The sequence below is a fragment of the Eleginops maclovinus genome, chromosome 19, assembly GCF_036324505.1.
Source record: "Eleginops maclovinus isolate JMC-PN-2008 ecotype Puerto Natales chromosome 19, JC_Emac_rtc_rv5, whole genome shotgun sequence".
In the NCBI taxonomy this organism is placed as follows: Eukaryota; Metazoa; Chordata; class Actinopteri; order Perciformes; family Eleginopidae; genus Eleginops; species Eleginops maclovinus.
This window is the reverse complement of record NC_086367.1, coordinates 15,885,363-16,025,965: the sequence shown is the minus strand read 5'-3', so window position 1 is coordinate 16,025,965 and position 140,603 is coordinate 15,885,363. Positions and strand designations below refer to the sequence as shown.

The 140,603-nt window shown below is 40.6% G+C and overlaps 11 protein-coding genes and 1 long non-coding RNA gene across 15 annotated transcripts in view; 6 read left to right on the top strand and 6 right to left on the bottom strand.

The window, feature by feature from the left end:
* Positions 1-6,295, bottom strand: part of LOC134881831 (protein TUNAR-like) — an 8,309-nt gene extending 2,014 nt beyond the window's left edge. Inside the window, exons 1-2 of the mRNA XM_063909401.1 lie at positions 5,532-6,295; positions 1-331 (exon numbers count right to left, since the gene is read on the bottom strand). The exon at positions 1-331 is cut by the window's left edge and continues 2,014 nt beyond it. Coding sequence (XP_063765471.1) covers positions 146-331; positions 5,532-5,603 — 258 coding nt within the window. The 5' untranslated portion in view covers positions 5,604-6,295 and the 3' untranslated portion in view covers positions 1-145. The remainder of the gene's footprint in view (positions 332-5,531) is intronic.
* Positions 6,296-43,415: 37,120 nt separating this feature from the next.
* LOC134881882 (uncharacterized) lies at positions 43,416-45,840 on the top strand. The gene is made up of 3 exons (XM_063909471.1): positions 43,416-44,187; positions 44,372-44,439; positions 44,827-45,840. Exons 1-3 carry the CDS (start codon positions 43,714-43,716, stop codon positions 44,927-44,929), a joined length of 645 nt encoding a protein of 214 aa, XP_063765541.1. The 5' UTR covers positions 43,416-43,713; the 3' UTR covers positions 44,930-45,840.
* Positions 45,841-45,940: 100 nt separating this feature from the next.
* Positions 45,941-53,481, bottom strand: LOC134881881 (kelch domain-containing protein 1). The gene is made up of 20 exons (XM_063909470.1): positions 53,390-53,481; positions 53,004-53,120; positions 52,704-52,774; positions 52,403-52,520; positions 51,823-51,935; positions 51,179-51,263; positions 50,992-51,069; positions 50,181-50,297; positions 49,494-49,564; positions 49,112-49,229; positions 48,858-48,970; positions 48,668-48,755; positions 47,914-47,997; positions 47,689-47,769; positions 47,485-47,543; positions 47,242-47,351; positions 47,066-47,138; positions 46,867-46,951; positions 46,571-46,623; positions 45,941-46,327 (listed from the first exon to the last, which is right to left on the bottom strand). The coding sequence occupies exons 2-20, from the start codon at positions 53,109-53,111 to the stop codon at positions 46,186-46,188; spliced, it is 1,767 nt and encodes a 588-aa protein (XP_063765540.1). The 5' UTR covers positions 53,112-53,120; positions 53,390-53,481; the 3' UTR covers positions 45,941-46,185.
* Positions 53,482-53,788: 307 nt separating this feature from the next.
* pole2 (polymerase (DNA directed), epsilon 2) lies at positions 53,789-59,258 on the top strand. Its single transcript, XM_063909091.1, has 19 exons — positions 53,789-53,934; positions 54,700-54,800; positions 55,105-55,180; positions 55,287-55,364; positions 55,524-55,617; positions 55,712-55,786; positions 55,882-55,965; positions 56,055-56,111; positions 56,217-56,265; positions 56,391-56,463; positions 56,985-57,157; positions 57,253-57,342; positions 57,442-57,496; positions 57,983-58,042; positions 58,131-58,208; positions 58,328-58,436; positions 58,608-58,784; positions 58,901-58,968; positions 59,084-59,258. The coding sequence occupies exons 1-19, from the start codon at positions 53,864-53,866 to the stop codon at positions 59,100-59,102; spliced, it is 1,587 nt and encodes a 528-aa protein (XP_063765161.1). The 5' UTR covers positions 53,789-53,863; the 3' UTR covers positions 59,103-59,258.
* Positions 59,259-60,056: 798 nt separating this feature from the next.
* On the top strand, positions 60,057-65,371 carry klhdc2 (kelch domain containing 2). Of its 2 annotated transcripts, none has more exons than XM_063908903.1 (14): positions 60,057-60,223; positions 60,904-61,209; positions 61,436-61,515; positions 61,616-61,733; positions 61,880-61,992; positions 62,428-62,512; positions 62,617-62,700; positions 62,809-62,889; positions 63,006-63,064; positions 63,188-63,297; positions 63,386-63,458; positions 63,543-63,630; positions 63,705-63,757; positions 63,841-65,371. In XM_063908903.1, the coding sequence occupies exons 2-14, from the start codon at positions 60,922-60,924 to the stop codon at positions 63,962-63,964; spliced, it is 1,356 nt and encodes a 451-aa protein (XP_063764973.1). In that variant the 5' UTR covers positions 60,057-60,223; positions 60,904-60,921; the 3' UTR covers positions 63,965-65,371. The 2 variants fall into 2 exon arrangements, with proteins under 2 accessions (XP_063764973.1, XP_063764974.1); XM_063908904.1 differs by having other exon boundaries at positions 60,123-60,223; positions 60,907-61,209.
* LOC134881513 (ribosome quality control complex subunit NEMF-like) lies at positions 64,943-73,037 on the bottom strand. The gene is given in 33 exon segments (XM_063908902.1): positions 64,943-65,522; positions 65,836-65,915; positions 66,004-66,047; positions 66,127-66,233; positions 66,403-66,438; positions 66,539-66,754; positions 66,894-66,971; positions 67,327-67,468; positions 67,631-67,680; positions 67,760-67,802; positions 67,904-68,144; positions 68,227-68,244; positions 68,247-68,346; positions 68,428-68,486; positions 68,574-68,631; positions 68,764-68,876; positions 68,970-69,032; positions 69,125-69,228; positions 69,351-69,439; positions 69,558-69,621; positions 69,705-69,878; positions 69,960-70,168; positions 70,272-70,412; positions 70,546-70,621; positions 70,950-71,020; positions 71,114-71,187; positions 71,255-71,344; positions 71,473-71,540; positions 71,646-71,797; positions 71,907-72,032; positions 72,174-72,276; positions 72,671-72,739; positions 72,856-73,037. Coding segments are annotated over 33 exon segments (3,195 nt in total). The 5' UTR covers positions 72,915-73,037; the 3' UTR covers positions 64,943-65,444.
* A 45-nt stretch (positions 73,038-73,082) lies between these two features.
* Positions 73,083-78,948, top strand: LOC134881294 (MAPK/MAK/MRK overlapping kinase-like). 3 transcript variants are annotated; one of them, XM_063908520.1, is made up of 12 exons: positions 73,083-73,434; positions 74,702-74,816; positions 75,174-75,263; positions 75,363-75,433; positions 75,553-75,631; positions 75,729-75,777; positions 75,868-76,046; positions 76,265-76,366; positions 76,485-76,658; positions 76,782-76,941; positions 77,378-77,575; positions 77,664-78,947. In XM_063908520.1, the coding sequence occupies exons 1-12, from the start codon at positions 73,176-73,178 to the stop codon at positions 77,739-77,741; spliced, it is 1,554 nt and encodes a 517-aa protein (XP_063764590.1). In that variant the 5' UTR covers positions 73,083-73,175; the 3' UTR covers positions 77,742-78,947. The 3 variants fall into 3 exon arrangements, with proteins under 3 accessions (XP_063764590.1, XP_063764591.1, XP_063764592.1); XM_063908521.1 differs by lacking the exon at positions 73,083-73,434 and adding an exon at positions 73,602-73,853 and having other exon boundaries at positions 77,664-78,948; XM_063908522.1 differs by lacking the exon at positions 73,083-73,434 and having other exon boundaries at positions 74,743-74,816; positions 75,136-75,263.
* A 527-nt stretch (positions 78,949-79,475) lies between these two features.
* wdr20a (WD repeat domain 20a) lies at positions 79,476-85,718 on the bottom strand. Its single transcript, XM_063908519.1, has 4 exons — positions 85,358-85,718; positions 83,436-83,618; positions 81,547-82,920; positions 79,476-80,554 (listed from the first exon to the last, which is right to left on the bottom strand). Exons 1-4 carry the CDS (start codon positions 85,619-85,621, stop codon positions 80,501-80,503), a joined length of 1,875 nt encoding a protein of 624 aa, XP_063764589.1. The 5' UTR covers positions 85,622-85,718; the 3' UTR covers positions 79,476-80,500.
* LOC134881295 (uncharacterized) lies at positions 85,646-87,943 on the top strand. The gene is made up of 5 exons (XR_010168031.1): positions 85,646-86,275; positions 86,530-86,585; positions 86,726-86,797; positions 87,064-87,156; positions 87,246-87,943. It is a non-coding gene; the product is annotated as an uncharacterized LOC134881295 (long non-coding RNA).
* An 883-nt stretch (positions 87,944-88,826) lies between these two features.
* dync1h1 (dynein, cytoplasmic 1, heavy chain 1) lies at positions 88,827-118,401 on the bottom strand. Its single transcript, XM_063908523.1, has 78 exons — positions 118,051-118,401; positions 116,666-116,753; positions 115,116-115,289; positions 114,697-114,952; positions 114,395-114,581; positions 114,009-114,280; positions 113,672-113,899; positions 112,755-113,408; positions 112,206-112,628; positions 111,916-112,095; positions 111,661-111,810; positions 111,367-111,513; positions 111,033-111,173; positions 110,730-110,906; positions 110,350-110,460; positions 110,126-110,245; positions 109,775-110,014; positions 109,533-109,688; positions 109,266-109,379; positions 109,059-109,169; positions 108,749-108,958; positions 108,382-108,528; positions 108,119-108,285; positions 107,869-108,042; positions 107,378-107,732; positions 107,021-107,215; positions 106,665-106,947; positions 106,448-106,548; positions 106,148-106,307; positions 104,944-105,184; positions 104,674-104,857; positions 104,376-104,588; positions 103,987-104,225; positions 103,723-103,879; positions 103,402-103,626; positions 103,071-103,301; positions 102,821-102,961; positions 102,440-102,673; positions 102,120-102,326; positions 101,850-101,971; positions 101,582-101,747; positions 101,293-101,456; positions 100,963-101,092; positions 100,714-100,847; positions 100,494-100,608; positions 100,238-100,399; positions 99,917-100,131; positions 99,584-99,788; positions 99,323-99,496; positions 99,058-99,177; positions 98,769-98,889; positions 98,317-98,512; positions 97,498-97,615; positions 97,191-97,406; positions 96,793-97,005; positions 96,550-96,677; positions 96,291-96,444; positions 96,037-96,183; positions 95,740-95,890; positions 95,345-95,598; positions 94,989-95,123; positions 94,796-94,890; positions 94,529-94,703; positions 94,347-94,422; positions 93,841-94,001; positions 93,644-93,755; positions 93,499-93,559; positions 93,294-93,417; positions 93,048-93,161; positions 92,765-92,935; positions 92,315-92,532; positions 92,120-92,223; positions 90,852-91,060; positions 90,494-90,647; positions 90,114-90,256; positions 89,818-89,986; positions 89,400-89,524; positions 88,827-89,266 (listed from the first exon to the last, which is right to left on the bottom strand). Exons 1-78 carry the CDS (start codon positions 118,298-118,300, stop codon positions 89,138-89,140), a joined length of 13,923 nt encoding a protein of 4,640 aa, XP_063764593.1. The 5' UTR covers positions 118,301-118,401; the 3' UTR covers positions 88,827-89,137.
* An 826-nt stretch (positions 118,402-119,227) lies between these two features.
* On the bottom strand, positions 119,228-123,410 carry tmem30b (transmembrane protein 30B). The gene is made up of 8 exons (XM_063909671.1): positions 123,269-123,410; positions 122,625-122,820; positions 122,220-122,327; positions 122,010-122,117; positions 121,783-121,873; positions 121,564-121,701; positions 121,013-121,219; positions 119,228-119,978 (listed from the first exon to the last, which is right to left on the bottom strand). Exons 2-8 carry the CDS (start codon positions 122,811-122,813, stop codon positions 119,800-119,802), a joined length of 1,020 nt encoding a protein of 339 aa, XP_063765741.1. The 5' UTR covers positions 122,814-122,820; positions 123,269-123,410; the 3' UTR covers positions 119,228-119,799.
* A 272-nt stretch (positions 123,411-123,682) lies between these two features.
* kdm1a (lysine (K)-specific demethylase 1a) lies at positions 123,683-137,095 on the top strand. The gene is given in 23 exon segments (XM_063909496.1): positions 123,683-123,748; positions 124,516-124,567; positions 125,075-125,368; positions 125,782-125,947; positions 127,593-127,643; positions 127,646-127,725; positions 127,833-127,911; positions 128,022-128,114; positions 128,226-128,332; positions 128,545-128,626; positions 128,949-129,043; positions 129,810-129,827; positions 130,036-130,178; positions 130,283-130,373; positions 130,945-131,079; positions 132,476-132,549; positions 133,076-133,187; positions 133,312-133,444; positions 133,555-133,742; positions 134,595-134,709; positions 134,844-134,971; positions 135,414-135,560; positions 136,098-137,095. Coding segments are annotated over 22 exon segments (2,577 nt in total). The 5' UTR covers positions 123,683-123,748; positions 124,516-124,522; the 3' UTR covers positions 136,299-137,095.
* Positions 137,096-140,603: the final 3,508 nt, after the last annotated feature.

Sequence of the window (140,603 nt, the reverse complement as noted above, 5' to 3'; positions counted from 1 at the left end):
ACATAGTCTTAGATCCAGTTCACCACTGGGGAAGTTTGGCCTCTTCCTTGCTCCCCCCATCTTCATCTCCATATCAGTCAACATACTGCAATGGCGCAGATGAGCTCTGATTTGCTTGTTGATGAAATAAACAAGAGTTTGAGACCTACAAGGTGGTGTAGATGTAGACAAAGATGATCACTACCAAGTTGAGTATGGTCCCAATGATGCCCAACATGGCCAAAATGCTTTCCTCCTTACTTTCCTTGTCTTGGATTCCCTTTTCCTCATCTCTGTGAAGAGTGTTTACCATTTTCCCTGGAAAAGTCAGCAGTTTTCTTCTTGGACCAATCTGGAGTTAGCAGATAAGAAAGGAAAGGGAGAAACAATCAGTGTGTTAGTTACTGCAACTGGCTCATTTGTCCCTTTAAGATTGCCCGCACAGTGTATGTTGGATGGCGATAATGGCAACAAAAAAGTATTGGTGACATGGCTGGGAACACAGTTAAATAATTAAAAGGTAATTAACAAAATGGTATTTTTTCAGCTTTGATCACCATATAAATGTATGTTCTAAAAAAATACTGTGACATTAAATAGAATAGATTGAAAGCCGCCTTTGTGTATTTTTATAGTGTCTCAAATGCATTATTATCTCAAAACCACATCTGTTTTAAAAACTACTTCATCATGTAATCCAAGAGAATATGTAGAAAGCTATTCTAGTGCGTGGAACAGATGAACAGAATTTGCTCAGTTCTGACAAAGCCTTTTTAGTTTCTGCTTGAAATAAAGGAAGTTAATGTGTTGTAAAAGTTCTGCTACTTGTGAAAATGTATTGAAAACATCCATATTAATGTCCTACCTGCAAACAGAGTATTGACACACACACACACACACACACACACACACACACACACACACACACACACACACACACACACACACACACACACACACACACACACACACACACAGATTGTAATTGTGAGCTGTGTACACTGTATTGCTGCTCTCTGCAATTTGCACAACGTTGCATATAAGCCTCTGTAAAGCTATGCTTTATTTAAGGATGTGGAAAAGATTTTCCATCAGAAGTAAAAGACATTCTCCATTCCTTCAATAAAATATAATCATCCCCTGAATTTGAATGTGATAAAAAGGAAGTCAGGGAACACACGAGATTTACAATCTGGTGTTGAACAGCTTGAATTGTTTCATTAAAGTGAAATGAAGAATCAGACTGCTGGATAATTTAAATCAATTTGCGGTCACAGGGTTAAAGAGATGCAACGCTTTATATAACCCGTTTAAAATGCATTCATAGTTTCTCACCATAGCCTTCATAATGAATGTGTGCATTATGCCAGCTTTAATCTGGTTTTCATGCAGCACACTCCAGAGGGAAGTGAGGTTAATTGATAAGGCATGAAGTTTGGCTATTTTAGAGTCATGGCTTGCATTAATCATAACTGGTTGATCTATTTTGCTATACGTCTGGGTTATGATAGCTTTCTGTTAATTCAAGTTTGGGAAACTTGTCGTTGAAGAAGTCAGACGGGCAGTATCATTTCTCCAATTACTTTGCCTTTTACAATCATGAATAAAAAACAGCATTTTAGAAATGGTTATAACCACTTTGACATTTATTTAAAATGTCCAGTGAGGTGCTGTTTAACTTCAAATAACAAATAATAACATGGTCATACAGGTAGTATGACCATGTTAGATAGTATGATGTAACCCATATACTCTTGATTTTTACTTTGGTTCATTTCTGCTTTTCTCTTTGTGGTAACACTTGTTTTCAAGCAATTGAATAAATGTCCTCTTTTACCAGAATGAATGTTTGCAACTAAGAAAACTGTGTACTTGAGAATCCCGTTGATTGACATTTTACACATCAGAGGAACAGCCTTGGCAGCTCCTTGAGTCCCAGTGAGTGAGAAAAGACAGCGGAAACTCTTGCTCTACCAGACACTGACTTTTCAGCTGTGTTACTTCTTCAGCTGTGATCCGATACAAGTTCTGAGTGAGCCAGCACACCGGTGTGTGTGTGTGTGTGTGTGTGTGTGTGTGTGTGTGTGTGTGTGTGTGTGTGTGTGTGTGTGTGTGTGTGTGTGTGTGTGTGTGTGTGTGTGTGTGTGTGTGTGTGTGTGTGTGTGTGTGTGTATTGATTGATCAAGCCCGCGGTGGAGTATTAGAAGCTAGCTGTGTTTTTTCAGCCTGCGGGCGCAGCAGCTTGGCATCCAAACACCTCTCAGGAGTAAAGCGCTCCTTTTGCGGGTCAATGGTTTTTGTTCAGCGGTTAGCAACAGTAAGGCATGTAAGCTAATTCAGACTAAAAATAAACCTTTTAACTGGGAACTGTTCCCCTCAGTAATATGTGTGGAACCAAGACGCATTGCTTTTTTCTTCCAAAGTTTACAAAAAGATGTAATACCTTTGTACACAAAATAAGATGAACTGAACTGACATTCATCAGAAAAAAAAATGTTGTCTCAAATTCCAGTAAATAAAATGACCTTCCTAGATATGTATGTTTTCCTGGCAACTAATCTTACTTCAGACAGTTGTTTACTGTAATTAACCTTTGCAGAACCTACATCATAAAGCCTCATTTGCAGCCTGTCCTTCGTAATAATTGAAATGTATGTAACCTTCTGAAGGAGCTCCAAAGTGAAGTGTTTTCATGTCACCAGTGAGATTTCATTCCCCTTTTTCTTTGAGTAATGCTGGTGTTCTTGGACAGTTTGGCAGAGAGAAAATGCTCTTGGGAGAAAAAGGAACTAAAACTAACTGAGGTGATTTCAACGACATAATAAATGTAACATTTCGCAAGTGATATAGTTCCTAAGTCCCACTTAGTTAGGAATCATAGAAAATTCGTAATCGAAAAGTTTGTAATCGAAAGACCACAATCACGCTTTTGTGTTTGACCTTAAACCTTATTTAAAATGCCTTTCATACTGTAAAGGTCAAATGCCTTTTTGTTCAGGCCAGTTATATAGGTTAGGAGCATGACACTGATTCTCCTCACTGTAAAGCTAACATCCTACATGATGACGATGAATGATGTCAGTGTCAAATCACCGACATGTATTGTGCTCTTGACGCACATAAAAACCGCATCAGGTTCTGCTCCTGTGTTAAAGTGCACCCTCCTCCTCTGATCTGTAACAATGGGCTTTGATTGCCTCTCCTGGGGAGCACTGTAAACAGGGCTTCCCTCGACATGAATGGAGATCTTTGTGTGGCGCTCTGGATGTGCCCTCATGCATGAAGACGCCTGCTTGCTGCTGATATAAACAAGCGCTCAGCAAAAATAAAATATAACAAGGGGGGAAAATGTGCCTGAGGATGCTGAGGGAGATGGGGGAGGTCAAAGAGGAATAGCAGGGGGAGTAACAGAGTACTCAGATGAGGTACTTGTACTTTATTTGAGTGTTTGAGTGTTTCCAATTGGTATTAATTTTACTAGTACATTTACATTTAAAGGCAAATGTAGTCCTTTTACATACACGACAAATACCTGACAGCTGCTTTATATTTAGAAGTTGCTTTTCAAGTGGAGATTTTGCATAAAACAATAAATATACCCTCACAAAGGTCTCTTTGCTTTGGACCTACTACAAAAAATTGCCTAGTTGTTGTTGTCCTTCGTTGTGCTTCAGAGACTCTTCTCACTACCCGGATTTATCTAAAGATAGGTTTGCAACTAAGGACTAAATTGTATAAAAAGCATTATATTAAATCTAGCTTCACGTTGACCTGCTGTAAAATGCTGTTTACCAATGGAGACATCCTTATTAATGATCTAAATTCATATTTAATAAAATATCTGTCACAGGGGGAAGCCTGCTTTTACTATGGTACTTTAACTACATTTAAAACTAGTAAGATTTTCAATCAAGGAATTTTACTTGTAATGAAGTAGGGTATCATACATGTACACTTTGACTTAAAGGATCTGAATACTTCTTCCACCAAGAGGGGTAACGATATTAGTGAATGAGGGTCCAGGCTCTGCCAAAAACCTGGTGCTGAGAAAACAGATTTCCACAGCTGTACACCACAGGGAAAACCAACTGGGCGCCTTCATCATCTCCAGTGTTCAACTAAGAGCGTTCAGTGTCAAGTTGCAGCCAGTACTGGAATCCTGCAATGTGTCATAATCATGCCCATAATGACTCCCTGTGTCTGTTTTACACTCAGGACAAGCTGGAAAGGAAAGCCACTGAAATATACTCCCCTGGCGTGGCATATCCAGACAAGATACAGTACACTGTCTCCACTTCTCCACCTCTTATTGATTAGTCATTTGACGGTGTGCTATTCTAAGGCAGGATTTAGTTATCTCATTATTGATTCCTGTTGTCACTCAAGAGCTCATTTACAATGATCCCAACACTTCTACGTCTTGACTTATCCCCCCTCAGGGTAATCTGATCAGCTCATGGCCATCAGGGCCATTCATGATTCAAATGTCATACATTTCGATTTCAATATGATGCCATCAGAGTTTTTCTCTCACAAGGAGGGCTCACACCTGGCTCTTCACTTTTACAGCAACAGCCAGAAGCATATTTGAATTTTAAAAAAGTTGACGGAGTCAAGAGTGAGAGGGTGAAGCGGGCGATGCCATAATGTACCTGGGACAACAAATCCAGACACTCCTGCTACCCCTAATAAAGACTCACATCCTCAGATCAGATCAGTGGAGAGTGAAACTTTTTGCCACTTGAATAATCCTGAGCATGTCAAATGACTCCAGATGCTAACAGACTCTGACAGGCAGAGTTAGCTTTTGGCATTGTTATAAAATGGAATTAAACCACACAGCTCCCTCCCAAGTGTTTATGCAAAATACACACACGTTGACGCCCACCACATGCTGACACAGACACACATTCGGGAGAATCTTATAAAGATATGTGTATTTGCGGGAAGAGGAAAAAAAGAAAAGCTCATGAAATCAGATGAGATACTGCTAATAGTGAGTGTGACCCATTTTCCATAACATGTACTTATTGATCTGTGAGTGAGAGGAAGGTGACATATATCTACTTTATTTTGGAGTGGACAAGTATAGCATTTGAGGAGACGATCTTTTGTATTTATCCAAAAAGCCCACAGAAAAGTTCAGACATGCACAGCTTTAATAGATGGAATAGGAATGTTAAAAGGACGAGAAGCATGTAAACGTGTTAACAACATGAATCACAAACAACTCCCAAAGGACCATGTGTTTCCTGGTCACAGTTTATATTACCAGTCAAAGCAGCACAGGAAAAAAAAAATGGTTTAATTGTAAAGCAACATTTAGGGAGTCTCTGCTGCTTTAATCAATGATTCATACAAAGACAACTGAGCCTAGAAATATCCCACAATGATAAAAAATATATCATGAAGCATAATAAATTCATAGCTACACACAGTCATGACAAAAATGGTAAAACATTCATTAATTATTTGTTGACAGTTTACAGCTGCACATGAAAATGAGATTTCCAAAAAAGCTCTGGATGTGTGGTGAGAGTTTAAAGACCTACCTTGCAAAGCATCAGGAATAACATAGCATTGGACATGCTGGAGGGGGACGCCTTTCCATAGTGCACTGACATCCCTGGCAACTAAGGTGAAAGTCGACCCCTCTCATCCTCGGGCTGTGGAGGGGCACAGGATCCCGAGAGGGCAGGCTCGTCTTCAAGGCAGTCCAATCTCAGGGCTCTCGATGGATGTCGTACCCTGCAGCGGTCCAGTGTCTCCTCTTCAAATTTCATCTCACTAGTGGCCAAGTTCTAGCTGCCATCACTTTCTCCTCCTCAGCTTTGTGAGAGGGAAACTGTGCTGCCCACCTCCTCCCTGCTCTTCCTCCTCTTTCTCTTGTCTGTTCTGTTTGCTTTCCCACCTCTGCTTCTCTCTTCCTCTCCTCTTCTGCTTGTCTGTGAGGAAGGATGATGTCAAGTTGAAGAATTGAGTCAGTTGACGGACAGATGCGGGTGGGAGGGTAACAAAGCTGTTTCATGTGAACAATTCCATCCTCCTTTGTCTTTATTCTGCAAAGCTTTGAAAAAAAAGGAGATTTCGGTCTTGTCCCTCCTGCCAAGACTCCCCTAAGAAGCCTTATTAAAGGCTTATCTCCTTTGCCAAACTTTTGTACTGCTCAGCAATGTAAAACATGTTTAGCTGATCTCTTCAATATTTAACGAAAGGAAGAAAAAAGGCACCCCTGCTGAAGTGGTGGAAGCCCCTGCTTGCTCTACATGATGTGTAACCTAACATACCTTTTCCTGCGCTCCAGAGGCTGAGCGTGTATCTCCAACTAACTGAGCAGAGAGTCAACGCTGGACGGCTATAAAAGAGGAAGAGAGGCAGAGAGAGAGAGAGAGAGAAAGAGAGGGGGGTGCTGTGAAGGAACCCGTCGCCTCACACTGACGCTGTCGTGGTTGCTTTTGCTCCACAGGCAAGAGGTATCCCCTACTCCCTTTCTCCCGCGCATGTTAAAGCAGCCACGGTTGCCTGGCAACCGACTCAGGGGAGTCACACAGAGCCTGATGACAGGAGGCGTCTCTGACAGAGGCCCAGATGAGCGGTGAGGGTCTCCACTGGTGTGTTTCTGTGAAGATATGTGTGTTTTTATATATCTATATAGTGTGTGTGTGTGTGTGTGTGTGTGTGTGTGTGTGTGTGTGTGTGTGTGTGTGTGTGTGTGTGTGTGTGTGTGTGTGTGTGTGTGTGTGTGTGTGTGTGTGTATAAACCTGAACAGACTTTGGAATTAAATTAATTTCAAAATAAAATAGAAAAATCATGCAGCACATTAATTTAATTAGAATCGCCATCATTAATGGATTTGCGTCTGAGGGCAAACAAACAGAAGCGAACAGTAAAACTAATTATTTACTCTCTCAGTTTTGTAAAATGTGAGCCTGCAAATCCACCCTATTGGCCGTTATCTTGATGGTGTTGTTCTTTGCAGTTTTGGAGAGCTTTGGAGAAGCTACTGTAGCGTGTAAGCTGTGTTGTTGCATTCAGTTTTTAATATTAATCTGGGTTGCTGTAGAAAATATATCACATAGAAGCAGACAAGCCAGGTGTTGGGCGGCACGAATATGCTTTTTGAATAAACAGTGTGAACCTTTTTATTTACTGTTCAAACCAACACCAAGGTGATTCCTCTCGGATTCAACCATCCCATCCCAGTCGTCTCCCTCAGATTCACTTCACCCCTGCAAGAGGGAAGGACATAAGCTTTCAGTGTTTGAACTGCGAGCCGAGAGACTTATTGCTCTGTATTTAGGAAGAAATTACTCACTCCGGCCTTTCCATCCATTCCTCATTTGAAGAAAAAGGCAGTTTCACTACTTGAATATTTATAGTTATTCATCAATTCACAATTGGGCCTTTGGCTTTCTGCAAGGGATATTTCTTTCCAGTAAAGAGGACAGAATAAATGCTGACCTTTAATAACAAAAGTAGTCCGATGTCATATTTAGTTGCAGAGTGATCAGGTTTGTCTTTGCAATGCTGTTGAAACATCTTAATCTGAGGTTGTGTTATCAAATAAAACTGTGGAAATAGATTTGTCGTTAAACAATATTTCATTATGTGGACGGGTCGGGTTGCTAATGGAAATGTTTAAAATGTGAAACAGCTGGCAACAAACTAGTTTAGGCGTGATGTTGCTTTGAGCATGAAATGACCTGGAATGGACAGCAATAAAAATGGAAATGTAAAGAAAACATTTCCTGTAAACTGATACCACCAGTGTGCATCATTTCATTGCTTGCTTTCCCTCCCTCTCTGCCTCAAGATGAACTAACTTTGACTGTCGCTGCCTGCATGGGCATTTATAACAATGAATCAGGGTGCCCGTTGAATTAGTCATGTGGTAACCAAATCACAGTTGTTCTTCTACTGCGTGATGATCATCCTTGGGCTTACTTCAATTTTCATTCAGACAAGGTAGCATCAGTCTCGGCAGAGGCTCAGGCACTTATCTGAATTGTTATCACGCACTTTTCTCTCTATACAGATTTCAGCACAAAATATACTGGATCATACACTTACTTGCATTTCTGCCTTGTGGGCAGTGTTGGCGAAGTCCATAGGGACTGAAAGTGTTACTGAGGTGTCCTTGAGCAAGGCACTGCTTCCCCATACATAATGGATAATGACAGCCCACTGCTCCTAACACTAGGATTGGTCAAATGCAGAATGTAATTATTTCCCCTCTGTGAGACGATTAAGGATATAGTCTATTCTATGTCTCATTATTGAAGCTGACCATGATGTGAAAGTGTTAATTTGATGATGAACCTGAAGAGAATTATCTCTTGTGAGTTGTTCCCGAAGCATTTTTGCAACTTATTTTAGCAAATTATTTTGGTTCAATTAGCTAGGAGCAGGATGAGCAGCTAGCAGCTAAATAGCCATACATTTTTCACATGTAGACTGAAAAAACTCAAAACTTGCCTTTAATTAAATGTATTATGTAAACAGATTCCACATAACTGTATTTGGTTAGTTGAAAGCAATAATATAAAGATATATAGCAACTTAATATTATTGGTTTGAACTAACCAGTTAGGTTACATTTGTTGACCTAATACATTTAATTAAAGTCAACTTTTCAGTTTCTTTGAATATTTGACTATTGGCAACAAACATCACTCCAAATTAATGCCACGTTGCTCTTTGGCCTCACATGTTATTCAAAACAACTTATAAGATCATTTTTCATTGCTGTACAATTGGAATTTGCTCTGCTGCTCACAAGTAGTAAACAATCAGTTAACTCAGATTTAGTCCTATAATATAAATTGGTTCGAAAAACACCTCTAGGTAAAAGTGGCAGAGGGTGTTACAGATATATATTTCATGTGAAGTAAGAAACAGAAGAGCTGGGAGGGAATCAGATTACAAACACTGAAAGCCTTGAGTTTGCTTTAATTAATTTCACAGGGTAAGCTACTATAGCACACCTTTCATGGGGTGGATCTTGTGAAGGACATATGCCTTTACTCTGCACTCTGCAAATTGGTGTGAGAGAAAATCTCATCCACACAAACTCCAGGTATTAGTGTTTTGTTTTATAGTCAAGGGTAAAGCTAATGGAATCTGAGGGTCTTCACATTTCAGATTAGCGGAGAAGTAATCGTCAATTAATGCGCCTGGTTTTCCTCATCACATCTGCTCTGCTTAGTGTGTTTGCATTCGCTCGTTCAACCTGTGCTTTCTAATTTGTCCTTCAGAGAACACAGCTCAGTAACGCCACCTCATTAATTATTGATAAGCCAGCGAGTCGTGCCCTAAGCAAACAAAGTTTACACCAAAAACAGCACTCAACACACAAGATGTCAACAGCAAGCCACCTTTTGTTAATTTCTGAAGAAATGCATGAAGCAAAGGGCGCCAAACCATTTCCATTCACGTCAGGAAACCTTGAAGAAACATCAAACACTTTGTGAAGTGTTGGTCTTGAAAGAAAGCCGTCGAGAAATTTCCACAAGACTTCAATCTCCACACAGGCCGTTTTCTTTGTGGAGGTAAAGAGACATGGCTGGAGGATAAGTGGGATCCTAAGAGTGGTTGTACGAGGATAAGGAGTAAGGCAGTGTCACGGTTGCCATTAATCCTAATTAGCAGAGAACATGACAGCAGCATATGGGTGTCCTTCAGTCAGAGAGCCAGACGGCTGCTCTCCCAATCCTGTTTCTGTCACTAATAGAGATGCCAGGGCAAGGGGAAATAAGAATTCAAACGTTCAAAGATATTTTATTCCTACATTTTCTCTGGGAAAGATGGATGGTTGATAAGCAGAAGCTAGACAATGTAAAAGCATTCCTGTTGATCCTGAAGTAATGAGATCCTAGTATCCCCCAAATTGGTGCTGTGTGTGTGGGCGGAAAATGTAAAACAACAGCAAAAGCCATTAAAGATTGATTCTAACATTTTCTTTCTGCTTCGCTGATCAAGTGGCTTAAAATCTGATAGAATGAAAAAAAATGAAAAGAGCTTGACCTACGGAAAAAGCTATATCACTTATAAATAGTTGTGGTAATGCTTTTAGGCTTGATTGGTCAAAGTCTGCTGCGGGCCAACATAAGACTTGGCTTCTTATTAGCATTTTCATTCAATGATTTAATTACGGAGCTTCATAATCAAATAAGATACTATATGTTCATTGGAAGTCTGATTTGACCCCTACAAGATTTTAGCAGTCTTCCACACATGGCTTTGAATTTGATAGAAAATTATGTATTCCATTTTAAATGACGGATGGAAGATGAATTAGTGCTCATATTGTGATTAGGAATGTAACATTTCAGAATAAATGAGGATTCATCTTTCAGCTAAAAGCCCCCAAGAATAGACTTCATTTAGGCCTCCTCTGTAAATGCGTTTCATTACATATTCAAATGATGTGTTTTTGTGACGGATGGGGTCGGGACATGTTGGATCTTGTTCAACATGCTAATAAGGATTGTTAGCACTTAGTTTCCAAGAGAACAGCCATGACAACAGTAATGTAAAAATGGTTCTTTTTATCAACACTTACATCGTCAACTTTTGCCTCCCTTGCATTTCCAAATGGTATATGCACCACTGTCACAAAGAAAAATGTATACCTTCTCTTTTAAGCCTTTTTCTAGTGACAAATTAAGTGACTTATTAGACCATCAGGAAAAAATAGAAACATATATTATAATTTATCTTCCTGGAAGATTGTGCATGGAGCGTATCAGAATGGCACAGTGAAAGCGATGTTCATGAGGAACCAGTCAAAATGCTGATGGTGCCCTTATTCAATTGTGCAATCAACATTTCCTTCATAGTGATAGTTTAAGCAACAAATATCTGTCTGTTGCTATTTTAATTAGCTAGCTACAGCTGGTCAAACCTGGCAACAACCAGCACATCTCCTGTTTGTTAGTGTGAGCACTTGAATAAGCACTTAGTTTTGACTTTGGGAACAGTAAATGGCGAAAACAGTTTTACCCTTTTGATTGGATAACATGATCTTCCTCCCAAAAAATTCAAAATAAAATTGCAAGGCAGTAACCATCTTTCTAAAAAGACTATGCGATGTGATTTAAAGCTGCACCAGAGCCACAACATATATTTTGCATATATTTGTCGGCAATTTTGAAGGTCAAGATGGACATTATGATCCATCTATCAGCTGATGTGATCAGAAGAAGAGCGGATGAGCCTGGCTTGAGCACATGAGTCTCTTTTCTCTATGAGAAAGAAGCTTCTCAGATTCTCAGACACTTTCTATCTCTCTGGAGATATTGTCTACATTAATGAAAGAGCCAGAAAAACAATACTGTGGAGAATACTAATGAGAGCCTCAATACTTCCAACTGTTCATTCCCTTCAATGTGCAGCAGATAAGCTGTTTATAAATCATACAACTCAACATATTGGCTACAGATCTTAAGTAAAATCTCATCTTTAAAAGTAATTTTAAAGACATACATACTGTAAATAGACACCAGGTACACACTCGCATAGGGATTCTTCTGTGTCTCTTCTCTTTCCCTAAAGGCCAGTATGATATCCTCCAAGCTTAATCTCAGACTCTGCTACTTGCATCAAAAGACTGTCAGCCTGAGCACATGAAAGCCTGTTTTCTGAGAGCTGCTGGTCGTCCGACTGGAACACTCGACGCAGCTTTAATTTTTATCCACCGAACATTCGACAGCGGAGCGTACGTGGTAGCGCATCCCGAGACGTCTGTGGGTCAGCACATATACACTTAATAGGTGCTCTCTTCCAATGGAAATACATTCAAATGTATTCAGGTTTACATTCCTGCCTCAGCGTAAACTATAAAGTCTGAATTCAGCACCACAAACAAAACCTCATCATCAATCAGTCTGATGCTTTGTGATAAAATGGCATGAGGCAATCAGCTTTGATGTTGAGCTAGTTCAATATTACTGTCAACTTTCAAAGTCAGTTATGGGGGCCATCTTTGTCTGCCAGCAGGCATTTGAGATGTCTACACTCAGAGTTCAATAGATACAGTAAACAACATCTGCCTTTGTGGGAATCTTTTTATGACATATACGCTTGTGTGAAATATTGCAGACATCTACTGACACAATACAAATTGATGTAGACTGTGTATATGAAAAGCCTCCTGAATCTTGTGGTGTGTGTTTTTTCTTGAATATAAATGACATGAATGGGTGAGTGCATCAAGATGATTCAATTTCACATTGCTAGCAGCTGCAGGTAGAAAATAGCCTGCAAATTAATCAGTTTCATCATTGTAAACAGTTGATTAATAGACAAAAAGAAACAAAAGCAGTGTGAGTTTGCTGAGGAGAGTTTCTGTAACAGCATGCTGTCTTGCGAGGCTCTGATGGTACAGCAGAAGTTGCAGTAATAAATCATGTGTTGCATACAAAAGCATCATAATAGCTTTCAGGTTATTCAATATTGAGACGCTGAGGCCTAAATCAGAATGGAAAGAACAGCCTGTGCTTCTCTTTCATTTTTTTTTGCAAAACATCGATTTAAACTCCTCTTAGCTCTTTCTTCACAGTTATCATTTCACTTTTTTCAAATGCACAATGTTGTCCTCAACCAATAAAACATCTAACACATATAAATGCAAAGGGAATCGCATCCTTAAGGAAATTGGCCCTAAGCTGTTAAATAATAAGGATAATAATCAAGGACACAGCAGCATTAGCAAGGCTAAGAAGCATCCTCAACATCAAATGATTATTTTTCTCTCCAACTAAGATAAGTAGGGTAAGTAGGACACTGTGGGACTGAGAGATAGATCGTTATCTGGTTGAAAGAATAATGTGTTGAGAAATGATTCTGGCAATTCAAACATGTAAAAGCTTCTTTTATGTTGGGTCTTCTGGGTAGTGACAATGTAATGTTCATCCTCCGCTGTGCACCATCTTTCATACGCCTGGAGAAAATTATCTTTCGTACTTCACTGATCCTGCTTATAATGCATTCTCTCTTATTCCAACACACAAATACACACATTTATTGTTGTATCGATGGTGAGTCAAGTGTTGACAAGCACACAGAGGTTTTAAAAAGGGGTGTTGATACATCTGTCTTTTCTGAAATGGTTGCAAGCCCATCTGCCAAGTCTGTCTGACGAATGATCCATTTGGTGGGAGACATTAACATATTGAACATGGGGGATATTGAGCCAAGGGATTACAGCAACACAATCCTGGATGGATCCGATCGGGAGGTATTAAAAATGAAATAAGAAATCTGGCAGCATCAGGCTGCTCTGTTCTGCTCCGCTCACTGCAGGTGATTTAGGAGGTTTAACAATAGTACTGATCCTGTGAGAAGATAAGTCTTCCTCTCTCTGACCATTCTCTCTTTTTAAAACACACACACACAAAGAAACACCAGTTCTTTTCCAGACATGAGAGATTATTGGTCGGCCCTTTGGACTGAGTTCAAGTCTATTGCTGTTGAGAAGCATATTGCTGAGAACTGATTTTCAATGTTCAAGTTCAGAAAGCAGGATTTCTGTTTTGCCAGAGGGTTTGAGGAGGGTGTGTTGGATTCATAGTTTGAAAACAATTCAAAGTAATGTAACAAACAGAGAAATAAACAAACAAAGTTATGCTTATAATTATTCAGATGTTCCCCTAATCTTTGATTTTTTCTAAATCACCTTACAGTCAATTTATTCTGTATCTAAATCATTGAAGTAAACCAATAGCTGTATTACTTTTTGTTTTAAAATACAATTCTGGTTTTGGCTTGTGGCTCATAAAGGTTGGATACCCCTGTGGTCAGGACTTTAAATTCTCAGCACCTTATACCTTTTTTTTTTTATTTAAAGAAGTTATTTGAGGATTTATTAAAATTTCTAAAAGCAGTTGATGTTATGCTGTGATTTTATTCAATGAATTGTTACCCAAAGTAACTGAAAATGCATCTCCATTTCCTGAGCACAGTACGAATCAAGATGTGTTCCTAATTGAATTTGATAAAACTTGTTATATATGCATGATACATACTCATTTATATTTCGTGATTATCACAGTGGCATATTGATTCCAACACTTATTCATTCCTTGTAGCCTCATATGACCAGTTTCCCACCAATAAAAGCTTCCCCAGCATCAAAGCGGTCCCTTAGTTATTAGGTTATGAAGATATTGGCCCGCGGTAGGAAATTATAAATTCTCGACGACTGCTGATAGCCATCTTATTTCAGTATCTTCATGATAGGAGAAAAGCGAGCTTGCCGTTCGTTGGACGCTCAGTGAAAAAGGCTGATATGGAACATGTCATTTTTTAGATGATAAACTTGTTTAATTCCACTGTGCTTGACACAGCGCGGAGAATATGCATGAGTGAGTATGCATTATTAAAACGGCCTGTTCAGGCAGCCCTAACGCAATAAGGAGAGGGGTCCTCTGTGTTAATCTTACAGGCGTTCCCTGCTGCTGACTGTGCTTGTATCAAAAGTTAGAGGCTATGTTTCAGGTCTTATTTCATAATCATGTGCAGCATTTGCATATCTTGCTGAAGATTTCAGAAGAGTGGGATCTTGACACTCTCTTTGGATTTCTTCTATATTTTTACATTGATATCAGAAAAGATGACTACACTGACAAAATTGTGTGAAATGTTAAAAAAAATCGGGGTCTGTTGAGCAGGAAGTAACATAAACAGACAAATGTTACACAGATTATTTTGAGTAATATGGGATTGAGCGAATGTCCACACAGTTTTGCAAGAATATGTTAAGCAGGCGAGCAACAGTAAATATATTTTTCTTTCTCCAACAGACTTCAATAATTGAGATCCAGTTTCATAAACATAAGCAGTCAAATCTATAAACCACACATTGAGTTTTACTACATCTACAGCAGATACGAAATGTAAAATTAAAATTGCACTCTACATCTTCTCTGCCTCTTTTGTTCAGTTTTTGAATGTCCTAAAGCTCCCACGTCTTTATGCAAAAGTGATTTCACCAGCACATTGAGATAATTTATTGGGATCTATGAGAAACTTTGGCTGTCAAAGCCATCTCCAACAATTTCACGTTAAAGGAATGTTTATCTGTAGCTTCTACGTTGATTTATATTACACTTAATTTTAATGGGAACAACATATTTCTAGGTCTGCATCCTTTTAAGTTTTTGCTGTTATGGATGGCATACTTAAAATTCAGGAGTGCACATTTTTATTTGGGAGAATCGGACTCTTTTTCATCCCGGGTGTGATCAATAATCTCCTAACATTCCTTGAAAATAGACATACCACAGGCAAACATGCACATACCTAAAAGTCCCTGATAAACATTTATCTGAATTGCTATTGTCACCCCTCATTAGTCGTCATTTCATTCAGCGAACAGCTGAGTATCAGCACATATTCACTTGCTGGAGCCACAGTGCAAGCCTTCATGTGGCCCAGGACGAGTCCAGTGAATTGAGGGAAGCACACGTCAATAACAGTAAGCCAATTAAAATCACTCTTCATTTAAGCTGTGATCTCTATCGATTTGCCTTTCAATTCTCATCCATCAGTCTAGCAGAATGCCTTGAAGGGTCGCAGGGATAGACTGTCTGAATGACTCAGTTTCTCAGTTGCCTCTGTACAAGCAGCTTTACAGAACATTGACGCAGGCTGGTAACACAAGCTGTTTTGTATACTAAACAAAACCCTGAACCTTCAAGACTCAGAGTGCGTGGATTTGGTTCTGATGCAAAGCTGCAGACAAAAATAGCAAATGAAATATGGACTGAATATCAAAGCAAACAACACACCTAAAACAATGAAAATATAATCCGGCATCAATATGTTATAAAGCCGGACCTGAACATGTGACCTTTTTAGGATGTAAAGCTTTAGTCAATAAGCTCAAGAATCAGTACAATTTGGGAAAATGTTCTGAAACAAAGTCATCTTTTTATCACATTATTAGTCAATGGCGACTGATCCATGTTTAGTATGTCAGATAGTAAACAGAGCGTCCCATTAGTTCAGGCAGAGCACTGACACTGTGCTTGCCTTACTTGATTGGCACCAGCTGTTTCAGTCCATGCTTCACAATCTTTGGCTCATTCAGCAGCTGTGTTGCCATCAGCTGAATAATACCGATCAGGTGAGCAGCACCACCATTTTAACTGAGCCCTTCTCACTGACACATTCAATACAACGCTGTTTGCTGCCAAAACTCTGTCCAATACCTAAAGTATGTATTGTCTCTGGAAAATGTATCTAATAATCTATTAGCTTAAGCACCTCTTAACTAAGGAACAACATACTGGAAGGTTTGTCGCTGCCTGGATAGATTAGGGCAACTGAAAACAAGTCTTTTAGTAATTATAACATATTCAGTTCTCTACTTGGTTTAACAGTTTACAGTTTCCTTTTCCATTTCTCTCTCGTTCCTCTTGTCAGCATTTCCTCTAGCAGCAGCAGCAGACAGCTGTTTTCAATGAGAAAGCTCTGAAAGACAAAGTACCTGCCCAGTACCAAATGGCAGTCATGTTGGCTCCAGAAAAATCCTCAGCAGTTGGAAGAGACCAGTGACTGGTTGTGGCCTACATTTTTCTGCTGGCCAGGAACAGGACTTCCTTTGAAGGCAAAATATTGCTCTGTAACTGCTGGATGTGTAAATAAATGAATCACATTATTAACCTTATACAGTGATAATGAATTTCTCAGCTAGGAATCAAGGATTAGGCAAAAAAAATCAATTGATGCAGGATTGATAGTAGCAGTAGTGAATAGTAAGACGTCGATTCACCCCCAACTTACTGCAAGGCCGTATAACAGCAAAACAAATAACAAACAATATTCTTTACAACTTTTTCCATAATTTTGAATGGTTTCGCTCGGACGACGCTGTTGATTGTATCACTGTCCAGTCTTCGACAAGTTCAAAACATCTTCTTCAAAACCTGTCAAAGACACTGTGTTTGATGATCAGCTCGAGGAGAAGGTTAGATAGAAGATGTGCACTGGCTTAGAGGTTGCTTTCTTCTTATTTTTCTTCTTCTGACACATCTCTTCCTCTCAGAAAGGCAGAGGGGGTCAAGCAGCTGGGTGGGGGTTGGTGGTGGTGACTTTACATGAATTGTAAATGAGTGAATAAAAGTGTGGATGTGAGCGTCCATCCACACAGCGCTACTTCAGTCTTTTTTTTTTGCTTACTTTGATGTAATACTGTCTTGTAAGCATACCTAAATGTTAATAATTCTAGTGCTTGCAGTTGCATTTCTAACACGCTCCCTGTTTTCTTGCAGACTCAAAGGCCTTGAACTGTCAGTGTCTTCCCCCCTCGAGCACATACAGCACACCGTATCAACTTTCTGGTTCAGCAGCTTTGATAATAATCTGACCTCACCTGTTTGGTTGACTTGGGGAGTTATCGTTTTCATTCTGTATGCTGCATGAACACCGCAGTGTAGGAGTGAGTATTCATCTTGCTGCATTAACCCTCCTTTTTATTTAGAAAGGTTATTTTATGACAACAAAGCTCCTCTAATGCAGTGTCGTCTGAAGCAGCTTTGTCCTGGACTGAGGCCATGTATTTTTCACAAATCACTGCCAATTAACATTAAAAGCTGGCCAGACATGGCACCTCCATTTTCCTTTTCGTCCCTTGATAAAAAAAAGCAAACACAAAGCACCGTCATGTTAAAAGGTCACTGTGACAAGGTGACAAGCTGGTGATAACTGCGAACTTTGGCAAAAACCAAAGCCAAATAACCTGGGTTATGCTGCTAATTTCATACAAAATGTGGTTGAACTGCACCTAAAGACTATACATTATAACATGTAAATTTGATGAAATAATGATGGCACTTGAGAAGGAGGTTGCTGTTATGCATTTGATTTATTCATAGTGGCGTTTCAGAGAATGTGTGTACAGCTGACAGACCTGAAGTAGGTTATCTCTACTCTTACACTTAATACACCCTGAAAGTCTGGGCCACATCTGGCTCTCGTTCAGCCTTGTTTCATGCCTGCAGGCTGTGTTTCCTCATCATGCCTTGTACACTATGTTTTACTGCCCTGACAAGGCTCCTGAGGTGCAAAGTACATTTACTCTGGTACTGTACCAAATAAAATATCATGGCTCTTACCAGATTATTTGGTTTTTGTGACAATTTCAATTTTTCTTTTAATACGTTTTTGAACTTTGTACTTTTCATCTTCGAGTTGTAATTATCTGCAAAGATTTGTACCGACATGGAGCAGCCTGAGTATCTAAATCCTGCTCTTGGGTTAGAGTTGCAGCCCGTGATGCTAACAGATGTCACAGTGGGATGACGGTCCCTGATGCTGCCGAGGCTTCACAGTTGGAGCGCCTTTGCTTGTCGCACCCTGGCGTGTGCCAAGGAGGCCCCTGGCAGCTCTCCCTCTCCTCCTCAGCACCGTGGCAGCCCCGGTGTTCCAGACCACCACATTGTTTCGGCAATGATTAATTACCGTCCTGATGAAATGTGAAGCTTGGAAATGTCACAAGGATGACATGGGCTTGTCAGTGTGGGCCAGCGGGGTGGAGCGTATCGCACACAGACATCTGGAAGGATATGGAGCACCAGCTGCATTTTCAAGGAAAGAACCTTGTTATTACCTGAGCAGCAGGATTTTATGTCATTTTCTAATATTTTTACACCTGCAAAGTCTGCTTCCTGAGTTTGGATTTTAAGCTTATCTCTATACTGATTACAGTATACAGTAAACACCTGATTATATTAGTTATTACAGTGCCTCCATACATGCACTCTTCTACTTTAGCGTCAGTGCACAATAACATCTCATGCAGACGTACATGTTCAAGATGTCTGCTCAGGAAGTGTTTAATCATTTTATGTTTGGGGAAAAATGTGGAGGAAGGTATCGCTTGATGAAAAATCCAAATGACATACAAAATTTCCCTGATGAATTGGTCCATTTACTGAAATAAATTGAATTGATGCAAAGGATCCCAGGGGAGCAGAAAATTGTTCAGCTATCGATGAAAACCTTCTCAGAGCTACACCAACTTCAAGCAGCCACGCTTATTTGTATCACACATAAGACATGGGAAGATGTGCTGACAGCCCCTGTTTATCCCACTTAATAAGAGCAGTTTTTTCTCTGAGCTGAAACGTTTGCTAATTACCTCCGGACTAAAACAGGAACAAATGCAATTATTTAAATGAATGTATCTGACTTGCTTGTGTTATTACATGAGAGGCATGTGTTGAAATCTAAACGATAGCTTTGAACACCAGAGTGGAAATTCTGTGTTTGCTCACCTGTTATTTTTAGACCATCTGTACAGTACAAGGTAAACCACCCTCTATTAAAACATCAGGTATCCCTATGGTAAAGCAGATTGTGAATTATGTTTGAATCAGCTCAATCAAGTGTCTCCATGACTGGGCAGCCATCAGTTCCTGTTAAACCATATGTTCATAGATGATAAAGATGTAATATCATTCTAGTTCCCAATTAGGTTTAGACATATCAAAGTCATATTCAATAATATTTCTATTTTTAGTCACATGTGTTCAGGACTATGGTTGGAAAAACCCAACCCTAACCTCCTCAGAATTCATATACTTTAATCTTCTCTTTTTCTGCATGTTGGCAACAGATCGCCATGCATCCATCTCTCGTCATCACTACTTTAAGGTTGCAAAACATATGGTGAATCACCAGAATGGCTGTGTGAGCAGATGTTATTGGTTGATTGAAATGCATTTGATCTTGAATGATTAGTGTCCATCAGAGCATTTCCTTGTTCGGTGTCCTGATGATCGGGCTGCTGTGACAGGGTGTTCCCTCGTGCTGGTTTTATGGGCAACTTATCCTCACACCATTACCAGTTCCAGATCACTGATGTCAGCACTGTACACTGGCCAATTTATAAAGTGTAGAGGAGTAGTATCAACTGATCTGGATGCACAGAGAACAACATCATTAATTCAGCATCATAGATAAACAACAGACAGATGTACTATGTTGCCAGGTGCTCAAAAAAAAGCAGTAAAAAAAAAATAGGTTTGAAGAAAGTGCACAGTTGCTCTTACCCCCCTTTACCACACTCTTATGCCCATGGAGGATATCAAAGGTCAGGTACAGTTGAATTCCTGGGCAGAGGTAGATGCTGGGTCAAAAGCTTTAAGGCAGAGGCAATCTGTTTCAAAAATGTCTCCTCAACCATCACACACCCCTCCCACTTACAAGTGGCAGCAGTTCCTGTTCTAATATGCATGTTTTAACCTCTATGTAGACATATTTACATTAAACTCCTTTTTGGGAGTGACCTGATGAGAACTGTTTGGTTTAATTTATAATTTCTTTCTAAATCTGCAAGGCTTGTGAAGTTCATTTTAAATGGTTTGTGTCCCATCAGACATCTGCAGTTAAAGTGTGTTAGTTTATTAAGTGTAACCAAGTTTTTATACTTTTGTACCGAATCTGTACCTTACATGTCAATTGACACTCAAATAATTAAGTTGACAGTTTTGCCAACTCTTTTGGAAAGAGCTCAAAATGGTCTGTTTTCAATTGAGGAAAGAATTTGAAACCAAAAGCCTTTTATCAAGATCATATTGCAGACTCCCTGCTAAGTTTCAAATCATCAAATCCCCAAAATATGTCAAAGAGAGGGAATAAAACACCAGTCTCCGACTTTTAGTAAAATCAATTATTATTCACGATCAACCTGTGCTAAAATATGTGTTAGTAATGAATTGATATGCAATGAAAGCAGTCACTTCAATCCAAATTGGTTTAAAAAATATACAAATTATTCGTGGATGGAAAACCTGCTTATATATATATATGTATACAAAGCCTATTGCTGTTATATTTTAATCACTCCTACTTCAATCCTTTTCCCTACATCAAAGACAGCGTTTGGGGCAGAAGTCAGACTGTTACCTCCAGATCAGAATAAAGTGGGAGCTGATTTACAGGAGAAATATTCCTGCGGATGGTAATTTGCTGTTTCAGCCTCATATTGGCAGTGACCCTCTGCCCCTTGTGTTTTGAAATGCTCATCTGATCAGGAAGGTCATGCGGAAAGAAGCACAAATGGGGAACAAGCTCCCATCAACCAACAGATGATTATACCAGCTTCTTGTTTCATCTGCAAATGAGAGGGCCTGCAGCAGAGTGTGGTCTAACTTTGTTGTTGAGTATATGTCTCTTTAAAAATGTAGTTCCGACTGTGCAGTTCTCTCTAAATCACAGTGGTCGTCAATCATTTGCTCCTTCTCACCTTGCATTTCTGCATTGTTTACTTTACAAAATTATGTTGTGAACATAAAATTCAGAGATTATAGAATGAACAATAAAGCACATTTTAAAATGCATCAATAAGCAAACATGTATACACTTTGCTGAAGAATAACAAAACAAACGTCCTTTGGCTTGATTAAAAATGGAGCGGCAACCCCAAAAGTGTGTAATGAGGACATTACTGCTCATAGGGACCGGAGGAAAACAGTGATCTGCTGCCCTGGTGGCTTGTGTCAGGGATCAATGGTCATTAATCTTTCTAGAGAGGCTCCGACTGCACTTTTTTAGGGGAAAGAAGGACTGCTGACCCAAGTACAGGACATCTTTTTAGGTCCAACATGCAAGGTTTTCTGTGTTTGGACGCCACAGCACTTCTCGTCTGTTTTGTCCTGCTGAGCTCAGACGGGTGGAGACTCAAGTAGAGAACAGACACAAATCATTAAATAGCAACTCCCACAAACGGACTTACTGACTCTATTTTTGTTCATGCCAAAAATGTTGTGTTATCTTTGTATTGTATGTGATTGTAAGTACTCTGATCCTTTATCCAAATGCATACACGAAATATACTGATTATTAGATTGTGAATGCTGATTCAACAGTGTGTCATATTTTTTGACTTTTTTCTAAGCCTCTTTGAATCTTAGACTGTTTTTAAGTGACACCCTTTAAGAAGTAAGTTAACGGTGGGATAAACAACATGTTTCTGTAAGTTTATAATGTGTTAAATGTAATATCTTATTTTAAAATGGAGTGAACATTTTTTTGTGTATTGGAAATGCAGGGTAAAATAAAACGGAAAAACTCAAGTATAAAATTGTACAGTTCATAAGTATTGTTACTGTCCACCATGTAGATTGTATCTAGGTTTTTTTGTGGACTTTAAAAGGACTTCAAACTATTAAACCTAGGACACATCAAGTGTTACAATACAGTCTTATGTCTCTTATAATAAAATATAAACACATACAGTGGTATGCAAAAGTTTGGGCACCCCTTAGGAAAACCACTGCATCAGTTTGTCACTTGCTGAGCTTTTGAAGCAGCAACTTCATTTTAACATATGTTATACCTTATGGTAACAGAAACATCTCAGTAGTGAAATAACTTTTATTGGTCAAACAGAAACATGTTTATGTGCATTCAAACAAAAATAGGCATGTGCATAAATTTGGGCACCCCTAAGAAATAATTCCATTAATATTTAGTATTGCCTCCTTTTGCTGCAATAACGGCCTGTAGACGCCTCCTGTAGCCACAGACAAGTCCCTTAAGCCTGGCAGGTGGTATTTTGGCCCATTCTTCCACACAAAACGTCTCCAGTTCAGTCAGGTTTCTTGGCCTCCGTGCATGGACAGCCTTCTTCAAATAAATCCATACATTTTCAATGATGTTAAGGTCTGGGGACTGGGATGGCCATTCCAGAACATTGTACCTGTGCTTCTGCATGAATTCCTTGGTGGATTTTGATCGGTGCTTAGGATCATTGTCCTGCTGAAAAATCCAACCCCGGCGTAGCTTCAACTTTGTGACTGACTCTAGAACATTCTTGTCAAGAATCTCCTGGTACTGTAAGGAATTCATGTGGCCCTCAACTTTAACAAGTTTTCCAGTACCTGTGCTAGCCACACAGCCCCATAACATGATAGATCCTCCACCAAATTTTACAGTGGGCAACAAGTTCTTTTCATTGAATGCAGTGTGTTTTTTTCGCCATGCATACCTGTTCATGTTATGACCAAATAACTCAATCTTGGTCTCATCTGACCACAGTATTTTGTTCCAAAATGCTTCTGGCTTGTCCAGATGTGCTTTTGCATACCTCATGCGACTCTTCTTGTGATTAACACTCAGGAAAGGCTTTTTGCACATCACCCTTCCAATGAGCTCTTCCTGGTGCAAAGTACGCTGGATTGTGGAACGGTGAACAACTACACCATCAGCAGCCAGATGTTGTTGTAGTTCTCTGGAGGTGGTCTGTGGCTTCTCTGTGACCATTTTCACCATCCTTCGCCTGTGCCTTTCCCCTATTTTTGTCGGCCTACCACATCTTTCCTTCACACGGACTGTTCCTGTGGCCTTCCATTTCACAACTACGTTTCTGACTGTGGAGACAGACAGTTTAAACCTGTCAGATAATTTTTTGTACCCTTCTCCTAATTTATAATGTTGGATTATCTTAGCTTTCAGGTCAGTGGAGAGTTGTTTTGAGGTCCCCATCTTGCCACTCCCTAAGAAAGAACCTAGGCCAGGCACAGCCAGCTATTACCTATGTTAAATAGCCTTTTTCATGATTGGTTCCACCTGTCTTTGTAATTGAAGGTCTAATGAGCTAATCAAAGCAATTTTGTGCAGCAACCTGTCAGCTATAAATCCGTACAGGTGTTGAAATGAATGCTATTTATAAGGGTGCCCAAACTTTTGCACATCCCATTTTTTGCATTTTATTTTATTATAATAAAACTATGTAATGCTACCCTAAGAATTTTGGTCTGGAAAACACTAAAACGTCTACATCTTTGTAGGAAAACAAATGTTGTTGCTGTGATCTTCTATTATAAAGGAAAAGCAAATTGTCATGAAATCTCAGAGGGGTGCCCAAACTTTTGCATACCACTGTAAAAGCATTCACCAGCAATCTCATATATTCACGGTAACTTATAACACTGCCAATGTAAAACCAACTGTCTTCATGGAATACAATAATTGTACGTAACACATCATTTAAGGCATTTAAACACTAATATGTTCTGTCAGAAGCAATCATGTCATGCTGATATGTTCACGCTGCAAGGTTAGGAAATTGCCAATAAACCACCTGGGAAGAAAAGACCTCCCTACTGCTGTGAAAAATATTTGGTGGGTACCTTTCACACTGTTGTGAAGTCGTGAAACTTAATGACATAAAGGCATGGTTGAATAGTTTAATAAACCTGCACATATAATCCCGGTGTGATTCATCCACCCACACAACACTTTCAGCGAGCAGCTAATGTAACGTTATGAAGAATTATAGGCAGCGCTCTAAGTAAAGTTGGGCTGTCCTCACACAAGATATAATAACAGTATTTTGCAGACTTATCCAATATTAGTGCAATGTACCATAGCGTATTACATGACATTATACCATCGCAGCCTATTGACATTAACTCTCTAACTGTAAAAGCTACCAAAATATGTTTTATCTTTACGGATATTTCATTTTTTGGCAAGTACTTCACTTTCTTCCTCGGGTCAGCACAGCTTGAATAACTAAACATCATTCAGTCATGGAGGAGTCAGTATCCTTCATTCGCCCTGCGCTGTGGAGAGCTGTGTTTTGGGGTGGGTTGACTGTAAATGCATCCCGGACCTCACCAACAGGCACAACACTGCTCGACTGGAGTCAAGGGCACTTAGTGACATGATACTAATAGAGGTTGGCACCGAGACATAAAAAATACAAACACATTTAGTTAAGAGGGCTTCAAGGATCTCTAAGGGCAAAGCTGTAACTCCTTACACCCCCACAACAGCAGCAGTGCTTTTAAGGAATCATAAATATTAGGTTTTCAAAAGAAGCTATTCATCTTTGCATTTTACATCTTTTCTTTCCTCAAATTTCAGAGCCGATACAGAGAAACACATGGAAAGCATGAGCGGGTTCCTCATGTTTTACCAAAGTTTCACATCAATGATGCTTGATCAAGAAATGCACAGGTGTTCATTCTACATACAGTACTGATCTTCATGGAGAACTGACTGAGAAGTAACTGTAAGTAAACTAAAATGTAAATGTCCAATTGAATTGTTGAATTGAATTTAAAACAATTAGGAAATACATTGTCCTGAAATACAATGTCCTAAAATAGAAAACTTCTTATTTTACTTGCCAATATTTATTTGGTGCTGCTTCTCCAACTCCTACTTTTTTTTTCCTTTCCAGCTCTGAGCAGCTCCTACATCTATTTTGCGCATTGCATTGTATCAAAACAGTGTGCATTAACAGCACCACAAATCGATTGTTGCAGATAAACATTCACAAAACCTTGGAAGAATTTAAATGTTGATGAATATTGTGCCACATGGAACACTAAGGGATCACCATGGTTTTACCATTAACGTCTGCAGACGTTATTGCAACATAAAAGGTGTTTTCAGTCTGTATTAAAGTTGTGAAAGGAAAGACTTAGCCTCCTTGAAGCAACACCAGCATGGCTAAAAACAAGCGTGGACATTCGTAATAGCGTATGCATTCACACGTTTAATGCATTCACACAAACACAACCTCACAAACACTTGACTTCCATGCCAGATTTCTGACTCACATGAGCTATGGCTGCCAAAGGGTAAGGAAAATGTGTGGATGAATCCAAAGTGTGAAGTAAAGCACTGCTGGTCGCTGCTAAAAGTGCACGCATTGGTGAATGAATTCATAAATGATAAAGTTGTTGTATGGTTGTCTTTGGTGGCTTCATCAAATCTGCAGCCCCCAAGCATAATGTTTGTATCTTTCTCTCTCTTTCTCCAGCTTGACTAAAATTACATTCAATTCAAAGCAGGATGCAGTTAAATGACCTCTTGCATTTATGTTGACACACTGGCAGATGGTGTTCCTGGTTATAGAACAAAGCTGACTTTATTGCAAAGCGGGACATAGAGAGACAGCAACAGGCTCAAATGAAGAGCCCATCAGTGTGACCAAACGCTCTGCTGCCATGTACACACCTCTACATGGCAGCGGCTCTGCTGTACATGCACCACAACCTTTAGCTGTTAAGTGAATACATTTTACCGTCTTCCAGACCACATTTTTATTCCTTTGGTCAGTACCACAATGGCACCAAGGAAATATTTTATACATTCGGCTCATTATTCACTATGTCTAATTAATGCTACACTCGAAAAAGGGAAAGTGCAATTTAGCATCTCCTGCCTGTTCCTGTAGGGAAATCCATTTAGGTGCAATGTGAAATCCTCTTTGATGTAGAAATCTATTTTCATTGGTATCCAGAGCTGTTGATGCGCAACACAGCAGCTGACCCTCTGTTTTATATCCCAAAAGGAATTAATTTTGCAGCAGCCCCTGTAGCTATTTACATTTCATAATTTCAATTTCATTTCATTTTTCTTGGGTTTCATTGAATGTTTTTTTGCATCTGCTATCTCAAGAATTAACCAACTCTTGAATGAATTCATAAATCCAGCAGCAGGATCATTGACGCCATGTAGGCATTAATAAAAAATAAAAAACAGAACTGTAATATTTGAAACCTCAAGGTAGAAAGAAATCTGTAACAATAAAATATTTAAGCTTTAAATTACATTAAAACTGTGAAAACAACACAGTGTCAGAAGATTCTTTAGACTGAGATTTGAGCAAGCCAATGAGGTTTGAAACCACAGATTATAATTTAAAGTAACTTTAACTCTCATATACATGCCTGGAGTACGATATTTCTCTTTGAAACGCCATGGAGTATTTATTAGCATAAGATATAAACAATCAAGTGAGGTACTATTACCTCAAGTGTGTACTTTAGAACAGTATTTGAGTTGAAGTAATCAGGTATTTTCCACCACTGATGCATACAACTAAAATACACCAAAGCCAGCTCACACATCTCCTCTCCAGAGTGTTTATTCACAGGAGAGGAGTTTCACAATTTTTCAATTAGTGTGTCCTACTTTTTCGAATCCTCTATGAGCAAAATAAAAAAACTAAAGTAAAGCTCTCAACAGCAAGATGAGGATAAGTAAGCAGTCTTCTTGTTATTGCATGAGGAGAGCTTCGCCTTGTAGCAGGCTGTGGCGGTTTAATATTTAATGATCTTCTCTGACACCAGGAGCAAACCTCGGCAAACCACAACTATGAAAAACCCCTGAATATATTTTAAAATGCAACGTTGTTTGAAACTGGACTCTTTTAAAAACTAAAAACAGGTCAACAGCTGTTTTACATCCAAATTACAAACTGTGGGTCTGTTTGTTTTCATGTTTGGAGGTTTATTTTTGGTTTCTTGGCCCTTAGCCGTCCAGTGAGAGGCCCAGATGACCCAGATCAGGGCCAATCGAGCTTAGAAGAAATCAGATCTCATCTGGTCTTCAATGTGGACCACATGAAGGACCTCAGCTGGATCTGAGTTTGCCACTGCATGCAGTTGCAGAAGCGCCAAATACCCTCATAAGTTACATAACGAGATACTTTGTATAACTAGATAGATCCTCCATCATCCAAAACATGTTCACTCTAACGATTGCTTGCACTAAAGCAGCACTCCCTGAAGAATATTAGCATCAGCAGATTACAAAAAGTGAGAGTTTGACATATTCAGCAGTTAAAAACTCTCCATGACTACATTCTGTGGCCATACAATGGGAAAAGATGCAGGAAAATGGTTGTGTGTCTGTATCTAAATGTCACCATATGTAAATATGTACTGTATATTGAGTAAGTTCTGTAAGAGTGAATTAGCATGTCTTAGGCTTTACAGTTGCCAATAAAATAGAAATGATTTGTTGTCAGAATAACTGCGGTACATCTGCATTTTCCTGTATAGACGACTGTTCTGCTTTCATTTTGCTCAACTAAAAAGCTGAAAATCCCATTAAATCTCTCTCAACATCCTTTATGTTAATGCCTGTGCCATACTGCAGGTCCTGCCCTAAATTCCTGACAGGCACTATTCCCAGTGATTAGGCTGACGCCAGCTCGGCTTTCAGATTCCCTGTGACAGAGTGTCAGGTATAAATAATATTTACAATAAACTCAGCCAGTAGACCGAGTTCCTAAAGCGCAGCAGCTCTTCAACAACATCATTTAGTCTTTCCTGTCCTTCAGTGTAACATGCAGCTGAGCCAAAGTAACTGATGTTTGTTGGCCCTCTATTCTATAGATACCTCTTGATTCACTGACTTTATCTTGCTTTTTATTTCCGTATAGTATCGTGAGACTTCTAATATCTGTCTTGTTTATACTTGTTATGTGGATGGGAGCAGAATTTGTACTTTTTTTACCATTAAAAACAAAATGACTGTGCACATCTTTGGATCTTTAGCTCTGTTTCAAAATGAAAGAAAGTTGAACTCACACTGCTTCACATGTTGCCCCAGGTTGAACTCGGTGTTGTCGCACCACACAAAAAAGATGATGTAATCGAGACTGAAAGCATGGAAAGTCGTCTTTGTCAAAACATTTTTCAGACAAACTAATCAAGAGGAGGCAGCTATGTTCATAAGCTCGCCTCAGCTTCATGCCCACTTATCTGGAGACTTCAAGCTCTATTATTGTTACGGGTTAGCTCAGTGACATTTGGCTACAACTCTGAATATTTGTAATACCCAAAGTGTAGCGTGAATGATCAGCACGCCTCACATGCTCAATGTATAAACGACAGCTGTGACTGTGCTCTGAACTGTGAATTACATTTCGGTAAATGAAGACCTAGAGAGCCCATGTTATGTTTGCATTTCAGAGTTTGATATTTGTTTCCAGCCCTATTGGCTTGTGACACCTCCTCACAGGCTGCATGTGTCTGAATATCATGCAACAGGATAGTTCAATAGTTTTCCTAATGGAGATAGGTGGTGGCAAAATCCATAGGTACTTGGGAACCAGAAGGTCACCGGTTCAAGTCCCCGAAAGATCAAGTGCGATACGAGGTGTCCCAGAGCAAGACACCATTCCCTACATTGCTCCCCTCGCGCCACCATACATAATGGCATCCCTTACAGTCCTAACAAAATGGGCAGGTTTGATTTTTGCCCAGCACCGACCTAAAGTTGCAGTATTATGTTTTTGTATTATTGCAATGTTATGAGAGGTAATGTAATGTAATGATGCTATCAAGCACTACAAGCTGTGCTTAAAATATTCTCCAAAATAGAAATGAGGTGACCTTCAGTGCTATCATGTCTCTCAGACGGTGGATGACTTGCTAAACACTGCAGAATTTCAGAGGTGACGGGTAGTTGGTAAACAAAAACAACCCCCCTGTTCTTGTTGTGAGGATGAAAGTAAGTGTCTCTGTCAAAACAACAGTAGAGATCCGGATGGTTTTCTTGGTAATTATACCTACAGGCAAGATTTTAAAAGTTAATGAGAGGAACCTGTCGGGAATGAATCTCTCAAGTTAAACCACACTCATCACTGACAGAAATGCTCTTTGCCTATTTTTATAATGTACTACCACCGCTTTCTGTCTTTCAGTAATTTATACTTTATGTGTCTGTTATCAAAACAATTAACACAATCTGCATGCCTGGACAAAACACGGACCAGGACCTCATGACATAACCTTGCATGCAATAAAACCCTTGCATGGTGATTGGTGTTATCCTGTGAAGCGACAGATAGCTAAAAAGGTCAACCACGAAAGACAGCATGCGACACTAAAAGGCTGCCATGACCTTCAGGCAGTGGCATTCTGGGAAGAGGAGAGTGGCGTTTTGATGTGGAGGGCAATTGAAACACAGTCTTGTAATTAGAGGAGATTTTTATTTGTGATTAATTTTGATCATGCACTGCTTCAGCGTGTTTTATAACAGGTGGGAAAGACTGCAGAACAGAGAGAGTAGTTAAAAAAATATACGTTTATAATAAAATAGAACTATTGTAGGAGCAGAAAGTCGTTCATTATCACTTGCAGATGTTTTTTCGACCCGTTATGCTATCACAGTTTAGAGGATCAATAGTTCACAGCTTGTTTCTTATCAAGAGATAATCAAATGCAGCCTGACTACACCATTTCTCCCCTCATGTGTTTAAATGTATTCACTTGTCCAGAGGCACAAACTATAAAGTAAGGTTAAATGGTGAGTGTCTTTCAGATGGATTAGCAACTTTCCACATGTAGGCAGAACCCTTTCCATTTATCACTTCAGTCTACAATGCTTATTTCAGGTTACGTTTATTTCATTCCACATCTATCTCATTTTCTTTCACTTTTTTTATTATCACTATTTTATCACCACTTCAACTTCAACTTTCAACATTAATTGGTAAAATAAAAGGACATTTGTCTTAAAAAAATAATCTACAAAAATAATCGCAGGATGTTGTTTCTGCAATGTGAAAGAAACAGAAAAACTCCAGCCTGGGATGCAGAGAAATCCAGATGAAACACAAACCACAGAAACCAAAACATAATTAAATATATAAAAATAAATTGTTAAGACACATGCTGAAACCCTCCTAAAAAAAACATAGGGACTGCTCACTTTGGGATTTAAAAGGGCTGTATTTAAAAGGGCTTAACTGCAATGGAAACGCTGGGATGGGAGAAATGGCTCCTGAGGATAAAATATGTCAGCGCACGTTTCTGGTGTCAATTTCAACTTTTGAGAAGTTTGACCTGCAAATTCACACCATTGACCAAAAACAAGCTGTCCTGACAGTGCCGACCTTTGACGTGACAAAGGGCCAGAGAGTTTAAAAAAAAATAGCAAGCTATCATAGCTTATTAGCCGTGTTGCACTATTCACTGTTTAACCTTCTGTGTCAGCCTGAAGACTGTTCCAAAAAAAGAGCAATGGTTTGCAGACAGTTATGGGAAAGGAGTACATGGTACAAACGATTGATTAATAGACCTTAGGACCTAGATAGACTAACTCACTACAGTTGTTGGCTTGAGAGCTTTATTTTCCCTTTCCTGTAAATGATTTATTTAAATAAATATGTATAATGGTGAACAAAATGCAAGTTACAGGAAGCAGAACAGTAAATGCATTTGTATTGGTGGTTAAAATGAACGCAAAATACCTAATAATGATAGCTTTTATCCCATCGTTTATAATCAATAATGGGTTGAAACCTCAGATTTTAAAACACTTTAGACGTAATATTCTAGCCTAAAGAACAAAGACAAGTTTTTTTTCTAAATGTCAAATCAAAGAAATCTATGTGGAGATCAAAGCCTAGATAAGTTGAACTACAAGATAGGGCCAGTTTGCACTATTGCTGGGGTAATTGCCCTGCTGTACTGCTGAAATGTCACGGCTTCTCTTGTCCCAGGTGGGCTATTCCATCAACTAATAAATGCCATTGCCACTCTCTCAGCACCAAGGCACCATAACATGCTGTGGCACAACACTCGTAACAATCAGCGGAGGTGTACCATAGGACGTGACACACCTCACCGCAGATGTAATTAGCAGCACTTATCAAGATCTTTTGCTCCCTGCTAACATTGGGACTAATTTGTTACGTGACTGGTATTTAAGTGCTCTTTGTAATCAGATAGCTTCGAAGGGATTAACAGGACCAACATTAGAGGTTTTATGGTGTCAAAACTCAAAATCACTTTGTAACTTTATGTTCTGGAATATAGATTGCAATAGACCGAAGTGTAAGTAAATAACCAGTATTGTCCAAAAGATATCTGCCTATCATTTGTGCCATAAAGAAGTATAATCCTAAAAAATAAATCAATTTAGGAAATCAAAGTCAATCTTCTGTAGGACATCCCAATTTCCTTTCACAAGCAGAAAAACTGTCTCAACGCATGACTATTTGGCTTTAATTTCAGACAGCAATTACCAAAGACCTTATCTCATTTATATGGTAATAACACCTCTGATGTCGGCCCTGGCAGTGCAGAGCTGAGCAGGGATGGCCTTTTGTGGCCGGGGCTCGTTCACTTCATTCTCCTGCCTGACTGCTCTAACCCGCAAAGAGAGGTCAGTGTCTGAGGAGATCGAGCAGCAGCGCCAGCCTGTGTGCTGGGGAAATTTAATTTACTCTGACATATTGTTGGAAGCACTTACAGAGGTAATATGTAGTCTTCTGTTTTGGGATGCTGGACACAAGGAGTGGCTTGACCTTCAGCTGTGTTTATTAGTAACAGGAATGTTGTAGTCCATTAGGGCAAAAATGACTGATATTAGACAGAAAATCCCTAAAAGTTGAGCACAAAAATAGAACGATATTGACATTGTTTTGTCATTGCATTAAGTGATAAATTAAAGCAATCTTGCAATTGACTTTTTGATTTAACTGTCCTTGAAATAGATTGAATAGCTATCAATATATTACCAATTATAACTAGAGTATAATGTCAAGCTCTTAAGGCTAACTGACCTACTACCTACAGTAACTCGGCGTAATGACCAATGCCAAAGAGATATTTTGTGTGGTTATGTTAAAACTTATCCCAAAAGCCTTTTATCTTGTTATGTTAACATTGGAACAAAAACATTAAACCTTCATTTTGCCTCTGAGTATGAAAGCCAAGCAGACAATCGGCCTGGGTCATGTAAGGACAAAAAATAAGGTATCCATGCTATAAAAGAATAAAAGTGCTGTTTCTTTACATGAACCATCAGCTGGTGAGGATGCTCCAGCTTCACTCTTTATGTGTAATATTATGCATGTAGCCTTCAAGTGCATGTTTTACTGGGTAATTATATTCAAATGAGCCGGTGTGAAACATTTAGAAAACAGCCACATCATGGCTTGCTTAAATGTGCTAGCAAAAGTTGATTTTTGAACTAGATAATTACGTTAGAATTATAAAATGAGAAGCCTAGTTTTCTGTGGAATCAGTGACCAATTGCTAAGTGGTAAGTTTAAATTATAAGTACTTCATAGGAGGACACGGCTTAGTGAGCAATCATTTGCTGATGGCATCAAAGTAATACATATGTATTAAACTAAATGTAATACCTGTTGTCAAACGTGTTTTTAATATGAAAGTGAACAAAATCAATCAGTATTCGAGAAGGAAGAGAGAAGAGAGAGGTTTTAAGTAAGACACCTGATCATTCATTTCTCATTACTAATCAGTATTCCATAAATAACATCTTGCAAGTGTTTGAGGAAATCATTTTTTGGCAAAGGGAAAGATAATCCTTTCATTTTTGCCCAGAATGGATTACCAGAAATTTGGCAGGGGAGGCCACTCTACAGCTGAGGTGTGATTTGAATATCCACCTGAAGCAGTGATATCCATGTCAGACTGTGATAGCTGTTGCTAATGGGAGTTCAGGCAGAGGTCAAAGGAGGTGGCAAATGTGCTGCGAACATGATAGGTAAGAGAAATGAGATATCTCAAAATATCTCTGAAAACTGAACTCAGTTTATTGAAACTTTTAAGTGAAAATAGTTGTTTTAAATGCAAAAAGAATCTTTCATATTGTTTTATTAATGTATTTACAGCAATACCATTGTTTTGCATGTTCCCCCGACACTGCCACAGACTGCACTCTTTCAGGGTTCCCTGCATGTTGAAAGAACATCTTCCACACAGTAGTATGACGCCAATAATGAGAAAAACTGTATTGATTTTCAAAGAAACCACTGCACTGCTTTCTTGCATTTCCTTAACATTGGCTTCCATGAAACTGAGGCTGCCCAATTCAATTTTTCATAGCAGGACTTTTCCTCTCTCTCTCTCAAGGGGAAATTTCATTAACTCTTCTCTCCTGTGCTTGGCATCTGTTGCTCCACCCGTAGTTTAGTTGAAAAAATAAAAAGGGAAAACATGTAAAACTCCATTTATTTTTTCAAACGGAAGTCAACTGCGCTTAGTAATGCATGCATTTACAATTTCAAAAACGTTGTGTTCTGAAAGATGATTTTTGCGTGAAGGATCTGTACTGTCACCTCTCAACAACTCTTCAATCTGGAGCTTGTGGCGAGCACCATCCCACGCTCAGAGGAGCGTCGACAGCCTGTGTTTCATGCTGCGTTTTAAGCTCATTTGGGCTGAAACAATCTTGGCAGGTCAAAGGAGAGCTCTGAGCACCATCAGGCTTGTCACGTATCTCACTGAGGTTTCGTATGTTGGTGGTCTGTTTAACAGGCGTAACCTTTCTTCTTTTCAGCCTGGCAGGTGGTTGAACAAAAACTGTGCCTCTGGATGCAGTTCAAACTAAATTCTTGTCTGACTTCTGGGCTGCTGTGACTGTCCTTTTAAGATCAATTCTGATGGGGCCAAACACCCAAACTGTACATTTAGGGGGCTACACTGTGACACATAATAATACATATGCACTTTAGTTACTTACCTAAAGGTGATATTGTATACAGAGGAGTTTTTGCAGACTAGGGGTTTATAGGCAAAGCTACAGGGCTCAGTGTCTCTAGCCTCCTGCCTGACCTGTAAACTCCTGATGTAAACTAGGTCGGTGCAAAGAGAGAGTGAGCGAGATGAGTGCTGCTGGGAGCATTGAATTATTCAGCCTAGCCCGCTCCCACTGAGCTCTGATAACACAAGCAGAACAACAGCAGCGTGGAGCTCTGTGAAAGACAGCTGGAAAGCCAAATCTGTTGAAATGGGCAAAACGTCACACCCTGAGTCAGGTTTATACGCTTTTTTACATAAAGTATGAAAAGAAGAGATGACATGCATTGATTTCTCATACATTTTCTATGGAAACAATGAATACATCTTTTTATGTTGCACATATTTCACAATAAATTGGTAAAATGAGTCTGGAAATACAGGTTTTCCTATGGATTTTCAGATAAGAAAAAGTAAAAACGCTGAAATCTCAAACGCCCTCCTGCTTCACCCTCACATAAACCCCATCATAAGGCTTTGATCAGCATAACCTGCCATATGTCAAAGTATGTTTACTGCATTCTTATTATGTGCAGAGGTTGTTAACTTTTACAACCTTCTTTTGAATGACAGGGAAGTGCACACGTCTTCACAAAAAACTGTTGAGGAAATCTCCTTTTTTTCCCATCACAGATTTTCTGCCATGTCTGCCCAATCCAAGAGTATTGGATGTGGACGCAGACGACATGCTCATAAATCTTATAAACACAGAGGTAACGTGTTTCAGACTTGCTTACCAGGTGTAATTTGTCAAGAATGGGTAACTCTATTCCACACAGAGAACATCCTTCTGCTTCAGTCGCTCGCTGCCGCCGTCAGGGTTCGGTGTTTAGTGTTGCATCTCTACATACAATCATTGTCAAGACAAGCAAGGTGTCTTTACTCCCAACCACAGTAGTTATTTGGGGTTATTATATTTTGATGGGATCTTTACATTTTTACAAACAAATCCTAATGTTCAACTGTCAATTCCAATACTGTATGTATATGCTCAGATAATGGGTCTTTGACAGGGGATCCGTGACCCCTAGGTCATTGCACTAAAGACTGGACCACACTATCGTAGGTCTTCAGAGCTACAGCAAGAGGAGCTGCCACATTATCATTTTATAACCTCTTAAATGTTTGTCTAAAAATACTGAAAATACACATTACAGTAACATTGATCCAACATTATTCACAGATCCATACTGACACATTAGTATAGAATAATACAGAAGTGTTGTTGTGTAAAAATAGAAGCAGCGCTAACAAAGGTATGCAGTAGCACTAGGAGTCAAACAAGAGGTCAATTATGATGTGAATAAAAAGCTCATTATTAGATGCGATGTTGTCTATTATAATATATATGCACAAAGATAGTAATCTGCCAGATATTTGTATGAAAATATATACATTTTACTATGGGCCTTTTTGCCAAAAATGTTGGAAGTGTAGTGGGAAAAATCACCAGGGCTTGTGGACGCTGAAAATGACGAAAAGGGCTTTCTGTTGGCTTTGAGTGCATTTTAATTAGGGGCAAACATTTAGCCAATAATGTTGCACTAATCACACTTGAGTAAATTCCCTCCCCGGAGTGTGATATGGGAGCATGGGGCACTGCAGAGAATAGCCTCACTGTGAAGAAGAATCCATAGTGATGTGAATCTCTCTGATATGAAACACTAATGGGTGCAGTTAAGCGAACAACAGGCAAAATGTTGTTTCTTGCTTCAAAAATAATTTTAAACATCTTCTATTGGAGTTAGTAAATGATATGTTGAGCCTAGTTATGGTTAGTATGATGTCATTTAGCAATCCTCGTTCAGGGTAGAGGTATGCAACTGGTTGATTATGAGTTAAAGGTGCCATAGAATGGAAAACTGTACCTTGGCGTAGTTGAATAAGGAGAGTTCGGTACATTGAGATGACATACCGTGAACCTCAAACACCATTGTTTCCTCCTTCACATGCAAATCATGAATATGCATATCACAGCAGTAAAACGGCGAATTACAACAATCCCTGTGTGTTAGTAAAACACGGTAGTCCAGCCCCAACATTTGCATACACCAGCTGCTGGAAACACTAACGCTAACACTTACCACTCCTTAATGTTGCTCTCCAACCTCCGACCAACTGGCTGTTGTTCAAATTCATCGGTTTCCTCCTCTGCTAAAGGCTCAAACATGTAAGGTTTGATGCCAAAAGCCTCCATGATTCATCTCTCACAGTTTCACAAACTTCACTTAATTCTGTGGGCTCCGAGGCAGCCATGGATTGCTCCTTGTAAACCAGCCAATCAGAGCAGAGCTCGTCATAATTATTTAAATGAGCCCCCAAATAAGGACATTCAGATTGTTTCATTCAGGACTAAATCATAGGGTTGTAAATGGGCCTGTAAAACCGCATCTGGACATTTTTTGGATCAACCAAAGTTATATATACCTTCTTTGTAGACAGAGAACAATTCAAAATACTGGATGCGTTCTACGGCACCTTTACACTCTCAAAATAATCTGCTTTATACAGACTGTGCAGGTCTGGTGTTTGCAGATATGAGTGTGAGTGGGTGATGAGTCCTGGAAACATTTACAACAAAAATCTGTGAGATTTTAATAAATTCTGATACAAAGGTCATAACTGAATCTCCCACCATCAGACCAGTAGGAAGACGTCAGACAGGATGTGGACCGAGAAACTATTTTCACTGTCTTTAAGGCCAAAGTATGATTTGAATTGGATGTTAATTCTCCTCTTAGACAAATTCAGGACTCCTCCTTTGTTTTTTTGATTCCACTTTCACTTCAGTTGGAAGTGCTGTTTGTTTGCACTATACTTTATTTGGATAAAACCGGCTGTAAAATCAAAATGCAGAAGGCTGTGTATGTAACACAATGTTGAATTAGCAGAAGATTAACCACAGTGCGAAGAAATTTGCTGCACACTACTGAAAGTTTATTTGCAGGTGGCCCTTGCAGGAATATATACAGTAAAATGGGCATGATAATAGAACTAAGTTACCTCCACCTCCTCCACACCTCTGGCACTACTCTCACAACACTCCTCCACATGCTCACACACACACACACACACACACACACACACACACACACACACACACACACACACACACACACACACACACACACACACACACACACACACACACACACACACACATACACACACACACACACACACACACACACACACACACACACACACACACACACACACACACACACACACACACACACACATGCACCACAGCTCCCTGCTCTCTTTTTATTTGAGTCTGGATCTTTCCTTCTCTCTGTCACATTGGCTCTGGACTGTCATAGAAACAGCTTGTGATCCAAACCCCTCTCCTGTTCGCTTCAGTTACATAAACGCCACATACTGTTGAAACCCTGAACAATATTTTTAGACTGGCATAGACAGGGCCGATAATGATGCCAGCCATCAACAGTCCTATTATATAACATGGTGAGGGGGTTGTGCACATGCATGGAACTTTTTTTAAATGCACACCATACTTTTTCCTGTCTGACAGGCAAGTACTAGCACACATCCACAGTAAACACTGGGTTGTGTTTCTGTATGTCATGCATTCAATCCATACTTGTTTTTATAAGGAAAAAAGTGTACTTTCTACAACCCACCACATGCTCTGTTGTCTGATAAGTCAAATATGGATGTTACTTATTTTTCAAGCCAACTGTGAAAGTTTTCTTTCTACAAATCACTTGAAAAAGCAAGATTTTTTTGTACAGCGCTCAAGCAGAAGGTTTCCAAACTTGTAAATTATATAAGGTTATTATAATATACATACATTTTTTAAGGACTTGGGGATTTGAGAAGGTCAGTACGAAATCCCTGACCTCCAGGACTTTATCAATAAATAGTAAGGTTTTTTAATGCAGCTGTGTATTCAGTGCCATCTGTGGCCTGTCAGAACCATGGACAGCATCAAACCGCACTTGCTTCCTCTCTTGGTTCCTCTGTACTCTACCTCTACTTGAATAGAAATACCAAGGGAAGGAATAAGATCAACTTTCATATTCTCTGTGTTGTTCTGAGAGGAAAGTAACGGAAAAAGGACAGGAAATCACTCACAAAAACAGTTTGAGGTGCTGTTCAGCAGCTGTTTTTCACACAGTGCCAACGGTATCTTAGAAGCATAACTTCCTACTTGGCTGTCATGGTTTGTGGATTTTTTTTGTTGTTGATAAAAGCTTGGTTGCCAATTTACCTTGCTACTGTACCCCTGAAGGAAAAAAACAAATGGATGTGTTTAACACGTTGAGTTCTTCTAATACTGTAATGCCAGTATGACTGAAACTGAAAACGGAATTCCTTTGAGCACCGGCAGATACACACATCAGCCTAATCAACATCATTGCACAGCAAACACAAGACTAAGACTAATTTTCAGTTCTGCATTTTAGCATGATTATATTTGATGATTAGCGTTACACACCACAATGCTGATCCTAATGGGAATGTCATTAGATTTGCAGGTATTTGGTCATAAACCAAAGTATTATAAATGTAAATGTTGACATGCTGATCCAGGAAAAGTGAATTGATCACAAGTACATTTATCATAATTAATCTTATAGGGAGCATCAATGTCTGCATTAAATTTCATGGCAATGCACCCTGCAGTTTGGGATGTATTTCACGTGCTACTACAGGAAAAAGTCAGTACATCACGAAAATCAGTAGGATTCTTTTTTAGGGAATCATCTAATCCAACAGGGGAAATATTGCACCCTAGACGTGGGCCGACCGAACAACGGTGCCATCCTTAGTGCCAGTGTTCTACTGTAGCAATGCAGTGAGAAAGCAAAATGTATGAACCCACATATTTCTATTCTTGGCAAGACTTTTAAGACTTTAAACTTTACATATTCAGCCATGTATAAGGCATGATTTTCCCAGTGCTTCCAACACACTGATAAATGCAAAAAAGCTCCCAATGCAGCCAATGCGAAAATGAGGGATTTCTGAGAAACAGATGTACTCCGGATGTACCGTGAAGTATTCTTTACCCATCAACATTGGAGACAGGACTTGTCTGAGCCAATGCTTCACAGCGACGAGCTCTAATCCACGTGACACACTCTCTGCCAGAGGAGGTATCTTGAATAGATACAGATCAATTAAAACATCCCTAAAAACATGCTGGAGTCAAAACCAGTTTTGCACTAGCCTGGGAGCAAATATGCAAAATGAGCCTAATGAGTAAAACTGGAGTCCAGGATATACTTTCAGGTCACAAGTTTACAGTAGATTGAATTAGAAGAGGAAAGAGTGACAACAGTTATACATAAATAAAAGGCATATAGCTATAGTTGATCAAATGTTATTGAACTGAACAGACTTGACGCTTTCAATCGGACACATTAGGATGCTGACAAACAAGCCTACAATAATGCAAGGATTGATTGCGGTGGGGTCCTCTCCAAACGAAGCCCCTTACCTAGTAGGTAATTAGAAAGAGAGCAGATGCTGGTATTGAGTGCTTTGAGCGCATGAGAGAGGCAGTAATTGTTTTCTGTTGATTACATGGCCTTTTGACAGAAAATGGGTCACTGCAGTGGTGACCACAGGCTACTGGGCTGAGAATGCCTTCCAGCATACAGTACTACAACATGCAAATGTTCATGGGAAAGTAAGTGGAAATTCAACCAGAAATGTATAGTGCTTATCAGCTATTGTCTTCAAACACACAATTGTATTTGCATAATTTGGACATATTGGGTCATTTATAATGTGAAAACACTACTTAGTTTCTGTAAGATGTATAACATTTGTACTGTAAATGTTACATTGGGCCACTGTGACTGCCATGTATTTAAAATTGCATTGTGTGATTTAATGTGCACAGTGCTTCCTCTTCATTTTGTCTCTATTTTCTGTCTTTTCTTGATTCACAGTCCTAAGTGTCCTTCCTTTCAGGTCATTAGGTAAAAAAATATGTATATTCAACATACTCTACAATGTTTGTCTTACATCGCTACTTAAAATTCTGACAGAGATACATCATATTTTGGCTCAAACAAGCCTTTGGACAAGGAGCTGTTCCTTTACAGTTTTGCTCCCTTTTCTTAATTAATATCCCCAGTGATCTCAAAAGAACCTCTCCACGTGTTAAACTTAGAAAGAAAGTGCAAGATACCATTGTCCTTATCAACGACCCTTATGTCGCCTGACTGACAGTTGATAAGAGATACTGTGTGGTTTGCTTTTCTTGAATGCTGGCTCCATCTGCTGGTTTTAAGCTAACCATTCGTTCATTTTCCATGTGCTGCTCGGGCAAATGCTTTGGCAACATGAACCAAATCATGAAATCAGAACAAAGGTGGATATCTGATCTTCTAAAGCAAAGTGGCAATGAGAATTATTGGGTATGTCATTATGAATGGGTTTGGAGTAAAAGGTTGGAGTCAGCACTGAAAAAGTTTCCCACAAACCTCCTTTAGAGGCCAACAGTTCATCTCTGTGACGTACTTTCTACGTCAGCACAACAGCAAAAACCGTGATTTACATTAAGTTATCCAGCAGATTAAGAGGGATAGCTCAAAGTTAAACAGGGCTGCCCCCGCTCTTTTACTACAGTTGAACTCCTCCTGGCTTCGTTTACTGTTACCCTGACAACCTTATGTCACCATGTCAGAGTTACAGTGTCCCTCTGTCTCAGCGTTGCTCATCGGTTCACTTGATTACGTCTGTGCAGTGACTCAATGGGATTTGGCAAGTGTCTTCCTCTGTACGAAATATCAGTATATTATGTTAATTTTAAAAAATGGCATACATTAAATAACAGAAGTAGAATATTAGTGCCATACATGAGGGGAAAAAACAATCAAATGCACATTAATTCAGCAATTAGAGAATTAAGTAAAAAATGTTGACAAATGAAGCTAGACTTTCAGTAAATGCACTTACGATAGTAGTTGGGTTATTTTCAGGGTTTCACTTCTATCTTTGAATGTTTATTCTCCGCATTTTAATTTAATTCTTAAAATGAAAAGTTTTCATGGCCAAATCCTTGTACTTTTCCTTTGTAAAGAGAGAGGACATCTTAGTTGAAGTTATTGATGAATTACAGATCCTTTCAGCTCAGGGTTTGGGTCTTAATGGAGCATAATGATGAGCCAGTAAACAGGAGATCCTCTGAAAAGTAGTACTACAGGATGCCGTGTGTTTATGTTGCTGTAGTTCTTCTTGACCCTGTCATGTCCATGTTTGTGTACCTGGCGGGGAAGAGATCCAGACAGTTTTACTGGAATGCCTATCAGCAGGCAGCTGGCTTGTTAAATACTCTCCAGAGGTTGCCTTTTCGTCAGACATATGGCAGAAATGTGTCTTTGACTCAAACGTGACAACATATATGCCCTTCAAATGGAGCAGTTGAGTCATAATAATTAAACATTTGCACACATGCTTTCCTGCTGTTGGATGGAAACAAAGCGCATTTGCATCTGTAACAGTTCCCAAAGCAGTTTGCATAATGTTTATTCACAGTTACAAAACCTTTTAAGTTGATTTCAAACTGTTTTAGAGGAGGTGACACATCAAAACCGGATTTAGAAAAATCGGAAAGAGAACAAGACTTTTAAAAAGACTGAACTCCAGTATTTTAAGTCTTGGTTCATGGAAGGAGTAATATTCTTGAGAGTGGGAGAAGTCAGAAAAGCCACAGTTATGCAGCGATCTGGGCTGTGGCCTCCGTCTTGCGGCAGATCCTCCCCCTCGTCTGGAAGCTGTTGAGTTCTCTTCCAGATGTGTGCGCCTGATCTTCCTGATGACACACTGGTGAAGGCAGAGCAAAACAAAAGTGGGTTTCAAATAAAGACAAACAAGATGATATAAGAAGGGGAAAAGTAAGTGTGTTTTTGCACTTTTACTTTTGGATACACTAGTTTGGCAGACTTAAATACATGTTATTGGTCTTTTGGAGAGGCAAGACCTATAGTACACAAATATTCTATAAGTGCACCAACAAGATGTTCTAGCTTTGTAGTGTTTTTCCATTAAAAGTAGTTTCTGAGAAAACTTTCGAATAAAGAACAGATGATCTTTGGACAGCATCACTGAAACGGGAACATGGGTTGGATGAATTTATTTTGAAATGGTTAAAAACACGATACCACATCGGGCTTTTCATTAAGACTTTAAGTAACTTCTGAGTATTCTTCTTTTACTTGTTTCAAGCTTAAGCAGGGGAAGTGAAACAAGAGAAGGAACAATAATGTAGATTTATCCCTAACATCTTACACATGTTCTGGCACATCAAAAAACAAAGGAAGGAATTTCCTCAATGAGGCATCTGGGACTTACAGGCTGATTTTTCCAACCCCTCGCATTCGCACTTTAGAAAATGCCAGTTGCTTAAACGGCAGGTGTCTTTGACTTGGTCATCCTCCAGAGAGAACAGGTTGCACAGCTGTCTGGCTCACACATATGTGCTCACAAAAGAGAGAGAATGAAGCACTTAATGAAAGATAGCAAACAACTCCTTTACTTGAGTGAACTCTGGGTTCGTGGTGGACAGCTCTGGCGGGGAGATGCTCCTGCTGTGTCTTTTGTATGTGCAAGTGGATCAAACAAAAGCTTATTGAGGAATCTCTGGGAAGCCCAAGCTGTCAGAAAGGAATGCCTCTTCTGTTGTCGCCCTGTGCTTGAGCCTTAATCAGTCACTGGAGGGGCTGGCAAGCTGGGGGCCTCCTAGACCCAGCAGGCGGACAGGAACTCACTCACTCCTGACCTCACTTCAATGCCTCAATAAAATCTATTAGCTGAACACAGACAGGCCAAAAGGATGGTCATTGTTGCTGATGTAATGCAGATATATCAAACTAATTGGACCCTGTTAGCCTTCTGTTAGCTTAAACCCAGGGAATGGCTGAACATTTAAATTGCTTTCTTATTTTACTTGTTTTATTGGAACGTTTTTTCAATTATATGATGTATAGGAAAATACATGCAGAGGGTCTAAAGTGGAAGTTATTTGTGGCCAGTACAAATACTCGAAATATAAAGGGTGTGTGTTCCCTCTAAGAAGGCGGAGTTTTCTCCCTGGGGTCCTGAGCCAAACTGGTGTTATGCAACTGATACATTGCTTCTCATCCTGATGTGGAGTCACCCGAAAGTCTTCAGGCAGCGGCTCTGTGCACATGGAGAACAAGTCTGCGGAGCGTCTGCAGATTGTTAGCGGGACATTTTTCTGAGAAAATGGGCCTTTAGATCAAGATGTAGATGTTTAGCCAGAGAAGTGTCTTACAGCCGTAATCTAAATTTAAAACTGACCTTAAACACTGCCAAGGACCGGTGTTGGTTAATGTTCAACTCAGGAGGCGCTTGGTGTGCCTGCAGAGGAATTTGTAAATGGGACTTTGCGTTTAGATTTTTAAAGCAGCCAGACGGACAGATATGGGCAGCGGTACAAGCCGAGGAAAGAAAGTTGCACCTGCGTGTGTCAGCGAGGTAAAAGGTACCAAAACAACCACTGCTGTCACTTCACCAAAACAGGACAGCCGCCCTTTCAAGCCTCTTAAAATCCATGCAATTTTGCGCAACCGTGCGCAACCAGAGTGCCACAGCGAGGGCCACGACTCTGACTTTTCTCGTGAGGACGATGACATTGATGGGGAGATGGATAGGCCTACTGTTGTTGCGGATTACGAGGAGCGAGAGAGAGCCTCCGTGAAGAAAACTCCTGCCAAGAAGACAGTCATCAGATCTAAAACATACGGACTGTGTCCCTTCAGTCAAGAGGATGAAAAGGACTTCAGCTCCGAGGAGCCACGTGGCTCACACGGTGGATCCGGAGATGTAAACAACAGGAGCAGTGATGCTTCCATATACTTGAAAAAACAAACATCTGCGTGTCCCAGTCAGCACAGTGTAAGGATTTTTATTATTCTACAATTTGGTCATTATTATTGTATAACACGTGATTTCTCTGTCAGTTTATTTTAAATCATCATCAGCAGGATGTTATTTTATTAGCAACAAGTCTGCAGAACGTTTCAGTGCTTGGATGAAAACACATGGTATCCTTTCTTTCCTCTCCTCTGGTGTGTCTCAGTCCTCCTCTCGGGGTTTTTTGACAGGCGGGGCTTTGTTTGAAGCTGTTCCCACATCAGACAAACAATCGTAAGTAGACAGCTCTTATAAATAATGCAATTCCGAGCTCAGTGGAGTAGTAAAAACGGAGCAGGGCCAGATCAAATTTACCTTAAAGGGATCGAAATACCAACCCATTATTTTCAGGGCAGGTCAGATTAGTCAGACCTATGCAAGCAGGACAGAAACAAACGCACGTTTGTTGTTGCTGTTTTGTTGGAAGAGAGTGTGAAAAAATGAAATGTTTTAAACACGACGACGATACACTGTTCACAAGGGAATTACATCATTTGGAAATGCATCAGTTGATGTTGTTGTGGATTAATCTATTGAAATAGTGAAATCTGTCAAAAATCTTAAGTATCCCAATGTTTTCCTGTGTAATATTACTATGTTGATGACTCTCCACTCTCCCAGGACGTTTGGCAGCTGCCAAAGCTCCTCTCTCACCATGCCAGCCAATCTGTACGATGGATCAGAAGAGGAGCTGATGAACACTATTGAAAAAGAGTTTAGTTGACCCCCAGCTGGGATTGCTGCAGCAAAGCTGTTGTCCCTTTCAGCTGTCCTCGTGGCATAGAGCAGTTTGCCTCAGTCATTTCTAAAATAGAAATGGATGCAGGTTTTCTTTTTACAATTTCCTTTTACCAAGGAAGGCTACATCCACTGTTTTTAAGTAGGATTTAACAGATACATCCTGCATTGTTTGTGTTGAACTTAAACTGCTGCACTCCAGGCCTTTGCATTTGACCCAAGTATTATTTAACAACATGTGGCAGTGTAATTGCAGAGCTATAACACCAACTTGAACAGGTGCCAGGAGCTTCTCCTTGCAGTTCAGACTGAGAGAAGCCGTCCTGGTGTGTTATCTGCAGCGGTGTCACTATCACCCCCTCAAGGCTGCAGGCCCCCCACAGAGCACACACCTTCTTATTGGTTAGCTATTACCTACTTTACTTCTGTAAATAGGTAAAGGAAAGAGCAGAAATGTTTCTCTGGTTGCTAAAACTGAAGTAGTAGCATTGAAGCCACATTCTTGTGGCCATGCTACATGCAAACATAACATCTCTAGCAGCAGATTTGAAGGGTAGGGTCTAGGGTAGACTTTTTGTGGAGACCCTGCATAGGTATGAGCTGGGATTGTTTGTTTAAGGTCTCCTTCCTGACCACAGTTCCTGACCACTTTTCCACCCTTGTGAAGAAGGAATGTGTGGCAACAGAGACTTTTAGTCAGGCTCACACAGACGCAGCTGTGTTTCAGCCACATTCAACTATAATGGGATGCTGCCACTTAGTGGTGGAACACAGTAGCATGAACACATGCTTGAACATTAATACTGAATGTGTAAACAAACGGCAAAAGCGGAATTCAACCTAAATGTAGAGTTTTTTATTTTGGTTTTATATTGCAAATAAAAATGTATTGCTATATTTTGGTCATGTGTGAACTTTCTGTAAGAATCAGTGTGTGTGTGTTTGTGTGGACTTATACTTAAAATACCTGTGTTTTCTAAAAATCCAAGTCAGAAAATTACAGTTTGATGTGCCCTTTAATCATCAAAGTCATCACAGGAACAATTTTCAAGGGTATTTCAGCAGGCAAACTGTACAAAATAAAATGCACATCTCTAAAACCATAAAATATTTGGCACATTTAAAAAATAATAATTCAAATGCTACCCCACAGTGCGACTGAGATGTACATACTGAAGAGAGTACAGTACTTAGACATAGTGTGCCAATTCATTGTTCTTGGCAATTAAGACATTCTTTTAACTAATACTTAAGCTTCTTTGAAGGCCTGTAGAAACACATTCTCCTCTGAACGGCCGTCAGTAGTTTTGGAGGTAGGAAAGAAAGCTGATTTCTGAGCATCTCATTGTCCCTCACGTTCTTTCCAATGTAATCTTCACAAATCCTGTTAGAAGACAAAGTGTGTCATTTTTATTTCCATTTCACAAAAACATTACCTAATTTAAATGTAACCCTTGAGAGGAGTTGATACGTCTTAAGAGATTTATACTTACACAATACATTTGATTTTAAAACAGACCTGTTTACCATCAAAGGATTCAAACTTTTGTGTCTTTTTCAGTTTTTTCTGGTTAAATTAGTAGATTCTTTTCTGCAATGGTTTTATAAATCATATCCTGTCTCTTACCTGAATAGAGGATAAGGCTGTGTTTGGAAGACAAGGGCGTCATTGCAGTGACTCTGAAAATATGCAAGTTTCTTAAGGTCAGTAATGGTATATATATATATTCAGTAAACAATACCTGAACACATGTCTATTATAGAGCTGTTGAGAGTTAATTAAATATCTGCTGATTTAAAAACAAACTACTAGCATGCATATAGTTTTCAGAGGCTTTTATGGAATTTAGTTTGTAAATATTTCAAAATATATATAATTTCACATCACTCTTAATCACAAAATGTCTCTTATGTCTCTCTTACGTTGTCAATTAGGAGGATGTAGTCACAACTTCCACCAAATACGATCACATCACAGTCTTTGCTTGGACATGCTGTGTGCCACAACCTTCAATAGGAGAAATTAGACATTTAAAATCTTCTCAGAATTTCTTAAACTCTCCTACAAATGTAAAACATGCAGTTCTTTTTGCACATCTGGCACATATTCATATATTGCTACCTTGGCTTATTCTTGAACGGATGCTCGACCTCTCTCCACTTCTCTGTTTCAACATCCAGCAACCACCCATCACCTGATTGAGAAAAATATGTGTTACTGAAATGAAACCAATGAATAACATAAAATGACCAAAGGAATAATTAAATAAAAGTGAATGGTTGGGTTCATTTTTTTACTCATTGGTTTGCAGTCTACACTGAGACCTCCAAACAGGAACAAGCTGCTGTCTGAAACTGCTGTGAGCGAATGCCACGATCTGCCCACTGGAATGGAGGATCCTGGGGTTCTGGAAAACATATTAACCACAATGCTGTCAAAAGACAAACCTGGCAAAAGGTCATTTTAAAAATCAAAGAACAAGTTGAAAGTTGAAAAACAAGTCATTTCCAGTTTGCTATTGATCACAGACAGATACGCACATTTCTGACCACCTCCATGATTCAAGGTCCAGGCAGTGAATGTCATTCGTTCTGGTTTCCTGAATATAAAAGAAGTAAAGCACAAGTTACTATCAACAGACTTTGATTTATGTTTCTGTAATTTATTCTCATTGCTGCTTCTGATGACTTGTTGTTCTACTTATTCATATATGAGAGGAACTGAAAATGATGTAGTGCTCCCACCATGACTCTGCCTCCACAAATATACCCTCTGTGTCCGATTGTGGCACTTGCATGGGCGGCCCTGGGGTCTGGAGTACGGCCCTGCACACAAAAACAGTCACTAAATTCATCTTTAAATTTTGAATACAGCATTGTTTCCCGAAAGTTGTAGGCCTTATTTAACAAACCAAAATCCATGCATGCACTCAAGGTATAAACAAATAAACTACAGTCTAATTGACTCACTTTGGTTTGTGGTTGACTCCAACTGGCTTGCATGGGGTCAAAAATATGAACCTCATTGTTCCATCCCCAGAACACTTCTTCAACCTGAAAGTATAATATAAAATGATATTGTTCAGATCCCGGACGAGCCCCCATTTTGTCACACACCGGGTCAGGTAGTGGCAAAATAAAGGGAGTCCACACATGAAATAAACAAAAACTAATTTATTAGTAACTCATTTTTACTGGTTAAAGTAAACATAAATGATTATACTTAAACAAAAGAAATTATACTTAAGACCACATGGCGAGTGGAAGACTGAGCCCAAAGCTCAGCCTAGAAGCAGCAAAGAGACAACTGAACACATGGCTACCCAGCCCTTAAAACTCTGGATCCCTATACCCCCACAGGTGTGGCCAATTGGCCTGACGCCCTGTCCCAATCTCCACCCAGGGAAGTCCCACAACCAATGGGCAGAGAGAGGGGCAGGGCGTCACAATATTCATTTATATGAAGGCATTTAAGGGTTCTCTTGGTCAGTACCAGTGATTTCACAGTTGTGTCACCAGATGCTGACATTTCAAATTTCTGTCCTGGGAGCATTTTAAAACAAAATTTCAGGAAAAGTAACAAAATTACACAGAACCCCAAACTACCAAAAATGGAACACTGATGTTTATTATAAATATTTGTTTAATACATTATCTTCATTGTTGGGTAAGCAAGTGTGTAAGGATACCAGTGACAGATTAAAAGTGAATAAAAATGTCTTACCCATGATGCTTTATCTATAATAAAGCTTCTGTTTGTTCTATCCACATTACACAGAAGTTTGTGACCATATCCTCCAAAGTAAATGATCCTGGAGAACATTAAAGGACAATTATCACAAATATTATCATGTGTAATATGGGGGATAAAAGAAATAGCAGTGATGTAATACTGATAATTTGATGCTGCTTACTTTCCCTTATAGACCCAGCAGGACAGCTTGTCTCGAGGTGATGGGGCAGAGCCAATTTCATAATTGATCTTCTTCCACGTGTATTTGCCGTCTGTCAGGTCGACACAATATATCTGTTTAAAGTCAAACACTGATCACTTCTTTATGTCAACATTTGCTCATTCTCATTGACAACATTTTTTTATAAAAACACATTGTTAATATCAATTCAACCATATTTTGATCAGGTACTGTGGGTGGAGAATCTGCCTTACCTGATTGGTCTGTCCATTGTTATCACAACCTCCAAATATGTACAAGTGTCCATTTAGTAAGCAGCCGCAGGTCCCAGACATAGAAGGAGGGACTTCCCCTGACATGTGGAACACTTGCCTTCAAAAAAAGGTTTATAATGTTAAATGAGAAGAAATTACTCACATTTTTACAACAATGAATACAAAGCAGAAAGCTCCAGGCAAGTGCTTTTCAATCTAAACTAAACAAAAATGTGACATGACTGCACCAAGTCCACACAATGAAAATCACCGGAAGGCAGAGGAAACATTAGGACAGAATGTGTGACTATTACGGTAAAAACGTTGTGCATTACTATTCTTTGTTATGGCAAAAATCAGGCTACTTATTTAATCTTCTTACCATACACCCCGCTCTAAGTCGTACACCCAGATTTCATCATTAGGCAGGAAAACTTCATCATCAGCAATAGACTGTAGAGAATAAAACAAGCCTATTATAATGACGAAAAAGTATAGCCTTAATGTGTCTTTAAGTCTGTCACTCTATGGAAATAAATCCTTATTATTTAGAAATACAAACCAACAATCTGTATAATGTGCTTAAAGCCATAGTTAACACTATGTAACAGTTAACACATTTTCTGGTGTTAAAGAATGGCTTCTGCATAAACAGTGATAAAAGAAGTAGTAAGATCCTTTGCTTGTGTAAAAGTAGTAGTATTATGTTGCAGAAATGTCCAAAAAGTAAAAGATCTATGTTAGAAATGTTAAATTAAGTTATATCTGCTGAATTAACTTAAAGTATCCTAAAACTACTTGTTATGCAAAATGGCTAATTTCATTTTCCGGCACTTGATTATTATTGATCTATTATTAAGAATGCACAATGTAGTCTAAGCAACATCTAAATGTGTAAGCTATGGTTCATATTTTATTCATATGTTATACCAAGTTCATTAGTTCCACCTGACATGTAATGACCAGTTAGTAACTTGAGAGTACAGTCAATTATGGTGAATGTAGCCGAACTATTTCCTTTGTTTAACAGCTGGTTTAGAAATGTTGGTTTATGGTTTGTTTTGCTCACCATGTAACCTCCCCAAACATAAAGCAGGTTTCCATCGACCACAGCCGTGTGTCCGCTCCTCTCCCGGGCCACCAGCTCCGAGCAGCGGCTCTCAAATGCTGAATCCATGGCTAGGTGCTATTAATAGAAAGGTTCGAGGCTAAAATTATATATTTATGTTTAAACAAAAAGTCTAAAAACGTCGACTACAATATCAGCTGCTGCTTGAAAGCAGTACGAGAAGTGACTCAACACTTGCAAGCAGAGCTAACAAAAAGCAAGCAGGCTTTCTGTCCCCTTATGTTGTTGTCATCGCTATAACAAAGTACATTATTGGCTATAGTATTAATACAATGTTGAAATATACACAACATTGTTACCCGAAACAACAAAGGTTGTCGACAATATACAAATATTTTTCTTCAAAACGATATTATATTATTTTTCATTTTCTTCTCTACAAATAAATGTCCTTATTCTCATACTCACCTGATTCAGAATGCTTTTAGTTATCGTGTCCTTTCTTTCTCATGTTGTAAACATTAAAACACAGCAAAGCAAAAAACATGTCTCTTTCGACTTCCAGATTCTGTCAAAATGCAACTTCCGGTATTTTATTGCTTTTCAAAGTAAAAGCTTTCTGTCCGAAAACGCAACCCATAACAAGATGGAACACAGCAATTCCCAAAAGAAAATGTAAAATTGACAAAAGAAAATCCCTGACCACTCTGGTTATCTGGTAAAATCCTGTCAGAGAAAAAAGAAGAACATTTTTGTCGTCTCCATGTTGATATAATGTATGAAATTAACAAATAATCCTGTATGCTCTCACCATGAATCCTCCATGAATGTATCCTTTACATCCAATCATGGCACTGGCGTGGGCTGCCCTGGGGTCTGGAGTGCGGCCCTGCACACAAAGATTCTAACTAAACTTTCCTTATATCTTAAAACACACTAATCAGAATCTAGGCATTGCATTAAGTGCATAAAATAGTAAATTGCACTCTAATACTCACACGGGTTTGTGGTTGACTCCAACTGGCTTGCATGGGGTCAAATGCATGGATCTCATTGTTCCACCCCCAAATGACGTCCTCTAACCTGAATAAAAATATATCACATCAGTAATTGTTACAGGTGCATTCTTCAAAACAACAAATATAAATGCTATAAAAAAAGAATGCATGAATCTTGAGAAAGGGGGGGGGGGGATATATAACAGCATCCATGCTAGGGGGACAGATCATTAGTCACCCATGATGCTGTATCTACTATGAAGCTGTTGTTCCTGGTGTCAAAATCTTCCAGTGCTTTTTCACCATATCCCCCAAAGTAGATGATTCTGGGGAATATTAAAGAAAGGTTAACACATGTGCCACTATGTGAGGATTATGGCCTTGAGTTCATATTGGATTAATCAGAATCCAAATATTGGGACTGGTATTAAAATCGGTTACATGCAACAATAGATGCTTGGCTAAAAATTCCGCACTCCCTATACATTAATAAAATAATTGACACAGAGTTAAGATGTTCATTGGGGGGGCCGTTGAGCATCGGTATCAAGACTCAACCAGTTATCATGAAACAGCAGGAGGTGAACATGTTACTTTTTCGGTTAAAATATGCACAGGCATGCATCCTCATAGACATAACTTACTTTCCTTTGTAAACCCAGCAGGACAGTTTGTCTCGAGGTGAGGGAGGAGAACCGGTCTCAGGTATGATCTCCCTCCATTTGTAGTTGCTGTCCATCAGGTCGACACAATATATCTGTTTGAAGTCAAACACTGATCACTTCTTCGTGTAAACTTTGTTCAGTTTAGCTTAGGCTCTTACTGTAGGTGTGTCCACCCTAATCCATTGTTTGTCTTTGTTGTTGTTTTTTCTCTGGTTTTAATCCTGGGCTGTCTATTTTTTTGTATTGTGGTGAAAAATCATTGTTTTCTGAAAGAGATTTAAGACCATTTGACATAATTGTTCAGAATTATATATTTTAGCCTCAAACCATAGAGACAGTACATGTTTGAGTTTTGAATGGTACTATTTATGCTGCTCTATATGAAATCAAAACAAAATGAGAGAAATTATGAAACTTCTTTATAAAATGCCTTTCCATTCAACAGTGTGCCCACAAAATCAATCTGTCACATACACCAATGCCATGTGTTTCATGCATTTTATGGAACATTAGGGTGATAAATAATAATCACACACATTTCCTCAGATATCAGCCTCACCTGATTGTTCTCTCCAAAGAAACTACACCCTCCAAATATGTACATGTGTCCATCCAGAGAGCAGCTGCAGGTCCCAGACATCACAGGAGGGACCGTTCCTAGCATGTTGAACAAATTCCTTCAGAAAAAGAAAAAATGTGGTTACACAAGTCAGGTCCACTAATGACACAGCTAGCTCATAACTGTTCCCAGTACCTCATTCCAAACAAAGCCCAACTCTTTCAGAAGAGAATGATGACAACTAAAAAAGAAAAAGAAGTGTTTCTATACTTTTTCGAAGTGAAGAAGATATATTTCTTACCATAGACCTCGCTCAAAGTCATTCACCAAGATTTCATCACTGGCCACATAGGCGTTACCCCCAGCTACTGACTGTAAAAAACATCACCTGTGTTAAATGGTTTCTTTTTCGTTTTGACAGGTCACCCCAAATGCCTGCGTATTGCATGATTTTAAACATAGCACTGTGTCTTATAAAGCAATTAAAAGGCATTAAAACATAGATTACAAATTCCAATTTAAAACTAGGAGAGCATCATTTGGGTTATTTTCCTTTTATTTGGTTACTTTTGTGTCAGTTCTACAACGTTTTTTGATATACCTTCAAGCCTCCCCACACATAGAGCAGGTTTTTCTCGACCACAGCCATGTGTCCACCTCTCCCATGGGGTATCAGCTCTAAGCAGCGCCTCTCAGTGGCGGACTCCATGCCTGGCTCCTGTTGATGCAAAATAACTTAATGCCTGAAATAATAAAACCAATTTCTAGTTCGAAACTAAAGTATTTTGCACGGTGTATTTATTTCAGTACAACAAAGCACATGGGAGACATGCTAATACTTGCGACCCATAGTATCGTATCCAATCCAGTGTGAGACAAAAAGAACAGTAATACCAAAAGCAATACATTTTAAATTTTAAACAAAAAAATAAGAAGTAGAACATTTAACTCTGTACCAAATATACTGACAGGATCAAATAATCACACCTTTTCATATTGGTAAATCCATAACGTGTACACGGGACCGCACAGGTGTAGAATGCAGGTAAACACATATTGTAATCCAACCTAGAGAGGTGTCAAAACAACAAGAAAAGAAATTACAACTTCCGGTCTTCTTGTCTTGACAAAATAAACGTCCCTCACCACATATGAAAAGAGAGAGAACATACATAAGTCTAATGCAGTTAGATATGCATACACGTGTATCAACACAAATGGAATAGTGTACATAGGGTTAGTGCAAAACTAAAACTCAAGTTTAAATAATTTTGCAATCAAAATAAATGTTAAGGATTTCTTTTTATGTCTGGGTCTTGTCTCTGCTGCTTTTCTTTATTATTGGTACAAAGGACTGTATGTGATTCTTCAGCGGAAGTGATGAAATACATGCGGAAGTTGACATTTAGCGCCAAATATTGAGTCGGAAAGTGACAACAGAGACGCTTTATTTTAACAACCATGGATGTTGCTCGCAAAATTAAGACAAAGGTGTCCGCTGGCTTCAAGATGCGGGGGCTGATACTACGACCGTATGTATTTTAATAATATTAAACTGTTTTGTTAATGTTGCAACGTTACTGCTATATAGTCGGTAAGAGGGTCAACTTCATACAACATATCTGTCGCCTCAAAGGCAGCGAAAGTCTGGCAGCGGTTTGCTCTGTCTGTGCAATTTTATGGCAATCACAACTTGGAAATGTAACTTAATGCAGGCTGCGGTTTTGTGTAGTCAGGTCTACCTTTAACCGCTTGACGTTACAATTGACGTGACAATATAACAACTCTGAAGATATTTCAACTGCTTTAAATCCCCCACCTTTAGTATATTTCTGCAGTGATTCCACTTCACCTAAGTATGTCCAATTTCAGCACTTTTACTTCTACTGAATCATCACCTAGTTGTTTATGTAGAAAATACAGGATCAACTTAAGGATAATTAACCTGGTTGCAGTGATAACCTCAACTGCTTTCATGAAATATGATAATACTGAAAGATAAATGTATTTAATGTTTACAATCAGGGTGACACTTTCTATGATCCAGCTTAAATAAAAATGTTGTCTACTATGAACATATGAAACACCCTGTTGAAGTTCTTCAGCAAAATTGGGCAAAATGTAAAAGTCTTCAATGTTTGCTAGGATATGTTTTTTTTCAAAGCAAACAGACACACTTGATACATGTTTGTGTCCCCATTCTGGGAACCTCTTTATTTGTTTGCTTTTGTATCAGCGGTAATAAGTAAGAAACTTGCATGTTTTCTTGTTTTTATATGCATGTTTTTGTGCTCCAGTGAAGCCAGCAAATACCTACTTGATGTCCTGGAGTCTGTCAATGCTACTGAACTGGATGACATTATTGAAAAGGTCCTGGATGCAGTGGAAAAGCAACCATGTAAGTACAGAAATACCTGTCTCTACAGTTCACTGTGTGTTTTAGATTTAGGTATAATATACATATCACCATAGCGTATGTTGTCTCATATGCACAAGGATGAAACACTAACAGGATGGTGTCATCAAATTAAACATTGTCCAGCAGAGCTCGCTTAGTCTTACAAAACTCTGGCAAGCAGTCAGAATGAGAGACAAGAGGCAGTCCACCCTTGTGCACAATCTGCCGTATGCAGTACTTAATGTGTTTTTATGTTTACCTGAAGTTTGTTTGCAAATTGTGACAACAGTTTTTTTTCCAACAGTGTCCTCTAATATGATAGAGCTGTCTGTGGTGGAGAGTGCTGTTCAGGATTGCACTCAGTCTTGTGATGAAACCATGTAAGTGTTTCTACTTGATTTACAGATCATAACAAAACGACTACACTAGAAACTACATTTTGCAAGCTAGAATATCTTTGCCTAACTGTTGTAAACTCTCTTCCAGAGATAATGTTTTCAACATCATTGGAGCCTTTGATGTGCCCAGATACATTTACAGTGTGGAGCGGAAGAAATTTGTACCGTGAGTTAATCAGTTTCTTTGTTGTTTCTGTCAAACGTAATCCCAGAATACTCTCAACTAGATTGGTTTCTTTTTTTGCTGCTGGTGTTAGACACAGTTTACTTACTTGTACTGCAGACAAATGTGTTAAACCTTTTGTTTTGGCTTGTTTTCATTAAGCATCAGTATGACAACCCATACAGCGTCCAGTCTGTGTGGTTTGGCCAGAGACAAAGCTGAATTCTTCAGGGAGCGCTACACCATCTTACAACAGGTAATTTTAAAATTTGATCCACTACCTTTGCTGCCTTTCCAGTGTGTGTAGATTGCGTGTTTTATTCATACAGACTTGTTGTTGTTTTTTGTAGCGTATACATCGGCACCAGCTCTTCACCCCTCCTGCAATAGGAGCTGCTGTCGAAGAGGGTCAAAACAAGTTTCAGGTAACAAATCTTAAAACACTTCTTGATAATAAAACACATCCTTCTGTTTTGATTTGACTAACAGATTGTTTTCCTTTTTCTCTTTTATTTTCTAGCTCAAGACAATTGAAGCACTACTTGGCAGCACAGCTAAACTGGGAGAGGTGATAGTACTGGGGATGATCACACAACTGAAAGAGGTGACCTTGGGATGAAAAGTTTCCTGTCTGTTCTTCAGTACCTTTTATATTCCTATCTAGTTTCTTTAAAAATTCTTTATTTTTTCCAGGGTAAATTTTACCTGGAGGACCTTAGTGGAACCGTACAACTGGACATGTCCAAAGCAATATCCTTTCAAAATCTTCGTTAATAGCTGGTCATCCAAAACTAATTTATAATAACCAATGTACCATGCTTTTAAAATGGGTGTATTCCTTAACTAGATTCTTACCAGTTTCATAATGGCCTGTACACAGAATCCTGCTTTGTGCTGGCAGAGGGTAAGACAACAACTAATTCTAAAAACGGCAGTAGTGAAAATACAAAAAGATGATTTAATATAAAAAAACATAGAGTATTATCACAAACCGTATTAGAAGGGAATGTTTTCCCCTTTGTCTTGCAGGTTGGTACGAGGACTCGGTTTTCCACATCAATGGCTTTGGTTTTCCACCAACTGAGTCGTCATCAAGCACAAGGTCAGTGGATAGAAACATTTTTAAAATGACCACAAAGCCAAATAGATTCTAGTGTGACATCTGTCAGGTTGTTTTACCTTGTTGTTGATATGTGGTGAAATCAGCATTAAACTAAGGTGAAGGCAAATATTATTATTGTTTTCTCAATCACGAGTATTTGTTCAGGAATGAGTGACACTATCTCAGATTTTCACCACGCAAGAAAAAAAGAACATTACCTCATTTACCTTTTGTTAATTGTGTGTTTTGTCTCCGTCTTCTTAATGATTATAATCTTTAATCTTCAACCATGATAACGCTTGTAACCAAATATAGAGGCACTGGGATGTTTACAACATATAATCATGTGTGTGTTCGTGACATGAAATTTGGATGGCAGTAACAGTTGGTTGCAACTCTCCTAATTTCAGTTTGAGCTTGTTTTACAGGGCACTTAACTCTTGTAGAACTTGTTTATTTAAAAAGGACAACGCTTTATGTGAAAATCAGTTAGTCACTGATGATGCTTGCATTATTTCCAGAGCATACTATGGCAATCTCAACTTCTTCGGCGGTCCATCCACCACTTCAGTGAAGGCCTCCGCCAAGCTGAAGCAGCTGGAGTCAGAGAATGAAGACGCCATGTTTGTCATTGTCTCTGATGTGTGGCTGGACAGCGTTGAAGTGATGGAGAAGATCAATGTCATGTTCTCAGGTCTGGTGTTGTATCATAGACTTCACAGGTCCCATATATGCACTTTACGAGACATCAATCACACTTAGACTGCTTTGTTTTTTTGTTTTTTACAGGCTATGCTTCAATGCCTCCAACCTGTTTTGTTTTTTGTGGAAACTTCTCTTCTGCCCCATATGGAAAAACACAGATCAAATCACTCAAAGGTGAGACTTTTGGGCCCTCATCACTTCAAACAAACTGTAGATTCTCAAATCTGTGTTTTATAAAGCGAAACAGTGTTTCAAAATCGATTTCTGTTTTAGAGTCATTGAAGACACTGGCTGATGCTATATGTACCTACCCCAGCATTCACAGCAGGTAGGATCTGATTAAGTTCTTCCTCTATTCTGATCTGGTTCATTTTTTAAGGTTCCCTGTAGGGACTTTGACCTTTAGTAGTGCCATTGAGCTCTTCTTCTAAGAGTAGGTCTTGTTTATTTTGTGCATGTGCATGAGGATGAACATTCAGATAAAACAACACACTCCTACCAATGATTTTACTCTACTCCACTGATATGCTCAAGATATGCTCCAATACACTGACAAAGGCAATGAAAATTAAGAAGACTACAATCTAGTTTACCTGGATGTAAAGAATTCAGATTTTTACAAATATTTTACGAGGAAGGAAACTCATTCAACCTGTTTGTAGAGATCAAGGATACATGCAATGTGTTCAACTGAGCAACACTGAAAATTATCATCACTTTTAGTGATTTTATAGAAAATAAAAATAATCTTCACAAAGCACCTCTTTAACATTTGAGTTTCATTTGACTTATTTTGTTCACACTTATTCTGCAGTTGTCGCTTTGTGTTTGTTCCTGGGCCAGAAGACCCCGGTCCTGGTGCCATCTTGCCACGGTAAACATTGAGACATCTCTTTTTTGACATTTTTAAACAAGTTTTTGTTCATGGGTTGGACAAATGTGGATACTTATGTTCTTCTTAGGCCTCCATTGGCAGATCACATCACGGAGGAGTTCAGGGAGAGGGTGCCATTTTCAGTGTTCACAACAAACCCATGCAGGTAGGACTCTTTCCTGAATGAATAATGATCAGGGTTGTGATTTACTCAAGTTGGATTTGTAAATCTTTGAGTATTTATGAGTACTGTTCTAGCTCTAACTGCTTTGTTTTTCCTGTCAGGATCCAGTACTGCACGCAGGAGATAGTCATCATCAGAGAAGACCTGGTCAACAAGATGTGCAGGAACTGTGTCCGTTTGCCCAATAACAATCTTGACATTCCAAACCATGTGAGTTTCAGCTTCTTTGAAAACGTTCAGAGTGAACTGAAGCATAGAGTAGTAGTTGCTGCACAGATATTTGTAAACTATCCAGCTTGGTCTCCTTTCTGACAAAACAAATGTGAATTGTCCTTTTGATTCTTAAATAAATGATCTGGTCATTTACTCATCCTCTCGCAGTTTGTTAAGACCATCCTATCCCAGGGTCACTTGACTCCACTGCCTCTGTATGTCAGTCCCGTATTCTGGTCGTATGACTACTCCATGCGGGTATACCCAATCCCTGATGTCATCATCTTTGCTGACAAATACGACCCATTCAGCATCAAAAACACAGACTGCCTCTGTGTCAACCCGGTGAGAAAAAAAAACAATAGCAACCTCTCTAACAGTGATCCTTTGACAGAAAATTATATTTTAATTTCTTTTGTCTTTGTCACTTATATCATTTTTATAATATTTTGTTTCTACAGGGTTCATTCCCAAAAAGTGGCTTCACATTTAAGGTGTACTACCCATCAAGCAGAACCATTGAGGACAGGTAGGATGTTTTTTTAGGTTAAACTTGTTACTTGAGATCTTTCACGACAAAAAACTGTAGTATTGGCCCATCAGTAATGCTTGTACTAATCATTTGTGTTCTTGTATGTTCACAGCAAACTTCAAGGACTCTAAAGAAAATAAATGGAAACAGAAGGGGATCCGTGGAAATCGTTTTGTACATTGCTTATGTATTGTACTGTTTGTTTTAAATAGATTGATAACAAATTGCTGTAATTTTATGCATCTGTGTATGTTCTGTCATTAATAATAAAGATTTTATTCTTGAAAGACTGCCTTTCTATTCTTTAAGTGGGGTCTGTTGCCAAGATTGTAGGCAAGGAGGCAATTCAGGCACTCCAAAATGTAAGATCAAGTAACTCGGAAGGAAATGTAAAGAAGCCATTAATCAACTGACTAAATCATGAAAAATTAGAAATGTGTTGACCACTGTTTTATTCCTCAGGGCTAATATTGATGAGAACCCAACAATTTTAAAGTGTTTATGGGTCACATTCTAATCTCACATTTGGTATATTATTATAGATACCAAAGTCAACATTTAATTAGTCTCAATCACACTGTTTTATGAGAATTATTTGTCAAAATGGTACACATATTGCTAATATGTGTCTAATACATTTATATTGTGTTGTCCTTTAACACAACTTATAAAATTGAACATTTTAAATAGAATTAGCTGCTGATATAATCTCTATATTTAGGGCTCATTGCCTGACATTCCAGGCAATGAACCTAAAATGTAGAGTGTATATTTAAATGTATATATTTGTGCTGAAATTGCACTTGTAAGATTGTCAAAACAGGATTTGTATGCTCTATATTCGAAAGCAATGGACTATTGACGTATATAAACTGTTAATGAAAGGGGTGAACAAAGTAAAGACATTTATTTTGAAAATCTCTTGTCAACGCCTGTTAGAGAGTTCTTCGGGACTCTCTTTATGGATGAACTAACAGTGAATGTTATACTGTTTACGGTTTTGTACGATATCGGATACCAGGTGGGTGTGGAAACCATAAAACCCACTAGTAAGAAGAACAAAACATGGGTAGCAGTCATAGAATATATAGAGGTAGCAGTGCAATTTGTTTTTATTCCGACCTTACCAAGATGGCGTCTTTAAAAGGACGACAACTTCCGGTCGTGCCCCCAGAATGCTTGTGATGACCTTAAATACATGGCGTACCTCTTTTGAAATTTGCAGGAAAAAACAAACATCTTACAATACAAGGTAACTACTGGCGAGCTTATTTCTTACCCTCAACTACAATAATTTCTAGTTTAGCTTTGACACTAACGTGAACTATATAATTTTAGAGCGTTTATTGCACTGAATAGTCGGGAGTGTTTTTTATGTTCAAGTTTACAGAGGCTTTGTTACTAGCCTAACCGTTGTGACTGACGAACAGCTATTTCGGGCTTGCTTTAATTGTGACAAGTCATTTTGGGCATTGTTATCAAATATATCATCATTTAGGACTTTAGTTCGTCCTCTCTTTTATTTATATGCTAAGCTAACAATATTGTACTATCCTAAATAGTTAAGCTAACACAGTAGGTCAGCTTATCGAGCTGCCAGCTAACATGATCTATTCCATTGTCTTACATTTACTAAAACAACAGTAACAAAAAAACACAAATGGATTAAAAAGTATGGATCCAATATTTTTGTACAATTACTCAGGTACTGTACTTAAGTACCATTTTGAGGGACTTTAGTATTTTCATTTTTTGCTATTTTGTACTTCCACCCCACTATAATTCAGAGGTAGACACTGTACTTTAACTCCACTACATTTAATCTTTAGTTACTTTGCAGATTTGGATGTATCATACCTGATCAAAGAAACCCTATCAGCAGTTACTTAGGTGATTTCTCTTTCTCACTTTCTCACTTCTCACTCCTGACAGAAGACAGTACAGACTGACATGGCAGAGAGAGTGGCAGAGATGGAGGAAGACATTGGAGACCGGCCAGCCAGAGAGGATGACAATGACTCAGACACAGATGAAGAAGAGAGACTGTTTGCTTGGATGGTAAATGATGATATGGATGAAGAGGCGGAGGAGGAAGAGGAGGAGGAGGAGGAGGTGGAGGATGAACAGCCTTTGGAAACTGAAGTATCTGAATCGTTTGAGGTGGATACACCAGCTGAGCGCAGTGGTCATATAGCCGTGGTGGACAGAAACATCATGTATATTTGGGGTGGATACAAGGTAAGAAGCTTGTTAGATACTTCCAGTGGTGGGGGAATTATTATATATATATATATTTTACAAGTTAAAGTCTTGCATTGAAAGATGAAGTAGGATGTGGCATGAATGAAAATAATCTAGTTCAGTTCCTCAAAGTTGAACTTAACTGAGTATTTTAGTAAATGTACTTGCTTGCACTCCAGCTCTGGAAAAAAACTATACCTGTTTATTCTCCCCCATGTACAAGAATGCTCAAAACCATGGATTCTTTGACTTGTATCTGCCAAAAAATGAGATCTGGACATACAACATGGAGTCAGGAGTATGGTAATTGCTTTTACATTTAAATTGCATAATGATATGATTGTCCTCAGCAACAAATGTCCGTCTTTTGCCCAAAAAATAACAAGACTCAAAATGTTAACAGGACAAAACATGCAGCAGGAGGTAATCTGCAAACATCCATGTCAGGCAGCTGTGGGGTTTGTGTTGATGGAGTCCTCTACTTATTTGGAGGTCATCACGCCAGAGGGAACACTAACAGGGTACAGTTTGTGTGTTACATTAAGCAGATTTGTTAACGTCCTGTTATTTTCGAATGATTGCTATAAATCAAAAGACCTTCAAGCAGGTCAGCCTGCTGTTTGAGATTATATTTCAGAACTCCTATATTTTATGCTGTGCTTTGCAGATATACCGTCTGCCCCTGAGAGCCCCTGTACTTGTTTGGGAGGAAATGAGGGATCTTAAAGGAATCCCTCCTACCTGCAAAGACAAGCTAGGCTGCTGGGTTCAGAAAAACAGGTTAGAGATGACTACCTTTTTCCCCTTGGACTTTGATGATGAGCTGAATGTGTTCTCTGTACAAATCTGAATAAATATTCCAAATCAGTCAATTAATAGTGGCTGAATTAGGTGGTTTTTTATCCCACTATATTTTAGGAAAAAACTGAAACCCTATGTGCTCAAAGATCAAATATAGTATGATAATAAAATCTCATTAACTAGAAGACCATAAGATTCCAAGGTGTTAGACCAACATTTTGTTATCCTATTAAATCTAGTCTTTTAGCACTCGTTTGCTACATCTGTATGTTAATTGGCCATCAAGTTTCAGCCATGTGATACGATTAACCATAGTTTGGTACACACAAAATAATGAATTTGCAATAATTATCACCGATTGTTATCTTTGGGGGAAGATATTTAAGTGACTTTGGTCTGATATTGTTTCCACAGACTCATATTCTTTGGGGGCTATGGCTACGCTCCACAAGTAACACAGCAAGGGACTTTTGAATATGATGAATCATCTTCACTCGTGGTAAACAGATTTCTAAAATATTTTTTATAAACGGCTCTCTTTTTCCCTTGTAAAGACAGTTTTACAATCTTCTACATAAATGTGTTTTTTGTTTGCTTCTGCAGTGGGACAGCCCTGGGCGAGGCTGGAACAACCACATCCACATCCTGGACCTTGAGACATCTACATGGAGCCAGCCCAACACCAGGGTAAACACAAGCACTGACGCTAACAATATGACCTCGCACAACCTCATCACACACTCAACTCAACTTTTTTGACCCACATTTACTTTATGTTGATATTGTCTGATGTAGGGAAATGCCCCATCACCCAGAGCTGCTCATGCTTGTGCTACAGTTGGTAACCGAGGCTATGTGTTTGGGGGACGATACAAGGTAAGAAAACTAGAGTGTCTCATTGTGGGTTTGCCTCTTGTGTTGTGAATACTCGTCATACCTACCTGTTTACAATAAAATAATACATTCTTACTCCCATCTCCTTTGGCTCATAGAACTACAGACTAAATGACCTGTACTGCATCGACCTGGACACATGGGAATGGCATGAAATGTAAGTTTGTTCCTTTTCAAAGTGGAAAGGGTATAGTTAAAAAACAACTTAATATCAGGTCCTATTTTGGGATATTCGAAACTGACTCAACTCTCTCTGTCTTCCCCTTTGACCCTGTTGCAGGAGCGTTCCTCAGCATGGTCCTGTGGGCCGATCCTGGCACTCCTTCACTCCGGTGTCACCAGACCACATCTTTTTATTTGGAGGTTTCACCACAGAGAGAGAGACTCTGAGTGAGTTTAACACTTGTTCTGGAGTATCACAAAAATCAGTCATGTCAAATGATCGCCAGTCTCACAGAATTATAATCTGTATTTTCAGGTGATGCTTGGCTTTACTATGTAAGCAAAAATGAATGGAAGCCTTTCAAACACAGTCACACAGAGAGCCCGAGGTAATTCTCTCGTATTCCTTTTTAGATTTGTATAGATTAAGCTTTGTGTGTGTTTGTAAGTGAACATTGTGCTGTGTATTTCAGGCTGTGGCACACAGCATGCTCCGGTCCAGACGGAGAGGTGTTTGTGTTTGGAGGGTGTGCCAACAACCTTTTGTCTCATCACAGAGCTGTAAGTAATATTTAATTATTACCTGTTTTTACATGTTGAAATCCTTTTAACTGAACTTTTCTTTTACTGCACAGGCTCACAGCAACGAGTTACTGGTCTTGAACGTTCAGCCCAAATCACTAGTTCGGTGAGTGTGAACCTTACACACACACACCAGAATGTTCTCCTTTTGTTATATTGTACTTATGTTGGCCTGTCCCCACCCTCCAGGTTCTGTATGGAGGCCATTCTGCAGCATAGGGAGCGACTGTGTAATTACTGGGACTGCTTGCCTAAACACCTCCTGCACAGCCTCAAACAGAGAATGTCACGGGTCAACACACTGGGCTCCTAGGCTACGAGGAAATCCAGTCCAGAGGATTTGAGAATATGTATGTACATATGGTTGAGTGTAATTGTCAAACCGGGTAGTCCTGTTAAAGCATTAGTTTAATGTGTGTGAACCAATTTTAAAAAAAACCAGTTCGAACAGGGTCCAGACTGATGCAAACTAAAGCTATCCGACCATCTTCACAGCTGTTCATGACCTTTTTTCTGTTCATTATAACACACAATTTAAAAAAGCCAGTTAAACCTTTAGTGGAGCAGAATTCCTGCACTAGATTTGGGTTATTTGTTCTGATTATTGCTAAGCATCATTTTTCAGGATGAATTCTTTAATTACTCTGAAAGGTAACTCAAAAGGTAAAATTATAAAAGTGTGGTTTGCATGTCAGTGTTCTAAGATACATTGATTGATACTTCTGTACTGTCAACAAACATTTGATTAAGACCAAACTTAACCGGTCAAACTTGATACAATGACAGTGCTTCTGTGTTTAGGATTCCAGAGAGGTTATTTTGTTTAATGCTTGAAAAATGAAGTTTTACATTTTTTGTTTGTTGTGCTTGCCAGTAGTATATACCTGCTTAGCTTGGAATATAGACGGAAAATCCCCATCATGATCGGCTTTTCAGGAAAACCTCTGAAAGAAACCCTGTGAGAAAATCCATTGTGTTTTTGAGGCTAATGTGGAAAATGTTTAGTTTGGAAAAGGGGCGGGACTTCCCTTTACTCCATAATATTTTAGGACATCCTGTTGGTAAACCCTAGGGTCCACAATAGAGTTCCGGTCCTCGCACAAACGCCAGTCGCTTTTTGAAATGGTAATTTTCATTGCTCTTCCTCAGCTAATGTCTTAACACTAACCGCAGCAGCACGGCTCGAACAGGTTTGCTTTAACAGTGACAAATGAGGAAGCCTGTTGCTTTTATTCAAGATCTCACAGACCTAAAACTAGTGCTTTGTTTCGCAAGACTATCTCCTCTGAACTCACAGAAATGTGAATTTTTATTTATATACATATATATACAGAGAGGTATTTATATATTTGTGAGGAAATGTTTGGGTTCTTTATTCTCAAAGAGGCTTTTAAATTATCAGGAGTGGCTCCTGTAGCATTTTGTTTTTATTTAAACCGTTACTAAAAAATACAAATACTGCGAGTGTATTGGATGTCGAGCCAAGTTGCACTGAAACGCCTGATGTCAGAAGGGCTTTGTTTGAATTTTGCCTGGTTTGCACATAGTCGTGATGTTTTGTATTGTACAACACAATGCATATTGTAACTTCATACTCACAGAATAAACACATACCATGAGATGTGTTCTGTTCAGCTTTGTTAATTTACATGTTTTCATTTTGAAGAAATTGTATGTCAACAAACACAATCAATAATTAAAATAAATGATTGATATTCAACAGCTGTACTGTGATGCTTCTGCTTGAAATGTAGATAAAGTTGGGCAGGGTCCCGTCTGTGTTCACCCGTCCCTCATTTCCTCTTGGCAGCCAGCAGGTTCGGAGCGGATACCTTAACTTTGCCTGGCATGTTTCTGGATAGATCAGTATCCTGCAACACAAGATGAAAATGGAGGGAAAACTGTTTTAATCATAACATCAAGAAAATAAACTACCAATGAAGCTGTCAGTTATCTTTTCAAACTGTTTTATTCTAGAAATTGTTGGGAGATTAGCAACAAAACAAAAAGGAATGCAGCTTCCAAGGGTGCTTAATTTGCAAATGTGAAAAACTATTCATACATTTTATGACTTGAATAGTCATAGTATGCCACTCCAATGTCATTACACTTGACAAAGTACTGTCAAGTAAGCATTTAAATGTCAAAGCCATAGTATAGTAAACATGCAGTTAACCTCATTACCTTGACACTGCGGAGCAGGTCTTTTTCTCTGGTTGAGGCATCTCTGGATTTCATGAAGCTGAGAACTGCAGTGCGTGCAGCTGGTAACAACAACAAAATCAATTTTCACAGCAATACATTCTACTGTTAAGGCTTTATGAATATATTAAAATAGATCGTTATTCATACCTTTTCCTTTCTTCTGAGCACCTGGAGTCAGTTTAACTTTGTGTCTGTGGAAAACAATAGAGTCGTTTAGCTCCTTCAAGCTTCACTTTGTCTTGTACACACAAACAAGTAATGAGCACATACTTGTAGTTTGTAAGGGCAGTGTATGGAGCACAGACTGGCACAGCAAACAGCAGCACATCTTCAGGATGAGGCTGGCCCGACAGAGAGGTGAGCAGATTCTCTGCTTCCTGAGGCAGCACAAAGATAAAGTTAGACCAAAATAAAAGCAAACTTAATGATGGGTTCAAAGGCATCATGCCGAATTACCCGTTCAACCTCAAAACGTTTTTAATTGTTGTAGGAAATATATCAGAAGGAATCTTAACTCAGATTTGCAAGGTAACAATATAAACCCACCTCTGCTCCGGGGTTGTCCTGGTCCACATCGTCTTCCTGAAAGAGAGGACACCAATCTTTTAAAACACTATTTAATTTTGCATACAGCAGTATCTAATTCTATACAAAACGTTCAGACACTGGTAGTGTATCGTACCTTGTCTTCCTGTTCTGCAGCACCTCCCTCCTCTGCGGGCTGTCTCTCCTCATCACCCTCCTCTCCAGCTGTATCTGTTTTTTTCACTGCTGCCTCCACATTACGAGGTTTGGGAGGTTGTTTCTGGGGGGGTGGTTTCCTGACAGGTTCGTCTTTCCCCTTCCCCTTCTTTCCTTTCTTCCCCTTATCCTTCTCCTCCTTAGTGGAACCAGCTGACTGCAGAAGAGAGGCAGTTCATTATTGAGTCAGACTAAAGCGCTCTGCACAACAGCTGTCAGTGTAGTATTGCATGGTTATTTTAAATGATGAAATGACAGAGTGATACAACATTTATCCATATTTTATTCATCCTCACCCCGAGCAGCTGCATCATCAGCTCCCGGTCCTCTTCATCCTGGTCTTTGTACTTCTCCTTGATCTTTTTCAACTTGTTCTGCAGTGACAGGAAATAAATACAGAAACAACATGGAGGTTAGAGATTGATATTAAATAACTGGTATTGCTTACATTATCTTGACATTGAGACGTTATTTCAGGTAATTATTTAATATCATACATAAAATGTTTATATTTTATTACAGCTTTTGATACTGCAAGGATACATTAGTGATCACAGCTTTCTTTGAGCTACAGATAATGGGTGTTACGTGCCTAGTTATTTTAATATGGTGTGTTCTAGTTTTTCATTCAAACATGTTCAGACACTATATATTGTTGATGTTTTATTGCATAGTTTTAAATCTGGTCCAAAGAACAGAACATCTGATCTTATCTCACTCGTCTCTTACCCTTTGGCCTCTCTTCGGCTGCGGCTGGGAGGGACCTCCTCCACCTTTGGATCCCTGATCGACTGCTGAGCCAGCAGATGGAATCTCAGTTTTCTCCTCTATGTCGCAACCTTCCTGTTTCTGCTTCTTCTTCTTGTCTTCTCTAGTGGCAAACAAAGTTCAGAAATGTTTCTAAGGGCAAAGATACAATACATTCCTCTGTTTATGACTTGGTAAAACCAGCCATCTTAAGTCTGTTTTCTGTGCTGAACAGGGAGAAGTGCATGTTAACTGTAAGTTGTTGTATTTAAGGACATTCATTTACCTTCTCTGCTTGGCAGTCACGTGTTTCGTCACCTGTGAGTCTACTTCCCCCTGTAGAGAAATGAATGAATCATATGGGGATTCCTTTCTGATGTTACTTGGATAAAACTGTTATATAGCAATAAATTACCTGAGTGGTCACTTCCTTTTTAAAACCAGGGTTCTGAGTATTCCTAGAAATAGAGACACACAGTTACAACTATTGAACTTCAAGTTCAGTACTGTAACTGTCAGGCCTCAGACATCAGTGTTAGCATTGTAAAGGTAACATTACCTGCTGGGCTGTAAATGTGAGAGGGAGATGGTCGTATCTGGAAAGCTGAACTCTTCACTTTCTTCAGTTTTCATCTCCTTTTCCTCCTCACTGTCTCCACCCTCCTCTGCGTCCTCAGGAACAGCAGCCAGTTCTCCACTCGCAGAATCATCGCCCTCATCCGCCTTTTTAACCTTTTTTTCCACCTCTCCATCTCCTTCTGCTCTTTCCTCCCCCTGATCTTCATTACTGCTGTCATCACCTGCAAAGGCAAAGGCAAATAAATCAGCTTTAAAAACGGTTGATGCATACAGTTATTCAGTGAATCATTTGGTGTCTTCTACCTATCAGCTCCTCTCCCTCTCTAACAGCTCAGCAGCTCTGGATGAGACGTCCTCCATGTCTTCCTCTATGGTCTTCACCTTTCTCTCCCCTCGGTGCCGAGACACGCTCTCTTCATCGACCTGCAAAGAGACAAGCCTGACATTTAATTGTTTGAAAACAAAGAGTTAAATACGTACTCACAGCTCATGGAAGTATTTTACCTTGAAGAGGAATCCAAATCCCATAATCAAGTAAGAAGGTGGCAGAAAGTTTTTCTTCCCTGGTGAGAAACATGTCATCTGTTAGATGATCATCATTATCCATAATACTGTGTAACATGTGTTCATTTTTTATTTTAGTGTCATACCTCTGATCATGAAACTTCCAGTGGTCAGATACTCTCCAGTAGGAGCAGTCTTCGACACCTGAACACAAAATATAGATATAACACTGCTTATAAATAAAACATATTTCAAACATTATTGGTATTATTTTGGTTATATAACACACAAACATGAAAAGCTAGCATATTTATCTGCCAGATATTGATGACTCACCTGATGATGATGAACCCACCAGGCGCTGGTGATGATTTTGGCATCCCAAGCAGCACTGTAGCACACAGACATGGTGCCAGCTTCTGTCAGGGTACGAGGGGGGACGGGGACACCTGGGAGAGCAAGACGGAGAGGAGGAGATGCTCAAAAGTTAGTGGAGAAATTAAGTATGATCACAAACTGTAGGTCAAATAGCAAAGGCTTACCTGCGGGGTTCTTGATCACACAGCTGGTCGCTCCATGGAGGTCAGCATGAACATAGATATCTCCTGAGAAATTAAAAGGCACGCATGAGGGGATAAACCATCTGTTTGGAAGGAATTACAGTTTTCTAAAAAGAGACAGTGTGTTCATTCATTACCTGCCCGGAGGTAGCGTTTGACAATAATCTCGTTCTGCTGCTGATCTCTTCCTGCGATTATGAGGTAATTCTCTGAGCTGATGAACCACAAGAACTTCTCAAACCTTCCAAAAGAAGTGAATTAGTTAACAGAATTCTGAGACTCTGCTGCCTGTCATTTGCGTATAAAAAAATACTGCATCAAGGTCTGAATATGTACAGGTACACATGGTGATGTTTGTCTTACCAGTAGACTTTCCTGGCCTTCTGAATGGTGGTCACAGTCTGAACCTCTTTTAGTGTCTTCTGTGTTTTTTTCTCAGCAGATTTCATAGCCTTGAATGACATAATAACACCACATTAACACTTAAACTGCACTAAATCCTGAGTTTGAATATGAACAAACACTGGTCCTTGCCTTAGGCCCGAGTGTAGAATAAAACTGTTTTCTTACCTTACCTGCCGCTTCAATGGTTTTATGTTCCTTCTTTTCAGCAGTGCGTTTAAAGTCGTAGTACCTAAAAAACACAGGTCCATCAGCTGGAAAAAACACCACCACACAATGCTCCATTTTGTGTTTTAAGGATTCATTTGAACCTACTTTTTGGCATTGGCATATGCAGACAGGCCAAGATCCACATCCACCAGCATGGGCTTGTTCCCTTGCAACTTCTTGTTCTGTCCTTTGTCTTTATTTTTGTTTTTCTTTCCTTTTTCCTCCACTGCATCTTTTTTCCCTTCCTCTTCCTGGTCTTCCTCGGAAACATAAGGATTCCTAGGTGGAAAAAGACATGCATAAGCAACATAATGGTCCAACAATAAGCAGAACAGTATGTGGGACTACAGATGGTCTTACTTTAAAAGCATGGTGATATGATTGGTCTTCAGCTTCAGGTCCTTGATGGCGCAGGCCACCGGGTCTCCAGCAGCTTGCGCCTCTTTGACGATAATCCCGATCTCAGTCCAGTCCACCTGATTGGCCAGTGCACTGCGCACCACCTGCAGCGCCCTCTCCACCACAGACAGGTTCATCTCCACAAGTTCACCCTTTACTCTGTCCACCTCCTGCAACACCAGACAAGATTTGTTGTATTTAAGCAAAGTCTAATGTAAATACAGTTGCCTTAATTCTTCTCAACACCAACATACTGATTGCAGTGATGCTGACCTGAGCTTGGTGCAAAGCCTCCAGTCTCTGCACGTGGTCCTTCTTAACATTTTCCAACTTCTTCATAGCCTGTTTCTCCTGCTGCAAGGCCTTCATGTCAATCCTCTGACTCTCCATCTTAGAAAAGAACTCATCCACTGCCTGAGTGAGAGGAGCACAGCAGATAGAGGACTCATTTATGCCAAAGGAATAAAAAAGGAGAAAGGATCAATAGTCTTTTTATATACAAGGCATCGAGAAACTCAACCAAATGAGAAGCCATGCAAATGTTTACCTTGTCAAAAGTATCAAACTCCAAATAGGGGCTGTTTGCATGTTGGGCAAAGAGGAATGGGTGGAATTCATCATACCTGTAAGTAGGCAAAGATAGGTTAAATTACATATAAGGTCTTCAATAGAGCCACAAAAAATAGTAACTATTTTGATAATCTATTAACTGTTTCATGCAGACATGGCAGAAAACACTGTATTTAGTCTCTGAAATGTGGATATTTTCCTTCTTTTCGCTACTACCTTTTGGGTTTTGGAAAGACATCACCTTTGACTTTGTCATTTTCACTATTTTCTGACATCTTACAGACCGAAAATAAATAAACTTATCTAGTAAATAATCGACAGATTCATCAGTAATAAAATAATTGTTGATTGCAACCGAAGTGTTAAACAAAACACACATACGTAAGCAGTTCTTCAGTGGGTTTTCCTGGAGTTAAGCTTGGTTTCTTCTCACTCTTTTGAATGATGAAGCCCTTGAACAAAACAAAGCAGAGTTTGTGAATACAACACATCTATAACAAAAACGTTCTCAAAACAAATCATGCTGTTTTTGAAAGAGCATTTACTTTGCCACTGAAGTTCTCAGTCTTTTCCATGTAGGTTTCTGCAGTCTGCAGGGCTTCGAGGATTTTAGGTGCAACTGAAAAAAAACAGTCAGATCAAAAACAGGAAAACAGAATTATGGTGACCTTTATTTCTCCACCTACCTTGAGCAGCATCAACTTGGCTGTCAATTTTGACAGAGCCCAGCAGTCCGGCCTCTATCAAACTGTGTTCTATCAGAGTGGCTCCATAAGCTGGAAGTGTGTGTGGAAAGAACACAAAACATAATTTAGTCTGTTAATTTTCTGATACATGATGAAAATGTAAACTCAAGTGTATCTGTTTCAGGTCAATCATTTCAAACTGGTGGCTGTCTACTTACGAAGGTGAGGGTTCAGGACCTTCTTCACTTGCTCTCCATTAGATGCTTTGCTGAGGATTTCAGTGAGTCTGCATAAAATAAGCAAAAAGAGACTCTAGTATAAGAATAACATGTTTATTGAAGACTGAAGGATGTGACTCTCGTTTAACAAGCACGTCTAAAGATGTGGTTACCGTTCTAAGCTGATGAGAGGTTCAGGGGGTCGGGCGTTCTCCACAGGGTACCGCTCTCTTACAGCAATCTTCACATCCTCTTCTGCCTCCGCTGTACGAAACCGCAGCAGGTTCAGGATGGTGTACTCATGGTCTGCAAGAATGACGTTACCCTGCAGATATGAAAAGAGCAACAACAAGGTATGTAATAATGTCATGGTTGGGGTTTAAAGGCCTGATATGAACAAAGTTAAATATGTGCATCTCAAAATGTTCTCTCACCCTGTCATATAGTTCAATAATCAGGTGGTAGGCAGCTTCGTCTGAACCAAACTGGATGTCAACAATCCTGTCAATCCCGAGCTGCTTAATCTGAGTCAACCGCCGTGACTTCAGGTGTTTTCGGCACTACAGAAAGAAACGTTTAAGTACTCATATACTACTTGAATCAAACTTAGGTCAAAATATTATAAAAGCCTACAATACATTTAAAACTATAAAGTCATGATAAAAATGTTTAGTTTTATTCAATAAACAAGATGTTCATACTTTCATTGCAAAGCCTGAAGGCATCATGTTCTTTGGCCATTCAAAGTCTGTGGAGTGAATTCGAGTCCCAGACTCAATCAGGAGAACAGCTTTGCAGTCAGGCCTGAGAACAAAATGACACACTGAGTTAGCCTATGCATACTGACTGAAAGATGGAATAAAATAATGTATATTAAGCAGGTTCTATACTTGTGTGAAATTTTGAGTAACATAATACTTTATATTTCTTCTCAACATCGTTGTTAAGAGGAAAGTACTGCACCTTTCTACATTTTCTTGACAGCTGCCAGATTTCTTCATACACAACTTTAAAGTGAGCTTATAGTATGTCAGTGAAAAGGCCTCTGCCACTACTGCATAATTGTAATTTAACTACAATCACAATTTGAAAGCAGATATTGTATTTACTCTTGGTATTGCTAGTTTACAGCTAGTAGCTACATGAAACAACATTGAAACTTTTAAAGGCAAGTTTTCCATCCACTTTCTGTCCTTACTTTTGCAGTCGGATAAGATACGTCTTGTTGTCGATGTCGTAGACGTTGTTCACTCTCATGCCAATGTAGCTGTGAAAGAATGAAGCAAAAAATAAATGAATGGTTGGTCAACATTAGCAGCAACATCCAAATGAGCGATAGTTAGCTTAGCCACCTGGCTAAAGAAAAGGACACATATCACGTACTTAGCATTGATCTCGGCAATAACTGCCCTGATATCCATGGTGGTGAATCTCGTCTTCATGGTGACCGGAAAGTTGACTACAATTAGAAAAAACGAGATGTAAATACTGAGAAATTCACATGTCTAGTGCAACATCAGCAAGGAAAACATGCAGGGGATCGACTAAACATGCGCACAACTGACAAGTTTCTACGGAAGCGGAGGTGAATCAAAATAGGTCGGTCCACGCCTTTCCCCCCACACACAGTAGACGAGAGAGAATAGAATGCATTGATTTGTACGGGATGCACTGGTGCCTGGTAACGTTATGCTTTGACATGAATGCAGTCGAACTGTGATGCTCTTGCAGGGACTGGATATTACAAAACTAATGGTAGGCTTTTTAGCAATAAAAGTGCACTTCTAATGATGCACTACTCAAACTGGCTTATTGGCCTGAAAAACAGGGCAAGCCTTCGAAATGCATGCAGAACACCACCTAACATCGATTGGGGAAATGTGGTCGACTTGAAGAACAATAACCCGCAGCCTAATCAGAAGATACACGGGGTTACGTTCACCAACCATCTCTGGAAAAAAGGTGAGGAGGTGAATTAGGTTGATAAATAAACACCGTGTTTTTAAAAAATGTGGGCCTGAAGCGAGACAAAGCTTGACTGGTATTCTTTGTCATGCTCGGCAGGATATATTGTGTTGACTTGTTTCTGTAACTCTGGATATTATAAACGGTACGGCTAGAAACAGTCAAACAGTTTCCAGTTTCCTCCTCAGGTCAGAGTGGAGGGCGAAGGCGTGCTCCGTTACCAAGGCGACGGTCAGCTAACAGGGCTTGCTAGCGGGGCTAGGCTAACACCCCCAATGCGCGTTTTGTGTCCTTTTGTCACCTAGATGAGCAAGAAAAATACAATTTTCAACCACCAAGGTGACATGTTCGGTCCGGATACACATGTTATAGATAATCAACTTACATGCGGCGGATTAGACACAAAGGAATGCATTGTAAGTAGTGAAATAACCTAAAGGCTGAGCAGCGTGATGACAGGTCTGACAGGAGGTCGTTAAGGGTCCTCTTCTCAGAGTCCCCGTGTTGCTGTTTTACGCTTAGTTTTTTGTTTTGTTTCAGTAAATGTTTCCTTAAATGTTGACCACTATCGAATATGTTTTACAGACCTGACCTCACCTTTCAATGGTCAAAGGTCAATGGCTGAATTCCTTCAGTTGTGGTTGCAATTGTTAGCGTTTAGTTAGCTTGTTTGAGGGACAATCTACTTAACGACATTAATTATTCTGATTTTTAATTTATTTAGGGGAAAAAAGTCAGTAGAACTGTTATCTTCAACTGAACATCAGAATCAGATGTTATGGCTTTGTTTGAATATAGCTGTATTCAATTTGGGTATATCATACTATGATTACTGAGGTGCACGATTTGTTGTTGTTGCAAGTTGCGTATTGTTTAGCTGTAACTGAATACAAATGTTCAGGTACTTGTAGATCTATCCATTTATGCTGCTTTATACTCTCACCTTTTGTCCTTTAAGTACATGTTAATACCAATAATACTGTAGCTGTACCTGAGAATTATTTTTGAATGCAGTACTTTTAGTTGTAACAGAGACACTTTACTGCTACTTTTACTTAAGGAATATATCTGAATACTATTTTGTCTGAATGAGCCTTCATTGAATATTCAGCTGAAATAATTTCAGTGAAATTTATAGAGAATTAATCAATCAAGTCAAACTACAGAAGATTAAAGAAACCCTTTTTCTCTCATGAATTTAATACATATAAAGACTTTTTTTCTTTCTTGATTAGCCTCTATTCTTATTTGTATTGTCTTGAAGGCTACAAAACAATCAAGAAAATCGGGGAGGGTACATTTTCTGAGGTGTTGAAAACGCAGTGCCTGCGAGATGGGAAGTTCTACGCATGTAAAACCATGAAGCAGACAATTAACAGGTATGTATTCTGCAACAGAAAGGTGTCCTTTAACAATACCCTGTTGTGTGTAGACACTGTAACTGGAGTCATCAGCTTGACAACCCCTTCGCCTTAAGTATTCTTTTAGATGTCAGCTTATCCGCCTTTGAACTTGTAGTATGAGGTAACAATAGACGTCTCTGCTTGAAATGTGAGTTGTCAGTGCATTGGATGTTAACATGAACTGTGCCCTTAAAATCCGTTCTTTTCTTGTTAGGTGTTACAATGCCCATACACAGCAGATATGTCATTTTTCTACACAAATAACAGCAATATACTGTATGTATACACCTGTCAGATTAAATATGCAAATACCATATCTTCACTGTCATCAAGTCTGGAGCAGGCCAACAACCTGCGGGAAGTCCAGGCAATGAAGAGACTGAGCCCGCATGCAAATATCATCCAGCTACATGAACTGATTTTGTGAGTATACTAAGTGGTGTAGATTGTGAAGTAGGCTAAGTGTATTGCCTCACGCTAGTTTCATGCTGCATGTCATAATAATCTAATGCTGTTTCTCAGTGACAAAGAAACTGGGACTGTGTCTTTGATTTGTGAGCTGATGGAGATGAACATCTATGAGTTAATACAAGGTACGTCTGCAAGTATGAGCATATAGAAAATCAGTAAGTGGGAACTTGAAGATGAACCTTAGTATTTCTGTAAACTATGGATGGATTACTGGCTCATATCTGTTGTTCATTCTTCACAGGGAGAAAAACACCACTGCCTGACAATACAGTAAAGTATTACATGTACCAGCTTTGCAAGTCACTTGAACATATACACAGGTAGTTATGAAAAAGCTTCAGTTCATGTAAAGGGAAAAATGAAAACACAATATTAACTCATTTGAAATTGTTTCTCCCATCTTCCTTTTTTTTCAAGCTGTGGGATCTTCCACAGAGATGTGAAGCCAGAAAACATTCTCATCAAAGTGAGATACAGTTCATAATAGTTTGCTTTACATAAAAATAGCAGTGCTTATCGATTTTTGTGTCATACAAAATGCTTTGTGCAATTGCAGCAAAATGGTCTGAAGCTTGGCGACTTTGGCTCATGTCGCAGCGTGTACTCCAAGCCCCCGCATACCGAGTACATCTCCACACGCTGGTACAGAGCCCCAGAGTGCCTCCTCACCGACGGCTACTACGGCTTAAAGATGGACATGTGGAGTGCTGGTTGTGTCTTCTTTGAGATCATGAGGTATCACTGCAGAGGAAGGGAATTTCTCTAATACCTAAATAAGACAACAGTCAATGAGACAGATTAGCAACACTCATACAATTAAACACATGACATTGTGACAACTTTTAGTTGTTCACATTCAATTAGATTGGTCTGCAGCCACTTGCATACACACAATTCAAAGAAATGCTCTTTAAATAGTTATGTTCTGACAGTCAGCTACTTGTGTGTTTCAGCTTGAATCCTCTTTTCCCTGGAACCAATGAGTTGGACCAGGTTGCCAAGATCCATGACGTGTTGGGAACACCTGATGAAAGCATCTTCCAGAAGTTAAAGCAGTAGGTGTTGCTCTTCAAATATGTAGTTTGAAGGGTGTGTGTCTTTGTTACAGTGCAGACACACATATTGATTTGCTTAGTAAACAAAGGCTAATAATGCTTTCTTAATTTCTGGCAGGTCTCGAACTATGCATTTCAACTTCCCCCCTAAAAAAGGCAGCGGTATCTCACGGTTAATCCCTAACTGTCCGGCTCCAGCTCTGTCACTGCTCTATCAGATGCTCGCCTATGACTCTGATGAACGCATCACTGCAGAAACAGCCCTGCGGCACACATACTTTAGGGAAACTAGGTAAACCATGCAAATTAGAATGAATTCTTCACCTTGCAGCGTAATAAATCACATTAAGATGACAGCATTTCCACGTCCTGACACTTGTAATATAAGTCTTCGTTGCTCTATTTCTTTACCCAGACTGGCAGAGAAGAAAGCTGAGACGCTTCACAGAGTTTCTGGGACTATGGATGGACTAGACAGTAGTGGGACGTATAATTCCTTAGATCACATCTGGCGTCCAACCAGACTTGGCAAACAGCTGAGGGGAAGACACACAAGGCAAACCCCTTTAATAAGCGTAAGTCAGAGTTTAAAGAGACAACGTCATTTTTCTACATTTCCAGAACACAAATCTAAACATGGTATAAAAACAGGTTCACACGTTTCCTTTTTTGGTCAACACCACAAACTTTCCCAATTAATTACTAACATTAAGGCAATTATTTTCAATTATTAATATTACTTTTAAATATACAAATGGTGCATTACATAATGCTAACTTTTGATGAAGTAAGGACATATCTACAGAAGCAAATGGCAAAAACTGAATTAAAATATACACCAAAATGTGTATTTGGATGTATTTTCCTCTACTTTTGTAAAAACCAAAAGACCATATTCAAAATGTACCAGCTAATAAAAAATGATGCATTTGTCCCACCTCATTTAAACTAAATTGTCAGAAATATGAATACAACTGCTTTGTTTTCATGTGATGCTTCGACACTCTCCAGCACAACTTGAAGCATGTAGCAGACCCTCTCATCCGACGGAACATCCCTCATTACCCTGCAGAGCTGCCCAAGCTCAACATGGTGGTACCAGGACCACAGATCTCCTTCCCTGTCTCCACTCTGCCTGCGTTTACCGTCACCCGCAGAGGCACACTGCCAACCATCCCATCGAAAAAGTGCCAGACGAGGTTGGCCAAGGTAAACACAGGAGAGCTGCACAGCTATCAGGCTTCTTACATGCTTTCAGTTTTATTTGACATTCACGCTAAATTTCCTTTCTTCTCAGCCCAGGGACGAGTCGCATCGTGCAGCTTTCAAGACCTACTGCATTCCACCTCTGGATAGGAAACACGGAGGCTTCTGAGGGGCCAAAAACAATTCCAACGTTTTATTCAAATTTGCCTCTTTAAACCGGATAGACCGGTACTGTCAAACACATCATTGAGAGGACAATGTTTGGACAGGCCTGATGTTGAAATCTGTAAAGAAACATGTTTCACAAAACAATGCAACAAAGACTGCCAAGACTTTGACGGCTAGGACTGCAACATTAAAGCATTCAAACCCCACTGTAATAAGTTCAGTGTGATATCTTCACAAACAATATGAGAGGTCATTAGTGTTTCGTTATGACCTCAGTGTTACCCGAACTGTTTACAAGTGTTTACATTTGTTTTTCATCTTTCATGATATTATTACACAAGCTAAACAATTTGAAAAAACATGGACCGATTGCCGTTTGAAAAATGTTACACATTTTAATCACCAATTTTTACTAGAAAAATCTTTAGATATGTAAACTTTTCTACAACAAACTGAAAAATATGTGAAAGCATTTGTCATCTTTAATGTAAAACATCCAAAATATCACATTTTAATAATAAGTTGAGGTCAGCTGTATGTAGTTATGGTATGACGACACAAAAACTTAAAGATCCAACAGCTTGTTCGTTAAGTCCCTGGTAAAAAATGTATAACATACGCCTTATAACCAGATTCTCTGATAGATCAAATACTACACACTGACTTATTAATCAGCTGTGATTCAAAGTGGTAGAGCAATAAATAGGGTTGAATACCTTTTTTAGAGGCACTGTATACTTCGTCTCTTTCTTAATAGCTGTGAATAAACTGCTCCGGATTAACTGGTTTTAGGGCGACAGTCTTCCTGCTCAAAAGGTTAAAGGGAAAATAAAACACTTTAAGTGCTTCACATTTAACCTTAGCAACAGCATTGTTTTGCAGAAGTATTTTAAAGGCACTTTTAATCAAACTGTAATGTACATAAAAAGCCTGCTGTGGGAAACAAAGCAGACTTGGAACAACTGAAAACGAATGATTTTCCCTTAGCATCGACTATGTATGTGAAAACATCTGTGTTTTGTACGGACTTTAAAAAGTCCTGACTTTTTTAAATGTTTGTTTAGAATGTAGCTCAGCCAGTACCTTCACTGAAGCAGTGTGGCTAAAATGTTATTTAGAGCTGTGAGCTCATTACAAAGGACTGGGACTCAGTCTGCAGTTAATGTGGCTTATTGTGATGTATAACCAGAGTAAAGAAGTGTGCTGTCCTTTGTTTGTCGTCATTAAACCATATACTTAATTGTCTTAGTTAACAACTCAATCTCCTAACCAAAAAAAGGTTAAGAAAAAAGTTAAGAGAAAAGTAAGAATCTTTATATATATATATATATAATAAAGTGGGAAATGTAAAATGCTATTAACTTCAAAAATATATCTGCTTCACAGCTTTTCTGCCTAGAGTTAGGTTGTTAACATCTATCAACACTTATCAATAAGTGGTTATCATAAAGTACATGAATACTGCAGGAGTGTCAAAGGAAAGAATCCTTGGGTGAAGTTCCTTTTCTTCCATGATTCACGTGGCTTTTGATACATATCTTTTAAAAAAACACAATCTGAGGATATACAGCTCAATGTTTCCTTCACAGTGATATTTTGTGAACGAGGCCTCAAGTCTTTTGGAGATTCACTCGTTTTCTCAGCTTCGTAGACTTCCAGACCCGACAGCCGCTTTGGCACTTTGTTTAGTAAACAGAGCATGTGTGGTTGAACAAAAAAGGAACAGAAAACGATGTATTCAAGATTATTTTAATATTATTAATATGTATACTTTAGGCTTTAGAAATATAACTATCAATGACAAAACTTCCACTGGAGTAATGGTAGTTTGCTTAGGCCCCCAACAAATCATTAATTACAATATACACATTATGATACAGAGCAGATTTGAATCTGAAATAATATTAAAATAAATGTTCCATAGATAAAGGTTTTAATAGTTTGTTTTAAATCATTTTTCTTCACCTATTGTTATTAGCCATCTGTGAGCACACCCAAAAGTGTAAAGCCATCTTCTTCTAAACTAATTTAAGTGCAAACAATTGGTTTTCTTTAAAAGACTATGATTGCAGCATCCAACTTTATAGGTTCAGATTTCAAGACTGAAGATGTTAACGCCGAGTGCGACAAGGCAGTCCTCAACCCTTTTCTTTTGTTCCATTAGAGTAGTTATAAAAACAAACAACAACATAATAAAAATCAGTGCAAAGTCCATGATGGGAAGATTCTACTAAGACAGAAGGGATGGATCAATGTGAATGGATGCAACCTTTTCAGATGCTCCCGCACTTGGTCGTAAAAAGATAGTTCATCCCAAATTCATATTCTTGTAACCCTGAGTTGGGATTGGGCTACAATGCATGGTTATATGAAAATTTAAAGAACTATCACTTTAATCTTAAGCCATAACTATCTAGTTTGCATCTCTCAGAGCCACGCTTTATTTCAAGAGGGGACAGTCTGATGAGATCTGACATGAAAGAAAGATTTTTAAAAATCTAAAATGTGTTAAAACTCTAGAAAACAATAGTACATTAGCGCATAAAGTCCACAATTGCATCACACTTTTTCTTGCTTCATTCCTCCACTAGGTCAAGTGGGTGATAAACCAAAACCAAAAAATAGAAAAGCCATTAACAAAATCAGGGGAGTGGGGAAGGGAAGGGCTTTAAAAGAAAAGGAAAACTTGCAATGCTTGCAGGGTGAAGAGCAGCATCAGACTCTGGGTTGCAGGGTTCTTTAGCAGCAGAAATATTGTGGCTATACTACTGTTCCACTGGGAGAGCTGGCTTGGTTTTGGGATGACAATAAACCCTGGAAAAAGGAAAACAAGGAGATTTGCATTGGGAAAGTTCACATACTGAAGCAAAAATCAAGCAACAAATAGCTCAACAACGATTATCCTCTATCCCAGTCCCCTGCATGTAACTGAAACAGTCAAAGTGGACACAGAGTATACAGTGTAAAACTAACAATGTCTTTGACAGGTTTGCTTGAGCAAGGCACTTCTTATTTAAATGAACAGATGATTTTCTTCTTGATCTGACCTTCAAGGGAATTGTTGTCCTTTGTATTTTACACAGGGCAATCTTGCCAAACCGTTAACTATCATACTTTTATAACCAATTTGTTCAATTTCCACAGGACTCTAGCATTATCGTTTCGAGATTTGATGACATGTCATGGTGCCTGTTGTAGAAATAGTTTAAATGGACAAACTAGCCGTGCGTACGTTCCAGATCCAGATGTGCCTTTTTCTGGCAAGGTCTCTCAAAACACAGACAAGAGGGAAGTATACCATGGTGTATACACATATTAAGCTGTAAGCATGTGAGGCACTGCAGAGATTCTTTAGGCGCATACAGAGCCATTTGCATTAAGCTGAAATGCCAGAGTGTATGCAGATGACTTCTTGGCTATGCTGCTTTGCATTGTGCGATGATTATGATGAACCAATGAACACACTTCATATGGATTAAAGTCCCCTCACAGGTCTACACAGGAAATCCTCCTTATCAGAATGCATTATATAACCAGACTAATATTTCCATAGCATTGGTTATATTTGAAACGCAATAGGTTTTTAAATCGGAAAGCAGATTTACATTTGTAAAAAATGATATGTTACTTGCCTGCCAGCAGAGTGTGAAAATCTGACTATAAAATATAAAAATGGTATTTCCAAATGTTCATACTTTTACTTTAAGCTTATCAGAAAATGTATTTTTTTGTCTTGATTATTTTAATTACAGCCCATGATTTAAGACACTTTTCCCCCCACATGTCCTAAATTAAAAAGAACTTACCACTTTGCCTGGCCTCGCCCATGTGCAAATAAATCCTTCCTGACAAGCAGTCACTAAACAGTCCTCTAAAAATATGAGTACAGTCAGTCTCTCGTGTGCTATCTTTTTACAGATGAGGGGCTCGAGGAGGGGCACTTCCTCCATGCGTGGGCACAGCAGAGTGCCCAGAGTCTTTGCAGGGTCTGTTTTGGTTTTTGTCAGCAAGTTAAGCTTGTCGCTGCTCTTGCTGCTGATGTGGCCCATGCTGTGGTTGCGTTTGTGGTCCTTCTCGTGGTGGCGTTCCTTCCGATCATGGAGTGACAGAGTGGCAAACTTACTCACACCAGTAGCAATGGCACTGTCCATTATACCACTGCCGATGCCACCACCACTGCTGGCTTTATTGGTGTTGTTTGTTGTTGTTGTTGTTGTTGTTGTTGTTGTTGTTGTGGTGGTGGTGGTGCCGGCTGAATGGGGTAGGCTATTGGAGCGTGGTAATGTAGCAGAGAGGGAGTTTATGCCAGGAGTATTGGCACCACTGTTGTTTCCATTAGTAGTGTTACTAGAGGCGTTAGTGATTATTGTAGCACCCACAGGGGGGCTGGTAGCATTCATCACGTTAGTGTGTGTCCGTGTCCGTGAGAGTGGAAGATGGGGGAAAAGGATGTCCTCAGTGAGGTCCCATAGGCACAGCTGAGTGTCCTGGCCCACTGAGCCAAACCGGTACGTGACGCTAACAGGCCGGCTGTCTGTCGAGTTGCGCTTGGAGAGTCGAGACTGCGTACTGTTGGCCCGGTCTCGTCCGAAGTGGATCATCTGATCCTGGAAGTCCTCATCGCTGCCACTGAACTCCATCGGGTCACTCTCTTCCACGCTGGTGGTGTAATGGTCAAACGCCACCACACTGACCCACGACTTGTGCCCATGACCTCGGGCGATGACTCTGCAGTCCAAAAACGACCACACAGTCACTAAATCGTCTTCTCCACCTGCAACGATGTACTTTCCATCAGGGCTCCAGCACACGCACAACAAGCCACCAAAGTAGCTCTTCATGGTGCCATGAAGCTCCACCGCATCAAAGTTGAAGACTCGTAGGAAGCCGTCTTGGCTAACACATGCTAGGAACTTCCCATCTGGAGAAAAGGCAAACTCATTCAAAGCCCCCTCCCCCACTGTCCATTTGAGGAGAGGGTTCCGTGTGGATTTACTCTTACATGTGTGTACAGAGTAGTTCTCTCCCTGTTTAAGCACCTGATAGTGTGGTGCCGTGGTGCCACAAGTATGCTCCACATTGTACAGATACATATTCCCACTGGCATGAGAGACCAGAAAGAGGCTCTCAGAGCCTGGCACCCACTTCACGCATGTTACCCTGGTCTTGTCTATTAGTCTCTGACGGGAGGGAGTGATGGTTGAGTTTGAGAGGCAGACAGGGAGAAAAGAGAAGGGAGAAGGGGAGAGGAGGAAAATAATGTCAGCACACTTCAGCAATAAATTAAATGTTGACATGCTCCGGATTAACTGGTTTTAGGGCAACAGTCTTCCTGCTCAAAAGGTTAAAGGGAAAATAAAACACTTTAAGTGCTTCACATTTAACCTTAGCAACAGCATTGTTTTGCAGAAGTATTTTAAAGGCACTTTTAATCCAACTGTAATGTACATAAAAAGCCTGCTGTTGTCTCACAACTTCCTGTTTAAAATGTGTATGGCACAGAAAATGGAAAAAGTAACCATAAGTACATAAAGCTTTGGGAAATCGTTTGAACACATTATAGTTTTTGTCATTCACAAAGATAGATCTTCATAGGAAGAGTAGAGTGCACTACAAGGACACTTTTTTTATGTTTTTAGGGAAAAATGTAACCCAGAACTCTCAATAATGTAACCTCTGTCCATCAGATGCTTACCTCTTCATTGAAGAGCTTGCTTGTTTCCTTCTTGATGGGGTCAATGAGTTGTACCTGTCCTGCTGAGAAACCCACCAGCAAGGAAACACTCTCTGCTGTGGCTGTGAGGTGGTTGAAGTCATGACAGGTAGGCTGCGTTCCCTTGTAGATGCGCTTGTCTATGGGCTTGCTCAGGTCAGCAGCCTATAAAGAAAGAAAGCATGCATGCCATGAAGTGGGAGCAGTTCATTTTAAAAACTATCTCAGATGAGTCCATGGGCTTTAGTGCATGACAAAGGCTATTGTTGTCAAACAAAACATACCATTGGAGCAAAGTTTGCATTTATATTTTTTCTTCCTGTGCTCCATCTCAAACACAGAAAACATGATTTAAAAAGGAGCTGAAGGGACAAGGTAAATTATTTTAACTTGGTTAATTTGATTACATTCTCCTAAATAAAAGGTTCCTTCAACCACGTTTAAGATAAATGACATCTGAACTCACCCAATTTTTAGGGTCAATCTAAACTTTTTTTTGGTCCCTGAGAAACTGTTCTCAGTAGTTGGAGGATGTCATCACACTGAATGATGTACACTTTGTTATTGACATCAGGGAAACATTATTCTACTGCAATGAACAAGACACCTTTGGCATATACTGCACAAAACCAGTTTTATTTGTTAATGATTTACATTGTACACTACGTGGAAGAATGGAACATTTGTAGAGAAACCACTGAGTCACCATGCCCCATTACTGATGTATGTGACATTGAGTGTTTCTCTCTCAACTAAAAAAGGCCAATGCTTTTCGACAGTGTTTTGATTATTCACATTATCAGCTAAAAGGGTACATGAACATGCCATGTCAACAGTACTAAGGAATACTTTGAAGGTAATGGATACATTGCAGGGAAGAACATAACCTTATAAGCTGCCTTACAATTTAACCAGCATTCAGCCAGTCAAATGCTGATTTACAGTGAGATAATGACACACATGACAAGCACATGTTATTGTGTGAATAATTTAAAAAGGCCATGACACATTGCTTCAAGTTAGAAGTCAGCTGATTCCTGTAAATGTGTGATGTCAAGTCAGCTGTTAGCTGAAACTACTTGATGTGTGGTTATAGAGTAAATACAGTACAGATTTCAGACTGTTAATATTATAATATACTAATAATAATAATAATAAGTTAAAATACTGGAAAGTGAACAATTGTGTGATTTCCACTCGTCCTCCACCTTCGGTTTAACAACTAACCGTATATGTCAGGGCCAACCATCACCATACAGAGCCTTCAGAGACGTTTATCTATAGCAAATACAGATTACTGCCACACTGTACCCTCAACAATAACAACTACATTGAGTGGCTAACGTTAGCATTCCCCTATAAGCAGAGCAAGTCAGCTAAGTTTCATGAGACACATCCCAGGTAAAAGCTGAGTGGCATTAGTCAAAGGCTGACTGCAGCCATTAGCCTGCTAGCTAAATGACTGTCCTGAAACTGAATCGACATTATTTTTGATTTGTTGACATATGTCAAAAGTCGTCGACAGGTGTTATGGGTGTCAACGAAAGAACTGTCACTGTCACCACAAACTATACCAGCAATGATAACCCTGATAACTTAAATCAAAAGCTCCACTTTACCCAAATTATCAAATCCAACTCATAATACCGTCCAACTAAAACTTAAACAGAGTGCCGGACTGTGGACGCAATGTAGCCCTTGGCCTCGGGAGTAGCGGCTGCTAACGTTAGCTAAATTACGTTGGCTAGCTTCAGATTAGCTTCAAGCTAACTAGCTGCCAGCTAATTTGAAAGTCAAGCACCTGTCAGAGTTATTTAAAACACCCCACACAAGACCGACCGTCAGCAAAAGCTAGGCCAGAAATTAAGCTTTTCAACATGCAGTATCCCGGGTTGACACGCTACCTTTCTGACGCCTTTGTAGATGTAGAAGTAGAGCTCACGGCCCACATTGAAACAGATCCTGTCGCCGTTTCCCGACTGGTCGTTGACGTTCACGAAGGAGACCTTGACGGGGTTCGAGCCCTGCGAGTTGAAAGGCACCCTGTTGGGACGGCTGTATTCGGAGTGAGTGAGGAGCTTGTAGACGCCTTCCCGAGTTGTGAACTGAGTTTTAATTTCGTTCATCTCCTTCCCTCCTCCCTCCGCCGCCATCTTTGAATTTAACATTCATCTCTTTCCCCCAGGCCGGATCTTACGCACAGAGGGGAGCGGGGCATTCCGACTCTCCCGTTCCCCCCAACGGTTCAGCAGGGAACTGGTGGAGGAGTGCAGACTGCGTTTGATAACAAGAAGTTTCCACAGCTTTGTAATTAGTTAGAGTTAAATTGTTCTGCAACACTATACATACTTTAAATTAAATATTTGACATTGGTGGTAAATTGTTAAACCAAACCAATGTGGACTTTTGGTTTAGGAAACTCTTTAGATCTATGTATTGTTTCAAACCAAATATATAAAACAGACTGAAAGGGTGGGTAACAACAGGGACACATTTAAAGGCTATTATATCGGCATTTTCTGTCTGTTTTACAACAGCAAGGTAATCTGAGTTTTAATTTGGAGAGGAATAAATCACCGGAAGTATTATTTTGGTCAAGTCTTGTAATGAGCTAACTAAGTGGCTTTTTAGACCGGTGTCAATTCTTTGAGACTGCTAGACTTGGCTGCGTCATATCAAAGGCACGTGCTACTCTGCTGGTTAATTAATCAACCATATTGTTAGCTGGTTACAAATAACTAAGACATATTTTAAGTGTTTAAATCTATCGTGGTCAAAGAAGTACAAGCGCCCTGTGATGGCATATCAACTCTCACTTTCAGGTAATATTCTTTCTTCTTTTGCAGAATTAACATTTACCATACTTAAGGTATATTTTGCAATATGAAGTGCATGCTCACGTTATTCATTCCGTATTGTTTTTACTTTCTTGAACATGATATGGCATTGCATGATGAGGATGTTTTTTTTAATGTATTTTTCTAAAACAATGAAATATGAACTATTTACTTTTGGGGACCTTTGAATGTGGTTGAACGCAATATTGCTCTACAATTTCACATTTTTCCCCCATTAGATCAAATGGATATACATGTGCCCAACAACATGGACCAGCTTGCCGTTAAATACATGGTACAAGTTAGCTATCACCATTTTGAGAGTGCTCTGGCCTCTTTTTCAGTAGTTAAACTAAAACATCCCATCATTTTTTACTGCTGTCTTAGATTGACATAAATGAAGACTTGAGTAACCTGTTTGTTTTTTTTTATCAGGAGATGTGTACAGTGTCCAGCAGTGATTCTGACTCGGAGATCAGTCGAAGATGGTCAGACGCCAGCACTATGGTAATACTTTACTTCCCAACAAGCACCCATGGATAAGTGACAATGTCAACATAACTATAATATATGTATATGTCTTAAAAGGCTTTAAAATATATTAAGCCAAGTTCCCAAATTCTAGGATAATTTCCACAATATATCTCCATGCCTTTTAATTGAGTTACTTTTACAGAAATGGAATGGGCTCCAAAAAGCATTGCCTTTTCTTGATTTTGAAAATAAAATACTGTCTTGTCAATGCAAAAAACACTGACTTCCTTGTTGCGCAGGGGTGCGTGAACAGTACACCAGAGACTGTGACTTTTCGGCAGACTTTGCCATTAACTCACAAGCCTGAAGGAAGGTATGGCTGTTACTCTTTGGTAAGCATCTTTATTCAATTGATTTATATCTGCTACAAGGCCATTCTGCTGTTCTATTTGTTTGTAAATGAATGCATGTTTGATTACAGTTTTCGGACCCATATGATGGGAGCTCTGAGGATTCTGATGAGTCAAACATTAATGGGGGTGTCTCCATCAGGCGATTCAAGCAGCAGGGAAAAGGTGGAGAAGGAGGCAGTCGGCTCTCTGGACGGAGCAGAAGGTTTAACCTACATAATCCTGCTTCTGTTTCCCTCAGGGAAGTGGAGAAAAATAGAATGAGAGATGCTTTATCAGACAACGATGTCCAGATGAAATGTGGGAGTGACTCTGAGATGTGTGTCAATTACATTTTGCCCTCACACAGAGACCGATATGGTGGTAGAGATCTTTCAGAGCAAATGGCCAATGATTCAACAAAGCAATCCCAAACCATGGATATAGCTTTGCACTGTCAACTAGATGATTCAGGCTTTCATGCTACTAGATCTTCCACACCTCACACACCTGGAACTGTAACCCCAGCCGAAGTGAGTTTGACCCAGGCGACAGATCTCTCCTCTGAGAGCTCCCCCTGCCCCTGTGACCTCAGGTCGCTTTACAAGAGAAAGCTGGGTTTCCCTGGAACAGAAGTGGTTGAGCTGAGGCAAAGAAAGAGGCAGTGTGTTGTCAACATGGAGGACCAACAAGAAGAACGGGACTCTGCATCTGAACCATGTTAGAGCCATCTAACCATGGAATGACACACTGCAGTCATATTCAATGCCTTAAAAAAGTTAATTTATATTTCCAGTTATTTTCAGTGTCTAAAATCTGTCACATAATGTGCTGATTGTGATTCGGCAGTCGTGATTTTTGTTGGGAGAATTACCATTGTAACGTCAGTCTCCATTATGGACTGAAGTGCAACCTATGCACTGACAATACAGATACTGTTTGTCTTTCATAGACCACTTAAAGGAAAAATAACTTCTGTGAAAAATACTTTAATGTATCCCCCACATAAGCTTAAAAAGTATTTACTGCTAGAGAGTGGCAGTCAGCAACCAAAGCTTCACTGAACTTTAGCCACTGGTGCACTTAAAATAAAATGTTGTGAAATTTACAAGCTGATCAAGATTTCATTCTAAAAATGTATCTGAATGACATAACATATTTCACGAGTATTTACTTGTTTCAACCATTGTTTTTTAGCTATTTAAGTTGTATATAGACACAAATGGAAAAACTAAATATTCTTTATCCTTAAAAGTGTGATTTGTTTTGCCACAGATAAAAAACAAAACCTCATAACATACGGTTAATTTCAGTCTTATTTGTATTTTCCTTAATAGCCTGCCAATGGTGAAGCTTACTTTGCTGTAGCTACTTTTCCTTGTCAAAACTAAGTTTATTTGATATATTATGTTGGTGGCAGTAATACACTGAAAACGTAATATTTTTCCTTATCCAACTGCAACCTTAAAGTACATTAATTTGTCCTGAGGTCAGGAGATAACGTGGTCTAGAAAATAAAAACTGTCACCTTTACTGCTAAATAATATTGTGGTAAATTCTGTAAAGAAATTTGAGATTCTCATGTTGACATTTAGTTTAAATAAGGGTCATCCGTTTCCCCATTTGTATCTATTGAATTTATCATCACAGATAACAATAAAGTAATTAATGCATTTCATTTGATTCCAACATACTTTATTCAATCTAAAAACGTACAGTTTCCTTCATAAAAACATCCCATTTTTCCACATTTCATCTCTGCTTTATTTACCATCTGACAACTTTTCTCTTTACCTTCCAAGACACTTTCCACAAACTATCAATGGCTACATGTTAATTACTGCTCCACAATCAATTTTCACTACTTTTTATATTGGAATGCAACAGGCTACAAACTACTTTCTAAATGATGGTTAATAAGCAATAAATGTAAGGGATTATGTGTGGTTTAATATCAAGACACTGCTCCTCAGGAATGATTCATCTACTCGGTGCACAGGACAGCAACTCCACGCTCGTAGAAGCTGTGAGGATCTTCCTTGGTGGCGATGTCAAAGTCAACGGTGAAGATGAGGTCAGACCTTGTGAAGTTCAGGTACACAGGAAGAGTCACCTGCAAAGAAGAAAAAATAAATCAGGAGACAGCCAAAATGATTGCATCAGTAAGACATATTTTCCTAAATCGTCTCAGCATGGATTATTTGATAAAAACTCATTTTTATATCGTGTAAAAACATTGTTCATACCATGTGTCTCTTCTCAGCACTGCTTTGCTTGATCCAGCGGAGCTGAGTGAGAGGCAGCTCAGTGGAGATGGTGGTCGACAGAGACAGCTTGTTGTTGGCACAAGTAGCTCCCTGCAGTTTCAGACCTGAGAGAAACAGTGACATGTTCCAACATTTAAAACAATCTCCAATATATAAAGGAACAGCATTTACTTTTTCAAGAGTTGAGTTAGTATTTTCTACACTCAGAATTAAAGCTCCATATAGAGCACGATATTGGTAAGCAATACTTTTAAGAAACTGACGAAACAAACCCAGTGTCGAAACTTTTCAGTCAAAAAACCTACCTGTATTATAAATGTTGTACCTAGCTGTAAGTAATTACATTCACACTATGGCTACATGTTGCTAAAGAATAGTTCGACCCTGCTTGTATTACCTTTGATGCCGAAGCTGCAGGCATCCAGTGCAGCACCCTGGGCGGTGGTGACAGTGACCTCCAGGCACAGCTCCTCCAGAGACCAGCTGTTAGCTTGGGCCACATACTGCCGTGTAGCAGTGATGTAAGCCTCCGGCACAAACAGGCTGCCGAGGCACACATGGATGTTCTGCAGAAAGAGAAACAGCAGAAAAAAGACAAAATAACATTTGTGTGAGTGGCTGTTTAAAGAATCTATCATGACATTTATATATAGATTGTTTGATGCTGTGCACAAACAGTTAACCAAACAGTACCTTCAGTTCCTTTGCACCCCCACTGGCAGCACCCTGGGAGATCTGCTGCAGCTGTTTGATTCTCTCACTGAAGTCTGCTACCCACTGAATCACAGTCATGGAGGCTGGAACTGTGTAGCGACACCAGCTGCGAGGGAGGATGCCTGGGGAGGAAGAAGAGACAAGTTTATACCAGTTTTTCTCTAAAAGTAAATCTTGTTGATCCAAACAGACAATGAGGATTTTTGTAAGTGCGCAATGTAGAGCTGCAATATGAGTCTAACAAATACAAATAAAAGCTGCAGCCCTAAAGCAGTTAAATTGCCATGTTCATTGATTTAATTTCAAGCAAGTAAAAACATGAAAAAAAGAAATATGGTTACAAATTAGTGAAAAAGTACCTTTAACCAGTTCGCTAATGAGTGAGCGCAGGTCATTGGTCTGCTTTTTCTTGCCCTCACACACTTGCACCACATCGGTCAGATCCTGGCGGACCTCCTGCAGCATCTTGCCGCCCATCTTCACCTCACGCTCAAAGAAGCGGAACAGTGGGTCCTGGTGTTTGTGCAAAGAGGACATGAAATCAAACACAGAAGAAAAGCAAGTACATGTTCATCTGGTGAAATTAAACAAAACAACAGATCTACATAACAGTAATTGCAGAGATGCTGTACAGCTTCTCGTTGAGCACATAGTATTACAGGTACGTCTCCGGGAAGTCCGCTTGCCAACAACCTTCCTCTCGTTTCCTGCCATTACCTTGATGTTCTCCACTGTGCGTTTGAGTGGATTGACAGATTGGGGCACCAGCTGCAGCCAGTTGCAAGCGGTGGTATGGAGGATCCTCATCCAGGCCGGCTGGGCATCAGATGTGGACGAAGTACGCTCCTTTATCTCCGTCTCGTAGGCAAGGTCGTCCTCATCCTCCAACATCTGCATTTTCAGCATCTTACCCATCATGTCAATGCCTGCGCAGCCAGGTGGAGGGAGCGAGTGAGCAGGGAGGGAGGTGGAAGACAAGGCCATGGTGGGAGGTAGGGGGAGAAGAAATTAATAGTGGAACAAAGAAACAACATCTTACCTTGAGGAAGTGTTAATAAAGGTTTGTTTGTACAAAGAAAATAGGACAAAACAGGACAACACTGGGCAGGACACAAGGCTTCAGGCAATATTCATATTAAATGTAACATAACAGTTTCCAAGAGGATAAATTAAGCACATTCTTCAATGACTGGATCTGTAATATAAATAAATGTAAACACTATAGGGTAGCAGGTCGGAGGGAATCTAAAGGGGCAGGAGTGAGGATGGAGAAGAGGCGGAGAGGTGGATTGTGGAAAAGGGAGAGGGTGTGGAAATCAATCTGACAAAGGAGGGAGGCAGGGTGTGATTGAGTGGACGGGGAGGAGTGTGGTTGTTTAAATCTTAATCTGAAGGTGGGGAGTGGGTACAAATCTCAGCAAAGCGACATGATGGCTGTGAAATACAGCTGCTGGAGGGTGAGGACACACACACCCTTCCTTTGGGCAGAACACCTTTTACAGTAGGATGGCTACGAATACTGCTAGGCTAGACTACACAGCTAATCTGTAGGATGATATACAAGACTGTCTGTTTGCTTCTGAAACGTCACATTTAAGGAATTTCCATAATTAACCTTAAATAAATTAATACTATAAAAACTTTGAATCTCTATTTTCAGATAGCTTTAAAGGCCTTGGTTTTATTCCACATCAAACTCGCTTTCATGAATTTCAAGGACCTGTGGGAATGTAAGAAAGCACCCTTAATGAATTATTTCATCCACCACAAACCCAGTATTCTGCCCAAAGCAGACGCAAAAATAAAAAGTCTTGACACCCTGTCAAAATACAACGGTAAGACACTAGAGAGAGAGAGATGGTTAATGGTCTGCACGGTGATGTCATGGAATATGAACAGATGGATTGAGGATAGAGAATCAGTGGTCCAGTTACTGTAACAGAGTATCCAAAAACAGATGACGAAGAGGACCGGCTGTGGCGTACCCTGAGTGGTGAGCAAGACCTTCTCAGCGTTGCTTGGCAACCCAAGCCAAGATGGAGTCTGGGTGTCAGGAAGCAACTCTACCCAGTGCATGAACTCCTCACGGCTACAACAAATGAAAAAACGAGTCTTTAGCTGGGATACGTCATTACAAAAACAACAACCGTTAAATATAAAAAATAAAAATCCCTACTAACCGAATTCCGTCGGGCATCTTGATGTCCTTGTGCCCGTCAACTTTGAGAGCCAGTTTGAAATCGCTGTCAAAGCTTTTCTTGGTGAAGATGCGATCGAGGAAGGTGATGAGCAGACGCTGGTCGAACTCGTTGTCAATACGGCCTCCATAGATGGACTGGGCCATCAGGGTTTTCAGAGCCGCCCAGGGGATCTTGTCTGGGGCAATATTTTGACGGCCCTGTATGCGTTTGTATAAAGGAAAAGTGTGTCAAAGGTGTTACATTATTTTTCCCAGGGATGCACTGATATTCTAGGTCGATGCATGTTCATGCTGCCAATTAAATAAAAATAGTATTTGAGCTGAACTGTGTTGATCTATGGTTTGCTGACATACATTTATAGACACAACAAATTATTCTGATGCCGACTCATTCAAATCACTGCATATGTTTCCAGAAATAAAGTCTAACCTTAGCAGTGTCGTCCAGCCAAGTGTCCACTGTGTCGCAGGCAGAGCGGAGGTCAGACTCCCCAAACTCGTATTTCTTGGACCAGCCCAGTGGTGCATAGCGCAGACGCTCCTGAATGACTGCGTGGAACCAGGCGAGCAGGAAGTACAGACGAGCACGCTCATTGGGAGCCTGTAGAAACAAGCGAAGAAAAGTTGTAAAGGCAGGAAATACATAAGAGGTCTGCAGAGAGAATTGAGGGCAATAACAAGACGTCTGTGTTTTCAAATCCAGATGAAGTCACCTTGCACATGCGAGCCACGGGGATGCTGCTGAATGTTCTAAGCATGTTGGCCTTGACACCAGGAGGGGGCTCAAACACGAAGATGCGACCTGCACGAAGCAGATTCACTGGAACCTGGCGAGGAAACACAGTACTGAGGCTTAGAGGAGGGAAAGTGGAAAAGGAACTATGATGCTAAAAGTGAGGATTAGTTTAATATCTAAATGATCAATATCATAGATTGTTTTAATGAGGGACACTGTTTACCTTGGGGTTGATCTCCATTGTCAGGAAAAGCCTGAAGCTGGCATGAGGCTGCATGGAGTGGAGCTTCTTCTCCAGCTGCATCAGCCATCCAGGAGCCAAGTGCACGTTCTCCAACATCACCCACCTACAGGACGGAAACAGTCAGTACACCAGTAGACCAGAACAAAGTGTGCATGCTATGAAAATACACACAACAATTACTCACCTGCCAGACTTAACCGCAGTGTTGATGTCTCGGTCTGCCTTGTTGAAGCCCTCAGCCGAACCTGTGGACAGCGTAACAATATAATCATGTGTATCCTCATTCAACTTTTGACCTGAGGATGTCATTTGATCTTCTTCCTCCTTACCAATAGAGATGGAGGTGATTTGTTTGTTCTCCTCAGCAGCCAGATCTCGGACCAGACCGCTGGCATCATAACCGGGTACAGAACACATCAACACTGGAGTGCTGGGCTTCACCTAAAAACACACAAGAGACGGAAAGTCAGCGACAGATTCAAGAAGACCTAAAGAGAGAAATGATTGACAAAAAATGGAAACCTACCTCGTTATCTATAATGTTAGCCAGGTCGAGAGGCTGCTCAATGATGCTCATGAAGGTCTCGCCGAGCACCTTTGAGACAAAGATGTGAGACATAGCCAGCAGACGGTCGGGGCGGAAAGCCTGAATCAGCAGCAGCTGGTGCACTGCCTGGCCAATGGGAGCTGAACAGAGAGCGATGTACAGATTAGAGCATGTCAATCGAAATTTGAATCAGTATCTGCTTGGCCTTAAGGGAATTTCTCAAATACCCCAAATCCAAGTCTGCTTCATCTAGTTTTAAGGTCACTACTTCCACTTTCATTTTTGCTAAAACTTTACCAGTTAAAAACAGTTCCTTGTCAATGCGAGCACTTTTCATGCGTTTTCATTTACTTAGAATCTTTTTTCCTCGCATGCCTCTACGGTAAATAAAGCTCTCTTCAAAATTTTAAGCTAACACAAGGTGAGTAATTGATATACAAACGATCATGCATGATTAGAAAAATATGACAAGTCTGTATACTTACTGGCCTGCTTCTCCTCTGACCACAGATAAGGAACAGCCAGATCTGGCGTGTTACTCTCAATCCACATGAAGAATTGCTGTTGAAACACAAAAGAAATAATGATGCTGGATCTTTCTTACAGCTTTTGGTTTAATTATTCCAATATGTGTGATACCACATGGTCGGTATATGTCAATACGCACCTCATCAGCCTGAACCTTGTCCACCAGGTCGCTGAATGCTGGCAGGCGGCTGAGGCGGACCATGGCCTCGCACTGCTCAGTGGTCAGACCCTTCACCTTGGGCAACGACATGCCCGTCAGAACAATCTCCTTACCGCGCAGATAGTGCTGGAACTCCACATCGTATGGGGGCTCACTGGAAAGAGTTGGATTCAAATGTTAGGTTGTCTGGTGTTACGGAGAATCATTTTTCATATAGTTAGTACTGGTACATGTGTGGGACCTTACTTGGGCATTCCCTTCAGGCTGATCTTAGCCAGCAGCATGGCGAACGTGATGTGATCGAGGTGCAGCATACCTCTGGCTGCTCTGTTGAACGCCACCTACATAGACAATACATTAATAAATAAATTAATTAACCAGGCATGAGAAAATGGTGTCCATTTCAATCGGACCAAAGAGTATTGTGTGTGGTACAAACCTGGAAGAGGTCTTTGGTGATGACTTCGAGTCTCTGTGTATGGTCGGTGATGCCCTTGAGGTTGGGGTTCTCATACAACACTGTGTGGTAGGTGTCCAGGAAAAAGTGAAGGGAGTACTGGTACAGGAAGTGCATCTGGAGAAAGATTTTTAAAAAATAGTTTGTTTATTAAATGGTTATCAGCTGGTTTATAAGAACACAGTGCCAGTCATTTGTGCCTGTGCACCTTTCTCACATAATGCAGATGCCAGGTGTTAGTGGCAGTTCTTTCGACTCAGCAGGCTGTGTTTAGTGTGTTTAGAGATGAAACTATAGTGAAATAAAATAGATAGAATGGGTAAAAGATGTGTCCAGACCTGGTTGAGAGACTCCATGGTGAAGTAGATGCTGCTGCAGGCAGAGGACAGGGACAGGTACTGCTGTGACACTGCCTCAACCTCTGCCATGACGATATCTGTCTCCTCCACCTTCCTGGTGACCTCGGCTGCCTCTTTCTTCAAGTTCTCCAGCGTGGTGATGATGGTGTCGTCATCAAGGATGCGTCCTTTAACCTCATTGAGAGCCTGCAGCAGGGATTTTTCCAGTTGACGCAGACGCAGCTGGAACTCACCTACAAGAGACATAGGGACAGTGTCATTGACTTTACTAAACTCTCTTTCCAACATAGCTAAAGTCTGTATCAACTGTCGTTGTTCCTCATCCTCAGCTGTGCCCTGTCATTATGTAAGCACAATGCCATTTTCTGTCTTACCCTGCAGTTTGAGGAGGTCAGAGCGTTTCTCATCCACATCAGGCCTCTCAGCCTTTAGGACCTCATTGAGACACTGGCTCTGAAGGCTGCTGCGTGTCACAGTGAAGTTGACAAATGTAACACGAGAACACAAGTCTGGAGGGAAATCAACCTGCATACACAAGAGACACCAAAAAGCACAGATTAACTTCCTTATTCAATCATGTCACTGACGGATGATTCCATTTTTTTCCTGTATGATATACTTAAATACTATTTAACGTCCATAGATTAAAACTTGATGATGAATCTACTCACAGTTGGGTCTCTTGTAGAAAGGAAGATGACAAAGGAAGGCGACAGATCGATGTCCTGGTCTCCCAGGGTGATGAGCACACGTCCTCCAGTTCTGCGAACCTCTCTGTTCAGCACTGGGTTCAGGATGGGGTCGTAACTTTCCACATCCTAAGAGCCAAACATACATAATGACGTACAATAGACAAAGCTTTGATAATACCGAGGGCTTCGGAAAGTAAGTTTCAAATGTTAGAATGTAAAGTAGCTACTCATACCTGGACCAACAGCGGGTTTCCGAAACGCAGGGCACTCTCCAGATTCTTCCGGAAGGCATCGTCCAGGAAACTGGTTCTGGTGATCTTGCGCTCCTTGTACTCGTTCATGATGAACTCCGTGGCCTGGCCCGATGGATCAATGATAAGCGGGTACCTAAAAAGAGGAATGGTATAGAATGAGTCAGCAAGGAAGGGATAAGTGTTTTCACAGCAGTAATACAAACTAAAAACATTGCCAGGAGAAGAAGAAGATACTGACCTGTTGAACCTCTTGAGCATGATGGCGTTCTCAGTGCAGAGGTCATCAGCTGGGAGGGAGTTAGCTTGCCAGCGGAGCCTCTCGTCAGCATTGGACAGATACTCAGTTCTCGCAATATCAGTACGGAACTGGGGGGAGAAATAACACTTTAAAATACTGAAGACTTCAACATATGTGTGCCTGGGGTTGAGTATTAGTATGCATCATGGTGAAATACGGCCTTGAGTAGGAAAGTTTAACTACCTGAATGTTGGCCTGCTGCAGGTGGTGAGACCAAGTAGTGAACAGATTCTGCCTCATCTGTTGCTCAAAGTAGCCGGCATAGGTAATGAAGGCTGCAGAGAGCAGACAGTCTCCAGCGATGGTGGACATCTGGTTCTTGAAGGTCTCGCTGGTCTTCTCCCAGCGGTCCCTCTCAGCTGACAGACTCTTCAGCAGGGCTGTGCTGCGATTCACCTGGGAGGAGAGAGTGGTAGCTTAGAAAACTGTTGCAATTTAAACTGGATTAAAAGAGACGGATACAGTTACACATGTACAATAAAGATGACGGCGGCAACGGGTACAGCAGGCAATATTAATATCTTTAAAAACGATTCAATAGAAAATTATGAAGAAATAGACAGAGGTCTGAGGACAGTTACCTTGGCCTCGACAGCAGCCAGGTCGGCCTTGATGGCCTGAGCCTCTGAGATGAGGACGGCGTACTCCTCCTTGTAGCGAGCGATGCTAGACTCCAGGTCTCTGATCATCTGCTCCACCTCTTCGGCCTTTGACTTGTTGTCTGTGGCGTCATCCTCAAGCTTCTGCAGCTCATTACGCAGAGGCTCCACACGCTTCAGCATGTCAGCATAGTTAAGCTGAGGGAATGGAAGCAAAATAGCATAATTAAAGGATAACTCTCTTTACCCAAATATAATGTTCAGTTTAAAATTGTTGAGGCTTCTCTACCTGAGCGATCGCCCATTTCACCATAGGGCCACAGGCCAGAGACGCCCTGTTGACTTGGTCATAGTTGAAGGTCGGGTTGGAGAGGTAGTTCTTCTTCATCTTCTCGCGGATGGAGTCACTGGATAAAGCAAAAAAAGATCAAGGAGTTAGAATATAACTGCATGTAACAAGGATTCAAAAGTGTGTGATCAATGATGATGAATCACTGTAAATATTGATAAGTGAAATTTTGGACTGGATCATTACAAATGTTTTCTGTGGGGTGGGGAAGAAATGTTCAATGTGACAAAATGCAAATCACAACCAAAAAAACAAAGACAGTATTTGTTGTTACCGTCAGCTCATTTTCTGATTCAGCAAAATCAAAGGATAAAAAAAACCTAAAATCAAATTCTAATCACAGGTGCCACGTGATTAATATACTGATTGACTTCATTTGGGCTTCCATTAAACACTACACGGACGTTCTGACACTGGTACCTCATTTCCTCAGAGGAAAAGTTGACTATGCTGCTGATGAAATTGTCCCTGATAATAACTTGTCTGATTTTTTTCCAGTCACTGGTCTCCTCGCCCAGCAAAAGGCAGATAGACTCCAAGGCCAACTTGACTGCAGCTGGAGGATTGGTCATAGCTCGCACTTCTACTAGGTGCTGCCGCTTAATAGAGCTCACCGCTAGTTAGGTAAAAGGAGGAGTGTTTGAAAGAAAGAAGTAGAGGAAAGGGAGAATATAGGTGGAACATTCAAAGAGAGAGAAAGAGACAGAGAGGGAGAGAGCTTTAGTGAACAATTGCAGAATACATGTTTTCTTATTTCACCTGATCTCTTCAGCAGAGAAGTTAACAATAGTTGGGATGAAGTTCTCCCTCATGATGATGGAACGGATCTGCTTCCAGTCCGTGGTGCTCTCTCCCAGCAGCAGGCAGATGGACTCGAGGGCCAGCTTGACGGCAGCGGGAGGATTGGCCATGGAACGCACCTCCACCAGGTGCTGCTTCTTAATGGACTTAACAGCTATCGACATCAGGTAAACAAGCATGTGGATTATGATAAGGGAGGGGCAGTGAGGAAGGGAGGATGCAGGAAATCATGAAGTTGTTAACCCGAAGCCCACAAGTGAGTATTTGATAATGTTTCATTTACATTCATTGAGCTAATGTTAAGAAAACAGTAGGACAATCCATCTGTGTAGCAAGAGAGTGTTGCACTCTTTCTGTGAAAACAATTCTAATGAAATGTAAAGACTGCTGGGAGTAAAATACCACTGTACCATTCTGAGACTCAATGACAGCAGGCTCCACTTGGTCCAAGTCCTGTTTGACACTCAGCGCTTTGTCCTTGATCTTCTCCTGCTGCTTGTACACAGACTCCTGGATCTCCTGGCTCATCACCTGGAATCATAATAGAAACAGTGTAGGCATTATTGTTTGATATAATCTAAAAGAGAAAGGTTCAAGGGATCACTGTTAACATACCACTGCCATAAACATTACGGAAGGGATAGTATTTTATAAAACAACATTTTAAATGGTGTAAGCGTGATATTCTTTCCTGTGTACCTTTTTCTTTTCAGCCTCCTGCTGGTCTTTGACCATCTTCTTCAGCTTGTCGTTGGCAGCAGCGTTCTTTGCCTCCAACTCCTGGCTTTTGATTCTCAGGTCACGACGGAGCTCCTCCACCTTGATGAGGAGGCACACGTACAATCACAGAGTCAAACAAGAGCAAGCAGCCTTTGACAAGCACCAACAGACATGACACAACAACTGTTGATTTGGGGAAAAGGGTGAAATATAATTGGTACATAAAATTGCAAGTCTACTTTACCTGATCGACTGTTTCCTTGATCTTGCGGAGACCAACGTTGAGGTGCATCTGCTGCTCCTCTAGCTCGCTGCGTTTCTCATTGAAAAGGTTGGCATACTGGTTGATGAAGTCCAGGTAGTGGCGAGGAGTGATGGCCATGGTGTGGCCACCTCGCTTAGCCAGGCGGTTGTTAGCCTGTGTAAAGTTAATAACAACCACATTATGAAGTATACAATACAATCTCCTCATTGAACACCTGTGCAGACGTGTAAACATCCCTACCTGGTGAAGTGTCTGGTGTACAAACACACAGCCGTTGACGATAGCCTCGCGGTGAGATGGTATCTGTGGCAGTTTGTCATACACAGCGGGCATGTAGTCCGGCACCTTGTAGTTTGGTTTCTCCAGGTCCATCTTGCTGGTGAACTCTTTACCCACATTATAAAGAGCCTCTGTGGACCAGTCTCCAAACCAGTTCAGCACACACCTAGGAGGAAAAAAAGGGTTTGCTTAGCTAAGAATAGACATCTAGTCATTTAAACACTGTACTTATTTGTTGCACAAGACTCAAGACACAAAAAAACGAATTCTTTGCTTCATCATGTGTCTCAGTACCTGTTGAAGAGGGCAGGTGATGTGGCGGCTCTGTCCTTCAGGCCCTCTGATGAAGGGTTCATGGTGAAAACAACATGGAGGTTCCTGATGACTTGGCTGGTGAACCATTTGTACAGCTCCTCATGTGTGTCCAGCATCAGGCCCTCCTTCTGGGCTCCCTCCTTACACTGAGTCATCAGGGTGGCATACTCATCTCCCTCAAACAGCCCGGGAACCTAAGAAGAACAGTTAACATATTAAGACCCCGAAAATGATGTGCACAGAACTCAATTTGTTTTCCCCATTGAGCTGAACTAATGTACAACAGATCTTGATGGTTACCTCTCCGTTGGCCAGCAATGTGTTCATTCTCTCAAGGAAACCAGAATCCAGCACGTTGGACTCATCCATGATGAAGGCAATCTTCTCGTTCTTACAACCTGAGCGACGGAGCACTGTACGAAGGTCCTCATCAAAGTCCTCTCCTGTGTATTTCCTGTGAACCTGAAAACACACACACACACACACAAACATCAATGACTGCAGAACACAGGAGAGTAGTGATAGGGCTTAAAAAATCTTCAGATGTTTCACCAACCTTGATCTGGTATACACTAAGTCCGTTCATCCAGGCTACGAAGCGGGACAGGGTTGTCTTTCCTGCTCCACTTACACCGATCAACAGCAGATGGCCCTGAGGCTGACGGAAGATTCTGAAAGAGGAAATTTTAAAATGTAAACCAAAACAATCATTTTAGATCTGAATATTTGTAGACTAACAATACGAATAGTCTATCAGTTTGGCAGCTGTTACTTACCGGTCAATTCTGAGGACGTGATCCAGCACTTCATTGAAGAGCACCAGAGGGACGTCCAGCTCCTCTTCATAGAAGACCTTCAGACGAGCCTTCACATAATCCCTCAGCTCCTCCTGTTCCACTGGGATGTAGTCCTACATCCACAAATGATAAACTCAGTTAAAATGTAACCGCTAAAGACTCATGGCTCAATATTTCAGCGTTAATACTACAGCAGGAATATCACAGTATGTTATGTTTCAGGCTTACCTTGGACAGCCAGTTGCTGTAGAGGATAGGCCTGTTAAGACCCTTCTCCTTATCAATGTTGGGGAAGTGTTTGAGAGCAACTACGTTGATGTTTTCATCTGTCCATCTTCTCTCTTCATCATCAACAAGCCTGAAAAAAAGTTAGCAAATTATCACCAAATCTATCAATCTTTAAGAACTCAAGCATTTCTTTAAGTTGAACTCTATCAGAAAATCAGTTGCGAATACCATATCAAAACCATTGAGCACACAATTAAACTATACTCTTCACATCTAAAAAATGTACAGATTCCCTTGAAATAATAGATAAGAATAGAAACATCATCTCACCTGTCCTGGAAGAGTCGGAGAGCTTCATGGGCCCAAATGCGAATCAGCCCCTCCACAGGAAGAGTCTCAAGTGGCCGCAGGGCCTCGAAGATACCTCTCACCCAGCGGGTCATCTCTCTGGGAGAGTAGATGTAGTGAGGTTGGGTGTCCTGGGTGAACCGCTCCTGAAGGGAAAGAAGATCAAATAATGAGTAACAGTGTTACATAAAGAATACAAATCAGTTTTTTCTTTTGTATACTAAACTTTAGTAAACGTATCATCATATAGAGATTCAGTAATCTCCTTTACCTGAGACATGGTGTAGAATTCCACCATAGCAGCAGTAAGAGGCTCAGCATAGGTACGTAGAGAGGGGATGAGGCGCAGCATGGCACGGTTGAAGGTTCCATAAATCTGGGTCAGAGAGGCTGGGCCGGGATAGTCCACGTACACCACAGGAACGTGACGCAGGAACCTGGAAACAGCGCACCACAACATGCCCACTGTTAGGTATCACTCCCATTTCATTTTCATGGTATCAAATAAATATTTGTTCTAATAACTCTGGATACTGTACCTGTGTGTGAGAGGCTTCCTGCCAGGGTCAGTTGGAGGGTTACAGGCTCCAACAAACTGGATCCTCTCCAATTTCACCCAAGTCTGGTCTGAGGTACGATAGAAACCTCCATGTTCCACCATCTGCACAGAAAACACAACCAGGGAGCCTTTAATATACAGGAAGGGATATCAAATGTACTGCTACAACACTTTCATCTCCTATAAAGGTTGTAGCTGCAAAATGCAACAACAGAAAGTATAACTGCAGTTTTCAAACAATGGATCTTACCTGTCTGAGGAAAGAAATGACTCTCTGTGTGCCGTACTTGTCCATATCTGGCAGATTGATTTCATCACAGAACAACACCAGCCACTTGCCGAGCTGCACAGGGGCGAGGACGACACCGTTGGGGGTACGGCGGTACTCGCAATAATGATCAAAGGTCTTCAGCAGCAGCTCTGGGGTGGTGGCACTGGAGAAGTTCAGACCCACGACCTGGTAGGGAGAAAAGGAACATTTGCAAAAGTTATGAAATTTAAGGGTGTGAAGGAGTTCAGGTTAAACTGTATTCAAGGTTCTTAGAAATACATATTTCTCCAGTCTCTTACCTCCATATCAGGCAAGGCTCTGAGGGCGCTGAACAGAGTCATGGTCTTTCCAGAGCCGGGAGGTCCACACAGCACCAGCGGTTTGTGTTCTGCCAGCCATGTGTAAAGCAAAGCCTCGTGACGGACAGTGTCCAGAGTGGGAACCACGACATCGGGTGAAGCCACCTTGTGGGTCTCTACCTCAATCTGAGGCACCTTGCCCTGCCAGGACTGCCATTCACCAGAGATGCAGACCTGCACAACACCAAGAAAACAAGGCAATGGTTATAATGGACACACAGGATTGCAGTAGTTTAGGTTTGCAATGCAGAGTATCAGAGTTTCTCTTTCAAATGTCATCAAGAAAACTATCAAATTGCCATTTAACACAAAGTGGCTTACCTCATAGTCAATAATGGGGACATTGGGAGCAGATGGGAGGGGTACAGTGGTGATACGACGGATGTATTCTCCAAGCTCAGCTCTCATCTTCAATCTTCCGTCTCCAGAGAAGGACCACAGCACAGCGTACACCAGATACCTCTGTAGAGAGATAATGCCCCAAAATGTATCAGCTTTTAAGCTCAAAGTTGATATAACAGCAATAAAGGCATGTATGCTCCTTTTTAGTTGTATGAAGAGTAAACATTACCTGCATGTATCTCTCCAGCTGGTCAATGGGCATGGGGAAGTCAGGGTGATTGTTGTTGTAGGTCGCCACATTACGGCAGGCCTGGTGCAGCATTGAGAACAGCGAACCCATGCAGCGCAGGCGGGTGAAGTCCATGATGTGCTCCAATTTAGAGGCATGCTCTAAGGCTTTGATCACCATGCCTGTGGATGTGAAGTAAGGCTGCAGGATGGCGGCTGTATCACGCTGAATCTAGTGGAGAAACATCAGTGAAGAAGAAAGGTCAGAAAACATTCTTCTTAAATGAACTGCTGCTTTTTTCCTCTTTCTTTTTAATTGTTTCTTCTTTTACCTGCAACATCGGAGATGCAGTTTCCTCCTCGTCTTCTGTGCCCTTCCTCTGGCGCTGAGCTTCATCCTCTCCCTCGTCCAATGGGATGCTACGTATGCGAGCCAGGAAGTGGTTGAAGATCATGTCGGTGCTGAGGACATCTTCACTGAACCAGACCATACCACAGCGAGACACGGTGGCCAGGGTGGCGTACTTCAGGTCCTGTACCTCAAACATTACACGCACCTGGAGAAAAGGGAGGTCAGGGTTTATAGAGCATGTTTTAACCAGCTCAGAATATGATGAGACAGAAACTGAAATGGTAAAGTGCTTTGCGCTTACATTTGGGGGCAAGCTGAGACGCTCTCCGTTGGGAAGGGTGAGCAGCTTGTTGTCATCCAGGACTGAGTTAAGATTTTCAACCCACTCTGGGTCGACATCGCCGTCGAAGATGATCCACTGACGCTTTTGCAGTTCACCTCGAACATTGTCAATGATCCTGAAATGGAAAGAAAAAATATTTAAAACCACAATTATCACACCATTTAGCAAAATCAACGACTGAGGTGATTCATACCATTAGCAAAAATAAGTTGAAGAACTCACTTTCTGAGGATGTGTGTGAACAAGCCATCAGTCCATTCACGGGTGTTGGGGTCCAGGGTTCCATACAGGTGATCCTTGCTGATGGCCTTGGGGTCGATTATGTGGGCCACGCCCTCAATACCCTCCAGCCTCTCCAGGGCTTTGAGCAGCACCCTCCATGCCATAGTCTTTCCACTGCCGGAAGGTCCCACCATCATCAAACCGTGGTTGATCTGTGTGATCTGGAACAGCTGGAGCACCTGGAAAGGTACGACAGAAAAGGTTTCCGAAAATTATAGTGACTGCTTTCCATGTAAGGACTTCGAATACTAGGCTGACATGTAGCCATTTGACTCTAGCCCTGTAGTAGACTTTTGTGTCTCTAAGACGTGATCCATTTAGCTGCATACCTTCTCCACCCACATGCTGCCCACATCGTCACCGTCTCCATATGTGAGATACATCTCTGAACAGACTTTCTTCAGCTCCTCCCTAAGAGCGTTCATCTCTCCACGGTGGTACTGGACTCCAGGGAACACGTCTGACAGCAGGCTGAAGAGCAGAGGGATGTCCTCCGCCACCAGCTTGGGAACCATGGTCTCACACACACTCTGGATCAGGATCTAAAGAAGCAAAACAGACTGATTTTTTTAACTGGATAAATTTGCCAGATCAGTCAAAAATCAAGTCCAAAAAATGGTTCTATACCTCCTGTTCTGGAAGGTTCTCAGCGATTTCATTCTCATCAACGATTTCACCGCGCTCTAGCTTCTCTCTTTTGATCCTCTGGATGCGCTCACGCTTTACATTTCCAGCACTGATCAGCACGCTCTTTAGAGCTCGGAGGCCGAAATCGTAGTGACTCTGGGATGACAGCTGCTCATCACACAGCCTGAAATAGAGGGATGGAATAAAGTCAGAAAGAAAGATCTCTAAAAAGATCTCAAGCCATATACATATGTCTTAAAAAGTACATACTTGAAGAAGGGCACAATCTTCTTGGCGAGGGTCTCCGCTGTGCGGAAACCTTGAGAGTAAAGCATGACCTGGGCGATGAGCTGGCGGTCGGGCTTGGTCATGGCCAAACTGCGGAACAGCTTCTTCAGATTGTCAGGCAGGTTGGAGCGGCCAGCGTAGCCCGGGTTCATGGTGATGAAGATGGCCATCTCTGCACTCACCTTCACCTGCTTGTTCAGGAGTTCCGTGGTGACTGGCACACCTGAGAAGTGACAGATATGGATTCATTTACAATGCAGTTCTGATGTGGTCATAACCAGTCAAGTTTGAGTTTACGTCCACGTTAGGGCTTTGACCTCGAACTTCGTTGTTCGAATATAATTCGATTGTTTAAAAAAATAAAGAAATTCGAACGAATTTTAGGGAGCCCTTAATATTCGAACCTATATGGGAATTATTTTTTATTAGTGTTGTTTTCAATTCAGATTCCAAGGTTTTTTTCACGCCTGGTGAAGTAAAACCGCGAGCTCATTATCAAGGCTATTATTGGTCATCTGGGCTCCTGTAGACCTATGACGTTGGCATCCTCCTGGTTCGCGCAATCGCGCTTATTTTAAAACAATATTCTAAAACAATGGCCGCGCCAACGACAACTACGCCTGATGAGGAGTAGGCTAAGCCTTAACCTACTTAGCCTGACTGGCTTATTTTTTTATTTATTTTTGATGAGAACAGTGGATAAAACTGTTTGTGTTTAATCCAGAGTCTGATAATAATACAATTAAAAAAAACAAAACAAGTGACTGTGTTTTTCTTCCGAAAGCATCATTGACTGACTAGGTGCACGTCACGAAAGGTTCCTGTAAGCTCGTGTATTTCCGATGGAGCGTTAACTGTCATATGTGGGACCCACACTAATGTTGTACATATTACGGACACCCGCCATTGACTGATACACTGCCCTCTGGTGGACAGAACACCGAACTGAAGTGTGATACTAATATTGGTCTTACTGAAGACATTTAATGGTCAAAATATTATTAATAAATATTCGAATACATTCGAACTTTAATATTAATAAACAAACGAACTTCGAATATGATTTTTGGGCAAAAGTCAAAGCCCTAGTCCATGTCGATCTAAAAATGTCATCACTTTAAATTAAACTAGATATTTGTGTCAATTAACATCTGAATAGTTAGATTATACATCGACTTATACATACTCCTGTCTCTGTTGGGGTTGCTGTGCTCTCTCAGGGCCACCTGGATATACTGGACCTGCTGGGAGACGGCAGAGAGCATTCTCTCTTCCAGACGATTGAACTCGTCGAAGCATCCCCATGCTCCCACCTGGCACAGACCCACGAAGATACGACCCATGGCCTAACAAGACAACAAAAGAGATTAGTTAAATAAACCATATGAGGAACAGCTCAATCCTATAAAAAGGGAAATGACAAATCACATGCGTATGCATTTATCGCTACGTACGTTGTTGCCTTGTTTATATGTCTATTGTTTACCTGGAAGTCAAAGGTCTCATCACAGTTGAAGACCAGGACAAAGCGACCCAGCTGGTGACCCAGAGCTTTCACTGACTCAGTCTTTCCTGTGCCAGCAGGACCTGGATGAAAGGAGAAGAGTGTGAAGTTGATTATTAAATGTGTAAACCTGTGAATTTCTATAAATCTTATAATCAATTTCTCTATGAGTTATAAAAAAAAATATTAAATGTAATACCAAATGGTGACCCTCCAAGGCGGGCCTCCAGAGCCTGGGTCATGGTGAGATAGCAGCGGTCGGTCAGAGGGGTCTGGACCAGCTTGTCCTGGACTCCCAAGTACTCAAAGCCATAGTTGAACTTGGCATTGGCCATCTGAATGGACAGCTGTTGCAGGACATCTGTCTGCTTCGGGTCGAAATAGAAGCGCATCTGGCTGAGCCACTCGAAGGACTTCGGGTGGTCAATCTTGTTCTTGATCAGAGTCCTGGTCACATCACGTTGGTGCACCAGCTCAGTGATCTAGAGTGGAGCAGAAGAATTTTAGACACTATTTTCATTGAAAATAAATGTACTATAAAAGATTCCCACTAACCAGGTGCTCCAGTTTCCTCCTGCGGAGTGGAGGCTGCTCCATTAGCACGGTGTCAGCCAACACGTTGAGGGTGGCCTGCACGTTTGACAGCACCACCTCCATGACATCGATGTCCCCACCTCCAGAGATAGTGGTCAAGGCAGAATCAATGTTCTCAGACCAGGCGATTTGAGTGGACAGGACCACCAGCTGGGCCTGTGGAGAGAAAACACATAAAGTGGAATTTAAAAAAGCGTCAAAGGACAAGTAAGTGTGTACACGATCAATGGATTAGCCACAGCACAGATATAAACATAAACATGCCTGGTTGCATGATTTACATGTACAATATGTTGAGTAAATGCTGTCAATACAAACCTGGTAACGATCAATCCAGGTGATGTACTGGCTCAGGTCAATGGATGTGCCCTTGTTGAAGGATGTGACCTCGGTGACAGACTCGGCCAACAGCTTGGCCAGCGTCACCCTCATCTCCTTCTCCACCAGCGTCAGCCAGTCGTTGATCTTTGGGTGCTCTACGAGGTTGACCGGTGTCTTGTAGTGGATCTCCTCACCCTCACGGGAGGATATTCCCAGCACCACGGTGTTGTCCTCGTTGAGCAGGATGCTGGAAACGCCAGCAAACATCTTCTTGAAGTGCTTCTGCAGCTTGGCCACATTCTTGCTGTTTCCGATGATTTCAAGCAAGTCTTCGTCTCCCACAAAGTAGAACCTGGAAACAAACAGAGTGCGATTGAAACATTTAGGATAGTTAATGAATGAGTGTATAGAGGAAACCATGAACTTTTAATATTTGTGTTTTGTTTGCACAATAAAAACAATGCAGTCCTTCGTCCACTTCTTCTTACCTGGGGAATGAGGATCTTTCTCTCTCCAGGTATTCTCCAAGGGCTTTCTGGATTTTTCCCAGAAGGTCAGCCAGTCGCTCCAGAGACCGCTGCACTCCCTGTATGTTCAGCACATCCATCACCAAAGGAGACTTGGTCACCTTCTTCATCAGCGCCAAGAACTCTGTGCTGATACTGTAGAATAAACAGATGTGTTAATAAGTTCTGGTAAAAAATGTCCATCACCAATAAATGCTGTTTTTTTATTTACCTCTGGAATCTCTGGGTCTCTACAGGCAGCAGATGTTTGATGTCTGCACTGCCGGTGAAGATGCCTTCCAGGTAGACCCAGCGACGCTGAACGTCGATCCAGACATCGAACAGAGCCATGATGCGATTCAGCTTGTCTTCCCAGCTCAGGGCATCTTCCTCAAACACCTGGGAGTAAAAAAGATAAGAGCAGTGTTGATTCAGTCCTGAAAACATCAAAAACGTCAAACTGTCTTAATGACCTCAGCATGGATTTCTGTTTACCTTGTAGTATGGAGATAACTTCATGGCAGACACGCTGTTAATGTGTTCTTTGACCTTGTTGAACAGATCATCCCAGCCTCTGATCAGACGACACTTGTTCTGGTAGTTCACCAGGTCCAGCTCATACGAGTTCCACACTTCACGGATCTGAGGCCAAAAAGCATAACAAATATTATAAGAAGGTACAAACAACAAATAGTAATGCATGATGGGTTTGGCAAAAAGGTCAAAAAGGTTATCAAGATCTATTTATAAGTAAGTTAGGAACGTTTTGAGATATCTTTGTCATCGCTAATTTAAAATAATTTGGATTGAAAGATGGAGAAAACAAACAAACATCATTTTTTTAAGAGCCCTCCATCTTCACCTGTTTAAGGAACTCCTCCAAAGCCATCTCTCCCTGTGCTACCAGGAGAACGTCCTTCACCACCATCTCATTCTTCTGCAGGTCCACATCCCAGACCTGTCCCAGCGTCAGCTCTGATGGGACCCAGTTCACATGCAAACGCTTCATCAGCTGCTTCCAGTGGCGGTCCTTCAGAGCCTCGGATTTCAGCTCAATCACCAACATGTTGACCTGGTCGGATAAAAGAGTTGGTAGAAAGTTTAAAAACCCACATAAATATTTTGTCGTGCATCAATATGTGGGCTTAATAAGCAAAAAGCTATCTACCGACCTTCAAGTATCCCTTAAGCAGCCTCTGGACAAACTCGTATGAGGCATACTGTCTCAGTCTTGCTTGGAAGTTCTTCAGCTGGTTCAGAAGACCATCCAGACTCTGACGAAGCTACAAAAACAAAACACCAACACAAGGATAGTTATATACTGAGAATTTGACAAATGAACAGATAAAATGATCTAAAGGATTATCGTTGATTTGTACCTTGCGAGGCTGTACAGACACCCATGGCTGCTCTTTCATCTGGTCGATCTGCTCCCAGACCTTTGACAGCTCGGACCAAACCTCCTTCAGGTCATGCAGCTCCTCTAGTGCCACCTGCAAATCACCATGAAGACAGAAACGCGTTAAAAAAAATTGGGTTTGATAGGTCTAACATACCTCCTTTTCCAAATAAGTGCCGATGAGATATTTTCTGCCTGTTTCTTCTGTGATTTAAAATGCTTTTATGCGACTGTTTGTTGTCATTACCTGCACCCTCTCTTCACTGCCGCTGAGCAGGCCCGTGTCGGTGAGCTCCAGGGCTTCTTTGGCTCGGGCACACTTCTCCCTTTCAACCTTCAGACGGCCAAAGTTGCCCTCATAGATGGTCAGAGACTGAAGTGCCTCCTCTGGACGCAGGTTTCCCTAAAAAAATAGAAAGTTAGAAATCAACAGAAAAAGGATTTGACAGTTTTAGCAAAAAATAAATTTGAGGATTTAATTTCTCTTACAGCAACCGGTTTGGTCTTCTCCCACTCATTGAGCAAGTCAGTGGTGCGGTTCTCCACAGCTTTGTCCTCCTGGACGATCTTCAACTGCAGGTTGGCCACCTGTTGCTGGATGGCAGTATCCTTGCGCTTCATTATGTCACTGAAGGCGCCCCATTCCCCTTCGATGTTGTCAATGTAGAGCCAAGATGGAGGGAACTGGAATCTCTGCTTCTCCAGCAGACGCTGTCCATTACGGAATAACTAGGGAAAAAAGGAGGGAGAATCTGATGACAACCCTGAACTGTTTGCCCTAAAGCATGATGTGCTACTACAGAATAAAGGAAAGGACAGTGAACGTTTTAAAGTACTTACATCCACGTTTTTCTCAAACTGCTTGATCTTGCGCTTCAGAGTCTGGACATATGTTATGAAGTTGACAGCATCTGAGGTGCTAGCCGTGTCCACAGAATGCTGCTCCAGTTCTTGGCGGGACTATTGAGGAAACAGAAAAAATTGTTATCAAGTCAATATTTAGTTCAAAGAATATTATCATCATTAAAGTGTTCAAAAGTATGTTTAAACATATTATGCATTACCTTGGAGATCTGGGAATGGAAGTCCTGCATGTTTTGGCCAAGCATCTGGCCAAACTTGCTGAGCACTTCCTTGTGCCAGGAGTCGTACTTCAAGTTCACCTTGGACTGGACCTGTTTTCAGGGACAAATGCAAACATTTAATAAAAAGGCCAATGTGAAACAAAAGGATACTCTTTGAAACACAGCTGAAATAATGTAAACATAGAAATAAACAAAGGGGGTTAATGTAAATAATACAATACACTTCCCTTAAAATAAAATGAAACAAAAATTGGGTCTAACATTTAATTTGGAGACTTTTCAATGTAGTATCCTCTTAGCCTTTACTAGGATATAATTTAAGAGATACTTTTAAAATGTAAACTGCCAATCATTATTACCTTGCCATAGTCAATGACAGCAGGTCCAAAGTCTTTCCTTGTCTCCGCGTTGTCAAATGTTCCACGTGCTTTGCGGATCTGCACCAGCAAAGCCTGCCACTTAGTGAGGTCTTCACCCAGACGGTTGTAGATGTTCTCCGCCTGCATGTCCCACAAGCACTGGTACTGCAGCCAAACCTGGACAGGAGGAGGACAAAAAGAGATGTATACTCACAAAAAACTGATGTAAATAAAAGTGTATGTTATGCATGTTACTGCAAGGAAGACAAAGAGAAAGAGTAACCTATTGCAGAGGACTCCTACCTTGACATACTGCTCCACCTCATTCACAATGTCTTCGACAGCATTGTAGGACTCCTCTAATGCTGCAGGGCCATCCGGCATCCTGGTGAGGGCATTTCTGTAGAACTTCTCCTCTTCTGAAAGCTCGTAGTGGACTCCCACCTGGTGAGGAAGGACAAAGGGGTTTACATCAAACCAACAACACAATGCACTTCTCGTATTGTGTTTAATGTAAACATTCACACAACTCTTCATATGTCATACTTGAACTTAAATAAAATATCAAACTAGTATTTGTATCTTTCTGAAGTGCCTAATCCTAGCCCTACCACTCAAACTGTTAAGACATTCATACCTGGTATCTCTGGCTCTGAATCCTGGGAAGAGAAAGGATGACCATCTTCCAGGAAAACATTTCCTGGTAGAGCTTGTAGCGACAGTCTTCAATCGGAGGGTTCAGGTAGATCACTTGGTTGGTAATCCTCAGCTCATGGACCACATTCTGGTTAAAGGAAATAACAGAATAGTGTGTTGTTAAATATAGTATGCCATTAAAAGGACACCAAGGTTTTATTAGAAATGTATATTTGCAAAACAAAACACAACATGGCATAAGGTAAAACATAAGGTCGTTGTTCACAATGGCTACCTTGATCTTGGGTTCCCCTCCGGGTTTGTGGCTCAATTGTGGAGCCTCTGTGTCCATGTCCACATCAGCTTTGTCTTCTACCTGGCCACGGAGCACCTGGGTCCAGGCCTTCAGGCCGGCCTGCAGACGCACTCCCAGGATACGTTCAATCTATGAAGAGAAAACAAAAATCCAGTTTAAAAACATTCAGAATAACCCACATGTAAAAAGAAGCATAGGTTTGAAAATGTCCTTGTATTGCTTTGGTGTGCCAACCTCAATGTCGAGCTTGTTGACCCAGATGGGGAGGTTGGAGTAGGAGTGGAGATTGAGGTCATCCACAGCTTTCTGGACTCTGTTGAGGATGTCAGAGAAGGTCTTGTTCTCGAACATGCAAGTCTCCAAAGAGCGGACCTCAAGATCGATTTTCTCCTCAATCAGCAAAAGGTCATCCACCTGGAAACAACATAAAGCAGAAAAACAAACATTAGAATGATTGTTTGGGCAACATAAAAAGCACTTGTTTCCATCTAATGACTGTAAGTCTGTTCCTTTGACACACTGACCTTCTCCTGGAAGTTAAAGACAGTCTCAGCCAGTCTCTGGACATAAGGATCCAGCTTGTAGGATTCCCAGACCAGAGTGATGCCTTCAGTAACCAGAACCTGAACCTCCTTTTTGAGCCCAGCCACCAGCAGGCAGATGGAGGATCTCTCCTCCACCTTCTCACAGGTGCGCTCGTAGGTGCGCACACTCTCAATCAAAGAGATGGCGAATGGGTACAGCTGGTTGGCTTGGTGGGCTTTGTTGACGATCGCCAAAGGAACACGGAAGCTCAACCACTTGAGATTGCGGACCTCTTTGGACAAGGTGATGATCTCTGGGAGGAAGTTGACTTTAAGCTTGAGCATGTTTCCAGTACGCCCACGGGCTCGAGTGCTCTCAATTGTGAAGATGCGGCCAGACACACCAAGGTTACGCTGCTGCACCTGATTTACAAAGAAAGTAAACCACATATTTAACAAGACAGAAAAAGAGCTGACAAAACAATGAAAACATGCATCATGTAAGGTAATAGCTAGAACATTTTTACATGTCCTAGAATAGCTGCATACCTTGCGAGCCCAGTCATCAAATATCTCCTGAGTATTGAGTTTAGCCCTGAAGCTATCTCCATCCTGCTTCAGCTTCAGCCCCTCCACATGGTTCTCCCAGCCTTTTCCCAGAACATCCTCCACCCTCTTCATATACGCGGTCAGCTGACGGTCGATCTGCTTGGCCCAGATGATGGAGCCAGACACAGGCGGCAGGTCTCGGACGTGGCTCATCTTGCAGGCCTGGCTCTGAGGGTACTGCACCTTGAACTTGTCATGCAGCGACTCGATGTCATCCTTCACACGCTGGATGAGCTGCGTCTGGTACTCTCGGATGGCACCACGGATGTGGGGACGCACAAAGAGAGCATTGAAGCGGGAGAAGATGCGGAACATCTCGTTGGCGTTCTTGGCTGTTCCCAGCTGATCACGCAGGCGTGCGGTGATACGGGTCTCAACGCGATCGATGCGTTCGTCATAACGCTTCATGGCGGCTTCCCAGGCTTCCATGCCTTCCTTAGATACATCCAGGCCATCGACCTCTTTGACATTCTCGTATGCGAGGTTGACTTCCTCGATGGCATTGGCGTCTGCAGCATCAAAGAGAACTCCAGCTACCTTCAGATCCTGAGGCTCAACCGTCTCTCCAGGGGCATGTTGGGGTACGGCAGAAACCTGGGGATCAAGAGGGGAAGAAAATCTATATCAAAATCAAAAATCCAAATTTGGATCAAATATGAATTCCATTATTGTCGGGATCTAGAGTAATGTTTTGTGGCTTCAATTTGTATTTAAGTAAATTTGAGACAACTTTTGCCATACAACCATCCTACGTATGCACAAGGAGAAACCATTACAGATGACCAAATTAAATAAATAATGTCAAGAAATGCTATTCAGTTCAAGTTTTAACATTACAGTTTCTGAGGGTACTCTACCTGAGGCCTCAGCACACGAACGATGACAGCCCTCAGCTGCTCGTGCTGCCTTCTGAAGCGCCTCATGTGATCCAGACGCGACTGGAGCTTCCTGTGAGCGGGGCTCAAACGCCACACCATCTTCAGGTTCTCCTCTCTCTTTCTCTTCACGATGTCTCTCAGAAGCACCTGCAGTTTCTCATACTCATCCTCCCAGGTCTGGAACACCTCGAAGCAGGCCACCATCACCTGCAAGCAGAAGTTGAAAGGGCATTTAAGAAGACGTAGAATATTTGAGTAGCTAAATTAAGAGGGTACTCTAGGGGGAAAATAGAAAACAGTTTTTTAGTTTACCAACCTTTTCAAACTCTTCATAGGCAACATGCATGAGCTTCCTGGTGCCCAACACCTTGAGGAGCTGGGAGCTCAAGTCCCTGGAGATGGCTTCTACTAGACGCAGTGCTCTCTGAATGGGGTACTTGGTGTTCCTGATCTTTTTCAAGTGAGTGAATATGGCCATCAGGGCCTGGCGGATCTTATCAAGTTCAGAAGCAGAGAGCAGGTCATTGAGAGGGAAGTCCTTCATCAGAGGATTGTAGTCATTCACTGTTTCCACAGCCTGTTTCAGACCTGGGAGAAGTAGAGACAGGAACAACAATTAAATCATACTGTACAAAAAATTCTGCCACTGCCAGCAGAAGTAAAAGAGGACATGGAAATATGTTTTGGCAGGATGTTACTCACCAGTGTCAGTGTCAAAGCTGACGGTAGCATGGAAACGTTTGCCGTGTTTGAGGATGTCCAGTGTGAGCAGAACCTCAGGACTCTCTCTCTTCTCCTGGATCCTGTTGAGGGCTCTCTCCAGATTCAGCCAGAAACTGATCTCCTGCAGAGCTGTGCCTGAAGCTGGGTCACGGTCGAGCTTTGTCACCTGAAAAAAAGGTTGGAGGAGACAGGAAACCCAGTTGTGAGTTTGAGAGAAACATTTTCCCCATATACCTGTTATTTTATGAAAAGTCAGATAGATATATCAGAGAGCCTCTTACCTTTTGGATCTCCCTGATCCAGCGGTTGACTCCAGATTGCAGCTGGTTGAGGAAGGTTGGGTCCTCCACTTTGTCTCCAAAGTCAGTGACCTTTGGCTTCTCCCCACGCTCATAGAACTGCTTAGCGATGTTTGTGATGATGGGGTGGATGAGCAGGCTGATCTCAGGAATCTCAATGTTCTGCTGCAGGTGGAGAAGACCCATCTCCAGCTCAGCAATCTTTTTCTCCACTGAGGGAGCCATCTTATCCCCATCTCTGGAAGGGTAGGTCAGAGATGGTTGCAGAGATTAATTCACCTAATTAATTCACATTAATTCACCTAACATTACTGTTACTCTATTCCTCCATGCAGAGTTCATGATGTAGTTTAATGGATCAATGTTTTATTCAAAGTAGAAAACAGGCTGTGAGGGATTACCTGTCTGCCTTGCCAGACTCGCGGATGTAAGACTTGAAGAAAGGAGCAACAGCATTGCTGATGAAAGAGTGGAGTGTCTCGTAGGGAGAATCCTCACTCAGGGTCAGAACTCGAACTTGGGTTGATATGGGCTTGTCTGCATCAATGACGACTGCCCTCTTGATGAAAGCCAAGCTGTAGAGGAGAAAAGGACGATTCAGAGTTTAAAATATGGAAACAGAGTGTTTTACAGTTAGGGATGCACCGAAAATTCGGCCACCGAAAATTTTCGGCCGAAAATGGCCCAAAAGTGCATTTTCTGTTTTCGGCCGAAACACTTTTGTCACCGAAACAACAAGGCCGAAACAGAACGTTGTGATGATGACGCAAGCAAAAAACCGCGAACAGCACTCGGGCCAACATGTCTGCGGTGTGGACGCAATTCACTGTGTCTGAAAAAGAACAACGAATAGCAATTTGCAATACGTGTAAAGCCGAAATTTCTAGAGGGGGTATATCTGCAAAGAGTTTTTCCACGTCGGGTTTAATTCATCATCTTAAATCAAAACATCCCGATCGCTATTCTGAATTTGAGAAAACCGCGGCACAGAAAAGGAAAGCCATTCCGAGCACACCGACTCCGTCTGTGGCAGACGTTTTTGAAAAGGCCAAGAAGTTTCCCAGTGATGGTGCCAAGGCTAAGGGCATTACACAAAAAATGATGGAATTCATTGCCTTAGATGATCAGCCGTTCTCTGTTGTAGAGGACGTGGGATTTCGTAGGCTGATAGAGCACATTGAGCCCCGTTATGCCATACCGAGCAGGCGACATTTCTCAGACGTATGTTTACCTGAGCTGTTCAATGTTGTTGCAACTCACGTCCATGAGCTTATGGCATCTGATATTTCAGCAATAAGTTTCACGACCGATATATGGAGCTCAGACGTCAGCATCACGAGTATGCTCAGTCTAACTGCACAGTGGATCGACACAGATTTCAAGCTGCAAAAGATTCTGCTTAATTCACAAGAGTTTCGATGCACTTGACTTAAATGCACTTTGTTTTTTTATGAGAGAACATATTTAATTTTACAATATTTCAGCAGGCCAGTCAGTTTACAGGCCTGTACATTATTATTTCATGTAGGCTACACATGTGTGGTCAAGTTAAACATTTCATTTTATTTTATATTGTGCATAATGTCAGTTCTAAATAAATATTTTCATAATTTCGTGATTTATTTATTCTTTGAATTGCAACGCCTTGATTTTTAGTAAGGTTAGCACACAGTCATAGCCATAAATGCAATGGTACTAATAATTGGAATAATAATTTATTTCGGTGTTTCGGTTTTCGGCCTTGGTTTCCTCATTTTCGGTTTTCGGTTTCGGCCAAGAATTTTCATTTCGGTGCATCCCTATTTACAGTAAATGTATTGCATTGATTAATTTGAGTACAAGTTTATGAATAAAAGGACAATGTAGTTCAGTTATTCCTGAGGAAATTACATACAAATGCATGGTTTGAAAAAAGAAGACCTTCGTTCAGGGCACTTGATGCATCATTTACCTGTTGGACTTCATCCCATAGTGGATGTCAGTGCTGATGTTATAAGTGATGCACTCCTTCTCTTCCTCTCCTTCATCTCCAACATCCTCTGTGTGAAGAACAAACTGAATAATTAACTCCATTTTATACTTGTATATTCTAGCCCTGTATATTCTCATTTTGCTTTTTATTGCATGACTTGTCTTTCTATTCTATAGGACTACATATCAATAAGCATGGTTGGAGCAATGCTGAGATCCAAGATTGTCATTGCAACTGTTATAATGTGCAAATCATAATAAGGAATTTTAAACTGGATTGTTCAAAGGCCAAGCCATCAAAAATATCTGTTTCTAATTATTCAGAAGTTAAACAGTGAGGTTTACCAGAGTATAATTAGCCAAGTTGCAGCAGGATGACAGTGCAATAAGATGTCCATCCATATATGTCCCCACCCTACTTTACAAGTGAGGTCATGGAATAAGGGGAAATGAAGCACACTCTCTGCATTGCAGCATAAATATTCTTGGTGCAAGGCTGGGGCAGTGACTGCCTAACTGGGAATACAAATCCTAGACCCAGAGGCTGGTCATGCGTGTTATCAGGGGATCAAGATTCAACAGCCCTCATAAAACATTAGGAAAGCGGCTCTAAAGCTCAGGATTAATTTGCCTGGAGTAAACTGAACATACTGTGTTCATTGACTCAAAGTGGTTCACATGACAAAACCCCAAGAAGAGCACAGAACATGACTTACTGCTATTACAAAGGATTCATTATCTTTAAAATCATTTTAGGGCTTGTTCTTTTTAAATTGGGGACTGTGTTATATTAGTACTGTCACAGTCACCTGTCAACAACTAGCAACTCTGCATAATCAATACAAATCATTGCTATAATGTGAATTCAACAGTGTTTACTAATTCATTTTTACGTTTCATGGTTAAATAATTTATTTGCTTGTAGTAGTGACGCCTTTTATTGTGGCACTATCCCATTTGCTGCTTTGTCACTGAAATGATTTGGTTTTATCATTTGATTTTTACAGTAGTATTGCAAAGAATATATTTGAACTGCGAACAAGTTAGCCAGTATCACAGATATAAAGTCCAGCTAACATTGAGCACCTTCATTGTGTGCTATGTTGTTACTAGCTCTTTTATCTTCCCCACCCAGTGTGGCGCAGCTGCCTTATACATTAACAATGTAATGGAGACAGCAAGCGAGCTTGACGTTGTTATCTTGCAAATAAATAATACTAGATGTCATACAGAGTTAACATAGCGAAGGTTTGAAGTCATTTAGGTGGAGAATTCAAACAGCTATCTTTACTTAATGCAGCACTAAAATACTACTGTTCTTATTCAAATCACATTAGCTAGCGATCCAAAAATAGCTAAATGTACCCTTGAGTGCACTTCTTTCGACCAGGATGGTATGAACTTGAGGGTCTGCAAGAAATTTCTTCATCTGTTCCACGGCACTCTTCTCCTCCAGGGCGGTTTCCAGAGAGGCCGGGGCCTCTCCGCCATCTTCCAGGAGCAGCGGTACCAGTTTCCTCATGTGCTTCTGCAGCACCGATGTATCTGCGACCGTCTGAACGGCCGACACCTCCATGGTGCCGGAGTTTTCCTCCGTCCCCCCACCGTCGGACATACTTACAGGCGGTCAACGACGGCCAGGAGTGATGTGAAAGTGAACAAAGAATCTAAGCTGAGGTTTTGTTGCTGACTGCAGTGTCTACCTAGCTGGTCAGAGTCTGACTGCCGCTGTCAAAACGCCGCAACGGTGGCCGTCAGGTTTACTTGCGCAAGGGATTGTGGTACTTGTAGTTCTTGGGATCAAAACAGTCAACGGCATTGTTTCAGACTGTGCAAACCCAGAACTACAATACCCAAAATGAATTCGATAAATCAATATTTTTCTCGTCTAGACAGATAGGGGGAGGAAGGGAGTTGTCTCCAATGATGCAGCTAAAAATGGAGAAATCATACTTATCTGCTATACAGCTTTTACAACACACTTACTTTGTACAAATTGGGAACCTTTAATAATAGTATTTCAAATTAAGGGGCATTACGATGTTGTATTTGCCATAAGACTATCACAACCACATTCTCAATTTGGCTGGGGATAGCATCAGTCCATTTTTTGCAGACTCATGCATGTCATAACCATAGACTGGCCATAAGTATATGTTGTAAATTTAAAAAAAGTAAAAGGAGTGAAATGTGGTTATATAGCACTAAATGGAAATACTCAAATAAATTACAAGTATCTTAAAATGTTACCGAATTACATTTCTTAACTGTACATTCAATCTCTGTACCTTTGAAAAGATCAGTCAAGATTCATATAAATTGTTATGTTTGTTCATCAAGGCCAATCAAGAATGAGAAGGCTGACCTACAAAAGTCCAAAAATAACGCAGAATATGAGACCTGTTTAAGCAATATTATTCCTTAACGGGTTTGTATTTATTTATTACTCTAATAATATAGTGGTTAAGTGATTAAAACTAAATTAGCGTAGCAAGGCAATGCTGCCTTTGGAATCAAAGTGTCATAATAAGACAGACGGGAATTGTTTTAAAGACATTTTATTAAATAAATATCAACATGAAGTAAAATCTAAGAAATCACAAGAGTTAAAACATGAGCTTGCATAGTCTGTGCACCAGATACCTGAGTTAATATTCCCACAATTAACAGCATTATTTCTAAGCTAAACATCCCATCTTTCACATATTCCAGTATACATTCTTGTCTGTATCATATGGCTTATCAAACAGTTTATGGCTTTAATATATTGTTACTGACCTAAAATGAGGAGGCAGCTCATTAAGTAACAACGAAGAACCGACCCCTTTCAGCTCGTTAACCTTTAATGAAGGGTAGCTGACTTTGCATTGTTTTTAGCTTAATATTTAAGATTTAACCATATCGGAATTCATTATATTTTTGCAGTCATAGGGAAATTCCAGTGTCAAGGCTTGCCTCAAAATTACACAAGAGTTCTTCTCCTAAAGATACATCTTAATGTGCAGCACAACTTTATGCTCCAACTTTTTAGTGAGCACTGCGCTTTCCTAAAACCATTGAGTAAAAAGGGAAAAATGTTGATCAGGTAGATAAATCATTGCAGCCTCCAGGCACTCAGTCATCCTCAGGAAACTTGAATTTAGCATAGACAATGAGCATGACTATGGACATCAAGACGCACAATGAACCAACTACAAGGTAGGCAATGCCGAGGAACTCATTCTTTCCACCCATCCAGGACACGTTGCTGAACACCACCTTCTTTGTCCCATGGAAGCTCAGAACTGGATAGTCTGGGGACAAATGTTAAGGATATACAGAAAAAAAGGAAACACATTAAAAAAGTGACATCGGGCCAGAATGTTACCATAATAATTAAATTTACAAAACAACTTTAAGTTACTAGGATTTACAACCAGAGTGTTGCACATTGAACACATTCAGTACCAACCCTGTAGACTTGAATGTTTAAATAAAAACAAAAAAGCATTTTTTTTGGAGACTCATTTCGTTTCACCAATATATCCAAGATAGCAGACACTAAACATACTTGCACTGTATAATTCATCAGAGCAATGGCTGCCTGAACCAGTAGAGAAAAATACATCTTATCTTTGGAAACAAATTTGTATACACAACTATACATAAGTATTTAAATGTTTTAAACGGACATTTAACTTGGAAACACATTACTACACCCTGTTTGAGGTATTTGAATAGGCCTTCATTGGCTTTAGGTTGACGGAAATCATCATGAGACAATTATTTGCCTAGCACATTTACTTATGTCAAACGATTTGAATTCTTCTTTAGTGTGGGGTTTTGTTTTTAAATCAAGGAAGTCCTGAGTCATTGTGTTAACTCTCCTCAGGGTAAAACAGAACCACACCCAACAAGTTAAACAAGTTAAACCAAGCTGCTGCTGTTGATGTAACATGACACAAAACGCGGCCATACAATGGCTTGCACCTTTACTTGAAGCTTTGTAAATCGTATCAGGTTGATGGAACAGTTTAAAACTCCTTTAAACCACATAGATATTCTGGTTTGATTCATAAAACATCATCATGAGGAGTTTCAACTGGATTTAAATATCACACTCCTCAGTTAATTAATTTCTTGTATTTTTCCATACTCACTGAATGAAAATGCATTACCAAATTCTTGTTCTGTCACTGAAAGGTGACATTTTTAATATGGATTTGTGTGATGGTAAAAATATTCAAAAGAGTCTAATTAAAACATGGCTGGTATAATCTCTGAACCCAGGACTAAAAGTACCATCCTTAAAATCCTTCCTAAATCTGTAGTATGTATAAAAGGATACTGTAGGCGATTTTAAGACTGTAGTTTCCAGCTGGCAGACCCTTTTCATATTCCCCCTCGGTGATTCGTCGATACAGCTTTCTGAAATCTGGCAGGGCAGCTCTCCTCATCCACACCAGGAAATCTTGATTGATGAAGCCGTTGTTAGCAGGGTCTGAGGTGTCCAACTGGTAAGCGGGCTTGGGCCAAGATATGGGTTTGACAGTACCTGGAAGACAAACTTACAGTCAGCTATCATGTTTTATACATTATATGTTGTTCATGTTAATACCCCTGCCAAGAATGTCATGTTTTCTGTTCCGTTTGTATGTTTTTCAGCACGATTACAGAAAAACGACTACCCTTATTTTCATGAAAGGCTGTAGCATTGATCAGTGAAGAACACATCACAATTTGGAGTGAATACGAATAGTGGTGGGTACACTCAAAATACAACTCCTTTACTACTTTGTTAAATCCTTGTTAAAACCCCATTCATTTTGAGCAGACCTGGAACGACCAGAAATACAACAATATTAATCATTAAAATAATACTATTCGTTAAGTTACTACCGTTGAAAGCATTCTTCAGAGGTGTCACAGTGGGGTTTCGGTACTTGACATTGTAGTCTGTCCACCAAGCAATCCCTTTTCCATCCAAGGGCACCAGCTTCTTTACACCATTGACAACCCTATACAGCACGAAAGTGTCTTTAAAAAAAACAAAAACAATAATTAATACATCCAAAATACAGTCAATTAACTTTAGTATTAATGATTATCCTTACAAACCATTGAACATGCTGTTTGCTATTGCTCCACAGGGTACAATTGGCTTATCGTTGCCATTCAAATCAAAGGGTGAACAGCTGTCACTGGGACTCTTCAAGAGACAAAACAGAAAAATCCTTATTTAAATAAATCTAAAGTATTTCTTTGTAATTCAGACAGCAACAGAAATGAAAATGAGAACGTGGTTATTATTATTTTTTCAATTATTCAATTTTTTTTTAACTCACGGTAAAAGCATCCAAGTCCCCAGACAGCTGGTCATCATCTCTGGACGCAGCATACTTCCTGTAATTCTGGAAGTAGTTTGACAAACCATAATAAAAGAACACGGGTCCCTGTTGAGGAAAAGAGAATCACAAAAACACAGCAAAGGGTCAGTTCCAATTCATCATTGTTTGTATATGTGTGAATGTTACTTTGCAGAACTCCAATAGAACCTCAAAGAGACTGTCAAGGGAGAATTCCAGGTTGCACACACAGTTCTTGACATCTTGGTCTGAGCACTTGAAGCATGGGGAATTTTTGTCCTCACCAGTGTAGTCGATCTGTGAAGTAAAGAACAAGAAAGGTGTTAATAATTGATGGCTACAGCACCTATCCATCCATCTGATGTTTCTGACACCACACCTCATTTAACTCACAACAATATTGCCTACAAAAGAAAAGTCTGTAAGCAGTTTACAGTTGGACTGCATGTCCTTATATTACTTAACACTGAAAACCAAAGAAGTTTAAATATCAACTTTGGGTTTGTTTACATCTACCATCTACATGTTTAACCTGGTCTCTTCCCTTTCTTTTTGCTGATGATATCAACATGCCACAATTGATTTAGGTCATACCTCCAACACCTCGATGCTCCGTGAAGTGACAAAGAGAGCAACGCCAATGCCAATGAATGCCAGGCCGATGAGGACAAAACCTGGGATGACAATGCCAGCAGAGAGCATGGGCTGCCATGCAGGAAGCCTCTGCTGAGTGAAGGCTGTGTTGTCAGGCCGGTTGGCTATTTCCTTTTCTGCCTTCACCATTTTGATTCTGTTGGGTAGATTGTTGAACAGCTCACCAACTTGTGAAACTCGGGCTACACGGTATCATACTTTTAGTGCAATACATTAGCCATGGCAAACATAAGAAACACATCCAGTAAAATCTACATCAGTGAGCCACTATTGTACCTGTCCTGACAGAGAATTAAAGATTTCTTCTGTTTCAAGAGTATACTTCAATGTTTCAGTGCATGTAATTTCAGACAGTAATTATATAGCGTATTTACAAAAAAATCGCCCACCCCACCCCACCCCAAAAGGCGCTTCATATCAAACACAAAAATCTTGAATTTTAATTCCCAACCGTCTCTTTTCAACAACACAGCGAGGAGCCGTATTGAGACAAACATTTCGCTCACTTTCAAACTCACAGCGAGATAGTCAAATTCACACACAAACACATACAAATTTACTTCAGGATTTCAAGTGTTACTTACATTACAATCGGCTCAAAATGGTGCAACAAAGGAGTCAACAAAAAGCCGGAACGCTTTCCCGAATAGTAGGCGCCACACAAGCTCACCTTTACCTATCTAGCACCGCCCTTCTGCCCATCCTCTTCTTCTTCCAGACTGACGTCAGTTTTTGTGCAGAGCTTTTACTTTTTTTTACGTAAAGGGAAGACAAGGGGGGCAAAAAAATCTTAAACTTTATGGTTTTACTTTCATACCTAAAAACAATTCAATTATGTATTTAAAAACAGTGAATTTATTATGCATGTTTAAACTAAAGTAGATCCAATGCAGCAGTTCTCATTGTAAAATCCCCGCCTACTTATTGATTGACGTTTGTTTTGACCAATTGTTTTGTAGTGTGGTATTGGGTAATGTTTTCTGTCCACCAATCACGGAAGAGTTCATTGAAAGGAGTCCTACTACTCTGCCGTCTTTGTGTTGACATTTTGGGAGGACTGAGAGGTAATATTAATAATTTCAATATTTAATGCTTACCTTTACGTTAAAAGCAACAATGGAGCATGGTAAAGGGAAGTCTGCCGACTGATTCGTTCAGTTTATAAACGCATTAGAGGCGAAGTCGGCGCTTTGTTTTTCACTAGGTCGCACCTGCTACTGTGCCAGTAGTGCAGCTAGCCATGTCTCATTGTTAGCGCCGTTAGCTAACATGGCATGGTCTCGCATAATATGTGAAAAGAAAATGAATTAGAATCGACCCAATCTATGTTTGCAGTACGGCCCTTGGCGGAATCCCATTAAATAAACAAAATTGTATGTTGATCTGTCTTGTATACGAGTTGCTGTCTAGAACAAAGCTACCGTTAGCCAACGCTAGCTAACGTTAATAGCGTTAGCTAGCATTCTGTTGCTAGCTTTACAGTTTACATGATAGCTAACAAAGTCAATTTGATCAGGATTGATATCTAGCAACTACAAATGCTCTCTGCAAAAGTTGCCTGTCCTGTTCAAGTTTCTAATCGAAACACCCGTGTTCATTACACATTCAGCTTTTTAATGTTTTTTTTCGAGTGAGCAACCTCACTTGGCTGAGTCCTGATAAAACAGTGAGCTATTCCTTTTATCTGATGGTCTTGTAATGTTCAGATGATATTTGCTAACACATTTTCAAACAGGTATCGCTTGATCTCAATGTAATGTAAAAGGCCAACATGTTTTGTAAAGTTGGTCCTGTTCGTAACAATATTTCTGGTTCTGTCTTCATTTCTTAGTGTTTGAATGGATATTACCAGGTGCCCGGAGAAATGGGTAAAACAGGAAAAGGTTACTATAACCATGGAGCCCTCATTTCATAAATCATGACATTCATCCTGAGTTAGCTGACGTAACTTGAAACATCTAGTAATGCAAATGTGCCATTTTTGGGTGAAGCATCTCCCAAAGCCAGAGAGAATTTGGTGGTTGTTAGCCTTTTGTTGCAGGTGCATTCACTGCCCCCGAAAGCAAGTGACCAGTAGACATTGGGGGTGTAAACAATGTTTCTGGAGTTAACTTGTGTGAAAACCACTGGCAAGTCAGTGAAATTACCATTTTGTAGGCTTACACTCACATTTGGGAATGCTAAAAGGTTTTTGTTTTTCCTGTTCAACACACACAACCTACACGTCATCATTTTCATCATTTAAAAAGAATAAGATTTTGTTATCTTTTTTTTCCTTTAATACTGTATTGAAATTTCAACCGTTTCTCTTTAATAAAAATATAATTTGGGCTGTAGTGTGTTTCTTATGATGTTTTCTTTCCTAAAAATGTGGTTCCCTCTTTGTTCAGGAGAGGCCTCCAACATCGTCTATGATGCTGTCTAGCAAGAAGTCAGATGCTGGCTCCTCTTCCTCATCCACATCATCTTCTGCGGGAGCAGCAGGAGGGGATAGGGTCCCCGTTGCTGATGCCCAGACTGGTCCATCAGCCTCATCTGCAGGCCCTTTGGATGTAAAGAAAAAGGAAAGGTCATCCCCTAGTGGGGAGCCTGGAGGAGCCCCCTTGCCTCACCAAGCAGGCCCCGGGGGGGCAGAGCAAGACGCAGCTGAAGTTCGCAGAACGAGTCGTCGCAAGCGAGCGAAAGTAAATATCTAAGGGTTCTCCTTCCTCCTGCTCAAGGAGGAAACCATATTGCCAAAACTGAGAATGGTGAAAATTATAATAATAATAATAATAATTTTAAAAAAGAGGGTATTTTATGGCAGTGACAAATTCATGGTATTGTATGACCATTTGTTTGCTTTAAAGAACCAATATATATGTGTCATCATTTAAACGTGATGAGCCATATTGCTATCTACCTAACATCACAAGTTCTTACTTTGTATATGTACCCCATTGGAAATGCACAACTAGTATTTGTTCATCATAATTGGTGTGATATTAATAGTGTCTTTTTCTTATACCCAGTAAGGTTTTGGCATGACGTGGGAGCTCACCGACCAATCATCGCACCCCAGGTTTTAATGTTGCTTTTATTGTGCCTAACGTTGCAGGTGGAATACCGCGAGATGGACGAAAGCCTGGCAAATCTGTCGGAAGACGAATATTACTCCGAGGAGGAGAGGAATGCCAAGGCAGAGAAAGAGAGGAAGCAAGTCATCCCTCCACCACCCCCACCACCAGAGGAGGAGAATGACAGTGAACCAGAGGAGCCATCTGGTGAGTCTGCAGTGTGATGCATCATATCAAAGCAGTGACATAAATCACAGGAAATAAACTAAATGTGATTAAGCTTTATCTTTTCTTTAAGTGATAATAACAATTTTTTTCATTGTACTTGCAAGCTGTTTTTGTTCACAGTCTGATAATTACCCTGTTTTGGATTTATGTAGAAGCATATACAGTGGGGCAAAAAAGTATTTAGTCAGCCACCAATTGTGCAAGTTCTCCAATTTAAAAAGATGAGAGAGGCCTGTAATTTTTCATCATAGGTATACCTCAACTATGAGAGACAGAATGAGAAAAAAAAAATCCAGGAAATCACATTGTAGGATTTTTAAAGAATTAATTGGTAAATTCCTCTGTAAATAAGTATTTGGTCACCTACAAACAAGCAAGATTTCTGGCTCTCACAGACCTGTAACTTCTTCTTTAAGAGGCTCCTCTGTCCTCCACTCGTTACCTGTATTAATGGCACCTTTTTTAACTCGTTATCAGTATAAAAGACACCCTGTCCACAACCTCAAACAGTCATACTCCAAACTCCACTATGGCCAAGACCAAAGAGCTGTCAAAGGAGACCAGAGACAAAATTGTAGACCTGCACCAGGCTGGGAAAACTGAATCTGCAATAGGTAAGCAGCTTGGTGTGAAGAAATCAACTGTGGGAGCAATTATTAGAAAATGGAAGACATACAAGACCACTGCTAATCTCCCTCCATCTGGGGCTCCACGCAAGATCTCACCCCGTGGGGTCAAAATGATCACAAGAACGGTGAGCAAAAATCCCAGAACCACACGGGGGGACCTAGTGAATGACCTGCAGAGAGCTGGGACCAAAGTAACAGAGGCTACCATCAGTAACACACTACGCCGCCAGGGACTTAAATCCTGCAGTTCCAGACGTGTCCCCCTGCTTAAGCCAGTACATGTCCAGACCCGTCTGAAGTTTGCTAGAGGGCATTTGGATGATCCAGAAGAGGATTGGGAGAATGTCATATGGTCAGATGAAACCAAAATAGAACTTTTTGGTAAAAACTCAACTCGTCGTGTTTGGAGGAGAAAGAATGCAGAGTTGCATCCAAAGAACACCATACCTACTGTGAAGCATGGGGGTGGAAACATCATGCTTTGGGGCTGTTTTTCTGCAAAGGGACCAGTACGACTGATCCGTGTAAAGGAAAGAATGAATGGGGCCATGTATCGTGAGATTTTGAGTGAAAACCTCCTTCCATCAGCAAGGGCACTGAAGATGAAGCGTGGCTGGGTCTTTCAGCATGACAATGATCCCAAACACACCGCCAGGGCAACGAAGGAGTGGCTTCGTAAGAAGCATTTCAAGGTCCTGGAGTGTTTATTGTTCGAGAATTGTGCACACAACAGGCAGCTCCGCGGTACTTTCCGAGCGGGCAAGGCCAGGACGGGGTGTGTCGTCTTCCCAGGACCCAGCCTACTGCAAGACAGATCAGAACCAGGTTACCAACATGCTTTATATTAAATGCCTGATTACCTGATTCCGATCAGCTGTCTGGTCTCCGGCCGAGCCACTCCCCTCACCCCAGCAGCCGGCGCTCTAACCACACCCGGCTGCCACAGACACCTTATGGTGTTAATTGTATAATTATATGGGATTTTTTTGTTTAAGGTGTAGAAGGGGCTGCTTTCCAGAGCCGTCTTCCTCATGACCGTATGACATCCCAGAGGCTGCCTGCTTCCCTGACATCATCAGTGGACCCCAGCAGACTCAGAAGGTCTTCCTCTTTATCCGCAACCGAACAGTAAGTACCGGGATAAACGCATGACTTTGTGTTTGATAAAAGGTCGATGCTACTATGGTTTTAAACATATATACTACTCTTTCTAAATTCATCTTGACTTCAAACAGCTCCAACTGTGGCTTGACAACCCTAAAATCCAGCTGACCTTTGAGGCCACTGCACAACAGCTTGAAGCTCCATACAACAGTGAGACATTTATATTATTTGAATTAACTTCCTTTTATTTTCTTTCTCTTTGCAAGAATATTTTTGTTACTCATATGTTGAGATTTGATTTGTGTATACTTTCCTTTTAGGTGATGCTGTGCTGGTCCACAGGATACACAGCTACCTAGAAAGGCATGGTCTCATTAACTTTGGCATTTACAAGAGGGTCAAACCTCTACCCAGTAAGTTCATTGTTTTCACTCTTGTAAACAAAATCCTTCACAGACACTGACCTGGGAATGGTCAGTAGTTTAAGAATACCCTCATAATGTACTCACTGCTTGTTGTTGCAGCTAAGAAGACCGGAAAGGTTATAGTCATTGGTGGAGGTGTGTCTGGCCTCGCTGCAGCCAGGCAGCTGCAGAGCTTTGGGATGGATGTTACAGTACTGGAGGCCAGGGTAGGTCCCCAACAGGGTTTCTATCAATGTTTTATTCCTAGTATTGGGTGGTCTCTTAACATTTTCTTTACAAGCTATGGTATATATCATTTAAGTATTGTATAACATTTACTGTATTTCCACAATTAATAGCATTGTGAGATTACTGCTGCTCTTTACACTTTGTAATAAAAAAGTTATTGACCTTTACAAACCTCGCTTTTTTCTTGCAGGACCGTGTTGGAGGCAGAGTGGCAACATTTAGGAAGGGGAACTATGTTGCTGATCTGGGGGCCATGGTGGTAACAGGGCTGGGTAAGATTCTGATATTTTTTTAATAAGTTAGTCACAACAGTAGTATGCCAAAACTAACTAAAAACCTAAATGATGACTGTCAAGCTACATTTTGTATCGAAGTCCTTGGTATTGGTTGACAGTCTGAAAAAGTCCCAAAGCATTCTGGGAGTAAAATCTAGTGACAGATATTCATAGATGCAAAATAAGAGGCCGTTTTTTTCACAAAGTTAAAATATTCCCTGAAGGCATTTCTACAGTTACTAACACCTACCTGTAGAGGGTGATATAGTCCATGTTTATGTTGTGTCATTGTCAATTGTGTGTTTGTGTGCTTGTTCAGGAGGGAACCCCATGGCAGTGATCAGCAAGCAGGTGAACATGGAGCTGGCCAAGATCAAACAGAAGTGTCCACTGTATGAAGCAAACGGCCAGGCTGTGAGTATAACAGCATTTCTTAATCAGTTGCCTCTCGTCCACTACACTGCCAGCTCCTCTGTTCTTATATTAACAAGTGGAATCCAGGCATACCTCATTAGGGACAACATATTAACAGACATTGCTAAAAGACTTAATTTTCTGATTCCTGAAAAATCTCTTCTAAATGGACATTTGAGCTATGATCCAACAGCTAACCATTGGGTATAACTGCAAAACATGTAGTTTTGTAATCAGGTCCTTGTGTTGTCTACTTCCTTTAACGGAAGATGTTTCCTCTTTCCTGTTCATGCTCAGTGTTTGGGTTTATAGCTATTCTCCAAACCCTGTTGTTGTCCTGAGGCAGGGGTCTGGCTTTACACCAGCCACAACACTCATTTTCCCGCTTACCCTTGCGTGTCATCAACCACAGCTCCAATTCCTTTTCAGAGCAGACAAGATATTGCCTTATGCCATTTTAAGTTGAAAATATTCCCCGCACATTAGTGTTCTGTCTGTCAACTGGCAGCAACAGTAGTAGGATGTTTAGGTTCATGTTCGGGGCACATCCATTATAGCGGGGACTAGCCAGCATGGCTCTCGAAGCATCAACATCATGTGTAACTGGTTTCCTCCTCTGCAGGAAAAGGCAAATTAAATGTTCATGTTTTGCTTTTGTGCAAACCTGTTCAAGGTTAAAGTTATGTTAACTGAATATGTTCTCTCCTCCCAACCCCTCTTGTCTTCTCAACCTCTTCCATGGTAATCCTTTGGTGAACTACTCAAGGGTGAACGATGCACAAGTGTATGTATTGGTCTATTAACATAACACATTTCTCATCTATTCTAAGTTACAAGTTGAATCATAGTGATTTGTAAATGCTATATCCATATCATTTGTGCCTTCTTTGTAGCTTTAGTTGAATCTGGCAGGGTTTTACTTCTGTTTTTTTGTATTCAATCACTTCTGTCATTAGAGTGACTGATTGTCCTTATTGTGTGTGTGTGTCTAGGTGCCAAAAGAAAAGGATGAGATGGTGGAGCAAGAGTTCAACCGGTTGCTGGAGGCCACGTCTTTCCTCAGCCACCAGCTGGACTTTAACTTCCTCAACAACAAGCCTGTTTCTTTGGGACAAGCCCTGGAGGTGGTCATCCAGTGAGTATGGTGTACACACAGGGAATAGTGATGGATTTATCCTGTACATGTGTACCCAAGGAAGAAAAACCCACTCAAAATACTAATCTTGTGTGTGTTTGCAGGCTGCAGGAGAAGCATGTAAAAGATGAGCAGATAGAACACTGGAAGAAGATCGTAAAGACTCAGGAAGAACTTCGGGATCTTCTAAACAAGGTGAGCACACATCCTCGTGTGGGGCTGCTGTGATGTATGAGGAAATGCATGTAAGCTAAATATGAATACAGAGCCAGCAGGCCTATCTTGACATAAAGACTGTAAGCAGAGGAAACAGCTACCTGATCTACCAGCACCTCTAAAGGTCTTTCATTAAGGTTTCACAATACAGGGATCTGCGCATTGGAACTATTTTTCTGAGTATTTTCTATCTTTTCTCAACTTTAAAATAAACGTTTTCTTTAATCCAACTAAAGAGGATATTTTGCAAAGTGGTGAATGACTTTTTATTTCCATTGATTTGTCATAAAATGTCAGTCAAAATATAATGGCTATTTACTTTTGGCAATCATCTGTCAGCTGTTATGTCAGATATGTGTGCATGATTGATTTGCCTATAAAGCTTAAAGATGGTATGCACTTTTAGTAAATTGCTGCTGACAGTCTTAAAGTCCCATTATGAGGAAAAGCGGGCGCATTACTGAAAGACAGTTTACATGCAAGGCGCATCTGCATCGTCTTCTCAGTACTTTCTTCCCCTCCATCCCTATTCTTTGCTTTCCTTTTTTAGATGGTGACCACTAAGGAGCGGGTGAAGGAGCTCCATCAGCAGTATAAAGAGGCCAGTGACGTCAAACCACCCAGAGATATCACAGCTGAGTTCCTGGTGAAGAGCAAGAACCGTGACCTCACAGCGCTCTGCAAAGTAAGCTCAAACACCATTTCAGAAAGAGAAATGTAAACATCAATGATTCTAAAAAAGAAAAAAAGGTACAATGAAGCTCAAAGTCCACTTTACATCCTTACACATATTTAAAAGCGGTGGGCAGTTATGCAGACTTGATGTCCAGAACAAATTCCTATGTAGAAGAACGTCAAGGAAATGTAGTTTACACCTAATTTCCAACTGTATTTCTGGATTTATTGGCTTTTGTTTGCATATTTTAAATCACTTTTAAGTAATATTAGATAAATGACATTGATAAGTATTAATTGTACATGCAGGCCATGTGGTCAACCACCACAATATCCAAGACTGAAGCACTGAATTTGTTCGGAAGCTCAACTCTTTCGCAGCAGTATTATAATGTAGACGTACTAGCATTTGTGATGAATTATTTTATGGGCTACTAGGTCAGGGTGGATGCCTCACAGTATTGTAATGCCTTTGCTCTCTAAGTAAACCAGACAGGCTGTGTTTAAGTGGTTTAATGCCTCGGTTGGATGTATTATTAGAGCAAGTACTGCTGTTTTATTTTTGCTTCAGATAAATCACCTCCACCAGTGATGCATGTGTATTTTAAAGGGAGGTTTTAGTTGGTTTAAACACAGCTGGTGTCTAAGCTGAATTAGTCTGCTACCCATCCGCTGTGTGAGAAACCACTTCAAGTCTTTGAATCACGGTCTGGCTATCTTAATGTCTGCGGATGTACACACAGACACACACTTTCAACAAGACAGGATGATTACTTGGGAGTGTGTGTGTGTGCGTGTGTGCTCAAGACTCGCATGGCTACACCATATAACAAGATTTAGGGCTGGGTCAGAATGCATTTGCTGTGAATACTTTCAGTGCTCTTGCCCTTTGTAATATTTTCCCATGTCAGCTTGCTGGCTTGTAGACGTCATAAAGACGTACAATGTTTTAGACTGGACTCAGTGGAGCTAGGGCCTGGCCTGGTAGGTGGTATTACCAGAATCTGCATGTTTGTATTGTGGTGAACTGATGAACAGGTTGAGTCAGCCCTCTGTCAAAACAGCCTTTCATTTCTACATGACCTGTACCCTATGGGTGTGTACCTATTGCACATACACGCAATGCATGCAACACACGCTCACCCAGTTAAAGAACAGCTTCTGAAGTCTGACAACAATTCAGAGTGATGCAAAATACCCTTTTTGTATTATTTTTAAATGTATAAAGCTAAAATATTAGCAAATTAGTAATATTACTGCATTGAAATCAATCTTCATGCTCAGTTTTAGTGTAACATTGTCGAGCAGTTTATGCAACATATCAGAAATATATTTAAAAAAAATCTTCTATTAATTTTCTCATGAATTCTCATCTCATCTTTGCTGTGTGTTTTGTGCCTGTGTAGGAGTATGATGAGTTGGTGGAGATGCAGGTGAAGCTGGAGGAGAAGCTGCAGGAGCTTGAGGCCAATCCGCCCAGGTAACCAATCCTTCTGAAGTGCTACTCCTTCTCTTTTTATCTGGTATAATAAGTACACTATGAAAATACCAGAAGGACATTGATCTTTTCTGTATTTGTTTACTCCTCTGTTCCCTGCATGCAAACATTATTTTGATTAATGGTTAAATCACTTTTAAAAACCAAATGTTACGAATGAAACTAAACTTAATGCGTAACTCGTAACGATGCCATGCTATAAGTGGCTATTTGAAAGCAGCACTGCCCTATGCCCTGAAGTGGAAATAGTCTTAATGTTTATGGAAGATAATTGTTTGTTGGAGCCCTGCAGCCCTTGGCAACAGTTGTTTACCTGTGTATCTCCGTTGGCAATTTGCCTATTTTCTAGTTTCAAGTTAATGCTATGTGTCCAAGTATGTGTTATTACGTTTGCACCGCTTAGACTTAAGCTCTTTCACCGGGTGCATGAGGGAACCTGTCCCTCATAAGTGTGAATAGCTGTCAGTGTACATCACCGTGATTCTTTGCTTTCTTTTTTTTCCCACAGTGATGTTTACCTGTCATCCAGGGATCGGCAGATCCTAGACTGGCACTTTGCCAACCTGGAGTTTGCCAATGCTACACCCCTCTCCACCCTTTCTCTCAAGCATTGGGATCAGGTATATACATGTCCCCATTTTGAAATGTCAGAACGGTGCTGTCCTGAAAATGAACTTGTATTTCAAAGACCTTCAGGCCTCTTGAGTTAGTGTGCTAGGTGACAGGTCATTATTTCTTCCACAGGATGATGACTTTGAGTTCACTGGCAGCCACCTGACCGTAAGGAATGGCTACTCTTGTGTTCCTGTGGCCCTGGCTGAAGGCTTGGACATCAAACTAAACACAGCAGTGCGGCAGGTCCGGTATACAGCCTCTGGTATGTGTTTATCTGCCACAACATTCACTATGGATTTCATGTTTGATGACGTGCACAATGCATGGCTGTACAATGTGTGTAAAACTGTTTTTCATATGCTCATTCTCCAGGCTGTGAGGTGATAGCTGTCAACACGCGCTCCACAACCCAGACCTTCATATACAAGTGTGATGCTGTGCTGTGCACCCTGCCTCTCGGGGTGCTGAAGCAGCAGCCCCCTGCTGTGCAGTTTGTTCCCCCTCTGCCCGAGTGGAAGACATCAGCTATTCAGAGGATGGGCTTCGGCAACCTCAACAAGGTATGGAGCTTGGCATTTATCAGACTGAGCTCCCATCCTGTTATTTTAAGCAAATTACACCACCTCATTCTGATTTGTGCAGATTCTAAATTAGTTAAGAGGCCCCTGAATAGTCTGACAAAGTAAGTGCTAGAGATTGTAATGCTAAACCCCCCACCCTCTACAGGAAAATGTGAGCCAAATATCATGTACCACATTTTGTGCAGACCATTGCAAACTCTCAAGTCAGGTTTTAAATCATGTAGTGTGCTTCTAGCAGGAGGAAGCGTTTTGTCCCTTAGAGAGACCTCCTGCTTCGCTTGCAGTGTCATTATGCTAGGAACTTGACCTTGAGTGGTAGAGGAGGAAAAAGACAATAGATCTTTGGAATGTATTTGTTTTCTGTGCCTTGGTGGTATTATCTTGATTTATCTGGGCTTGGACGTAGGATTGAGAGTGGGATTGTAAGGCAGGTACGGTCAATGTGTAAACGATGTGGGAGGCAATTGAAGCCGGATGGCGTGCAAATGAAAGGTGCTTTTTGCCAGTGTGTGCGTACCCGGATCATTGTGCGTCACTCCTGACCCACCGGCTCTCTCTATCTCTGCTGCTGAGCATCATCTGCAGCAGAGTGGTTCATTCTCCTCAATCTACTGCAGCACAGAGGAGAATACTGCATTATTATGCAATCTAAGCTGCTACCATGCTCTCTTTCCAGCAGAGGGCGCTCTTCTACTCACACATTCATAACCATAAAGCCATGGCATTGAATGTGCTGGAACTGATATGTTCTCCACAGGATAGGAAGCTTTTGATTAACATCAGCACATTGATTGTTTTTTGACTTGTATTTGTGCTCCTCCCTGTCTGAAGGTGGTGTTGTGCTTTGACCGCGTGTTCTGGGATCCCAGTGTCAATCTGTTTGGTCATGTCGGCTCCACCACAGCAAGTCGGGGCGAACTCTTCCTCTTCTGGAACCTCTACAAAGGTGAGAAATCTATTTTAGTTTCACACTGCAGGGTTTGTGGTGTTATGATGTATTTCCTCTTCATGAATGCCCTTTGCTTCCGTAAAACATTCATTAAAAGTCTTGGTAACAAATTGCCCCATTTCTCTTTTCAGCCCCGATACTACTGGCTCTGATGGCTGGTGAGGCCGCTGGCATCATGGAGAACATCAGCGATGACGTGATCGTTGGACGCTGCCTGGCCATCCTCAAAGGAATATTTGGAAGCAGCGCCGTGCCACAGGTACACGTTTGGGCCTCAGCTGTGAAATTGACACTGCCTAGTAACAATGCATCACCCCAAAAAACAATGTCCACACTATGGCTAGCAGTTTTGTTCAAATACAACTTCATCATGTTTGATGTTTACAGAAACATAGAAGAGGGTTTTATTTTTTAAGCTCAATCTCTAGTGGGTTTTTTTCTGGTTGCATCTGTGGAATGTAAAATCTGTTTCCTGAATCGATCCCCATAACCAGCACAACTTTATACAGCGAGCGCATGTGAAAGGCACTCACAAGTGCAGTCGTATCCAAACCACGTGTGATTTTGAATCATTTGCTCGTGGTTTCATATCTGATCAAATCATATGCTTGGATGCCAGTGTTGCAGCAGTTAACAGGTCCCTCTATTGTCAAAATGGAAATGACTAAGAAGTATCTTTTGTTGTTTTCTCCTCATCACAGCCAAAGGAAACCGTGGTCACTCGTTGGCGTGCTGACCCCTGGGCCCGGGGCTCCTACTCGTACGTTGCTGCAGGTTCTTCAGGCAACGATTATGACCTTATGGCTCAACCCATCACGCCTGGCCCCGCGATACCAGGAGCTTCACAGGTGAGCACACAGAATCCATAGTCGCTGATAACAAGAGAAAACTCCAAGGGACTATTATTCAAACATGCCTTTATCGTAATGTTTGATCTGCATTAAGCCTTCGTCAGACGTAAAAGGAAAAACTGTTGGCGTTTGTATTTAGGTCTTCCATGACTATGCTATTACAATTGAGGCATTTGAATGGTTGAATGAGTTTTCTTGGTGTTTACATTTTACAAAATCCTGAGTCTCGAGGTTTGTGTTTGGGCAAGAATTTCAGTTTATTGCGTGTGTGAAAGCGAAGGAGAACAGGCATCCCAGCCTACCCACAATACTCAACCAAACCAAAGCAGAGCTGTTTCTTCTCCACACAAATGTTTTTCCCGCTGTTTTGATGTTGGCATGCTGATTGAGTCCTATTTATGTGTTGGATGATGAGTTCTGGCAGTTGACTACCACACTTTTTCCTCTCTCAACGTTGTTTTCCTTTAATCCCTTATTACATTGGGGACAATCCAACTTAGCTCTGAACGTATTTTTTCTTCTTTTTCCTCTCAGCCTGTTCCTCGTCTCTTCTTCTCTGGGGAGCACACGATCAGGAATTACCCCGCTACAGTTCACGGCGCCCTGCTCAGCGGGCTCCGGGAGGCAGGGCGCATAGCAGATCAGTTCTTGGGTGCTATGTACACACTTCCCCGACAGGCCACTCCCACAACAGCCAGCAACCCTCAGCAGGCTCCGCCTACTCCCAGTGTCTAAAATTGCCTCTGTAACTGCCAACTCTGGACTTAAAGACCAACTTCAACAGTTAATGAGAAAAAAAAAATTCATGAACTGTAGACTTTTCTGAACGGGATCCTGGAAGTCCATGACAACACTTTGCATTAATGCCTTTGCTCAAATAATAACACAGAAATTATTTTCTGGCTATGATATGAAATTGAGATTCCTTGTATGGAGTATTTCATTTCTTAAGACTATTTTGCAATGTTAGTGACTGTTGACATTAATATAGAGACAGATTCTACAAACACTTGGCTATGCTAAAGGATGACTAATAAATTCCCATTTTGTTACATAGTAATGGAATAACTCATCAATCCTAAATGTTATGTCCCAGTTAAAAACCGAAGCATGGCTTTATGTTTGGAGTGTTTCAGTGTATTTTATTCCATGTGGAGCATGTCTGCAAAACCCAACATCTATTTATGTGCCCTTGTCTAAATCCTAAATGTACACACACCATTGAGCCAGATATCATTGGTAAGACAGATGACCAACTGAGTAGCACAGTCTCAACCTCAATGCCTTGTCTTGGTTGTCTTAAAACATTGCTATGTACTGTAGCTTTACGCCTCCTAAATTTACTTTCTACCACCTAGGTTGCAGAGTGTAGTGAATATAGTTTGTATTAAATGATAAAAAAGAAAGATATGTTGAAAGAATTGTGAATGTTTTTTGTTACCATAGCAGGTTTAAGGATTTTATCATGGCTGTCATCACATACTTTTTTATATTTTCAGTTGTTTTGTTATTAAAAGAAGACATGAATTGTTTCTTGGTATCTGCGTGTTTAAAAAAAAAAAGACGGGTGTGTATGCAGATCTCTAACGGAACCAAATGCTTCCCGCCGATGTGTAGTTTCTGTACTTGCACATGCATGTAAAAAAGTAACATGGCTGCTTCTGCTTTGACCTGCCGATGACCCTCCTTCCCTGCAGACCTGGCTGCGTCCCAGGGTCTGTGGCACTGTGTGTGTGTGTGTGTGTGTGTGTCTGTGTGTGTGGGAGATATGAGGGTCCCTGGCAGCAGCTCCACATAGTGGGAGATCTGCTGAATGAGGGGGGAGATTAAAATGGTCAGCCATGAGCTATGAGCTTTTTTCTGTGGCGTCGTATTTCAGGGCTCTGTGCCCCTCTGTTTCCATGCACCCTCCAGCGTCACAGGCCTTGTTTTCCCCCAGAGATGGGGTTATTATTATCGTGACCAAAGGAGATGTTTGATGTAACAACAGTAATTTGAGCTGGGGTTTTGGACGGCAGCACTCGGGTATTTTCACCTTCCTGGTAAACCATAGGCTCAGAGCAGTGTGTAACTGTTGACTGGTGAGGTTATTTTTCATAATAGCCTCAAGCCCACACCAACTGATTACTTTATAGAAAGGCAGAGTTGTACAAAGTAGGATAGGGAGTTATTAAAGTCCTTTTGATGAGAGACCACAGCGTGTCTGAGCACATCTCCTGTGAATCATAGGTGTGGAGTGGAATGTACACTAGTACAAACACCTCCCACATGCTGTTTCACAAGCACATTGGACATCATCCATGATAATCAAATGTGAAATATAGACATATATAAGATAGAGACTACAATGGTTTCATCTTTCAGCTTTGTTTATTCCTAAGGGTATGCGATTCCTTTGTAGTTATGTCGCTCTAAAATAATATAGCAGATTAGCCAAATGTACTAGTGACATGTGTTTGTCTGTCCATTGCTTTAGTCCAGACTGACAGATCTGAACAAGGTTTAAATAGATTGTAATAAAATAATGTGAAGTCATTCAGAGTCGCCGGATTGAATCCTACAGACTTCAGTCTCCATTTTGAGCTCTCCTGACTTCAATGGTTTAGTTCACGATTAACTAAACTGATGGCAGTCCCATTATTTTAGCCTCAGCTGTAGGCATTGTAAGCATGTTAACGCACTTATGATTGCGATGACGGTCAACATTTACGGCAAAACATCAGCATGTTGGTGTTAGCATTTAGCTCAAGTCATAGAGTCATTAGCATTGCTGTAATCAGTTTTTAAATTAGCTAAAATTCTATAAAACATGAACAATTTATTATTTTTCATTTATTTTTCTTAGCTGCAGGCTCAGCTGTGTATGTCTTTTGACTACTCTATCGGCCTTTATCACAGTGCTTTTTGACTTGTCACAGGAAATGACAAATGTGTTACTTAAGATGGTGAGTTAGAGTGACAGTGAGGCAGTTGAAAACATGCCTAGGGCAGAACAATGGTCAGGGCCGGGCCTGGTATGTTGCCAGGAGTTCAATGTAAAGCCAGTGCACATTTCCGATATGACGTCACAACCGAAGCAAATCTGGATCAGCTCGTTTGTACCCCCGTTTTCAGAGATGTGGGTAAGGAGGAAAAGAGAGAGGGTTGTATTTGTTGACACTTTGTGAGTCGTCTTACACACCGAGGGCACATATTTAAATAAAAGACATCAAAAAGTGCATTTTGCACAATAGGGGACCTTTAAGGACTAAAAGGCCTAACAGCTTTCTCAGTCTTTCCTATGACACCTGTTATAGGCATAGTCAGTGATTCCTCTTTCTCGCTCACATTTCTCTATCTTCCTCTTCCTCCTCCTCCTCCTTCTCCACTCGCCTGGAGTGCCACTGAGTCATTTCCATGGTTGACTTCACATCACTAATTCAGGTCAGGCATGGGTGCTGAGGCTCAGGAGTACCAGGGTCTAAACAGGCACCGCTGTGTTAGGGTAGCACCCCCCTGCATCTGAACTTGGGACAGATTAAACCACACACGCAGGAGACAGTGTTAACCCCTGAGGTCCAACCATTTTTTGTTCATGACCCCATATATACAGTAAACTTTAATTCTGGAGAAATGTATTCGTCTTGTTGCTCTTACCGTTTACTCCGAAAAAACTTGAGTGAAATCATCTGGGGTGTAGAAAAAGAACATTTAACTTTAGTAGGTAAAGCACAGCTGTTACTGATAATGTTAACAAGGGATTTTTCCTATTCAAGCATGTGCAATGTTTTATATTAAATTCAACTGTGGTTAATTTAATTATTCTACTTCCCATGTCAAATTATCAGGAATTCAACATGTTCTTAAGATTTTAGCTCTTAAATGTGTTATTTATATACATTTGTATAGGTGGTTAAATAGAAAGATAATGTATCATTTTATTTCATTAGGACTATAAGTGTGAAATTGTAACTTTTAAATCCCTGATGAGAAAGTGTTGTTCACACAGTAGCCTCAACAGACCAGAATGCAAAGCAGCTGGGCACCTCCTTAACTGTCCAACCCTACACATTAAGGCCATGCAGCTGAATTCAGCAAGTCAAGGCTTGTTCTTACAATTGTCCTGAAAAAACATTGGAAATTACCAGCTTGAGGTAAAGTGTAAACATTTCACCATAAAACAACCATACCTGAGATCCACCAAGCCTTTCTGATGGATAATAAAGTCATTAAATGATGGGAGGTTGGTTATTTTACATGAATAGACAGATTTACCACAACAGGTCGTGTAGATTAGAGGATTATTTTAAGAAACCTACATTTGCAGGAACAGAAGTGCTGCCTTTCACAAAGTGAGGCGTAGCAGTTTAAGAGAAAGTTGTGGGCTGACTTTGCATTCCACAACAGCTTGTGGTTTTCCTCCTAGTACCTGACCAAATGTGGCTCATTTGTCTGCCTGCTAATTTTGTATACCGTCAGTTGCTACTCGCTTTGCTTTGTTCAAGCCTAACCAGGGGATTGCGCGCGCGCGCGCGCACACACACACACACACACACACACACACACACACACACACACACACACACACACACACACACACACACACACACACACACACACACACACACACACACACACACACACACACACACACACACACACACACACACACACACGGTGTACCGCTATGAAATCAAAAGTTGCTGAGCGTGTTCAGCAAAAAGCATGAAAGAGATTAACATACATGGTTGGGTTTTACACACAATCAGCATCGCGCTCACGTACTGACACAGGTTCCAACATGGAGACGTGTTACAAACAGGTTGGTTTTTATTTTTATTGGAATACATATGGTCTGCTGTACAGTTGGCAGCTTCAAGAGACCTACATGCAGAGTGCGCCAGCCACAGTAAGGTTAAAACATGCACAATGTATTAAGTCTACAACAGAAAAAAAAGCCCTTCCCACAAAGTCCACCTGGCAATGCTGAGACACTGAGAAAGCAATAATAAATCATAAAACCCTTTTGATCTGATTTCATTACATACAGTTTTGTGTTTG

What these genes read in the sequence shown, in the direction of transcription:
- LOC134881882 (XM_063909471.1), top strand. Translation starts at nt 43,714, where the DNA reads ATGGGCAGCGGTACAAGCCGAGGAAAGAAAGTTGCACCTGCGTGTGTC. An exon ending in CGTGTCCCAGTCAGCACAGT is followed by an intron (nt 44,188 to 44,371) that starts GTAAGGATTTTT and finishes GGTGTGTCTCAG; the next exon opens with TCCTCCTCTCGGGGTTTTTT. An exon ending in CCCACATCAGACAAACAATC is followed by an intron (nt 44,440 to 44,826) that starts GTAAGTAGACAG and finishes CCACTCTCCCAG; the next exon opens with GACGTTTGGCAGCTGCCAAA.
- LOC134881881 (XM_063909470.1), bottom strand. Translation starts at nt 53,111, where the DNA reads ATGGAGTCCGCCACTGAGAGGCGCTGCTTAGAGCTGATACCCCATGGG. An exon ending in TTATAGATAAAGCATCATGG is followed by an intron (nt 47,998 to 48,667) that starts GTAAGACATTTT and finishes TTATACTTTCAG; the next exon opens with GTTGAAGAAGTGTTCTGGGG. An exon ending in TCATGGAGGTGGTCAGAAAT is followed by an intron (nt 47,352 to 47,484) that starts GTGCGTATCTGT and finishes TATGTTTTCCAG; the next exon opens with AACCCCAGGATCCTCCATTC.
- pole2 (XM_063909091.1), top strand. Translation starts at nt 53,864, where the DNA reads ATGGATGTTGCTCGCAAAATTAAGACAAAGGTGTCCGCTGGCTTCAAG. An exon ending in GAGCGGAAGAAATTTGTACC is followed by an intron (nt 55,365 to 55,523) that starts GTGAGTTAATCA and finishes GTTTTCATTAAG; the next exon opens with CATCAGTATGACAACCCATA. An exon ending in GCTACACCATCTTACAACAG is followed by an intron (nt 55,618 to 55,711) that starts GTAATTTTAAAA and finishes TGTTTTTTGTAG; the next exon opens with CGTATACATCGGCACCAGCT.
- klhdc2 (XM_063908903.1), top strand. Translation starts at nt 60,922, where the DNA reads ATGGCAGAGAGAGTGGCAGAGATGGAGGAAGACATTGGAGACCGGCCA. An exon ending in CACAGAGAGAGAGACTCTGA is followed by an intron (nt 63,298 to 63,385) that starts GTGAGTTTAACA and finishes CTGTATTTTCAG; the next exon opens with GTGATGCTTGGCTTTACTAT. An exon ending in TTTTGTCTCATCACAGAGCT is followed by an intron (nt 63,631 to 63,704) that starts GTAAGTAATATT and finishes TTTACTGCACAG; the next exon opens with GCTCACAGCAACGAGTTACT.
- LOC134881294 (XM_063908520.1), top strand. Translation starts at nt 73,176, where the DNA reads ATGCAGTCGAACTGTGATGCTCTTGCAGGGACTGGATATTACAAAACT. An exon ending in CAGAAAACATTCTCATCAAA is followed by an intron (nt 75,778 to 75,867) that starts GTGAGATACAGT and finishes GTGCAATTGCAG; the next exon opens with CAAAATGGTCTGAAGCTTGG. An exon ending in GGCAAACCCCTTTAATAAGC is followed by an intron (nt 76,942 to 77,377) that starts GTAAGTCAGAGT and finishes GACACTCTCCAG; the next exon opens with CACAACTTGAAGCATGTAGC.
- wdr20a (XM_063908519.1), bottom strand. Translation starts at nt 85,621, where the DNA reads ATGTTAAATTCAAAGATGGCGGCGGAGGGAGGAGGGAAGGAGATGAAC. An exon ending in TCTACAAAGGCGTCAGAAAG is followed by an intron (nt 83,619 to 85,357) that starts GTAGCGTGTCAA and finishes CTTTCTTTATAG; the next exon opens with GCTGCTGACCTGAGCAAGCC. An exon ending in GGGCGAGGCCAGGCAAAGTG is followed by an intron (nt 80,555 to 81,546) that starts GTAAGTTCTTTT and finishes TCCTTTTTCCAG; the next exon opens with GGTTTATTGTCATCCCAAAA.
- dync1h1 (XM_063908523.1), bottom strand. Translation starts at nt 118,300, where the DNA reads ATGTCCGACGGTGGGGGGACGGAGGAAAACTCCGGCACCATGGAGGTG. An exon ending in TCTTTAACTTCCAGGAGAAG is followed by an intron (nt 112,096 to 112,205) that starts GTCAGTGTGTCA and finishes TGTTGTTTCCAG; the next exon opens with GTGGATGACCTTTTGCTGAT. An exon ending in AGCTGGAGAGATACATGCAG is followed by an intron (nt 102,962 to 103,070) that starts GTAATGTTTACT and finishes ATCTCTCTACAG; the next exon opens with AGGTATCTGGTGTACGCTGT.
- tmem30b (XM_063909671.1), bottom strand. Translation starts at nt 122,813, where the DNA reads ATGGTGAAGGCAGAAAAGGAAATAGCCAACCGGCCTGACAACACAGCC. An exon ending in GGAGCATCGAGGTGTTGGAG is followed by an intron (nt 122,328 to 122,624) that starts GTATGACCTAAA and finishes TTTACTTCACAG; the next exon opens with ATCGACTACACTGGTGAGGA. An exon ending in CCCTTGACAGTCTCTTTGAG is followed by an intron (nt 122,118 to 122,219) that starts GTTCTATTGGAG and finishes TTTCCTCAACAG; the next exon opens with GGACCCGTGTTCTTTTATTA.